General features: G+C 31.5%; 16 protein-coding genes and 1 pseudogene across 25 annotated transcripts; 8 read left to right on the forward strand and 9 right to left on the reverse strand.

Annotated features, from left to right (window-relative positions):
* Positions 1-3,420: 3,420 nt before the first annotated feature.
* LOC149510660 (uncharacterized) lies at positions 3,421-4,772 on the reverse strand. The gene is made up of 2 exons (XM_089757281.1): positions 4,424-4,772; positions 3,421-4,302 (listed from the first exon to the last, which is right to left on the reverse strand). Exons 1-2 carry the CDS (start codon positions 4,733-4,735, stop codon positions 3,484-3,486), a joined length of 1,131 nt encoding a protein of 376 aa, XP_089613407.1. The 5' UTR covers positions 4,736-4,772; the 3' UTR covers positions 3,421-3,483.
* A 986-nt stretch (positions 4,773-5,758) lies between these two features.
* LOC111280476 (ubiquitin receptor RAD23b-like) lies at positions 5,759-9,353 on the forward strand. 2 transcript variants are annotated; one of them, XM_022867912.2, is made up of 13 exons: positions 5,759-5,874; positions 5,995-6,141; positions 6,254-6,415; positions 7,009-7,047; positions 7,141-7,217; positions 7,310-7,354; positions 7,675-7,852; positions 7,951-8,085; positions 8,193-8,258; positions 8,364-8,411; positions 8,490-8,599; positions 8,910-8,988; positions 9,083-9,353. In XM_022867912.2, exons 2-13 carry the CDS (start codon positions 6,076-6,078, stop codon positions 9,197-9,199), a joined length of 1,122 nt encoding a protein of 373 aa, XP_022723647.2. In that variant the 5' UTR covers positions 5,759-5,874; positions 5,995-6,075; the 3' UTR covers positions 9,200-9,353. The 2 variants fall into 2 exon arrangements, with proteins under 2 accessions (XP_022723647.2, XP_089613062.1); XM_089756936.1 differs by lacking the exon at positions 5,759-5,874 and having other exon boundaries at positions 5,892-6,141; positions 9,067-9,296.
* LOC111280558 (uncharacterized) lies at positions 9,317-14,533 on the reverse strand (annotated as a pseudogene). Its single transcript, XR_016335032.1, has 10 exons — positions 14,305-14,533; positions 13,535-13,566; positions 12,793-12,866; positions 11,957-12,069; positions 11,704-11,757; positions 11,326-11,437; positions 11,069-11,242; positions 10,850-10,854; positions 10,150-10,385; positions 9,317-9,756 (listed from the first exon to the last, which is right to left on the reverse strand). The product of XR_016335032.1 is annotated as an uncharacterized LOC111280558 (transcript).
* LOC111280718 (uncharacterized) lies at positions 14,438-16,125 on the forward strand. The gene is made up of 2 exons (XM_022868145.2): positions 14,438-14,576; positions 15,594-16,125. The coding sequence occupies exon 2, from the start codon at positions 15,628-15,630 to the stop codon at positions 15,910-15,912; it is 285 nt and encodes a 94-aa protein (XP_022723880.1). The 5' UTR covers positions 14,438-14,576; positions 15,594-15,627; the 3' UTR covers positions 15,913-16,125.
* A 1,388-nt stretch (positions 16,126-17,513) lies between these two features.
* Positions 17,514-18,211, forward strand: LOC111280890 (histone H4-like). Its single transcript, XM_022868421.2, has one exon. The coding sequence runs from the start codon at positions 17,606-17,608 to the stop codon at positions 17,915-17,917; it is 312 nt and encodes a 103-aa protein (XP_022724156.1). The 5' UTR covers positions 17,514-17,605; the 3' UTR covers positions 17,918-18,211.
* Positions 18,212-18,767: 556 nt separating this feature from the next.
* On the forward strand, positions 18,768-20,150 carry LOC111281260 (uncharacterized). Its single transcript, XM_089757349.1, has one exon. It carries the CDS (start codon positions 18,803-18,805, stop codon positions 19,811-19,813), a length of 1,011 nt encoding a protein of 336 aa, XP_089613475.1. The 5' UTR covers positions 18,768-18,802; the 3' UTR covers positions 19,814-20,150.
* Positions 20,151-21,689: 1,539 nt separating this feature from the next.
* LOC111280443 (putative glucose-6-phosphate 1-epimerase) lies at positions 21,690-26,861 on the forward strand. Of its 3 annotated transcripts, XM_022867844.2 has the most exons (8): positions 21,698-21,945; positions 23,237-23,311; positions 23,660-23,716; positions 23,797-23,957; positions 24,379-24,519; positions 25,155-25,257; positions 25,364-25,463; positions 26,311-26,861. In XM_022867844.2, exons 1-8 carry the CDS (start codon positions 21,853-21,855, stop codon positions 26,523-26,525), a joined length of 945 nt encoding a protein of 314 aa, XP_022723579.1. In that variant the 5' UTR covers positions 21,698-21,852; the 3' UTR covers positions 26,526-26,861. The 3 variants fall into 3 exon arrangements, with proteins under 3 accessions (XP_022723580.1, XP_022723579.1, XP_089613040.1); XM_022867845.2 differs by lacking the exon at positions 24,379-24,519 and having other exon boundaries at positions 21,690-21,945; XM_089756914.1 differs by lacking the exon at positions 23,237-23,311.
* A 93-nt stretch (positions 26,862-26,954) lies between these two features.
* LOC111280441 (uncharacterized) lies at positions 26,955-29,959 on the forward strand. Of its 2 annotated transcripts, none has more exons than XM_022867842.2 (2): positions 26,955-27,760; positions 28,123-29,959. In XM_022867842.2, exon 2 carries the CDS (start codon positions 28,385-28,387, stop codon positions 29,519-29,521), a length of 1,137 nt encoding a protein of 378 aa, XP_022723577.2. In that variant the 5' UTR covers positions 26,955-27,760; positions 28,123-28,384; the 3' UTR covers positions 29,522-29,959. The 2 variants fall into 2 exon arrangements, with proteins under 2 accessions (XP_022723577.2, XP_089613039.1); XM_089756913.1 differs by having other exon boundaries at positions 28,160-29,959.
* Positions 29,960-30,215: 256 nt separating this feature from the next.
* LOC111280444 (uncharacterized) lies at positions 30,216-33,387 on the reverse strand. The gene is made up of 3 exons (XM_022867847.2): positions 33,188-33,387; positions 32,856-33,060; positions 30,216-30,714 (listed from the first exon to the last, which is right to left on the reverse strand). The coding sequence occupies exons 2-3, from the start codon at positions 32,935-32,937 to the stop codon at positions 30,515-30,517; spliced, it is 282 nt and encodes a 93-aa protein (XP_022723582.1). The 5' UTR covers positions 32,938-33,060; positions 33,188-33,387; the 3' UTR covers positions 30,216-30,514.
* A 15,287-nt stretch (positions 33,388-48,674) lies between these two features.
* On the reverse strand, positions 48,675-50,398 carry LOC111280895 (E3 ubiquitin-protein ligase RSL1-like). Its single transcript, XM_022868424.2, has 2 exons — positions 49,453-50,398; positions 48,675-49,021 (listed from the first exon to the last, which is right to left on the reverse strand). The coding sequence occupies exons 1-2, from the start codon at positions 50,283-50,285 to the stop codon at positions 48,949-48,951; spliced, it is 906 nt and encodes a 301-aa protein (XP_022724159.2). The 5' UTR covers positions 50,286-50,398; the 3' UTR covers positions 48,675-48,948.
* A 1,907-nt stretch (positions 50,399-52,305) lies between these two features.
* LOC111280918 (protein SUPPRESSOR OF GENE SILENCING 3-like) lies at positions 52,306-55,443 on the reverse strand. Its single transcript, XM_089757127.1, has 6 exons — positions 55,056-55,443; positions 54,531-54,909; positions 53,816-54,431; positions 53,359-53,653; positions 52,948-53,192; positions 52,306-52,828 (listed from the first exon to the last, which is right to left on the reverse strand). Exons 1-6 carry the CDS (start codon positions 55,306-55,308, stop codon positions 52,637-52,639), a joined length of 1,980 nt encoding a protein of 659 aa, XP_089613253.1. The 5' UTR covers positions 55,309-55,443; the 3' UTR covers positions 52,306-52,636.
* Positions 55,444-59,353: 3,910 nt separating this feature from the next.
* LOC149510661 (4-coumarate--CoA ligase 1-like) lies at positions 59,354-76,089 on the forward strand. Of its 3 annotated transcripts, XR_016334919.1 has the most exons (6): positions 59,354-60,431; positions 61,327-61,525; positions 61,643-61,856; positions 61,962-62,064; positions 63,009-63,148; positions 75,644-75,780. XR_016334919.1 is itself a non-coding variant. In XM_089756813.1 (5 exons), the coding sequence occupies exons 1-5, from the start codon at positions 59,433-59,435 to the stop codon at positions 75,758-75,760; spliced, it is 1,632 nt and encodes a 543-aa protein (XP_089612939.1). In that variant the 5' UTR covers positions 59,354-59,432; the 3' UTR covers positions 75,761-76,089. The 3 variants fall into 3 exon arrangements, 2 of the variants coding, with proteins under 2 accessions (XP_089612939.1, XP_089612940.1); XM_089756813.1 differs by lacking the exon at positions 63,009-63,148 and having other exon boundaries at positions 75,644-76,089; XM_089756814.1 differs by lacking the exons at positions 61,962-62,064; positions 63,009-63,148; positions 75,644-75,780 and having other exon boundaries at positions 61,643-61,860.
* An 84-nt stretch (positions 76,090-76,173) lies between these two features.
* On the reverse strand, positions 76,174-77,522 carry LOC111280910 (small polypeptide DEVIL 22). The gene has a single exon (XM_022868448.2). The coding sequence runs from the start codon at positions 77,263-77,265 to the stop codon at positions 77,089-77,091; it is 177 nt and encodes a 58-aa protein (XP_022724183.1). The 5' UTR covers positions 77,266-77,522; the 3' UTR covers positions 76,174-77,088.
* Positions 77,523-84,475: 6,953 nt separating this feature from the next.
* On the reverse strand, positions 84,476-86,123 carry LOC111280915 (E3 ubiquitin-protein ligase RSL1-like). The gene is made up of 2 exons (XM_022868456.2): positions 85,205-86,123; positions 84,476-84,773 (listed from the first exon to the last, which is right to left on the reverse strand). Exons 1-2 carry the CDS (start codon positions 86,035-86,037, stop codon positions 84,701-84,703), a joined length of 906 nt encoding a protein of 301 aa, XP_022724191.1. The 5' UTR covers positions 86,038-86,123; the 3' UTR covers positions 84,476-84,700.
* Positions 86,124-87,849: 1,726 nt separating this feature from the next.
* LOC149510662 (protein SUPPRESSOR OF GENE SILENCING 3-like) lies at positions 87,850-91,182 on the reverse strand. The gene is made up of 6 exons (XM_089756805.1): positions 90,791-91,182; positions 90,265-90,643; positions 89,568-90,165; positions 89,111-89,405; positions 88,700-88,944; positions 87,850-88,579 (listed from the first exon to the last, which is right to left on the reverse strand). Exons 1-6 carry the CDS (start codon positions 91,041-91,043, stop codon positions 88,388-88,390), a joined length of 1,962 nt encoding a protein of 653 aa, XP_089612931.1. The 5' UTR covers positions 91,044-91,182; the 3' UTR covers positions 87,850-88,387.
* Positions 91,183-95,031: 3,849 nt separating this feature from the next.
* LOC111280909 (4-coumarate--CoA ligase 1-like) lies at positions 95,032-111,292 on the forward strand. 3 transcript variants are annotated; one of them, XR_016334916.1, is made up of 6 exons: positions 95,032-96,135; positions 97,025-97,223; positions 97,341-97,554; positions 97,660-97,762; positions 108,925-109,052; positions 110,860-111,292. XR_016334916.1 is itself a non-coding variant. In XM_022868446.2 (5 exons), the coding sequence occupies exons 1-5, from the start codon at positions 95,128-95,130 to the stop codon at positions 110,974-110,976; spliced, it is 1,641 nt and encodes a 546-aa protein (XP_022724181.2). In that variant the 5' UTR covers positions 95,032-95,127; the 3' UTR covers positions 110,977-111,292. The 3 variants fall into 3 exon arrangements, 2 of the variants coding, with proteins under 2 accessions (XP_022724181.2, XP_089612932.1); XM_022868446.2 differs by lacking the exon at positions 108,925-109,052; XM_089756806.1 differs by lacking the exons at positions 97,660-97,762; positions 108,925-109,052; positions 110,860-111,292 and having other exon boundaries at positions 97,341-97,558.
* A 90-nt stretch (positions 111,293-111,382) lies between these two features.
* On the reverse strand, positions 111,383-112,848 carry LOC149510663 (small polypeptide DEVIL 22-like). The gene has a single exon (XM_089756807.1). The coding sequence runs from the start codon at positions 112,472-112,474 to the stop codon at positions 112,298-112,300; it is 177 nt and encodes a 58-aa protein (XP_089612933.1). The 5' UTR covers positions 112,475-112,848; the 3' UTR covers positions 111,383-112,297.
* Between the last annotated feature and the right edge of the window lie 990 nt (positions 112,849-113,838).

A 113,838-nucleotide genomic window follows, 5' to 3' on the forward strand; every position in this document is an offset into this window, starting at 1 on the left:
CTCTACCTTATGGCTGTACTGCCGTTTAGCTCTGTTACATGGATAGCAGAAGTATAATTTCCTCTGAGTTACAAAGGCAATAGACCAGGCAGAGGCAACAATTTGATATTTGCAAAATACATTTGGATCAGAGTATTGACATCAAGATGTTAAGACGTAGAGAAGGTAAGGTTGTTTTGGTAGAAATTAAGATAAATATGTTAAATATTAGTGTATGATAATTTCTAATATTATATAAATTATTTTATAATATATTACTATTTCAGTAGATTTATATCTATATTATTTAGCTCATTTTTCAAAACCCTTAAGTTTTTTTTTTTTTTTTCTTTGATTACATCATGAGGGTAAAATCTTAATACAAATAAGGAAAAAGAGAAAGGTTTTATACGAAATCAGGTCATTGATAACCCATCAAACGTCTTTAACTACTAAGCTAAAAGCTTGAGCACAATCTTTAAGTCTTTTTCTTTCTGCTACAATAAGGCATGAAACTTTTAGATGAAAATTAACCCATTTTTTAATTTCTTCTAATATCTTACAAGTTAAAAAAAAAAATTTTAGATCAATAAACATTTTTATTTCAAGTTACTTATAAATTTATTTTCTAAAAAAAAAGTTTCAATTCAAATGAAATTTTTTTTTTTTGAGTTTTGCATGTTAAAAGAGAAAAAAAGTTATTAATTAAATATGAAAATTATAAATTTATTATGATTATCGAAATGAATTTATAATGTGGAATCATGTGGTATTGTCCTACTAATTAAATTCATGTTTCTTTCATTTTTGGTATTGAACTAGCTAGTATTTCAAAAAATATGCATATTCTTTAGTTAGTTGGTTTGAACAAGAATTAATGTTTCATTGTACAGAGAAGTAATTAGGCCTCAATATGAAATAGAACAATGTGATGAAAATAAATGCAATTTCATTTTTTGAGGGTTTATTTAGATGGACAACGAGTTTAATTTCGATAAGATTCAAAGTAATAATAGTGGTGAGATTATTTATTATAATTGTGAGATTAAAATTCATAATAAAAATATGTGTTTGGATATAAACGTAATGGTGACAATGAGATAAATTTTAATAAGATAAAAAACTACTATTAAATATATTAGTTTAAAATTTATATATAATAAAAATTTAAATTATTTAACTAAAAATTTTTAAAAAATATTTTTATGTAATTATTTATTTTCATTAATTACTCAATTGTAGAAATATATATATATATATATTTATTATACTGAATTGACAAAATTATTTATAATTTTTGAACAAAAAAATGAAAGATTAAATGACAAGAATATTTTGATCCTTACACCATATTTTCAAAGGCAAAAAAGAAAAAATATGGATAATATTAAAAGACATAGCTGCGGTAGAAGAAATAAATTTTCACTTGACCTAAAAGGTTCAATAACGAATTGAAGGCGTGGTGCGATAAATGCTTCCAACCGTGCCTCACCGCGATTTCATTTGGATCACAAAGCTGACTTTTTGGTTTCCAACTGCACCTCACCGTGGGTGGAGTTGAATCAAATGCAGCCTGAGTCTCGTATGGTCAACTCTAAGATTACAAAGAATTGCATATAGACAGCGGCATTTATCTCATTTTTAAAAACGTTTTATAATTGATTTTTGTTGAAATTTGTTTCCTCTTATAAAGTAATGCAAAAGTAAGATTTTTTTTTTTTTGAGAATAATGTAATAGTAAGAATTGATTTATTGAAATCTATACTTCAATTTCGAAAAAGAAAAGTATTTTAATGTTTGGAATTTGAAACTTAATTTAATTAATTTATATAAATTATAATAATTTTTTAAAAATAATATTTAATAAATTTGAAATTTGAATCTTAATATTTATAATTGGTTTCATTATTCTTCAATTGCATCTTTCTTTGTACCAAAAAAAAAAAAACTTAAATTGTATGCAAGACAAAATTCAATATTGCAAGGTAAAAGAACAAAATTACTACATTGTTTATTACTTAAAAGAAATTAATTCATGATCACCATGATATGTGAATATGAGGACTAATATTCATATTATTTCAAAAAATAAAGACTAATATATTGATATTCAAAAAATTTATGATTCATTAAATATAAAACACTGCTTTATTACCAAATAAGAAAGAACCTCTCAAACATTGATGACTATTTTGAAAAGTTCACCCTTAATATTGTTATAAATTATTTAAAGATTTTAGTAATGAGCGCCTTCAAAATACACTTTAAGCTTAATTAATATATTATTTATAGTAATAATTTTATATTAAATATAACAGTTGATTTTTTTTTTCGAGCAAACAAAAATAATTAATATTTGACAATTTTATTCATATTTTTAATGAATTGGATGAATATATTACTTTATAAAATAATTTTTGAGAGTGCGTCAGAATAGTTGTTGACAAAATTTATTATCTAATTGACAAATTGAAATATATATATCTTTTTGATTACATAAAATTCGAGAGTATATAGATTGTTTAATCTCTTAAGTCAAGAGTAAGATGTGTCGTACTTAACAATCTAAGATAAGTAATTACAGATCGTACATTCGAGATGATCCTAACAAATGACCATTAATAAGACTCAAATAAATTAAAATATTTGATACATAATTAATAAAATAAAAATTAGCAAGAAATATAAACCCATAAAAAGATGATCTTAAATACTCCATATAGAAATATAAACCCCCTTTATTTTTATATACTTTTTCAGTGCAGGGCTCAAGTCCCATCCCAATCCAACGCAAAGCCCAAATTTCAAGGCTTAAAAAGTTGGGCTGCGCATAGCTCAAAAACGGATCCAAAACAAACATATAATCAAATTCCATTGCGAGCATTAAACTTTTCTTTTTCTTTTCTTTTTTTTTTTTTTTATGTAATTCAATTTCCAGTTACACAATATCTAATCTCTTTGTATTTTTTTATTTGAGAGATGAGAATTTAAATCCTACTCAAATTCATAAATATCAAATTACTAAGTCAAATCACAAATGCTCGAATCTTTTTTTTTTTTTTAACTAAATTGGTATAAACCAAACTACCCTATCTTCCTCCGTGTTTGGAGTTGTGGACAGTACTCCCCACTATCGAGTTAGAATATTGTTAGCATACATAAGAAAAATGTGCATAATTGAACCATCCAAACAGGACATAGAAAAGTGTTTTGTTTTTATTAATAACATCTGTTCATCATTTTCATCTGAGTTAAAACTTATTATAGTATAAAATTATATATAATTAGTATATATTGCATATATTATGGTGTTATATTTCAAGCATAATCTGCAAAAACATATGTTAAGAGGAATTATAATAGATAAGTACTTCGAAACAACTACTAATTTGAATACTGAACTAAAAATATCTAATTTATAAGAAAATGTTGACACAAAACTGAAATGAAATAAAAAATTTTACGTGTCTTTTGGGTGTTAGTAAGAACCAATTCATAACAAACTTAGAATTTAGAATCATTATGTGGATAATAAGACTGGGTAAAGGCCAAGGTGTTGGGCTGCAATATGGTGAAGTCATGACAAATCTGCTGTTGCACTCCAGACTGCAGGGAGTTGATATCAGTGCTAAGTAAGTTCGAATCAGTAAAATTGAACTGTAGGTCAGATTCGATTGCCGTCATGATGTTAATATCAGCGACAAAGTTGGGCTGTTCATGTTGGAATATGAGATCTCCATATTGTGCGCACAAGTTATTGAAGTCTTGATATTGAGGTTGTTGTGGTACAAAGAAGGTAGACTCTCGATATTGGGGTTGTTGTGGTTGTGATACAAAGAAGGTAGACTCTCCGCATTGTGGTAATTGTGCTTCATTGGGTACAAAATGGGTTATTGGTCCTCCACCTTGTGCCGGGGCTAGATATACAATGTGATTCTGTATAGGTTGCAATGGCAGTGGCATCGACAGTTCTGTCAAGGTCGTTTGTGCTCGAACCAGCTGTGTCAGATCAGGTTGAGCAGTCGAAGGTACTTGTCTAACTAGAGTTAGAGGGACAGGATAAGCCGAGGGTTGTTCAACTGTTCGTGTTATGGGTGCAGCAGCCAAAGCTCGTTTATTTGATTGTTCTTGCCGATAACTCGAAGGCTGCTTGAGTTTCAAAGGTCGTTGACTAGTTTCTGGCCGTGTGGAGCTGATCTGCTGACTGAGTTCTCCTTCACATCTCCTGATCTGTGGCGTTTCTGCAGCCTTCCCTTGTTTTCTGTCTTTTGACTTATCATCTTTTATATATCTATATACCTTACACAGCACCATCTCATCTAACTGTAGACGAATAATTGAAAAAAAAAACACATAAAAAAAACCATGTTAGACATGCATGTTGAAGGAAAAACAAAATGATTTTGAAATCAACTACTACAAATAATAAATATATGATACATACCACATCGCTTTTTCCATCCTTTTTGGATGGCACCAAGGATGGATGTAGCATAAATTCATGCATTTTCCATTCCGTTTTGACAGAACCGCTGAAATAGTTGAGACTATTTTTCTTTCCAAGCAGGTTTCCATCTGGGTCTCTAATATCGTCCATCTTACAGCTCATCTTCCAAAAGCCCTGAGGTTGAGGGCTTATTGCTTGATCATCACTCCCTTTTACGTGTACAAATCTACTCGGTCTACTCCCATTAGGGTATTTCTTGCTTCTCTGGGTGAAGTAATAACCTTCCTCTCGTTCTTCATCTTCATCCATGCCTAATTATTCCCAATAAAAGAAATTCAATTCAGCATCAATTATAAATTAGTTCAGTATATATATATAAAGCATATATATATATATATATATATATATATATATAGGCATGCAAATGCATTGAAATTTTTAAGTCTCGATCAAGCAGGTTAAACCAAAAAACTTCGATCTTGATACAGCGACAACCATTCTTGGTTTCATGTCATCGGTGGCACTGGAAAGCTGTCAATAATCTCGAACACGATATACAAGACTTAGACAAGATCGATGCATGATTTATTTTTGCAATTAATCTGCCAGGCAAATACTATTCGTCCAAGTTTCCATTCCATGCATGAATATTGAAGTTTCTATCAATATTTTTCTGGCCAGAAAAAAAAAAAAAACCAGTCATCGCTATATGCATTCCAAATTAACCAAAACACTTACATGGATTAGAAAAACAGGAAAAAGGAAAGAAACATATATTCACAGATTAAGGAAACAAGAATATACTAAAGAAAAAGGAAAAAAAAAAGGAAAGAATAGAAAATAATTGACCTGGAAGATCCCAAGGTTGATATTCATAAACATTGAGTTCGTTGATGATGCCAGGTTGATAGTAGCCACTAGTGACTTTGGGGAGCAAATAATTCTTTAATAACTCCACATTATTTGGACGGAACCTAAATCCAAAAGGTACACTAACCTTCGAAGTCAACTCGATGTTTTGATTATCCATGTCAAACTCTTCTTTTTCTTTTCTTTTTTTTTATTCCTTTTGATTTATTTTTATGAGATGGTCAACTTGAAGAAGTTGGTATTTATAATGTTTATTTGTCTTTCCCTACTAGGATTATGAAATCCATACGAGAAAATTAAGGAAGGGCAAATAAATTATTCAACTAATTATTGCTCTAAAAATCTATTAAAAAAAACCAGCTTAAATTTTGTTGAAAGGTTAAAATATTAAAAATATGCTTATATTTTTTTAAAATTTTCTAAATTAATCTTTAACTTTTTATTATAACTAATTAAAATTTTAAATTAAAATTTTTATTTAATTATTCCCTTATTATTTTTATATCATTAATGAAACATTGGTAACGTAGGTAGGGAGTCAAACAACGAAGGCGAAATCTGGCAGCTCCTGTCTCAGTGTGTGCAACAAAAGCTCCCTTGCTTTCCTTTTTATAATAAATAAATTTGAAATAAAAAATAAAGCATCTTTCTCCCTTATTCTGTTTCTCTACTGCATCCCTATAAAAATCATTTTCTAGGTTTCTCTCTGTGATTCAAATCCCCAATCTGAAACGCTGCTGCTTCGATTTTCCCCACCTGTCCTTGCTCAATTCACTGAAATGAAGCTTACCGTCAAAACGCTCAAAGGCAGCCACTTTGAAATTAGGGTTCAGCTCAACGACACCGTAATGCTCTGTCTCTTCACTGTTCCTTTTTATTGCTATTCAGTTACCCTTTTATTGTTGGGGTTAAAAAATTGGCTTAAAGGTTCATTTTTTAAAATTTATTTTTGATTAGGTTATGGCTGTGAAAAAAAAGATAGAAGATATACAAGGGAAAGACAATTATCCATGTGGGCAACAGCTCTTGATTCACAATGGGAAGGTTTTGAAAGATGAAACTACATTAGCTGATAACAAAGTCTCCGAGGATGGTTTTCTGGTTGTAATGCTTAGCAAGGTATTTTAAAAGAAAATTATTTTCTTACTAAGCTTTTTCCAAGTGTTGTTTACTTTGATAGTTAATTTCATATGTTATATGATATACAAGATGGGAATTTGATGAAAAGGTGTTTTGAGTAATATAATTTTTGGATAATTTCGTTAGTAGCTAATTATGGATGGTTAATTTTGGTAATTGAATTGATTTTAGTGATGAATTTACCTAATCGAAGATGGGATTTGATTCTAGGATACATTTTGTTAGTTAAGTTCTCTTGCACTTCCCGTTAGCAAGCTGCCTTGGTTGTTTGAATTTTGAATATAATAGCAATATGGGGTTATATAGTATTGAGGAGAACTTTCATCAGAAGCTTAAGGCTTCATTCTGCAAAGCTTGAATGAATACTGTGTTTGAAAGAAACAAGAAAATTTTGACAAGCATTGTGGAGTCGTTTCATGATTACTTTTTATTAGCTTCCTTTGTCTATGGACTAGAGTGCTTTGATATCTCTGAATGGTTTTATAAAATTCTAATTTACCATTAGCTCTTTATATATACTTGTAGTTTGTAGTATTACATACATATTTTGAATTCTTTGGTTGTTCTTACAGAGCAAGTCTTTGGATTCAGCTGGGGCCTCATCTACTCAGGTGTTCTTCATATATATCTTCTTGTTACGTTGAGCATTATATTCCAGTTTTATGTCAGTATATAAACAACTTTTTCCTTGTCTTCTGTGACAGCCTGCTTCATCAAATCCATCTACAACTGCACCTGTTTGTAATCCTACCCCCGCCCCAGAAGCTCCTGCACAAGCACTGTAAGTTCATTCTGCAATTTTTCTTCCTCCCTCAAAAGCTCCTGAGATCAGCTTCAGTCATCTAATGCACATCATAAATTCTTTCATCTTAGGGCCTCAAAGAGCACGACATCTGCTTCAGATACTGCAACAGCTAAGTATGTGGTGTCTATCTCCAAAATACATGTATACTTGTTATTGTAATACATAGTTCTATGCTTCATCTGGGATAGTTCTATGCTTTATCTGGGATTGTATCTGTTGAAAAACAATGCTAGGAGGATTCTCCTTTCTCTCTAGAGATTCTGAGAAACTGCCAGGTGTTATCTGAGTAATTTTTTCCTTCTTTCGTTTATTTGTTTCTTGAGAAGAATGTGTATCGAAGCTCTCTCTTTCTCTCTCTCTACCACACCTCCTTTTTGGTATTTCCTGAACATTGTGAAAGTAATGGGAAAAATTTTATTATAACTTGTTGCAGTCCAAATACCGATACCTATAGTCAAGCTGCTTCCAATTTAGTTGCTGGAAATAATCTTGAACAGACCATCCAACAATTGATGGACATGGGCGGTGGCAAATGGGACAAAGAAACAGTAACTCGGGCACTTCGAGCTGCTTATAACAACCCAGAGCGAGCAGTGGATTATCTATATTCTGTATGTCTGAAACTTTATGATTGTATGTAAGGCTAGAATCCTAACATTAAACAACTCTATTTTTTGTGGATGCGGTTTTTATGCTATTTTATCTCCAGGGGATTCCTGAATCAGCAGTAGTGGCTGTGCCAGAGGTTCATTTTCCTACAAGTCAGACTACTCAAACTGGCGCAGCCCCTGTTGCTCCTGTTTCAGGGGCTCCTAATTCATCGCCTTTGAATATGTTTCCTCAGGTAAAACCTTAGATTGTTGATGTACTTCAATCACATGTACACATTGTTGTTAGTCTTGTTTGCGTTGGTTTTTATTTCTTATTGCTAGCATGCTGAAATGATATTAGGAAATACTTTCTGGTGTCGATGCTGGTGGACTTGGATCCCTGGATTTCCTCAGAAACAATCCACAGGTGTAGTCTTGTTATATTATTTTTATGCATTTGCTCTCTTTACCTATGAAGATTTTTAGTTCTTTGTCATATGAAATACTAACTGCATCTTTGGCTGCAATTCAGTTCCAAGCATTGCGATCAATGGTGCAATCAAATCCACAAATTCTACAGGTTTACACTTCTATATTTTCATAACTAAACATCAATGGCTTTTATTGTTCTAGATTTGACCTGCTTCTCCTGTTACAGCCTATGCTACAGGAGCTTGGAAAGCAAAATCCCCAGCTTTTAAGACTAATTCAAGAGCATCACACAGAGTTTCTTCAGCTAATAAATGAACCTCTTGAAGGTTCTGAAGGGTGAGTGCTTATTGGATACCACCAAAATTTGATGAAGCATCTATAGTTTTATTTTAGATAGAGGTGAAAGTTTGTTATTTTATCCTGTTTTCTTTTGTTTTTATAATTGTTTTCATATTCAACGGTAACAAATACTGTTAATTTTGAACTTTTAAAACTCTCTCTAAAAGCTTGGTAGTTGGTAGTAGAAATTGTTGATTCCAACCATCAATGTTGAGATTAACAGTAGCTTTGTTGTATTATCAAGATGCAGGCTATCTATGCATTGACTTAGCATCATTATGACCAGTAACATAAATTGGTGTTTCAGGGGTATTTTTTATCAGGCTGAACAAGACATGCCTCATACAATCAATGTCACCCCAACAGAGCAGGATGCTATTGAACGAGTATGCAAATCAGTTTCCATTCTTTTTATTTTCTTTCTATTTTATTTGGTTTCCTCTCAAACTTCTAATGATTAGCAGTTTATTTTATCTGAAGCTTGAAGCAATGGGATTTGATAGAGCTCTCGTCATTGAAGCCTTTTTGGCTTGTGATCGCAATGAGGAATTGGCAGCAAACTATTTATTGGAAAACGCTGGAGATTTTGAGGATTGAAGGAGGAATATTACCTTATTTGATTCATAGTTTTGGTTTGACATGTTTAATTGGGTACTGTTTGGGATGAAGCATAGAAACTGACGAGTGTTTATCATAATTGTTTCTGATACAGGCTTTAACAAAATTCATTTTATTTTAATTTCATTGAACATACCGTAGAGTCCAAATGGCATTCATTTGGGTAAAAATCCGTCACCGATCACACACATATATACAGAGTAAATTTATTGCAATAATATCCGACAACTGTTTTTTGGAGACCTAGAATTCCTTGTCTGCCAACAGAATAGGAGCAAGCAGATACCAGATACAGACCTGTAGTTGTCCACCCAGTTAGAACCTGACCCACACAGATGGCCACCCCACATCGACTAACTTCCCGCTCTCCCCTATTAAGTTTGACCATCCAATCAAAGGCATTGCAGTACATACTTGTAAGAGAAAAGATTAGGTGGAAGAAGGCGTATAAGTATGTAACTGGCTTATTCTGTTCTTCCCCTTTTTGTCCTCCTGCTCACCTGCCTTGTCCAATGGAAGCAAGGGGTTTCCAACACCTTCACTCGTTCAAACAGAACGTTAAATTGTACTCTTAATGATATGATATTTTCATATTCTCTTTTTTCATTTTTCTATTTCTATTCTAAAAAGGTTATCTGCAACAAGAAGGGGGTAGAGGGTTGGAGAAGAGAGAGGGAGAAGCTAACCCAAATTCTCAAAATACATCTAAAGTGTAAGCAACATAAATTCTTTTACCAGTAAAATCAAAAAGGTTGCTAGACCTTTGAAATACCGGCCCTCATTCTCATCCCAAAATGTGGAGCTCATAAACAACACTTGGCTCAAATTTTAAAAAAGAAATGCTATATCACCATGAACAGTTATTTAATGGATTATGGATGGTATAAGGATTGGATGGCATAAGGATTGTCTAGTTTTGTGGACAATACCTGCACGAGGTGAACTTGGTGGGGATAGCAGAATTGTAGAAGACCCAGCACGAATAGCTGAATAGACTACTGACAGGGCAGTAGTAAGCAGGCCAAAGGTCAGGGGGCCAGTAGAAATTGTTTTCAAATGATCGTGAAGACCGTTGCATTCATAATCTCTTGATTCACTTGCAAGTCCACTGTGGCAGAGGTACATAAAGTTCAGCAACATAACTGATGCTGGCAAAATGCTACAACTGTTAAATGACAAAATAATAAGACAATAAAATCATCAAGATATATGTATTAGGACTGAAGGAAGAATATCTCTATAGATTGTAATAACTCTTGTAGATGCTATGAAATATGGCTCTATAAACAATGATAAAATTTTACTCTTCTCTTTTTTCTTTTAAAATGCTAGTGATATGAAAACTTGATAAGAGTGAGAGATGAGACGTCAATAATTCAATTTTATGGGACACAACAAAGAGCATTCTCATAAGGTCTAATATTAAAATAGTTTGTCCAATCTAAGCCATTTTTGCAATCAATTCATCCTTATGTTGGTTCTATATATATCCTTTATTTGCAATAGGTTCACTGATGGAAAACAGAAAATACATGTTTGTATCTACATGCTTATGATCATCCTATTTGAAAAGGTATCTAATTTATCAATCATGGAAACAGTATCATTAATCTAACAGGGGACATCAACCCAAGCTAAGGCCAGCCCACTTTCCATTAATGGTATATAATGCACAAGAGATCTAGCTGATCTTAATACAAGAGATGAGAAATTTAGCACAGGGCGGCATCAACTTTACTCTAATTAAAATGTTAACTCTTAAACATTTGTAATCCACAAAACACAAACTAATAGAATTGATAATTGAAGGGCTATTATAATTGTGAAGACCCAAAAGTAGAGACTTACTGCAGGATGTAGTGCAACCATGGCAAACGAAAGAACAAGAATCAAGATATTACAATTAAGAAGGTATGGAGTCCACAATCTTGTCCAGATGGTTTGAACCAGTGGAAAAGAAGTCCCGAGAAGCCAAATGTTGCAAAATAACAAACAAGTGAAACAAAAAACAGAGCAACATACCTAAAGAGAAAAGGCAAGGATGTCATCTAATCTGAAGAACACAAAGAAGAGATACCATAAAACATCATAAAAGAAAAACTAACCAGAACTGCTCATCATATCCAACGTATTGGTCATTCCATCCATGAACAAAGTCAAGTAAAAGCACAACTTCAACCAAAAGAAACAGTCCTGAGCGAAACTTTGATATTGACTCTGCAAATGCAACATTTAAATGTCAGCTTAAGTCAAACTAGATGTGATTTTAGCCAAATTATTATCTCCTCTAATCATTTATAAATGCTCTGTAAGAAAATTATCTCCTATAGCAAGTAAAAAATTTTGAAAAGGATGCTATTCTTGATTTAGTAGAATGATTCACACAAAATGTTGTTTACCATAGAAGCTGATTATCTCATTTGGAACAAAAAACATTAAAATCACTAAAATGAACTAGCAGACAATTTTCATCATCCAACCACCATGGTGCAAACCATCACGAAGATCCCTCTGATTTTTGACACCAATCATTAAAACTGATAGGACAGTAAAAAATCATAAAATTTCCCAAGCTAACCCTCAGCACCGCATTTGTTTAAAACCATTCCCAGTTAGGTGTTTTATGAAAATTATTGATCCCTGCATAAATAACAATAACTCAGCAAACTAAGTATAAGCAAGACACAGCAAACAAGCTCACTTTCCAACATTATATAGGAAAATGTCTAAAAGGACAAGCTCGCAATTCATCCTGGAAATAAGTTTGATTCAATAAATCATAGCACCAAACATGGCGAATGGTGATGGATTCCAGATTCGCATGGAAATATGAGCATTCCTCGGATTCCCTAAAATACCCAATACATTAACAGAGCATGTAAAAAATGCATTTATCTCAGAGTAACCCAACGTTCATGAGACAAATTACTGTACTAGAAAACCAAAGCCTAGAATTCGACTTCTCTATCCTTTGAATAAGTCAATGCTAGGATGCTACTAACTATTTGGCAGCATCATTCGCCAAGTTAAACATTAACCAAGATTTTATATTGGAATCTCAAAACAAACTAATTATCCTCTGATATACTCTGAACAACAAATAACATAAAGAATAAAATAAATTTAGAAATAATAAAAAAGAAAGGCACAATTCAACGAAACTTACAAGGGCGGCAACCACACAAAGATCCACGAAACAATCAGAGAAAGGGCGAAGAGTCCACAATAGACGATCCTACCGGACCTCCGGCTAATCCCCGAAACCACCGTGCGGCAAGCATCTCAGGCGCACGCCGCACAACGTGTTGCAAGGCATGAAGCAGCCACATCTTTTTCAACCACAACAACAATCAATCAACTCGCCAATCCCCAAAGTCCTAACTACTGTAACAACAACAAAAAAACACCTTTATCTGAAATTTAAATAAATTAATAAATTCTGAACAACACCTGAATTGTTGAGGATTCAATTAGAAAAGCCTTCAAAATCTTGTTCTAACTATGAACAAATTTAAAATTTTTTCTTGCCTGAGAAACTGAGGAAGATAAAGTTACGCGAAGACGACAATCACTGGGGTAGCGCAAAGAATATAGGATAAGACTTCAAAGGAGGAGTTGGAATTGCATTCTCAGTCAGGCTCCAAAGCTTAAATCATATGCGGTTGTTTATATGTTACAGCTCCTGTAATTTACTGATCAAAACCGGTAGCAACTTTCCCCGTTCGTCCTTGAATGATGAACGGTTTGGATTGTCTTTTGGTTTTTTATTTTTTTTTAATGATTAGACACGGTGGATAAAATGCTATTACGCTAGTAAAAGGAATGTTTTCTTTCTTTATTTTTTGAACTTTTTACTATAGTATTATTTTCGTAGTGGATAGAAAGAACTTAGGATGCATAATATAAAATTGACTAAAATATTAAAATATTTTAAATATTTTATTTTCTAAAATAAATTTTTATTATAAATTTAAATTATTTTTTATTTATATTTAAATAAAAATTTATTTCAAATGAAAGGTTAATTTATGTTAAATATTTATTTAGATACAAATTAAAAATTAAAGACCTATTTAAATATAATTAAAACATAAAAATTTATAAAAATAAAGTGATAAAATTTAATTTTTTTATTATTTTAACTTATAAAATTCTTATAAAAAATGTATAATTATATTTTTATACCTATATTTAACCTTTAATGTGCTACAAATGACAAATTTGCAAAGCTCAAACCAAACCAATATTGATCTAAAAAAAGTTGTAGAAGGTATTAGCCCACCATAAAATCATAGTATTAAATATCATTTTCACCATGTATGGCGTATAATAGAAAAACCTCAATTCTACATGACACACCGATCAAAGTAAAAGCATATTTATGTTATATTTATTTTATATTAAATTATGTTATAATTCATATTTATATGTTAAATACATATATATATATTTTTTATTTTTTTATTTAATAATAATAAATTTTTAAGCTTCATCTCAATATCTCTTCTATGATTTAGTCCGACTAAACTTTTTTACATCGAATTTAATAAATATATGAAAAATTACTTTGTATAGCCATTTAATGAATTTGAATAAAGCAATAAAGAGAAAAATATACTATTTTCATCGTTCGAGTAAATCATATGTTTTTTAAATTTTTTTATTTTCGTCAAATTATATACGATTTTTATTAAAATTTTAATTTATGTCACATTCACATATTTTTTTATATTATATTTAAAATTGATAAATTTATATAAAATCAACAAAATCAATAAAATATTATTCAAGAAAAAAGAGTAAAATTGATTAATTAATTGATACAGTTAAAATTATGATTTTTTTTATTCAGTGAAGGGTATAACCCTTACTAAAGGAAAATGGGAGGATATCATGGTTCGAAATCAGAATTCGTGTTCTCATAAAACTTTTTTAACGACTAGATCAAGAGGTGGAGAATGTTAAGATTAGGACTTTCATTTCAAACTAAAAATGAAAATATAGTTAAGAACTTAGATTAAGAAATTAGAAAAAATCAAAATTAGATAAAAAAAAACAACAAATGCTCGGAACGCGGAGCGCACTTTCCATTTCCCACCACACGCGGGTTTGATCCGTTATAATTAAACGACCTTGAACGTAAAAAATTATCAAAGCCTTCCTCCTAATTTGGGCCCCACAAAAAGCAATCATCTCTTTTTTCTTTTCTATTATAAACCTCCCTTGCACCGTGACGAAAGGAGAAGACAAGGGAACACAAGGGGAAGAAGAGTGATTATAAAGGGAAAACGTCGAGAAATTTATTATATCCATTGATTGCTTCTTCCCTTTGATCCAACCTTGATTTTGTCAATCTGTAAGTGTTTTTTCAACTCTTTGATTCATTTGTAGATCTGGGTTTTGTTTATTTTTTAAGGATAGAGATGGGTTTTTGAATTTGATGTTTGTTTAATAGAAATATGCATTGATTATCAAGGTTGTTAAATGTTTGTGGGCGAGATGTGTTTTTCTTGTAGATTTGACATGGTATACAGGCTTTTTATTTTTGGGTTTTAATGATCTGAGTTGATAACGTGTTTTCTTTAGCGGGATTAAGGAATTGAAGGGAACTGTTATGAATTATTATCTTACAGAAATGTGTATCTTTTTGGTTAAATATCTGTCTTATTAGAAATAATTAAAGCATAATATAATTTTCAGGTGAAGGGGAAATTAAAAAATTATTCTTTGTTGGTATAGAATTAATGAAGCTACTTCATGTTCATGAGATGTTATTTATTTTGTTTGACAATTATGGTTTTTCCTGCCTGTTGAAATTTGGAGGTAAAATACTAAAATGTTATCGATCTTCAAGCTCAGATTGGACCAATGGAATTTTTTTTTTTTTTTATAATCACTCTGAGCTAATTAAACAAAATTTCACAGTACTGTTGACGCCGCAAAAGATTTTTCATTCTAGTTCTAGCTGATACTGATACTCTCTTTTAACATTTTCCTGTCAGTGTTGGTCAATCTTTGTGTATTCGGATATATGCCTCAATAGATGTGATAGATTTAGCCTTTGTTGTACGTGAGATGAGGCCGTCTTAAAAAGCATTCCAGTGAAAAGATATATCTACACAAACACACACACTTGGTTAAGATGAGGTCTAGACTGCTGTATTGAAGAAGGATGTTTTGTTGTCCCGGTCTTTTCCTTTGGGAAATTAAATATTGCTGATTGTTTTCTTTTTTTACATTGTTTTGTTGGTAGTTTAATGTTTAGCACGACGTTCTTCTTGTCTTTTCCAAAATAGTTCCTACACGCTATGTTCTTTGTCTTCAGCTTGTTTTCTTAACTGTGACGATGAACGCATTGGCTGCATGATTTCAGGTCACATTGGCTAAGGACCTTTAGTCTCTAAGCTATGGTTCTTGACAGCGTTGTATCTTCTCCCCATTGGAGGTCAGGATCAATGAGGAAGCAATTCCCAAAAGATGAGTTGGGTAGCTGTACAACACTTGTTCAGAGGCATAGATTCCTCTTAACAGCTTTGGGACTCTTAGCATTCCTCTGTACCATCTACCTTTACTTTGCTGTTACTTTAGGGGCCACAGATACATGTTCCGGGTTGAAAGGAACGCAGAAAGCAACGTGTAAACTGCAGCATGCGAGGTCGACTTTGTCCCATGGAAAACTGAAATTCCTTTAGCATCTTTGTGGCAAATTACTAGTTGCTTTTCTAGGCAAATTGAGGGTATTTAAATTTGGAAAAAAAAAAAAAAAACACAATTCATTTATAGTAGATTATTTTGTGTCGACTTATGTTTGTCGGTTCTTATACGGGGTTTAATCTGTGCAGCAGAAATTGTTCTGCAAACTCTATTATAATGAATTAATCTTATGAAGAAGCAAATTTTCTTGATGTTGAAGTTGGTCGGACAATGTCTTAGTGTAACTGCTTCCATCTTCATCAGTTATGAGTTACAAGCTACATGAAATTAATATGTGAACTTCATCTTCATGTTAGATCTCGCCATTTGCTTTAACATTGATGGTGAAAAACCAAAGTCAAGCACATAAAAGATCTTCTTACTTCACTTGGCATGGATATTGAATAAGAAAAGTTTGTTTATCTAGGAGAACCAGAACAAGTGGAGTGCCTTGTTCTTCACGATGATTAAAGAGGCTAAAATAAGCCAACAAATATAGCTACCACCAAGAGCCAAGTGATGTTTGTTGAAACATTTGATGGCCGATGCAAGCCCATAATATAGCATTTCCACCTAAAATTGTAGAAACCATTGAAGTATTTGGTACATAAAATTACGATACGATGAGATAAAATGATATTATAATTAGTATTATATTAAATAATATTATATTATTTTGTATTTGATATATACAAGTATTAAAATAAGATAATTTATTTATTGGTTAAAATTATTTTTTTTTAAAATTTATATAATTTAAATTATTAATATAATTTTTAAAGGTATAACAGAACATGTAAATTTAATCTTATGGACTACAAATAATTTTTTTCATTTTGAGATGATTAAATCATTCTATACTAAGAAGATGGGTAATCTTATTTACAATCATATAATTTTTCTTTAGATACAAATTAAACATAATATAAGATGATTATTATCATTTTTTATCAATAATTTTATACATCAAACATGAATTGTGGACCTAAGGTCATTGCTCTTTCAAAGAATCATACTTTTCATTGTGTTTGACTAGCTGTTCATGACTTTATTAATGTATAAATTTTATATAATATCAATAAATTATATGATGTAATTTTATTAATAAAAAAATAATTTTTTTTAATTATCTTAAGAGCCAATAAAAATTTATTTTTACTCATTAATAAAATAATATATATAATTCATTAATAACGCATATAAGTTTTATATGCATTAAAAAAGCTAGTCAAATAAGCTTTATTTTTCTTTAGCAAATTAGAACCAAATAAGAACAGAAGACAATTGACCTACCAAGAAAATTAAAAATGGGTTCTAAATTGCAATGGGCCCAATCTATTATTCTTCATGGGCCATGGGCTGGCCTTCAAATTCTTTTCCAGTTCATATCACACTTATTTCACGTGCCCGCGCGCGCTTTTGCAAAAATTTGAAATCCAAAAATCAAATAATGAAAAAAAATCTTCTTCTTGTTTAACTCGCGCCAAAAGGAACCAGATCACACGGATCGATTCTCTTAGCCGTCCGATTAAAATTGACATCCAACGGCAAAAAGCCAAACTCTCTCACTCTATAAAAAAACGAGGGTTTTTCAATATTCTTTCATCAAAATCCAATCCAACTTGTTTTTATTAAAAAAATTCACCAAAATTTTGTTTGACGTTTCATAGAGAGGAAAAAAGAAAAGAAAAAATGTCTGGTCGTGGAAAGGGAGGCAAAGGGTTGGGAAAGGGAGGTGCGAAGAGGCACAGGAAAGTACTGAGAGACAACATCCAAGGGATCACGAAGCCGGCTATTCGAAGGCTGGCTCGAAGAGGTGGAGTGAAGAGGATAAGCGGTCTTATTTATGAGGAAACGCGAGGTGTTCTCAAGATTTTCCTTGAAAACGTGATCCGCGATGCGGTTACGTACACCGAGCACGCCAGGAGAAAGACGGTTACTGCTATGGACGTGGTTTATTCTTTGAAAAGACAGGGCCGAACTCTTTACGGTTTTGGCGGTTAGGTTATCTTTCTTAGAAATCCGGATCTAGATCTCTTTCGTTTTTTGTGTTTTTAAGAGATGTAATGGGAATCGAATTTTTATGGAAAATTTATGTGTTCGGATTGTTAATGCTCCTATTTCATTGTTGTTTGGTTTCCAAGAAAATATGGGGAGGAGAGTACTAAAATGAAAGTATTTCTTTTATTCAGTTATAACTTTCTTACTTAAATGGTTTTTGGTGATTGCATAATTGTATTGAAACCCGAATTGTTCTTATTTTTCAAGATATTTTATTTCTCTATAGTTTAAATAAAATGTCATGCTCCATTTAGTTTTGTATTTAATGAAAATTTTTAATGCAGTGTCCAAATTAAAAAAAATATAATATAATACTTGTATTTTAATTTGGGTTTTTTATTTATTGATAATTGATTTTAAATGAAATATTTAAATAAATATGAGAGACAGTATTTTATACATTGTTAGTATAATTTTTTAATTTTCTAAATATATTTTAGATTTCATTTATGAAATTTAAAAAACATTAATGGTAATTTTATTGTGTGATTAGTTAAATTCAAGTGAATTAATAAAAAATAATAGGTTGAGAGTGACATTAATTCAAAGAAAAGAGTAAATACAAAAATGAGATCCATTTTCCCATATGGTTCAGAATTTACTATATTTAGAAGGCCAAGTTTCAAACATGGTGTGGAACTGGCATCTGGCTTTATAAATTGCAAAGAACCTCCACTATCTGCTCTCATTGTTTCTCTGACCCCACTTATTTGGCCGAATAAACTCAATCCTACAAATAGACTTCAATTAGAATCCACATGTTTTGGTATAAATCCTTTATTGTAACCCCTGTCCGTACCATAGATTCATATTGTTGAAGATCAAATAATGTCTCCCATGTGTTCTCCAGTAGTTGCTCTCTTGTTTTCCCTTTTCCTTGTTTTGTCAGCAGCAGATGCTTTTAACATCACTGAAATCCTCAGCCCGTACCCAGATTTCGCCACATTCAACAACTATTTGATTCGAACTGGAGTTGCGGGTGAAATCAACAGCGAGCAAACCGTTACTGTCCTTGTTGTTGCCGATGATAAGATGTCAGCTGTTTCTGGCAAGTGGCTAGATGCAATTAAGAGGATGTTGAGCGTGCATGTGATACTCGATTATTTTGATGCAGCGAAGCTCCAACACTTACCTGCTAAACCAATAACCCTCACCACACTTTACCAGAAAAGTGGGCATGCCCAAAACCTACAAGGTTTCTTGAATGTGACTCATGTGGGCAATGGTTCGGTGATTTTTGGATCTGCTGCTCCTGGTTCTAGCCCCGATTCCATCTTCGTTAAAACCATTTCTTCTCGACCGTATAGCATTTCAGTATTGCAAATCAGCAATGTTATAAACGTTGGCTCAAATTCAACAACCCAATCTTCCCCTCCTGCGTCAGGACCAGCGGTTTCCCCAACTACTCCTCCCGATGCTTCGCCACCAAGGAAGGCCCTAGCACCAGCTCCCAGTCCCAGTCATAAGGAGTCCCCAGCTGCATCCCCGTCTAACCAAAGCAATGCTGCTGCACCCTCTGCTGATACTCCTGCAGGATCGCCATCTAGTGCAGTCGCAGGTGTTTTCCCAACTACTACTCCCGCTGCTTCTCCACCAAGGAAGGTCCTAGCACCAGCACCCAGTAACGAGTCCCCAGCTGCATCCCCGCCTAGCCCAAGCAATGCTACAGCACCCTCGGCTGATACTCCTGCTGGATCACCATCTAATCCAGTAGCAGATGGTCCAGCTGGTTCTGATAATGAAAGTTCTGCCATGTCTTTAACTTCTGGGAATTATCTTCTTGCCTCCATCCCTATGATTTTCACTTCGGCTTGGTTCCTGCTTACCACGATTGGCTAGATAGGACAAGAGCAAATTTTGGGTTCTTTTCATATTTGAATTTTTGGTTTGCACTCACCTACTATGATGAGATGTTCCAATTTTTCAAAATGCTGATATCTTAACGCTTTTGTTTCTAGCTTTTTTGAGTTGCAAACTTAAGAAATCTCAATTCATCATTATTCGGCTACACAAATCTTAATCCAGGTCAAATTAACCAACAGCTTTCTTCACTTTAGCTTGGTGGCCAGATGGCAAGAAATGGACTGTCAAATCTTGAGAACGACCACAAAACTCAAGTTTAATAAAGGAGTAGCATATGGAAGTGGGATATAATTTTTAACAAGTTTAAGAAGATAATGACGTTTTATATGGACTACATGATACAAAATGCAGATTATTAAGACTAAAACCAAAATAAAAATTAAAAAAAAAAAACCGAATCTGGTTTTGAAAATTTTAAACCTTAATAATAGAAACATGTTCAGACTTCAGACAATTTTTTTAAGCTAGAATTTTAGTTACCCTCAATAAATTAAGACGATTTACTGCTGCCAAGTCAATGCTTTGTTTGGCTTTTCTCCATACCCGGATGCTAGCTGTAACATGCAAACTATAAACACCTTTTCCGCCTGCCTATTGCCACTGTTATAGGACACGAAACACAAGTAGATCAAACAACTATGCTGCACTCAGTTTGTATTGTCATAAAGAGAGACAAAAATTAAGGATGAAAAATTGTGTTCACTTGGTATTGAATTTTTGTGGGGATATATATATATATATATATATATATATATATTATACTTCCTCTGTCCCATCTTTTTATCTATCTTTATTTTTTGGAGTGACCCAAAATTATGTCTTTTTTTTTTAAATGTCTAAAATTCCCTTTTTTTATATTTTAAAATTATTTTTTAATGATCTTTTTAATTTTTAACATTAAAAATTATTAAACTTTAATTTTATAAAAAATTTAATTTTAATATTAAATACATTAAAATTAAAATTTTTTTTTTAAACTCTGTGAAAGTCAATATAAGACAAACAAATAAGAATGAAAGAAGTATATCTTATCTAATAAGGAGAAAGTTTTCTTTCATTCCTTTTTCTCTTTTAATCAAAATTGGAACCAAAACATGATTATTTGATTAGGTTTTCTCATTTACTTAAAAAAAAAATTTTTTGCATGCCTTATTGATATTTAATTTTCATGAAAGTGATTTAAAAAAAATAAAATTGAATAGAAAATTTGAGTTATTCTACCAAAAATTAGAAAAATTGAAGTAATATATACCCTTTTGAATCTAGGAAAAAATTATAAGGTCTGCACTTAATTTGAGAAGATAATATGGCTTTTTTCTAGTAATAGTAAAGTTTCATTGTAATAAAAAACAAACATTATACTTAAGTTATATTATGTTGTTTTTTTTTTTTTTTTTTCTAGTAGTAATAAAAAACAAACAACATTTCTAGTAATAGTAAAGTTTCATTGTAATAAAAAACAAACAACACAATAACATTCTAAAGTAATATTATGTTGTTTGTTTTTTAGTATGTTGTTTGTTTTTTCTAGTAATAATTAAAAATAAACAAGATACTAATGTTATCGTAACAAAATTTAATATTTTATGTTTAAAATTTATTGTGTATGAATTTAATTATTCAATTATATTTTAATTAATTAATTAATTAATAATTATAATTTAATTTATGATTTAATATTAAATTAATTATATCAATGCTTGTTAGGTTTCTTAAAAAAATATATAAACACGTGAAAGCAACTCATTTCCTTAAAAGGAAAACCGAATTTAGAAATAAAACTTACCAAAAAAATATTACGGATAATGAAACAGATTAAAAAAAAAAAAAAACTTTAGTCTTCGGTAGTAGAAAGAAAATGACAAAAGCTTTGTCATAATAATCTGATATTTCCTTAATTAGTAGACCCCTCCGAAAATCCTCTAAAATACTCTACTTCTCTTTCTCTTTTTTCTTACTCTTTCTCTTTCGGAAGAACGATCCAATCGCAAGCAAGAAATTCTAGAATTCCTTAGATGTCTTCAGAGAAGGTGCATGTGGAGCACTGTAAAGGCGTCAATGGCCTCGACAAGGTTATCTTAAGGGAGATTCGCGGTTGCTCTGCTGAGGTTTCCTCCCTCTCTCTCTCTCCTCTGCGTTTCGTAACCCGATCATTCTTCTTGTCTCTGTTTTTTCGGAACGAAATGATTATTATGATTTTAGTTCGGAATCTTCACATCTGCGTGAAAATGTTAGCCGCATTGTCAAAAATTACGGTTTCTTTTGAGAGTTTTGCGTGATTTGTTCAGTTGATATTTGCACTTGTTGATTTGGATCTTGCGGTTATATTAATTGTCTGTATAATGAAACTCTGATGATTTAATCTTGTAACTGTTTTGCGTAATAGATCTTATCATGATTCGTTTACTTTTCATTGAATTTAGGTTAAGTAGAATTCATTTTTTTGTCCTAGTCGTAAATAGATTGAGTGTGTTTTATAGTGAAAAGAAGAAAGTGAGGATGTCAACAGAAAGGAAAGTAAAATGTTTGAATCAATCGGTCGAAATAATACAAAAGATTCTTGTGAAAACAAACTTGAGGTGCAGTTTTGAGCACATGATCACTATTTGTGTCAAATTTTGATTTGCGAAAACTTTCCCTCTTAGACATTTTTGTTGAGATGATTGAAGAATTTATTTTACTAATGAGAATAATCAAGAGTGTTTACAGGACAAGTACTCGTAAGGTTCTTTGCGCATTAAAAACTTGTGATATATTTTAAATTGGAAAGAGTTTATGCCATGTGTATAAGATGTTTTAGAACATCTTTCTTTTCCTTGTTATGATGCACTGATGTGCATTTGTGCATGCGTGATGTCTCTTATTGGTAAGTCATGATAGGAATGTTAGTAAAGACTGTTATTCTATACACTGATGAGGGAGTTTAAAACGTCCACAAGTGAGTTAATATGCTTACCATGTTCCTATTGGATGATAACTAATGAAGTCATTGTTGAATTATTGAATTAACATATGTAGTTAAATAGACACGTGATAATCAATTAAATCCACTTGTAGAGTTTTTGAACTCCGTCACCATTGCATAGATAATAATCCATTTTAGTATCCTGCAAATCATGGGAACCTTTTACCTCACCTTTTGTTTGCTACTGATAAGTATTAGTCTGAATATTAATTGGTTTGTTTGAATGTGTTCAATTTTATTGATTATTTTTTTTCCTATATAAATGTGCTTAAAAGTGGAACTAGTGTTCTTGAAATCCTATTTTTAGAACTGAGGAAGTCATGAATGCTGGTTATAAAGTGCTTCTTCTTCTTTTTAACCTGAAAAACTTAATGTACACCTAGGAAACAAACAGAATTTCTTTTATTCATTCTAGTTTTTTTCCCCTTATACAGGTGTATCTGTATGGAGGTCAAGTCACTTCTTGGAAGAATGAACTCAGGGAAGAGTTGCTTTTCTTAAGTAGTAAGGTATCTGTTTTAGAATTATTCTTGTAAGAAGCTGTTTAGCTTAAGAATTTAAATGAATTAAAGTAACCTCTTGTCCTGCAATTAATGATCTACCCTTCATTAAAGATAGTCTCAAAATGTGCATGCATAGTTCATGGAATGGCTTTTACCTGGCAATGCTGTTATCATTTTCTCCCACTCAGGCAACTGTTTTCTATTAAATGTCCCAATTGATTGTTCTGTGTGTCGATTAATTACTTGCAATGATCGATGTATATTGATTTTTATATATGAAGAAAACTAGCAATCTGAATGGATCTACCAAATTTTTATAATTTCCCTTTCAAATAATAGTTTGTGCTTCTGCAGGCTATTTTTAAGCCTCCTAAGGCTATTCGTGGAGGTGTACCAATCTGTTTTCCTCAAGTATGTGCTTCAATACTTTTATCTGTTCATTTTTTAATCGTTTATCTTTGTTTCCTAGTTTAATTATCTTTTATATGCAGTTCAGAAATATTGGTTCTCTCGAGCAACATGGATTTGCAAGGAATCGAGTTTGGAGTGTTGATCCTGATCCCCCACCATTTCCATCAAATACTTCTCACAGGGCCTTTGTTGACTTAATCCTCAGGCCCTCTGAAGAAGATGTGAAGATCTGGCCTCATAGGTGCATTACTCAATATGAATTTTGATTTATTTGACACAGTTCTTATATTGGCCTTTCAATTTCAATTCTCTTCTTTTAAGCAAAGTTGTTAAACTAGCATGAAATAACTATTAAAGTGCTGTCTGGACCAGATTTTAATGCTTTTCATTTCCTCTATAGAATTCCTGTTTTTGCCATAAAAAGAAATTTCTAATTTATGGCATTAGGTTGTGTGCTTTTTTGGAGCTAACACATATCTAGTTTTGAAATCAATCTTAAATATCTTGTGGTACTGGTCTGTATGTAGATTTATGGATTAAATGATTACATTTGTGTGTTACTTGTCTTTGCATCTGGTATGTACACTTACAGCATTACTTCCGCCTGGAGATTGATATTGAAGTTCTATTATTTGGATTAAGGGATACACAATTATGTGCAGGTATGAGTGTCGGTTAAGGGTAGCTTTGGGACCTGGAGGTGATTTGATGTTGACATCCCGCATTCGAAATACAAACACTGATGGAAAGTCGTTTACGTTTACATTTGCCTATCACACCTATTTTTTCGTCACTGATATCAGGTTTAATATATTTATCTTGCTATCTTGTGGTTTTTAGTCACGAGATTCTCTGCATTTAAATACGGTATTATGCATTTGCCAGTTGCAGTCTTTTTATAGTTAAAAATGCTTGGTACTGTTTTCTTAAGTCTTGAAAGCAGTGTGAAATGCAATCTCTGGTGACCATTCCATAATGAAATCACCCTAAAGCCTTAAAAGGGGGGGGGGGGGGATATAGACCTGTCAAAATCAGGAGTATGAATAAGATCAGAGTTGTGCTTAGTCACTGAACATAAGTAGTTTATTTACACATGATTTATATTCAAGCATGCTACAGTCTTCTACATGCTAGGTAAATGGATTTGCTTTGTTATTTCACATTGACGTTGTAAATATTCTTGCAACATATGATGATTTTATCTTGAAATGTTATATAGAGAAATTAAAGTTATGATTAGAAGCAAGTTCTATTTGGCTCACCTTTTAATAATACGTTTATGTTATAGATGGAATGAAAAAGCTCTCTTTTTTTTTTTTCCTTGAAAGTGAAAAAAACCCTCTGTTCTAGATGTTGCTATTATGATACATTACTATTAGATGTTGCTATTATTCATTCTGTGTTCATTACAAATCCTTTTCATTTTACTTTTATTTAGTGAAGTGCGAGTAGAAGGACTAGAGACACTGGATTATTTGGATAACCTAAAGAACAGAGAGCGGTTCACTGAACAAGGAGATGCAATAACATTTGAATCAGAAGTTAGTGTCAATTTTTATGAGCAGGGTTATGTTTTCCCATCTTTTTAATTCTAATTTGTATTTACTATTTACTGATTTATGTTTACTGTTCTTCTTGGTGAAAAAGGTGGATAAAGTGTATCTCGGTGCGCCAACAAAAATTGCTATCCTGGACCATGAAAGGAAGCGAACGTTTGTGTTGCGAAAGGATGGACTTCCAGATGCTGGTGAGTTTATTGTCTCTATACACTTCCACACTAATTTAGAGCATTATGGATAGGTCATGGTAGAAGGTGTATTACAGATTGGAGATACAAATATTTTATCTCTGGTCCACGCTTCATCTTGGAAATTAACAACTCTAGAATCAGTTGACACAGTATTTGGAGTGAAATATAACAAATTATCTATATAGCATTATTTTTACCAAAACTCCGTTTATTACTCTATTTTCCATGTTAAAGGATTGTATCTCATGACACCCTTCCCTTCCAGTAAATCTACTGTTATCGACTTTTCCCTTTCAAAATATTTTTGTTCTTTTACCCTGTTCTCTCAATGTTATATGGAGGAAAATTTGCTTGCGTAACCTGAATTGCGTAGAATGAAAGACAACTACTTTTTGTCCCATGCATTGCAGTGATGGGGCTTCGAAAACCGGAGTCATACATGTAGCTTAATATAAAATCTTCATCCAGTTTTGTATTATTCCAAGAAAGCTTTGATCTGACGCTGCTGGACCTAAGGTCTTGTATTTGTCATTTCAGTGTGCATATAAACGAATGTTTGTAACTGGCTATTATTTTGAGTTCACTGTGAAAGTTCCATTTGTAGCTGTTGCTGTACTTGAACTGTTATACTATATTTATTACAAACAACATAGCCTACAATCTTTTTAATAGTAAAACATATTGATTGAACATGTAAGAAATTTACTGTATACTTAACAGCTGAAGATTATTAACTAAATTATGCAACATATGCATCACTTAATGTTTCCTTTTACATTATTGGAGAAGCATGTAAAACATGGCTAGATGTGTTGGTTACAGCTTGGTTCCTATATTTTTTCAGTGGTGTGGAATCCCTGGGATAAGAAAGCAAAGGCGATGGCTGATTTGGGCGATGATGAGTATAAACATATGCTTTGTGTGGAAGCTGCTTGTGTGGAGAATCCCATCACCTTGAAACCTGGTGAAGAGTGGAGAGGAAGGCAGGAGCTCTCGGCTGTTCCATCTAGTTACTGTAGTGGACAGCTCGACCCGCGAAGAGCTCTCTTTAGTGGTTGAATGCTGGCCTTTCTCGGGCATCTCTTCTCATGTACAGTCTACAGCAATCCGGTTTGCACAGCCGATTAGGCCTACTCCAACTGGCTCCACAGTAAGTGCTAGCCCAGCATTAATTGCAAATTGTCTATGTGCCGAAAATTTCATATAAAAAAGGTAAGGAAAATTTGCAAATTCAGGTTCTTTGGGTGTTTGATTACTAGTCCATTATTATTTTTTTCATATTTCCTTTAGGATTTAGTTACTAGGATTCAATTGTTAGTACATGTATTTTTATTTTCAAAAGCAAAATTTGAATCCCCTTTTTCTTAAAATAAAAAAAATAAATTAGTTTATTCATTGGATTTTTAAAAATTTATGGTCACATTTATGTTGATTTGCATTAGTTACTACAAATCATTTTATTCATAATGACGTAGAAATTAGAATACTAAATTTCTTGAGCTATGATACTACAAGAATAAAAAATATTATAAGATTGAAGTAGTGTAACATAATTATTTCTTGCTATAGTCTATCCAATATTATTTACCCCAAGAAAATATTATAATATTTTTTTTTTTAATGAAATTTGAAAATTTTTATTCACCCATTAACGGTCAATGCGAGTGAAAGTTTTTTTTAAAAAACTTGTACCTTTTTTTTTCAAAAATTAAGGCTATGAAAATTCCAAAAAAATACTACAATCATACTTCCGTTGTGAGTCAAACATGGAATTGCCAATAATGAGTAGTACAATGTTCGAAAATTATCTGCTCTAGGAAATCACGTTTTTATCATATCCTCAGTTGCCGTCAGAACATACTATCTGCGCGTGCAAAACACTTTCCAATATTATCTAAACACGTATTTCTACACATGCCAAAACACAAAGCGTGCTAAGCACGTTCCTTACAATTACGTGCAATTGAACCCAAAGTTCCAAAAAAAATAATGCAGATAATAATATTTACAAAGGAAAAAAGGGAGGAAAGATAGAAAGAATCATAAGAAAATCGATCAAATAGGGTGTCTGAAAAAAATCTTTGTTTGCAAATCCAAAAAGCCCAAGCAGATTTTTGGAAGAGAAAATCAGAAGAAAATGTGTTGAAAATGCAACAAAAAAATTCCATACCGAGAGAGAAATAGAAAGTGAAGATATAAGGAGAAAGAAGCTCGAGTTCGAAAGAAGATCGCAAAACGATATTTTGTTTTCTTTTCTGAGGAAATTTTCTTCCACTTTCTCGAGCTCCAAACAGGTTAGAGCAGCCAAAAATTTTCTTTTCGAAGTTCTCTCTTTCTCTCTCTCTCTCTCTCTCTCCGGAATCTCATATCTCCTTTGAAATCTCTGTTGTATTTGATTTCTCTATGAAATTCAAGCTATAGTTGAAGGTTTGCCATGAACTCTAAATTCTTACTTTGTTGATCCGTTTAAAAGCAGTTTGTTTTTTGAAGGTGCTATTTTGCTATGAGCTTTCATATATTGAATAAAAAGTAGATTTTCATGAAGTGGGTTGAGCTTGATTTCATTGATTTTGTGGTCAAATCTATTGTTGAATAAACATTATGGAGGTTTTTTGTTGATATGCTCAAGTTTGGCTTTTCTTCTTTTTTTTTTTAGGTTGTGATTTGAATTTCATTGATTGAATTTTGGAGAGACAAGTTTAAATCTTTGAGCTTTGTGTTGCAAAGATGCGTTTTATATTGGTGTCTGTGGGTCTTTCTGGAGATAGTGGAACATCTTTGGTAGGGTTATGGAAAGTGGGTTCTTGGAAATGGAGCAAAGACATCCTAATTTAGTTGGAGTTTTTGGGTTAAAGGAAGGTGTATGTATCTGCATTTTTTGGTCAAATAATTTGGTTATGGATTTTCAGCGGTGAACAATGCAACCGCCAAATCAGCATTTGCGGATCAATCTTACTGAGTTGAAAGCTCAGTTAATAAAAAGACTTGGCCTTGAGAGATCAAAACAATACTTTCATTATTTGAATAAACTGTTGAGCTTAAAGCTTAGCAAGGTTGAGTTCAATAAGGTTTGTTTTCGCGTTCTTGGGAGAGAGAATGTTAGACTACACAATCTCTTAATCTGCTCAATATTGAAAAATGCTTGTAATGCGAAAGTCCCGCCACAGCCGGTGACTGGTCATGACAGTCAGCAAATTGGGGATGTTCTATTGTCACCTCAGAAAGAAAGATCCAGTGCATCCGCTAGGCTTAATGCCAAATTTGATTCTTCTTCTCATGAATCGACAATAACTAATCACATTGTTGTATCTGAGAATGTGGATCCGACTTCTCATGATACATGGAAGCCGGTGCAGCATCATCAAGAAGTCTCGGGCAAAGCAGATAATGGAAGGGATGTTCTGCTTCCCGACCCTGAGAAATTACCTTTAATGAAGGGATCAGTTGATGGTTTTCTTTCTGGAGATAGCAGAGATCAAAGTGAAGTATTGGTTGTTGAAGATGGAAAGGGGTCATGTGCTAGAAGTTCATTGCAAGCACCACTTGGAATTCCATTATTCTCTGGTAGCATTTCTGGGGCCCAAAGGGCTTTACCTTCTGCGAGGAGTGCTAGATATGCCAAGTCATATGATATAGGTGGATTGCTTGACTCTGGGACACTGAGGGAACGCATGCAACAAATTGCTGCATTGGAGGGCCTTGGAGGTGTGTCGGTGGACTGTGCCAATATATTGAACAATGGATTGGATGTCTACCTAAAGAGGTTAATTAGGATGAGCATTGAGCTAGTAGGAACAAGGCATGAATGTTTTCTGGGAAAAAACAGCACAGTCAAGCAGCATTCTTATGGGAAGGTTGTTAATGGTGTCTCAGCAAGTGACCATAATCAGGTTCAAAATAGCAGTTGGGATTTGGAAGGGATAAATGAACATAGATCCCACAAACTGATTTCTTTGCTGGATTTCAAGGTTGCAATGGAACTGAACCCACAGAGGCTTGGAGAAGACCGGCCACTACTGCTTGAGAAGATACACACGCATCCCTTGGAGGAATAACATGTCAGGAACTTATGAGTCTGTCAGAATAATTGCTTTGGTAACTTCAGGTCCAAAGGTTCCCAAAAGGAGAAATAAATTTTCCTGGGTATCAATGATGCATTGGATACTCTTTTGTGCCCCTCTTGATCAGGTACAGCCTTTAGGATAAAACTATGTCCCCTAAAAGATGAATTCGGAAAGGGATAAGTAGAACAACGAACCCATATTTGGTTGCCCTGCTGTACCTTTAGCATAATTTTGGTTCACTCAGTTTTTTCTGTAATTTATATAGTCCATTAGGGAATATTATTATAACAGTTTTGCAGGAATAATATTTTTAGCTTAGGAGGCAGACAAAATTGCATGATGTAAAGTTCCAATGTATGTACTTGCAACAGTTACATCCAGTTGGAATCTTCACATCAAAAGTTATGCTCACTTGACCATTCTTGCTAATTTTAACCATTTTCTTTACTATTCAATGAACTAATGTCATATTTAGTTGTGTTGATCTGGGAATTTTCTGTATATTCACTTATATACTCTTACATGATATTTTTGGAAGTTAATTCTATTTCAGGTAAAACACTTTTGAATCTGTATCACTCTGATTAATGGTTTATTACATTATGAATTTTATTTGATCAGAAAATAGGCCATTTCTTCATCCACCAAGACATAAATATCCAATAGATACAGGTACACCAGTGAGTGAAATTTGGCCAACTGATGAAGCTATCTGTTGTTTAATTTGATTACAAATCTTGACAAAATATTACATATATACAAAATGACTTGCTCATTTGAAAGCATTTTTGTTACCCCCAGCAGAAGTAATAGTGATACATCATCTTATATTTCCATTTGAACATGGCTGCAACAGCTCTGTACCATGCCACTGCAATGTCGGCCGTCGGATTCTAAAACTATGATGCCATGTTCAAGTTGCAGGACACTAGGAACACATTATTATTTATTATTATATGATAGTAGTACTCAGAGAGTCTCAAGTTAGGCATGATTCGCCGAGAAGGATGAGGATGAAGTGTGGTTAGACCATACAAAACCTTTCCAGAAAGGTCGTTGCTTGCGCTTGGGATTGTTAGCAGCTATCAGCTCTGATTCTGATCTTCTCAGCATCTCCCACATCACCTGTACATCTTGGTAACCACAAGTTTGTACATCATCATGAAGCTTCAAAAGCCCTTCACCTGCATGTCAACAACACCACCATCAAGAAAAAGGTTAGTAACCTCCATTCCTCTCTACGTATGTTTATATATATATATATATATATATATATATATATATATTATAAAGGAGGCCATAACTTGAAAATTAAAAAATGATAATCCGTATTAATATTTAAAATTTAAATTTAATATTATTTTTTAAAAATAAATATATAAATCAATTAAATCAAATTTCAACTCAAATTTTATCATATTTGATAAAAAAAAAAAAAAAAACCCAAACCACATTCATGGAATATAAGTAAAGCAATCCATGAATGGTGATGCTTTTAGCTGAGTGGTCCTGGCCGCGAATATCAGTTATTGGCCAAATGTGTACACTAACTTTGTGACAAAAAAAAAAGTGATTGTTTTCAGGCCATCGCTAACTTGAATGATAAGTTGTACTAAAAAAGAAGTTGATCTTAGCCTTTCGGCCGGATGGACCATCAATTAAAAAAAGAAAGTCAAATTGATTCATTTTCCTTCTGCTAATCAAAGAGATACGTGTTTTTCTTTGAATTTTTATTTACCAGACAGTACAAAACAAGAAAGGAAGCTATCTATGGTTTCATAGTGGACACTATCAGTTTAGGTTTCAGCGTATAAAACTCATCAATTAGAACATGCTTTGTCTCTTTTAAGTGGGATTTTGTCTAGTGGATAAATGCATGGTCCACCATTAATGGAATCTTCCAAGCTGTGTTCCCTTATTCTTTTATATCCATAAAATGGAAAAACAACAAAAACATGCTTATCAGTCCAATATGAGTATATACCCTTTTGCAATAACGTTGATATTTTGATATGAAATCTCTCGGTGTCTGAAAATTACTTTAAACTTTAATTATTTTGAATCGAATTAAATTAAATCTCATATGTAAAACAAACTTTTTTAATATTTATTTTTTTCATTCACAAAACTCGAGATCAAAATTTTACTTAAAAAAAATGAAATTCTTTATCATCAGATAAATGATAATAATATTGATAATAACATGATAAGGTCATTCCAATCAACTTTCTTTATTGTGGAAAAAAAAAAAGAAACTAAATTATTAAAAATTCTTCTTGTTGTGGAAAAAATGTTTTTAGGAAAAAAGTTATTCTTATTTTGTGTCAATAATTGAAAAAAAAAAAAAAACTAATTTTTTTCATGCGATGTGAGCAGAAACTCCATTAAAGATTAAATGGGTAGCTTTTTAAAATATCCTCAATCAACTTTCCTTGATCTTTCTTTTTAACACTTTAATAATTTTATACTTTCTCAAAAGATGATTTATTGTATTTATTAGAGCAATTTTAATCAACTATGATGTATATTTAATTGATATGTGGTTAATTAGTAAAGATGGGGTCATGGCTCATGGGTCCCTTAGCTAACCGTTCTTATGTCAAAAGAAAGGTATTATACTACTTAAAATGTTTATTTATATTTTAAAGTAAATAAAAATCTTTTTTTTCTTTTTTAAATTCAATCCACTTTTTAACAAAAAAATAAATATATCTATTATTGAATCAAAATACTTAAATCATAAATAATTAAAATTTAAATATAAATAAGTTTATACCCTGAATATTTCGCAAAATTATTAATATATGATCTTTTACTTAAAAAATATGGTTTAAAATTTTCCTTTCCTAATTAAAAAAAATATTATAGGTTGGTATACACATATATTATTAATCTATGCAAAGTTGGTTTTGCTTTTAATACAAAAAAAAAAATTGTTTTTAATATTATAAATCAGTAAAATTTATTTAAACGAACAAAATAAGACGAAGAAGCTGCTTCAGCAGAAAAAGAGAATCAAGAGAGGGAAAAAAGGTAAGAGAAAGGAATCAAAGAATAATAAGTTAACATGATTTTCTTCTAATTACTCTAATCTTAAAATTCTTTTTTCTCTTCAAATTAAATTTCAGTTTGAAAAAAGAAAAAAAAAATCCTTTGTTATTATAAAGTTGAAAATAGAAAGAAGAAAAAAGTTTTTTTTTTCTTTTTTTTTTTTTTTTTGGGTTGGTGAAGTAAAAGGAAAATTTGAAAAATTCATTACTGGAAGAAGGAAGAAGAAAAGAGAAAAGTCCAAAGAGAGAGAGAAAGAGGTGGAAGGAAAACGCACCGTTTTTGCGAGCTTTAACACGAGAAGAAACAGCAAACCAAACCCTACGAACAGGGAAGATCATCTTATGCCACAAATCCATGAATTTTTCTTTCACTCTAATCTTCTTCTTGCTTTTCTTCCTCCTTCCACCAAATATCCTAAACGCTATCGTCTTGAACCCTGCCAGACCTCGAGATCTCCTCTCCTATATATCGATCCCTCTCTACAAATACAAACAGAGAATTGAGCATAAACAAAAACAAGAAAGAGAGAAGAAGAAGAAGAAGCTATAGCTTTGTGCATATAAATAAGTAAGGGAGCTTTGAATTGGCAGAGCTTAGTAGCAGTACCTCCACCACAAACATAACCATAAGTGATGAAGTTTGGGCTTTTTTTTTTTTTTTAAGGAGTTTATATGAGCAATAGAGTCCTAGTGTTACTTCAACAAATTTACAAAGAGAGAAGGACGATGGCCACCGACACGTGACCAATATATATATAGTTGATGAACAGAGAGTTGGATTTTTTTATTTTATTTTATTTTTAAAGCATCTTCGGTTTGGAACAAGAACAAGAATACACTTGTTTATAGCTTAGGTTGGCCGACCATTCCAATAATATACTCTAATTTAATTTGACCGTTTAAAAATATATGGTATAGTTTTTGCAGTCTTATGATTAGATTATTAGATTTAATGATATTATCGTGGGACGGTTTGATATTTATATGTGGTTTGTCAAAAAAGTTAGTTTAGAATAACATACAGAAAGAATAATATGCAGAAGATTTTTTATTCCAAACTTTGGTTTTAATTTGAATACAAACAATAATTTTTTAATAAACGTTCAAACAAACTATTAACAAAAATCATTGATTCTTCTTCAAATACATTTTTTTTTGTTTCATACTAACTTAAAATCATTTGAAAGATTTATTTAGAAATTCATTCCATCGCCTTAACAGTCTTTTTTTTTTTCTGGAAAAATTTATAGGCCCTCCCTAAAATCTACTGTAAACATATTATATTATATGAAATGAAAAAAATTTCTCCATCGAAATATTAATAAATCATATAAATTGCTGTTACTTGTAAAGTTATTTATCAAATTTCAATATAATAATTTATTTGCACATTTAATGATGGATATTAGTTTAAGTGATAAAAAAAAAGTTTATTTTTTTTTATTGTTTTGAAATCGAATTTGTTAAACGATGGAAAAAATAAATTTTATAAATTCAATTAAATTGATTAAAAAAATTTTGCTTGATAAAATCTAAAAATCTCTAACCTTTTGAAAGAAAAACTACGTAGATTGCGTTAAAGAAAAAAAAAAAAAAAGGTATTTCCTCTTCCTCGTTATCAAAAAAAAAAAAAAAAAAGAAAGGAAAATAAAGGACAAACGTGGTTCATTTAAGTGGACCCTTTTTCTTAACCTTTACTTTTGTGTTGGGATTAATTTTATTTTACTTAAGTTAAACGCGTCAAATTTTGATTGCATTGGGGTGAGCAGATTAGTTGTTAGAATTATTTAGGAAAAAATTAAAATAATTAAAATAATTTAAAAATTCTTTTTTAAACTATTGGCTAGGAAAATAATTAGTGTCGGCAAAGGCCTTGTCCACGTAGCTAATAAGGAAACGGATGTGGCATGAAAAATATTGATGATCAAACGTGCCTGAGCTCATATTTGCAAACATTTTGGCCAATCAGATTGTGACGTGTACGATCCTATGGTTCTTGTATTTTTCACCATACCCCCTTTTCTTTTTCTAATTTTTAAATTTTAAAACCATCAAACCATTTTTTTTCATTTTTATTTTTATTCTTGAAAGTTTTTTTTTAATATTATATTATATAGGAGCTTGAAATTTTTTTATTGAAATTTGAAGTTTTCAAATTTCTTTTTGCACGGTGTTGAAGACATTTGATGGTCAAAATGATGTGATAGTCTTTTTTCTCATTAGAAGTCTTTAACAGACAACTAGAGATAATTCTAATGTGGTTTGACATATTCAATGTTACATTAATTTGGCTACATCTTTATTGTCCTTCGATAATCCCTTATCTATTGTCTATAAATACGAATGTTTAACTATCATTAAAGCAAGTTCAATTTACTCTTAATTTTTCATACTACTTTCTTTTCGACCTCACTCACTCTAACTTGCATGTTGAAATGTAAATGCAAGGAACACTCTCTACTTTTACCTCTAATTATTATTATCTTTTATCTTTTCAAGCACACTTTTAAATTAGAGTTCGGCACAAACATTTGGCATACCAAATATGGGGCATTTTTTACTCACTAACCAAGTACGAAACAATGCCACCTAGGAAAAAACTTTAAAAGAAAGAGAGAAGATCATCTTGGCTAGGACGGAAATGCATGATAGCCAACACTCAGATCGAGTTATCCCATCATAAACTGACCCTACCATAGAACAATTTCAGGCTTTGACGGAGCAGATACAAGCCCTTAAACAGATGTTGTAAACTATAACCCCACCACAAGTTTCGAAAGTGCCTGACTTAATCATCTCTGGCTGAGGAGCTGTAGTAAGACAGCTAAATTACGAAGAGATAAAAGCCTTCTCAACCTCCGGAGAAGAAGAGCATAACACTTCAGTTTGCCATTACCCTAGTCATAACTCGACACATGCCATGACCCAAAAATCCAAACAGACAAATCTCGAATCCTAATCAAATAAGAACCTGGAAGCTCGGATACAAGTCATGAAAAAAGAGCTAAAAATAAAGGCAATAGCATTTAAGGATGAGCTTAAATTTCTGGAGATTTTGTCATTTCTTGAAGAGATCGATAAAGTCATGCTTCCTAAAGGGTTCAAAATGCCAACCTTAAAAACGTACGATAGTACTCCCGACCCTTTCGACATTTGAAACTTTATAGGACTAACATGATGATATAAAGTACAGATGAAACTCTAATGTGTAAAGGTCTCGCTATTATCCTAAATGGCACAGTTTAATCCTAGTATAGTAGCCTGAAACCAAGGTCAATCACAACATTTAAAGAATTCAACCACTATTTTTTGTCCTGATTTGTAAGTAGTCAAAGAACAAAGAAGATGACTTTAAGTTTGATGTCGATTCACTAAGGTCACAGTGAATCTTTGAAGAATTACGTCACGCATTTTAACATGAAAGCTTTGCAAGTAAAAAACCTAGAGTAAACGGATGTTGTAGCTGTCTTAACAAGTAGACTCAATGATAGAGAGTATCATTTGAAGTTAACCTTATTGCTAGAGCTACTTAAGACTCTAATCTACATCTTACTTTTAGCTGAAAAGTATATAAATATCGAAATTACAATGAAAAACAACTGAGGTGAGAGAGGGTTATTCTCTCTTTTTGATGATCGATGTAAGAGAGGCTCATCCCTCTTCTTTGATTATAAAAAAAGTAAAGATTTTTATGATCTTCCCCTAAAAGAGAGATGACATAGGGTTATAAGCCTCAATGAAAAAAGAAACTCTATTGCACTTAATACCTTTTGAAAAAGGATTTTGATGCAAATTGAGAGAAATCTTGAGCTTAGATGGTCGAAGCTACTGAGATAAAACACAAAGAGGGATCTGACTAAAATATGTACTTTTTATAAAGACACAGGCCATAATGCTAAAGATTGTATCAACCTAAAAAATGAGATTGAAGCTTTAATCAAGAAAGATCAGTTGATGAAGTTTGTAGAGCAACGAAGATAAGGTTAACCTAGAACAAATTACAAACAAGACTGAAAAGAGTCCACCTAAGATAGGGAAGGAAAGCTAAAAAATGAAAAAAAATTCAAAAGGAGGAGCTGAGATGAAAAGAAGGTTGAATTGATAACAACAAGTTGATCGTTGGAGTGATTAACATAATTACAGGAGGTAACTCAACCTCAGCTAAAAAAAAAATTCAACCCAAGCATAATTATGGCCGTGGGTACCTCGACAAAGAAAAAAAAATACTAAAAAAATAAATCTATCTCGTTTAGCTCAGAAGATTTGAAAAGAATCTAGCATCCACATGATGACGTTATATTAACCACAGTTGTAGTATATAATTATGTAGTTAAGAGAATCTTGCTTGATAATGAAGCTCGATCGACTTCATGTACTATAACACCTTAAAAAAATGAGAATCAATGAAGACCAGCTTTAACTAATCATTACGACACTAATAGGATTTGGAAATGAGTAGGTATTGGTGAAATGAACCATTAAACTATTGATCTTTTTGGGGACAGAATCGAAAATTATCACATTGATCATAGAATTCATAGTTGTAGATGTCTCATCTGCCTACAATATGGTATTAAATCAATCTAGTTAATCTATTATATGGCTTGTAGCCTCAGCTCTCTATTTCAAAATAAAATTTTTAACTCCCTAGAGGGTTAGAGAGGTAAGAACAGACTAGTCCACGGCACGATAGTGTTATGTCACAATAATGAAAAAGAAGATTAAGAAATAGACTGGCAGCTTAATCAAAATCGATAGTGTGGATACCTACACCCAATCTGCGAGGTATTGTTCGCTTTAACTCGAAGATCTCACGATTTTATCCTACAAAAAATACCTCACAAGTTAAGATTAAGTCTCTACATATATATAATTCTTTATCAACACATTCTTTTGATGTGAGATTGGGGGTGTTATAATCTCTCCACCTTTAATGCTTGATGTCCCTGTCAAGTCAAGTCCATCCATGTGATCAAGATCACACCAGACTATCGTGTAGTACTTAGTGACTCCTACGACTCTACCGTGTAGCACTTAGTGACTTTCACAACTGTATACTAGTGACTGTTTTGATACCATTTATGAAGATTCGCACCCAACTTGCTAGATATTATTCGCTTTGACTCGAATGTTTCACGATTTTATCTCAAAAATGGCACCTCACAAGTTGAGATTAAGTCTCTACATATATATCATTCCTTATCCACACATTCTCCTTATGTAGGATTGTAGACGTTATAATTTATGGAGACCCGCACTCTACCTGCGAGGTATTGTCCACTTTGACTTGAAGGTCTTACGATTTTATCCCACAAAAGGTGCCTCACAAGTTGAGATTAAGTTTCTACATATATATTATTCTTTATCCATACATCCTCCTGATGTGAGATTAGGGGCGTTATAATCTTTTCACCTTTAATGCTTGACGTTTCTGTCAAGTCGAGTCTATCCACAAGACCAAGATCACACCAGACCATCATGTAGCACTTAGTGACTTCCACGGCTCTACCGTGTAGCACTTAGTGACTCTCACGACTACAGACTGGTGACTGCTCTGATTCCATTTATGGAGACCCGCACCCAACCTGCGAAGTATTGTCCATTTTGACTCGAAAGTCTCATAATTTTATCTCACAAAAAGTACCTCACAAGTTGAGATTAAGTCTCTACATATATATCATTCTTTATCTACACATCCTCTTGATGTGAGATTGGGGACGTTACAGATAGTGCTAGAAAAAAATAAATGGTGAAAACTGAGAAAAAATAAGAAACCATGAGCAAAAATATACAACGTAAGACCAACCTTACGGAAACACCCTCTTAAGTAGCTTTAAGCTCTTAAGCTCTAATTAAAAAGACATCTTTTGTTATACTTTTTGAAATTTTAAGGCAATTCTAAAAACGATCGAGCCCTTAAATTAGCGTAAACAATTATATGTCATTTGGATTAAGCTAATACACCGACTAAAATATAGCTTGAAATGAAAAATACATACTGATTCAATCATATATTTTAGCAAGTTATCAATAACATACTAATCATAAAGTCAGGATTTATCCTCGTAGAAAATGGTTTTGACCTAATCGAATAAAAATAGATGATTGCCCAAAGATAGACTTAGACGAAAATCGACCTGAGCCAGTTGAGAATCTCATAGCTATACCATTTTGAGATAGTGTCCTTGAAAAATACATACAGGTTAGAACTAAACTTCAGTAAAAAGATCGATTAATTTAACCTCTAAGAAATAATGGCAACCTATTCGTCTGGACACTATTGATATGCTTGGAATTGATACCGAGGTAATGGTCTATAGGCTGCATACTAATCCTAAGGTAAAACTAGTTTGGTAAAATAAAATTTTTACCCCAGAAAGACAAAGGGTTATTGAGGAAGAAATCAACAGATTACAACAAGCAGGCTTTATCAAGAAGGTTTATTATCTCGAATGGATAGCTAATGTGGTCATGATCAAAAACACCATAAAGAATAAAAGATATGTGTTGACTTTATCGACCTAAACAAAGCATGCCTAAAAGATAATTTTTTCCTCTCTAATATAGATCGGTTAATGGATAATAATGCCGAACATGACCTTTTCAACTTTATGAATGTCTACTTTGGTTACAATCAAATCAAAATGCTAAAAGAGAACAAGAGAAAATGACTTTTATTATCGAAAAAGGCCTTTACTGTTACAAAGTGATGCCTTTCGGATTAAAAAAAGTAAGGGCAACCTATCAAAGGCTAATCAATAACGTATTTAAAAATAAGATCGATTGTAACATGAAAATATATATGGATGACATGATAGTCAAAAGTAAAAACTTGATCGAGCACTTGGAATATCTCAGATAGGGGTGTAAATGATACATTAATACTCGCAAGCTACTCGGGTTCGATTTGAATAAAACTCGAATTCAATTCGATTATTATCGAATCGAGCTCGAGCTCGAATAGCTCGACTCATTGATTGAGCCGAGTTCAAGTATTCTTATACCTGCTCGAGTAGCTCGCGAGCTTAAACGAGCTTTTATATTTAAATATATTTTTATTATTTTAATTAATAAAATATCTTGAATTCGAATTTAAGTTCGAGCACAAATAATCAATCTCTTGTCGAGTATATGAATCGAGCTTTGTCGAGTATATGAATCGAGCTTAATCGAGTGAGCTTGAGTAGCTCGATTTCGATCATGAATTGAGGTCGAACTAGAAAAATAAAATTCGATCAAGTTTGAGTTGAGTATCTAGTCGAGAGTTAGGAGTTGAGCTCGAGCTCGAGCTTCTTACTGTATCGACTCGACTCGACTCGATTACACCCCTAATCTTGAGAGACCTTTAACATCTTGAGAAATTATAATATGATGCTTAACTCGAACAAATGTGTTTTCCAGATTACATCAAAAAGTTTCTTTGTTACATGATTAATAAGAAGGAAATAATGGCGAACCTAAAAAAGATTTAAGCAATGCTAAACATGAAAGCATTGACTTCAATAAAAAAAAGTACAAAGGCTAACTGAAAAAATAGTTGCTTTAAGTAGATTCATGTCCAGATCGACAGAATGATGCCTGTCATTCTTCAAAATTTTTAAAAATATTTATGACTTTAAGTGAACTCCTCAATGCCAAAAAGCTTTCAAGGAACTTAAAGACTTTTTATCCTCTTTACCTATCCTATTCAAGCCAAGATTTGATGAAATCTTGAACTTATATTTGGTCACCACAAACAAGCCATTAGCTCTGTTTTGGTTCAAGAAGAGGAGGGAAAGCAAAGATCAATTTTTTTTTATAAGTAAAGTAATGACGAGGCCAGAAATTAACTATAGCGATATAGAAAAAATTAGCTTATGTGGTTGTCATTTTGGCCAGAAAACTCATGCTATATTTCTAAGCTCATGTGAGCTAGGTATTGGTCGGTCAACCACTGAGACAAGTCTTATAAAAGCTAAAAATGTCAGGGAAGTTAATCAAGTGGGCAGTAAAGCATAGTGAGCTTGACCTGCACATACTACGCATGTTGGCCTCGAAATTTTAGGTATTAGCAAACTTCATTGTAAAGCTTACTTTAGTCCACCTTGAAGGACAACCCAAGGAAAAGAAAGAAACCCTAAACTAGGAAAGTTGGAAGCTTTTTGTTAATGGATCGATTATGAACCACAGTTAAGGAGTTGGCCACATTGTGATTAACCTATAGGGACTACAATATCAATATGCCTTGAGGTTTAAATTCAGAGCATCTAACAACGAAGCGGAGTATAAAGCATTGATAGCTAGCCTAAAATTAGTAATCGAATTGAATGCTCGGTATATAACTGTATATAACGACTCTTAATTAGTGGTCAATAAGATAAATGACGAGTTTAGAGCTAAAAAAAAAGAATTAAAAAATATATGGATAAAGCACTGGCCTTGGTGGCCAGTGTTAAGAAGGCTAAGATAAAAAAGATACCTAGATTAGAAACTTAAGGCGAAGATAAAAAAGATACCTAGATTAGAAACTTACTACCAAATTCCTTATCTAATTTGGATTTAGGAATAACAACAAAGAGCTCGGATTAAATCACGGTAGAAGAATTGGCATACAAAAGCACAGAAAAAGAGTTCATAGGACAAATTACGAGAAAAAAAACGTAGATGATATTAATCAAAACATATTTGACAACAAAAATGCTACCTTAAGATAGGATCAAGCTAAAGTATTAATGAGGAAGGCTTCTTGGTACACGATGATCAAAAGAAAGTTATATAGAAGATCTTTTAGCTTACCTTATCTAAGATGTGTTGACAAAGAAGAATGTTAGGGGTATTTGGTGATCAAAAGTGTATAGTGATCTTTTTTCTCATTAAAAGTCTTCAATAGATAGCCAAGGATAATTTCGATATTTATGCTGACATGACATGTCAGGTTAGCCTAATATACTTAGTGCTACATCAGCTCGGCTACGTCCTTATTGTTCCTCAATCGTCTTTTATCTCTTGTTTATAAATACGAATGTCCAAGTATCATTAAGACAAGTTCAATCTACCCCTATTTTCTCATATTACTTTTTTTTTTGCCTCACTCATTTTGACTTGCTTGTCGAAGTATAAACGCAAGGAACACTTCTTACATTTGCCTCTAACTGTTTTTCTCTTCTATCTTTTCAAGAACATCCTTAGATCGAAGCTTGGCATAAACACATAGAATTAAAGGTTTTGAGATTTACAATTTTACTTTAATAAAAAAAAATCTAAATAACAATTTACTCAAATAAAAAATTAAAATTTTAAAATATCAAAATTTTGCTCTATGGTATTCTTAAAAATAAGTTGTAATTAATTTTGAATTTTCATTCCGTTGGCTCGATGCTATAAAGGAGCTTATTTTGAGATATATGTGTTTTTTATTTACTTCAATAAATAGATTTCTATTTTGCAAAAAAAATTTTTTAAGTTAATTGGGAAGTAATTTTCAAATTAAGTTGAACGTACCGTTTTCTTTTACAATCCGATTTTTCTCTTCTCAATACTTTTTTCTAAGGGTAAGAAAATTCCTATCTTGTTTCCTATTGACAGCTTCTTTGAGCCTAATCTTTCCAACTTTCAAATTTTGGCTTGTAGTTGTAGGCGAAATTGAAATATTGTTTTAATTGTTTTTAATCAATGTCCTTATCATACTTAAAAAGAAAAAAAAACTTGTGTTCTTGCAAGTTTCATTAATGAAATTATGTTAGTTTAAGCGTAGAAACTTTTTTTTTTAATACATATAATATTGGATTTTATGAATTTAAAATTTCACTTGATTAATTCATATAATTATTTTTAAAAAATAATATTTAATAAATTTAAATTTTTTTAATGAAATTACAAGTATAAATTATAACCATAATCAAGTATTATATTACTAAATAATCAAATACATAAACTAAAACATAATATGACAAATTTAAAATAAAATTGAATCAAACACATACACAATAAAACTTGAACCTAACATATCAAAGTTAAATTTTAATATTTGCAACTTTTTTTTCTTAAATTACAACTTTTTATAAAAAAATAAATTATATAATGATTTAGTTTATTTTATAAATTTCATTTCTTAGGTCTCAATATTCGAAATTTGAAACATTTAAGACAAAATCTTTATATATATATATATATATTTATATGAACATTAAAAGAATCTTTGTCTTACGATTAAAAAAAAAAGTATCTTTGTCACATTTGGCTGTTATCCTTCTCCAAAAGACGTCATAACTATTTAAGGCATTAAAAAAAAAAAAAGAAGAAAGCCTATGGTTTTCTTCAATTCTCATATAAATATACACCAATTAGAAAGACAATTATGATTTGACTTAACACAAGCCACACCCTTTTTATCTAAATAGATTTTAAGCTTATAATTATTATTCATTAATTACATCAAAATTTCTTTGTTTTATATTTTTTAATCATTTTTTGTAAATAAAAACTTTATACGCTATATGATGAAACTAATTCTCAGTTTATTACTGGGATATCTTCTCAAAAATATTTTTGGTTGATCGTCAATATGTTCTTTACTGATTGTTTTTCATTTCATTGTCAAATATTTTTTGCATTTTTAATTTTTATCAAACAACAAATGGCATATTAAATGAAAATAAAGAATTCAAATTCAATATATTCACTTCATAAACTTTGATTTTAATCTTTATGTTAAGATTTCATTAACACTTTCATTATTATCATTTTTTGTTGAATCTAAAAATATCTATTATTTTTTAAGGATTTATGTTTGATATACTACCAATTATAAATGGTATAAATTTTATATGTTATTATTTACTTAAATAATACCACATCATTAATGAAGTGAATTAAGTAATATTATTTTATTATTAAATAAATTTTTTAAAAAATAGTGAGTTTTTGTATATTTATTTTAAAAGTTAATATTTATTCATTAATTAAATAATATCATCTTATTTATTGATATCATATAAAATTTATATACTAATAATGAATCAAATATAAACTTTTTTTAACAAAAAATCAAAATTTGAAAATAAAAAAATAATGTTATATATACTAAAATTTGAACTTTAGATATCATATTTTACAAATAGATGTATGATTCAATTAAATTAAATTTGTATTTAATCAATGATTAATGATATTTTTGCATAAGGTTGTGTAAAATCTATTGCCCTCATTAATGCAAAAGAGACCAATTTGTTCCAATAATTTGGCTTATAATTGAAAGCATTTTTGAAAAATTGAACTAGTTTTTGTTTAAGGAACCAATGAAAGCTACAAATGCGATGGTGGGCCAAACAGTCTCGTGCGGGTTTCGTCGGCTTCAACTTTGGAAAAAAAAAAAATTGATAAAAAAGTGGTGGTGGATTATGTCACTTTTACAAACTTTAAAAGTCTGGAAGGCTCTTCCACCCTAACACAGCCCTAACCACAGCTCCCCCATTTTTCTTTGTCATTCTCCCGTGTGGTCCTTGTGACTAATCATCACCGTTTTTGTTTTGTTTTGTTTTATTTTTTTTCTTTTTTTAGTAATCATCACTGTATCTTCCTTATGTATTATGCTACGTGACATTGTTAAATTATATATTATGTATATATATATATGTATTTTTTTTTTATGTAATGGTAGTGAAATTTTTTAATTTTATAGATAGAATTAAGAGAGATTGTTATATGTTTAATTTTTTATAATAATTTTTTATTATATTTAAAAAATATGTATCATCTTATTAAGCAAAATTTAAAAATTTTACTATCAATAAATATAATAATTTATGTATGTATATATATACATACATATAATAAATTTATAATATATATATGTATGTGTGTGTGTTTGAACATATATGTCATTTGTTTTATCATACGTCTTTCAATAATTATAATTTGAGACATTAATTAAAATAATTATAATATGAAACATATTAATTAAAAATTTTGGGAATTGAATCTTGAGAACGAGTGAACAATGAGATTAACGAAACAAGAAAAGATTACTTTTTATCATTATATCGGCTGCAATTACTATGAGTGGATTAATCATGAATCATAAATCTTTTAAAACTTGGTTTAATCTGATTCGGCCAAAGTAAATGCTAAATGAGACAAATTATGAATCCAACTTTTGATTTGAAAATTGATTGTAGAATTTCGAGTTTAGTTATGGAAATTTTAGCTTTGATTTGATTGAAAGTTTTGAAGTATACCAAATTTATGGACTTAATTTCTAAGTGATGGAGTATAAAAGTTGTTTAGGGTATCAGACAATATTCCTTATGGGTCAAAAGAAAATTAAAAAATACTAAAGTTAGATATATAATCATCTTTATAAGTAATTAAATAATAATTCAAATAATTCAAAGGCTGTTCCATTGCAATCACTCACCACTGAACATCTTTCAAAACTTAGAATTAAAACAGTATATTTTTGTTTCTGTTTAAAAATAATAATAAAAACGATAGTCAATTTAGACTGCTGTAGTTGGTTTGGGGGGGTAGGAAAACATGACAAAATGCAAAATGAAGAGCTATGAATCTAGAAGCTGTACATGTCCTTTGGAAATGATAATTTTATGTTAATGTATATCACACTTTCCAATTGCATTATTCTTATCTAATAATGTATAAGGGGCTAGAATGTCAAATCTTGCTTTATACGCAATTTTTTCTTATATATATAAACATAAACACTTGAATTAGATGGCTTTTCTCAAATTTACATAATCAAGGTCAAGTAGCCTTTAGGTATATATGTTCAAGGAATGCCTATTTTGTTTGGATATATATATATATATATATATTCGTATTTTCATGATAAATTGAATTTGATATTTAATATAGTTGATTCATATAATTATTTTTAAAATTTAAAAAATTTGATATTCAAATTTTAATATTTATAATTTTTATTATTGTTCTTAAATTGCTACTTTTTTTCTATTAAAAAAATTAAGAATTTTCACGAATATTTTTTATTACCACATAAGTAATTGGTGGAATGAAAGGAAAATTAATTAGCAAATTAATTAAAGTTAACCTCAATGCAAAATGGATGGAGGGATATGACAAGAATAATTCTCATCATGTAGTAGATCAAATTTTCAATATTCAATCCTAAAATCATATCATAACATCCCTCCTTTATTGGGTTATTCTTGAATTTAATAATGTCACCTAAAAAAATTTTGAAGGGTGTGAAAGCAGTCTTCTAATGTTCATTGAAAACCCTAAAAAGGAGCAGAATCCATTCATTAAAAAAAATGCAAGATATGGCAGCATTGCTCATTAAAGATGCCATCAGAACCAACCATACTGTTTGAATAAGATAAACAGAATCAACGTGAGCCATATCATGCCAAGCATCAAAAGGTTTCTACTGAAATTGCTTATTTGTTTGGGACCTTTTGGAGATTAGCTTCTTTTATTTTCGATTCTATATATGTTGTCCTTACTTATTATTCAACGAAAAACTGGTTATGGGATATGTTGGTATAATAAACATAGGTCAAATTATGCTAAAGGTTTCTATATTTTACCAAAATTTAAAATTTAATTTTTATATTATAATTTATATAAATTTAATCATCATATTATTTTAATTAAATAATTTTAATCTAATAATTAATTTTATTATTTTTTTATTTAACGTGATCATTGACTTGATAACATGAACATTGACTTTGCTAATGTAGTGTTAGTTGCTAATATGACAACTTAAATGGATGAAATCAGTTATTAAATTATGTAAATAATCCATATGGTTACATAAATTTTGAAATTTAATTTATCTAATATAAAAAATATTTAGAATTTTTAAAATATTTTTAAAATTTTAAATTTTAAAAATATTTTAGTCCCTAATATAAAAATATTTTTTGAAAAATATTAATTTTTTATATATAATTAATTATTAATAATATCATATTAATAATATTATTATTATCATCATTTATATTAATCAATTATAAAATTAATATATCAAAATTAATATTATTTTAATTAATTTAAACATATTATATAATAAAATTTATAATGAACCAAACTACTGAATAGAATTATATTTGTAATAAATTCGAAATAGACCATAAATAAAATTGACCTTTTCAACCAATCAAACAAAATAAAAGATTCAAACCTATATTCTTACGAGCGATGGGTATCTATTTATTTAAAGGATGAACTTTTAATCCTAATAAAACAAAAGAAAGAAATGATTTATTTGATAAATTAAAATATCAATATCGAGTATCATAATGAGATTTTCACCCAAAAAAAATCTAAATGATTATGTTAAATTAATAATAAGGTTAATTCTAAAATCAATACACATTGAGTTTAGTAAATATTTTAATGTATTTAGAATTTTGAACCTAAAATTGATTATAAAAAATCATTTAAATAAGATTTAATTTAAAAGAATAGAAACACTATTTAATGGATAATTTTACATTTATGGAAAGTAATTCTAATTCATTTAACAAATTAATAAAAAAATAATTTTATTAAAATTAGATAGTGACAAATTTGTGATAGATTTTTAATAGATTTGTGTAAGAAATTTTTTTTCCTATTACTATAATAGATTTGTATCATATGTTGTGTATATATGTAAAAATTCATATCTAATCTGCGAGTTATTATCTATTTTGATCCGAAAGTTTTATGTTTTTATCCTACAAAAATATTCACAAGTATAGGTTTAAGTCTTTACATATTTATCAAGCAAATCCTCAAAATATCTCGACAATGAATTGAGTTATCATAAACTTTTTTGGTAAAGCTTAATATTCTCTTCAAGCCTAACACAAAACACATAGAATCACAAACCTAGGATCACTCCAAATGTTAAAATTATAGAGTGATTCTTATTATATAACACATAGTTTCTGTTCCATTATAACTGCTTTGATACTATTATTTGTGAAGATCTGCACATAATCTACGAGGTACTGTTTGTTTTGACATGAAAGTCTCGCAATTTTGTTTCATAAAAAAAGTCTCACAAGTAAAGATTTAAATATATATATATCATAATAAATTCTCAAAACATACCAATATGAGATTGGAATGTTACAAAGTTATTAAGTGTTAAAAAATAAAATATATAATTTTTCATACACAATTTTTAAACAATAACAATATCCTTAAAAAACATTAAGAAATAATAAAAAATTCAATTAAATGATATTTTTGTTACAAGTATTATAATGAGATTTTATATTTTAAATTGAAAAACAGATTCTTCCATTGTATTCTTAAGCATTTCTTTCCTTTTTGCAAAGAAAGACATTTCCTTACTAGAGAAACGAAATTGAAAGGAGACTCACTTGGGATGTCCTTCATGAATGTGGGAGATCATCTTTTCTGGTTGTTTGCTTCTGGTCTAGGCATGAATATTCTATGAATAGAGTAATTTTAATACTTCAATCTCATATCAAGATATTTTGAGAATATATTATGATATATATATATATATAATTAAGATTTAAATTTATATTTATAAAATTTTTTCCGAAATAAAATTATGAAATTTTTAAATGAAAACGAACAATAGCCACAGTTTGGATGCAGTCACTGAGGAAAGTGCCTAAAATTATCTTCTAGTGGACCAAAGGCCTATGATTATCAGTAAGGTAAGTGCTTTTGGGCAATTTCGGAGCCCAAAAGCACACCTTTTGTTTACGGAAATTTGTCTAGTTAGCTGATCTTTGCCTTGTTACCTACACAATGCAGGAGATCAAAAGCATGTTTGCCAAAGCTATATAGCATATTTTCTTCCAGAAAAAGTTAATCAAACACTTAAATGAAAATTCAATGACTCATGCATGGCACAAGAAAGTTTAAAATCCTTTTCTATTAAGCATTGTTGTGGAAGGTAAATTAGCAGATTATTCTTTCGCTTGCTTTAGTGAAATACTGAAAATGATAATATGTTTCCCAAGAGAGGTTATCAGCATTTGAATCCTGATTATTAAAACTAAGAGTTCAGCACTCTATCTGATGCCTTCTTTGATAGCTTCTCCCATGCAGTTCTTATGGTTTTATACTTCTGTTTTAATGCGTATTTAAGCATGCAACAAAAAGACTACTATAAAATGAACTGCTAACTTGATTGATCAAGAACAAGCTCCAATGGACAAACATCTGTCACAAACTTTTAGAATAGTGCCAAGCGATTCTCAGTAGCAAGTTGAGCAAATAGTTCATACCTCAGTACATTTGTTCTTCTTGTTCTTCACGAACTAGAACATTAAACCAAATTAGACTTCTTCACATTTGATGCAAACAATTTCTTTCAGAGACTAAAAACAACTTAGAGGTATAATGTTTACTGTGGTGTAGTCTAGTTTAGTTGTACTCTCAATTCCTCTGGCAGCCACCATGATTGTTATTCCACTCTTCCTCGCAACCATAACAAAACTGGAAATTACACCTGCAACCACAATCATAGAGCAACTCCCTGATCAATCATCAATGCTCTTTTTAAGAAGTTTTTCATGCGCAAACTGAAAATTTTGTTGATAAGATAATTCTCATGTCCACAATTCTAAAGAGTCCAGTATAAACCCATCTGTATGAGTTCAAGGTCAAGAGGATTTAACCCATTCCAGTATATTGAGAATAACATCTACTGATCTACATCCACCTATCCAAATTCCAAAGAAACTCAACCTGTGAAATTTCAAACTTTGACCCTTGGCTAAACCTGAAAAATAAGATGCTTTAACGAAGGAACAATGGAACATTCACATTTTCATGGGTATCTTATTTAGATTTTCTCAAATAAGAAAGTAAAAATGGACAAGAACAATAATTCAAAATCATTGTTGAATCAATATTAGAAATTACTAGATATTAACTGACCTGCAAGTCATATGTGGACAGCCTTCTGTCCTTTCCACATAGTATTTGCACTTGGGGCACCTAGACCATTTATTCTCCCTGGCAAGTTCCCTCACCATGAGATCTTCTTTCCCTCTTTCGTCCTCATTAAGCCTCTGGAAATCTTCACAATCAATCCCTGTATGCCAGGGCACATGACACTGAGCACAGAACAATCTATGGCAGAATGGGCACTCAGATTCTCTAATAACTTCTCCTCCATCATCATTCAACAATGGGGCTGAACAATCCCTGAAAGGACAGTAAAATCTCTGGAATGCATTAATAAACTCTTGACTGAGAGCATCTTCCCAGCGATGGACTAGCCCCTCTGGAAGCACAGGCCTGCAAGTATCGAGTTCCAACACAGCCCTGCAATTCACTCCTGGGCACGTAATAATCGTTATCCTTTCTTCAATCCTAGCCAAAACATGCTTGGTTATGCACTCAGAACAGTAAGAGTGAACACAGCTTTCTGTTGTGAACATCTGATCGCTTTCCTTCCTTTCAACACAAATCTCACAGAAGCTCAAGGAGGATTCACCAGCGTCCGTTGTTGCTATCGCCACTAACTCTGACTGAGGCATGGCTTGGATTAATATTGGGGATGAAGCATGGGTGATGCATGCGTCGGAGATGCTGTTACCCACTTGTGAATAGATCGTGGATGACATCAGAGCCTCTTGAAACTGCAACTCTTCAGCATACTTGGCATCAGATGGAGGAAAGATTTCATCTTCATCTACATCAAAGAGTGCTGAGTAGTAAAAATCATCCACAAAATCAAGATCAGATGTTGGTATGATTTGTGCCATAATACCAAAGACTCTTGCTTAATTATTTGGTCACTGTCTCTCTACAAGGTACAAAATGGAGGAAGTAGCATGGCTTTCCAAGTAACTTAGCATTGAAGATCCCTAGCCTGATTGAACTACTTCATTAAGAAGTTAATCATAAAAACTTTTTGACTTTGAGGTCTCCCTTCTTTCCTCTTGACTAGACTTTGTGCCTTATTGGTATATGGGAAAAAGCTCTTTCATCGGCTGTGAGTGGGACAAAAAGCAAAATCATAATATAAAATTTTATTGGTGTATAACTATATATAATATAATTCTATGAGCTTTAAATTGTGGGAGAAAATCCATCATTGATTTAAAAAATATATTAAAAATCAAGGGAAAAAAAAATCAATTGTGATTCTTCATATCTCTCTCAATAGTTTTTCATATTTTTCTACAACATTTAATAATTTTTCTTTACTCTTTCATATGATTCAAGATTAACAACAATGTATATCTAAAAATAATAATAATAATAATAATAATAACAACAATAATTTAATTAGATAAAAAAGATAAAAAATAAAAAAATCATTAAAAAAAAACAAAAAATAACGACAACATAACACTTAAATAGTATATATTAATCAATTCTTGATATATCTTACGTTCTTATTTTCTATCTCTTTCACTTTTCAAATTATCATCATTCACTTTAAAAAATAAGTACATATTAATCACATATACTATTAATAAAATCTAAGAGGAATTAAAATTGACATATGAACTTTAAAATATCATAATTTTAAAAAATAATAAATATCAACAATAGTGTAGACTGTTGTAAAGTGATACATTTTTAATTTTAATGATAATAATTTAATTTTTTTATAGTTTTATATATAAAAAAATTAATACAATAAAAACACAAAATAATTTTTTATTTAATATTTAAAAATATTAACAAATTCATCAATCATCTTCGTTCAAGGACTTAACGTAAATTATGTGATGTTTACTAATTATCACATCAAAAGTTTTTCCTATGAAACTTCCAGTCCAAGCTTGAACATAAAGCACTGCTATTATTACAAGCCGCGTGCCCAAAAGGCCATACCCCACACGTCGAAGAAAATAAAATCTGGTTTCCCATCTGAGGCAGGGCCCCTACGCAGAAGTATGTGCCATTGTCCATGTAAAAAGGGCATTTATGAGCGCTTTGTTAATCAATTATCATTGATTGTGATGATTGAAGGTCATTAGTAATTCCCGAGAGGAAAAAAAAAAAAAAAAAACAAGGTCAGGAAAACTATACCAGCTTGGGAATTACAAGTTTATTACCTTTTCGTGGATTGAATATTAGTTCAAATAATATGTACATTGATTAAATTTTTAAAAATTATGAGTTAGTTATATTTTTTTAAGTCGTCAGTTCAAATGGACTTAAGAATATATAAGTAAAAATAAAGAATTAAGAGTAAACAAGAAAAATTTTAGATGAACTTTTATAAATGAAGTTTCTAAAATTTGTTATTAGAAATGAATGAATAAAAATTAAAATTAAAAATTAAAATTGATAGCTTAAAAGAGTTCATAACATAAATTATACATGTAAAATTTAAAAAATTTTAATATATTTATTAAATAAATATTTTTAATAAAAATATTGATAAAATTTTTATTATTAAATAAATATCGATTAAATTTAAATTATAAATAATATTTTTAATAATTTTGTTATATATTATTGATTTTTACATTAAATTTTATTAATCTATTAATTTAAATTTTTTTAAAAAATTTTTATTTATTTGTTTCTAATAAGGAACTTCGGTTGTGGCCTTTCATAAAAATTTTGTCAACCCTCCCTGCAAGAGTGGTGTGTGCTCCTCTGCAGGTCAGGGTTCAATTTTATGTTTCGCCTTCCTCTTAAAAAGAGATATCCCTAGACGCCAGTTGATTAAGCACACCCAAAGAAAAAAAAAAATCATGAGCAAAGAACTCTATTAAGTTCTTTGCTGATTTTCTATTCTTTTGGTGCGTGGCCAAGTCAATAAACAAAAGATTCCTGTTCAATTACTATCATGAAGAAATTTGTGAAATAAGATTGGTTCTTACAAACAAACGATAGCATCAGCTTTCCACTTTGGAGGTTTCTGCCTTTGATTTTCATTGCGAACCCTTACGGTGAGCTAATAATTTGACTAAATTGAGGCTGCTAGACCTAATTTTGCAGTGAAACTTCTAATCATACAAACTCTATAAACCATCTACCCTGAAAATATACAAGCCATGCATCATCAGGGATAATACATTAATTAGTCAAAGCTGATTGTTTATTTCCACATTCCAATTTTCATTGAATTTGCGCGGGAGCTTTCCACTCTTCAATCCTCATCAATACTGGGGTTGCCGTTGTACTGGTATGGAGTGTCCTCCTCGATCAGGGAGGCCACGGCAGGTTCAGGATCCCCTGTATGCACAGGATTTGCATCTGATTCCTGCAACTTCTCAAGCTCTTTCACCCTTGCTTCAAGAATTTTGATTTGGTCCTTGTAAAAGTTCTCCACGGAGTCCATCTGAGAAACACCACTCAACTTTCAGTCACCATTAAAATGTACTTAATATTGTTTCCGTTAGTACCAACCTAATGCATAAAACAAAATTTATCTGGATTTTTTTTTTTTGAGTCTATTACCTCTTCCTTGTTTTGTTCATGCAGTAATTGGACCCTCTGTTTGAAAATATGGATGTCATTCATTTTCTGTTGCAGGTTCCTACTCAGATTATTAACGGATCCTTCAAAAGTTGTTACGCGTCTTCTTTCTTCTTCAAGCCTGTCCTTCAACAGGATAAATTGTTGGCTATCCTCGCTCATTTTCTCGATTTCCTTAAGAACCACCTCTTGATATGATTTCAGCTCATATCTGATCTTTGATTTACCTGATCAATAGAAATAACGTGTCACTTGAAGAGAATATGGACTGTAAACAAGAGTAAACTTAATGCATGTCAGTCGTTCTGTATTCAGGAGATGCAGTTGAATGATCCAGGGCAAGTAATTGAAACCATTAAAAGTATCTAAAGAGGCACAGAAGGGAGAGAGCACCTTGGAAATGCTGGTTGAAGATATACAGGTCTTCCTTCACTGCCATGAAACCATAAAGTTGGCGCTCTCCTCCTGGCAGGACCACGCCTGGACAAGAATTCCAAGCAATTCTACCTAATCCTTTCTCCATAAAATTCTTATGCAGACGCTCAGCCTCTAAATAACCTACTGCTGAGCTCTCAAAAACCAAGACACTCAGTCCACGGTGACCTTGGGGACCATAGGAGTGTTGAGCCTTCAAAGCAGGATACGAGCTGAAATGCTTGAGAAGCTCTTGACTTCCCATGCCAACGCACTGAAATCCAATTCAGTAAAAAGAAGTTGCAGATTGCATTTTAGATGAAAGAATTTACTTTTTCAGTTTAACCAGAATTACTATAAATCAGCATCAGTAATGGCAACTAAGAATGAAATTAATTCAACTGCTATGAACCAAAATAAAATCAGATCATCTTACCTTTCCATCCTTATAAATGCTTGTCATTGTGTTCATAATGACAACCATGGGAGGCCAAACTATTTCACAATCTTTTGCATCCTCTTTTAAACCTTTCCAGTTACCAAGTATTTGGTCAGCAGGAGCAACTGAAGTTGCCTTATTTTGCAGTTCCCCTTCTAGAAGCTCTGCAAGATTTCGGTGTAGTTTCACCCTTCTTGCTCCTATCTTTTTAGCATGTGCTATGAGGTCCTGGATGCCCCTGTACCATTTGATGGCACCAGGACCACCTTGGCATGCTGGACAGTGCCACATGGTTTCGTCGATCTCCTCGACATTCAACGCGTCCATTCTCTCAAAAAATTCCTTAAACCATTTGCTCTTCTTGCGACTCTCATGCCTCTTTTGACTTGTATCGGAATCAAAGTCATCTTCATCATCCAAGTCATCTTCATCATCCAAGTCATCTTCATCATCTTCATGAACAACATTTCTATTGCTATTGGGTTTCCTCTGAGAGTACAGCAACCAGTCATCATCTATTGCTATGCCTTTTCCCTTTGGATCTTGGGTGTTACCAGTACCAGCAATAAGATCGTCTTCACCCCTCGAACTCATTTTTGCATGAAATTTGCGGCTGGATCATTGTTTTAAATAAATATTAGTTGTAATATTATCCAAACAAGTTTCTTTTCCTTTTGTTATTAATCAAGTGGTGATTATGAAAAACACTGACCTGGAACTGGTTTGAGGAATGTCTCCCATCCTTCTTCCATTGAACTTCGAATTGGAATGTCTCGTTGATCTCCTCCATCCAGGTTTCCCCGCCGTGAAATGCTCTCTTCTTTTCTCATCCCAGTTGATCCTCTGTTGCTCATTGCAACTAAGCCCTGAACTCTGGGCATGCCCTCTTCCTAACTCATCGCAGTTGATCGATTGTTGCTCTTGGCAATTAAGGCCTGAATCCTGGGGGATTGTATATTCCGTGCTGAACGATCTATGGCAGACAGGACACTCAGATTTTTTGATTGCTTCACAGACAGCATTGTGCAGCTCTTTTTTGATTGCTTCACAGACAGCATCTTGCAGCTCTTTTTCAGTCCTGAAGTTAAAAGCTGGACATGTTACAGAATTTGCATTATTTTTTTTAATCTTTCTCCATACATATAATCTTTATGTAATCTAAAGAAAATTGAAGTTTGAACATTAAAATCCTGTTTCTAATTTAAGCAAATATTTGAGAAGAATAGGGATGATTAACCTCTCTCTAACTCTTCCAGAGATATCTCGGAACCAGGTGGTGAAATTGCTTCAGGTGTCGAAGTTGGTGAGGGTAATGGTGAGGATGATGAGATGGATGACGGTTCACTTGTGGTAATTTCAGAAATGATCCTGGACCCCTCCAAGATTTCCTGGAGCTGCAACTCTTCAGCAAATGTGTCATATGAAAGCTCCAAAATATCGTTCTCGTTCCCAACTCCATAAGGTAGATCAAACGCCAATTCGCTTGCCATTTTAGTAATTGCTACTGTGTTGTTAAAGAATTCAGCCTATGCTCTTCTTCACAAACATGACGGTCTGTCTAGCTGCTAAATATAACTTGGTTCCCAATAGATTTTTCTAGAACTTGGCTACGAAGAAGTTCCTTTCATTGGACCTACATAAACTACTTCTTTAGAGGATTATATTAGATTGATAAGTGACCCTTGTTGACTAACCTGACAGTCATATGAAGTACAATATGATGCCCCAAGGTTGGTCTCAAACTTAGCCCATAAGAAGCTTTGTTCATTGGGCACTTTCTACTCTTTTAAAGGTTTATATTACTTAATTTACGTCTATGTAATTTATTAATGAGTTTGGAGCATTTCACTTGTAAAATTTTTCATTATAATTTTATAATTACTTAATTATAATAACAACTTTTGTATAATTTATCATTTAAAAGTGTAAATTTTATGCAATTTTTTATTAACTTTACACAATACTAAATTATAACTAATTAATTATATTGTAACTTTTTTGTCTGTCTTAGGATTTTATTTTATTTTATTTTTTACAAAGATGGCCTTCCGTCGAGTGTCCCGATAGTTTTGTCATAGTACTTGGTTAGGAAGCAGTTTGCTTGCATTTTGCCATGAAACTACTTGGAAGTTCTTGGGCTGGATTAGACGGTCAATTGGTGTAGAGAATTTCGCTGTCATTTTCCTTTTAGCTGAATGTCAATTCCAAGAAGTTTCAAGCCCAATATCTTTCTCATTTTTCAGTGTTTCCGTTGTGAAAAAACAAAAAGATTGAAAATTATAATATTTAATTTGATTTGATTGATTTTTTTATTATTTTAAATTGAATTTAAATATTAAACATATATATATATTAAATTTGAATTAAATTTTAAATAAAAAAATTAATAAAATAAAATAAAATATTTATATTTTTATAAAATAAAAAAAATTATTTTATATCTAAATTTATTTAAATATATTAAAATAATATATAAAATATAAAAAAATTAAATTTAGAAAATTTATAATATTATATATTATTTAAAAAACAAAATCAAAATCAAATCGGATCTGAATATAACCTCTGTTGAATTGGATGAATCCCGTCTCATTTGAGTGCGAACCGGTGAAGTTAATGCACGTTCGGAGTGACAACACAATTAAATTTAATAATTTAAATATTTCAATCATTGAAAGCATTTAGGCCTTTTGTAAGATGGACCCCAGCTTAATACGTACTTATAATTATAGTAATTCATTCAAATCAATACTATAAAATCAAGAGAAATATTAAAAGCAGCTTAATGAAATTAGTTAAGGTGATATTTAAAAAAGTATAATTAATATATTTTTATTGAATTTAATGAAAATATTGTATTAAAAAGTTTAAGTAACATTTTAATTATTCTTAAACACTACATATCATCAAAATTTTATATGAATTTATATTTATAAATAATAGATCTTTATATAATTTTCTATTATAATTAAATAATTATAATATTATAATAAAAAATTACATGTAAAATGCTCTCATTAACTAGGCCTTAAAATTAAAATTCTCCCCAATTTAATCAAATTAAGACATTTGGTTAATTTAGGCATAAATTTGTGTCAAATGTCCCCTAATTGGGGACGATCAGGGATTTTTTTTTGGTTTCATTAAGGGTCAAAACCACATATTGTTTGACCTCATTTACAATAATTAAAAAAATGCAGGAAGAATTGGCAGAAGAAATAAGAGAGAAAGAAAAGGTTTTATTTCCTTCTTATTTATTGAATTTTAATTTAATTTTAATTTGGCTCTCATGATTAACATGAATCCTTAGTATTAAGATGAATCCTTAATATTTTGCTCTCAAGATTTTTTTCTTAACTCTTTCCATTAGTTGAATGAGATTTCCTTATTTGCCCAAAGAAAAAAAAATGAAATCATTTTTTTAAAAATCAGAAATTATTAGTTTAATAATATTCATTTACTTACCCACCCAACAAAAAAAAAAGTTGAAAGTAGTACAAAATTGGAAGATAGATAGTATTAATTTTAGAGCAATGATGTGGGTAGGTATTGCTAAGGTACTAATTATTATTAATTAAAACTGATGTTAAAGAAAATAAAATAAATGCTCTTTGTTCCCCTGAATGTCGTCTCAATAAAGTAATATCATCTGTATTTAATTAATTACTAGCATTTCAATTTGACCGTTTGTGATTTGCCACACCATCACGCGGACAAGAATTACTAATATTCATGAAAAAAATGAAAATGAGGAAATGACCAAAATTGGATTTTCAACTCTGGAATTGTGGTTTTTGGTTGATATGTGTTGTCACTGTGGGAATGGTGGATTATTCGTTTGGTCAGAATAGGACTTTAAAGTTTTTTTTTTTTTTTTTTAATGTTAGAAATTAGAGATATTCGTGTTTAAATTCGTTGAATATTTATAATATTTAAATTTATTAAAATATTTATTTATTTAAAATTTATCAAAATATAAAATAAAAAAATTTAATTTAAAATTTAAGTTTACTTTTATTTAATAATAAATAAAAAATATTTTTTAAGATTCAAAATTTTTTACAAATATAAAATTTTATATTATATATATAAATGGATAATAAATTTCAATATAAATTTAGATATTTATTATTTATTTAAATTTAAATAAATTTAAATATTAAATATTTAAAAAATATTATTTATATTCATTTTGAATCCGTTACTAATAATAAATTTTTTATTTTAATTTATTAATTAATTATTTATAATTATCTGAATCTTACGTAAACATATTAGATAATAATTATTATCCGTTAAATTATTATCAATTACCATCTTATTTTGCTTGCTTCAAATAAACAAAAAATATATTAAATTTTAATTTGATTCGGTTCGGATAACTCATGATCTGACCCAATATGCTATTGACCGATGAAATAAATCCAACCAAGCTAACTTTTTATCCAACCTAATCCGATTTATATTAACGGATTGGGTCTGATCTCGGGTTTAGCCGACCCAAGTAACATCCCTAATTAAGAGTTGTTGAAATTTGTTTCCTTGCATTATTTGAGAATTGAAACTTCATCAATGAAAGAGAGCATACCGAACCTGACAAAGCCAAAATCCGGATCAGAAGAGGAAGAGAGAAAAATAATGAGAATAGCATCCATTCCAGACTGTCAAAGCTGTCACCCCTAATATGGTGGCCATAATGTTTGTTTTTGCAGGCCAATCCACCTATTCTTCTGTGACCCATTAACTGAATTCCTGTTGGTGTGCTGCCTTTTCTTCTTGACTTTGATTTTTTCAATTCAAAGATACTTAGGCATATATTTTATGTACATGAGTTGTTAAGTTGTCTATTATGTTTCGCTGATGCTTTTATTATTTTGGAAAAGCCTAAACAAGATCCAAGTAATACAATTATGACAGTAAAATTAAAAAATTCACATTGAATTCAGAATTTAATCTAATTAATTCATATAATTATTTTAAAAAATAATATTAAATAGTTTTGAAATTCAAATATGATTTTTTTTTCTTTGACTACGAGCTGTTTTTTACTAAAAAAAATCGCATTTCTTTTTTATTATCGAATTCGGGATTTGGAATTGGCCTGATAAAGAATAGGAGGTGGGCTTGATGAATATAAAACTATGAAAAGACTTCGAGCCTTCAGGAATTGAATTTGGGCTTTGGTTCCTGATGACTGCAACCACAGTTGCGGTGGGTGAAGGGGGGCAACGGTATGCATAAATTATAATAATGGTATTGGTAGGTAAAATGCCGTCTCGAGAAAGGCCACATCTCCTGAGTCAACTTTCCATCCTTCACAACCAAACATGGACCCCATCCCCCCATCAAATCACCAACTCTCTGCATTTCTTCTCCAATTAACGAACACCACAATTTTTTCCTTCACCGTCTTTCCTACTTTAACCATCCAACTATCCCCGAAATCCCCTTTCTACCCTCCGCTAACCACCCTCACCAGCTTTGATCTACTTGCCTATATCAATATCAATGCTAGCTATCATTTCCTCTCAGGCTCCTGATAACACACGAAGCCTAAAATTTTCAAGTTTCAACGCATTGTTTTTCTTTGCAGCTCAACTTCCCCAAGTCCCAAATGGCACCCCAAGCAGAATTGCAACAAGAAGACATCATTTTTCGCTCAAAGCTTCCTGATATCTACATCCCTAAGCACCTTCCTTTACATTCATATTGCTTCCAGAACTTATCGAACGTTGCCACGAGGCCCTGTTTGATTAATGGGACAACAGGTAAAGTTTACACGTATGCTGAAGTTGAGCTTACAGCTCGCAGAGTCGGGTCAGCGCTCAACAAGCTTGGCATTCAACAAGGCCAAGTGATAATGCTTTTGTTACCAAACACTCCAGAGTTTGTCCTGTCATTTCTCGGCGCTTCATTCCGTGGCGCCATTGCCACAGCTGCCAACCCTTTTTTCACCCCAGCGGAGGTAGCAAAGCAAGCAAAAGCCTCCAACGCCAGGCTCATAATCACGCAAGCCAATTATGTTGACAAAGTAAAGGAATTTGCCCAAGACAACGATGTCAAGGTGATGTGCATTGACTCAGCCCCAGAGGGCTGTTTACATTTCTCTGAGTTAACTCAAGCTGACGAGAATTATCTCCCTGAAGTCGACATCGTTCCAGACGATGTCGTCGCACTACCCTATTCGTCGGGAACCACGGGACTCCCCAAAGGAGTGATGTTAACGCACAAAAGTTTAGTCACAAGCGTGGCGCAACAGGTCGATGGAGAAAACCCCAATTTGTATTTCCACAGTGAAGATGTGATCTTATGTACTCTGCCCATGTTCCATATGTACGCCCTGAATTCTATTATGCTTTGCGGGCTACGTGTTGGAGCTGCAATTTTGATCATGCAGAAGTTTGAGATAGGGTTGTTGTTCGAGTTGATACAAAAATACAAAGTGACAATTGCTCCTATAGTGCCACCTATAGTTTTGGCCATTGCTAAGTCATCCGAAACTGATAAATATGACTTGTCTTCCGTAAGGATGTTGAAGTCCGGGGCCGCACCGTTGGGTAAAGAGCTTGAGGATGCTGTAAGAGCCAAGTTTCCTGGTGCCAAACTTGGGCAGGTACGGGAGTCAAATACTTTTACCTGTCTTTTTATTTCTGTGTTAGACTACTTACTTCCAACTAAAGTTTTGAAAATTCTTCATTCATAGGCTTTATTTTTTAGTTAAAATTTAGAAGAAAATTAAAATGATTTTCTTTTTTGGGGAAATGTTTCGTTAGTTATATATACTATGCAAATCTGGAAAAACAACTTTCTTTTCCTTCTTTTTTCAAATAAGGGATGAGACATTTTCCTTCTCTCACGTTATAGTATTGTAAAAGAAGTCCTAAGTTTTAACATTAACCCACTAAGTGTATAATAAAAATAATAATAAATAATATTCTTAATTAATAAAATAAAATAAAAATAATCATAAATCCTTCACCAATCCCTCCACATAAAATCGCAAAATAAAATACTATTATGAAAAGCATTGATTTGGTCTTCAAGGACAGCACCAGCACTTATCCTATATATATATATATATATATATATATATATATATATATACACGTGTGTGTATGTATTTATTTCTTATGTTCATATTGTAGGGTCGAGCTATGATGTGGAAGTTCCACTAAACATGATATAATGGATATTCAAAGATTATAGCCTAGGCAACCATCACCTGCCTAAGTCTCTTGACCAACACATCTATAAGAAACTTTACTACTCCACTGATAATCATTTTTGTTTTTCACATAATTAATTCTAATGGTGTTGGCTGACCAGCCTCCTCTTGTTTTGTTGCCGTTTAGTTTGGTATCTTTGGCTTTTTTATCCCAATAGAAAGAACCAAAAAAAAAAAAGAAAGGGTTTTAATTCAACAACCTTGGATGAGACCTAATTTAATTGAATGTGAATGTGATGAGTCGACATGATGGACCGGGTTTTAATTGAAAAGCGGTTTGCAGGGGTATGGAATGACAGAAGCAGGACCAGTTCTAGCAATGTGCTTGGGATTTGCTAAAGAACCATTTGAAATGAAATCCGGGGCTTGTGGGACTGTGGTAAGGAACGCAGAAATGAAAATTGTTGATCCTGACACCGGTTCCTCGCTACCACGAAACCAGTCTGGAGAGATTTGCATTAGAGGAGATCAGATCATGAAAGGTAAATCAGTAAAAACAAAAACAGAAAATGCCTTTGCCATATATTCTGTACTGAAATGAATTTTACACAAAATTTGAATTTTAAATAAAACATGAACAACGTTGTTGAATGGTCCAGGATACCTTAATGACCCTGAGGCCACCGCTAGGACCATTGACAAAGATGGCTGGTTACATACTGGAGATATTGGTTACATTGATGAAGATGATGAACTCTTCATCGTTGACCGATTGAAGGAATTGATCAAATACAAGGGTTTGCCGGTTGCTCCTGCTGAGCTTGAAGCCATGCTCATTGCCCACCCTGATATCATTGATGCTGCCGTGGTCGCGTAAGTTAAATAATAATCGATGTTTTGTAGTATTATATATAATTAGTTTCTTGGTTTGATATTTTCTGGCTTACTTAAATACTAATTTATATCTGAAATTTTCAGCATGAAGGATGAAGCGGCTGGAGAAGTTCCTGCTGCATTTGTGGTGAGATCAGACAAATCACAAATCAGTGAGGATGAAATCAAGAAGTACATTTCAAAACAGGTAATTTAAATCAAATTTTACTAATTTAGAACATATCGTTCTGGTAGAACTTAGAAGTAACACTAAATTAAGTAATACAAATATATTAATATTGATTATTGTTGTAGACACCAATTTTGTCGGGTCTACTGTTTTAATAATAATAATAATAATAATAATAATAATTTAAAATAAAATATTAATTATTAATTATATAAAAAAAACACAAAAAAATAAAAAAAAAAAGAGAAAAAAACAAAAAATAGGGTGGCTGGCTTGTTGTCGCCCCCGACCAGCCACCCTACATCCCTCTGATCAGCCCCCACACTCACTAGCCTACAGCCATTTACAGCCATCCTACAATCACCTAAATCCCCTTTTGAACCTATTCAAATACGGATCTGAACCCCTTCTAAAAAAAAAACCCTCTCGAACCCACTTCAACCTCTCTCTCGGAGATTCCTTCTCGAAATCTTTCGGACTGTTCTTCACCTTCAGACACACTGCTTACAATATCGTCTCGGACACCTAGACACACCAAAGAAAATCCTTCAACCCACACCAACCACGAAAACAGAAACAAAAAAAAAAAGTCAAACAGTCCTCCCCGTAAGGAGGAACTTCAGCGCCAGAAAGCCCTGTAAACAAGCAAAGAAATCATCAGTGTCTTTTTCATAAAAAAAAAAAGAGAGACAGAGAAAGGAAACAGAAACTTTGAGCCTCGATCTATGCTGATCGAGATTGTTTCTGGTAAAACAAACGTCGGATCTGGGAAGATCTCATTGAAAGAAGCTTCTGAAAAAATTTGGGTAATTTTTCGACCACCGACGACCACTGTCTGTGGCGGCCAGTGTGGTGCTTCGACGACCGGACAACAAGACTGTCAGAGCTCTCCCCCCAGAGCTCTCTCTCTCTCCTTTTTTTTTTTTTGAAAACAAAAACCAAATGAAAATTTTTTTTTTCAGTTATATATAATGGATTAGGAAGCAAAACGACGTCGTTTCAGTCAAGGAGAATCCGTGCGTTGACCCAGATTCGACCCGGGATCCGTGCAACCTGACCTGTGGACCCGCTCTCCCAACGACCGTTGACCGGTCGGGTTCAGGTAAAAAATTTTTTTTTTTTAATTTTCTAAATTTTTTTATATTATTATTTTTGTTATTTTAAGTATATTTTTATATTTATGCATGATAAATTTATAAATTTGTTAAAATAAATGTTTAATTATTTTAATAATAATAAAATTAAAAACAAGTAATAATTAAAAATATACTAAAATGCTCAAAAAAAAATTTTTATTATTTTTCTTGCCTAGATGTTGGAGGGAATAAAAATATTTTTCTAAAAATAATTCCGCCTAGATGTTGGGGAATTATTATTAATAATTTTTCATAAAAAAAATATATAAGAAATTTTTAATTAGTTTTCAAAAGTTATAAAAAATTGAACCTGCTCCGAAAGTCTGCCTAAATAATAGAGATTTTTAGAGATGTTCGCATTTTACTTAAACCTTAAATACTAATTTGTAATTTTCAAAATCCTAAGTTTCTAAAACCCCCTAAAACCCAAAATTCCCTTAAAATCCAAAATCTTAAATCCGAAATCCTTAAAATCAAACCCCTCCCCCAAAATCCAAAATCCTAAACCTTTAAACTTTTAAATCCAAACCCCAAAATCCAAAATCTCTAAAATCCAAGCCTTTAAATCAAAACCTCAAACCTCAAAACCCAAACCCTAAAATCTCCAAACATTAAAATCAAAACCCTAAACCTTCCATATCCTAAAATTCAAGCTTTAAAACCCTCTAAACCTTAAAACCAAACCTTCAAAACCTCTACTCAAGCCCTCACTCAAAACCTCCTAAAAATCCTAAGGATACGTGTGAAAATTCTATTTGAAGCAATTTGTTCTCGAATGCCGCCTAGATGATGGGGTATTTAGAAAATTTTACTTCGTTAAGTCTTTTCATACGATTTTTTAATTTGCTTTAATAATAAGATTAATAAATAAAAAGTATAATAAAAATTAGAATCTTAAATATAAACAGTCGCATCTAAGCTCTGCCTAGATGTTGGAGAGTCGGGGTGATCTCATTATACTTAAGAATCCAACTATTAAATTGCATTTCATTTCTCATGACATTCATTAGTATACATACGTTAGCATGTTATTATCAATAATTGTCTGCATTATTTTATCTTTAATTTACTGTTTGATAATAAAATATTTATAATAAATAGAATAATACTTTTAAAAAAAAATTTTGTGATATTATAAAATAAAATAAAAATAACATTCCGAAAGAAAAAATTCTTAGTACTCTGCCTAGATGTTGGAGAGTCACTAACAATTATTTTCTATAAAGATTGTTATTTCATTTTAAGGATTATTGTGTTAAATCTTAAGCGAAAAGAGTTATTTCAAATTTTGCTTAGATATTGAAAAATTTTAAGATAATTCTTTAACTTAAAGATTTTATCAATATTTCTAAATAAAAATTTTAGCAAAAATATTTTTTTAAAAACGAAGGGAATTAGTATAAAATTTCAAGTCAAAATCATTTTTATCTAACACCGAAAATAACACATAGTTGAATGGTACCAATTTATGGGCGTTGTGGGGGTGCTAATCCTTCCCTACACGTAACCGACTCTCGGACCTAACCTGATTATTCGTAGACCAAAATTTATCTTTTTGATAAACCTTAAACCCATTTTTATAGTTTTATTAAAAAGATAAACTTTTGGGTAACCGATCACATCCTAACAAAGATTGGTGGCGACTCCTCCCCTTTTATTTTTCTCGATTTTAAAAAACTTGTTTTACGTCTGACGGTCCCAAAACCGTTACGACAGCTTGACGACTCCACTGGAGACTTATTTGAGAGTCAGGCCAAAATTTTAATTATGCGCTATTGACGATGGTTGGATTTAATTGATTTTATTTGATATTTAATTTAATTTCTTTTATTTTATTTTTTGAAAACATTCGAGTTAATAAATAAAATAAATTGTATGATAGTTATTAATTTATTTTGATTTTGTGGTTATGATTTATTCATGTTATTTTGATTAATACATTGCTTTACACACACTTTGCATATTCACTTGCATGCATGAGCTCTATACCCGAGGTCCATCCCTTTTAAGAGGAAATGAAGTAGCTACGCTCTCGTGAGGTGATAACCTTTGCATTTGCTAGCAAAATACTTCCACTCAGATTGAACCCTTTCCGTTAATAACCTATAATGGGCGAGTATCGGAGAACCTTACTAGTCTATAATGGACGATGATGTGAGGAATAGTCTGGGAACCTTTAGACATATAAATTCTAACCCAGCATATCGTGAGCCATAGGAAGCCTACCTAGGATAGAGCCATGCCACCTTTTTAGAAAATTATCAAAAATTAAGACATTATACATTATATTATTTGGTTGTATGGTTGTTATTTATTTTTCTTACTTGTTTGTTTTGAATTCTCGAGTCATTTTATTTTTTTATTTTATATATTCTTTGATTGTGTGCATTATATTTGAATATGTGGTATTTATTTTAGGTCAATCATTGAAAAGAAAAGAAAAGACAAAAGAACATTTTCAAAGATTAAAGATTTTTCTTAAATCTTTTGTTTATTGGCCGAATAAAGACTAATTTTCAAGCCTTATTTATTTCATTTTTCCTTCTCAAAATAAAAAAAATTTGTATTTTATTTCATCTTTCGGATTTCATACATCGTAATAAATAATACATGTATCTCATCCCATGCGCATTATAATAAGATAATACGTGCATTTCATCCCATCCATATCAATAGGTAACACATGTATTTTACTTCATGCACATGCATCCCATGCACTTCTTGATAAGTAGTGCATGCATTCTATCTCGTTACGTATCTTAAGGCAGTGTTTACCTTGTTAAGCCAGCACAACATATGCATTGCATTTCATACATACAAATCTTATACATACAGTAGGTCCGTGCATTTCATATAAGTATGTTGCATTAGTCATAAAAATACTTTCACCATTCATGTAAATAGGTCATTGCGTTTCATGCATATAGATTCATGAATAATAAAGTCGTATGAAACATACATTATGTTTCATATCCCACCATTCTTGCAACATGACATTGCATTTTTTGCATACACATTCATGGTTGACGAAAATTTTTATTTGGGTCTTTGTACATATAAAAATCTATTGTCATAAGTATATATGCATTTCGTGACATTCTCATGTTCATGTATTCATAAACATACTTTGTGTGTCTTTGTTTTTATGATATTCATTCAATAAGGGTAATAGTCTAAAATTTTTTGTCTAAGTTTTGAAATAAAATGTTTGTCTTAGTGGAAATTAGAGTGACAAAAATGGGAGATCAATTGGAAGCAATGATTAGTGCTTTGGAGTTGAATCAAGAGGAATTATGGCTTGCACGTCATGCATCATCTGTTTTATATTCATTATTTTTCATGTCAGCTAAGGACAAGGAATGATAATTGTAAATATACTTTCATCAAACCTTCGAAGCAATTTTTTTTTTATATAATAGAATTCATGCCATGCATTTTTGACTTCTGGTAATTAATAAAAGGTTCAAAGATAACTATTCTAGGGAATGAAGTCAGTTGAGTCTGCACACTTATAGCACTCGAGTCAGTACTAGAATCATGAAAATAAAGATGTCAGTCGAATGAACAGAGTAGAAAAGACCTAAGGAGAGATCGGTGAAACAGTTACGAAAATGCAACAAAACGTGAACAAACAACTGGTAGAATTAAAACAAATGATAGTGGAATTGGTGAAAGGAAAAAGAGTTGTTGAGATGCACAGGATAAGGGAGGAAACAGCTATCGAGACACCATTGTATCCATATGGGTTCACATATGTTCAAGATCCCTATGTGTCACAGGTACCTCCAACAACTTGTCAACCTTATAGTGGCCATTTTCCCAAGTTACCATCAGTTCAGACAAATGTCAATCCTGGGCATACTCCTCACAACTTCATTATTGTGCCTAATGTGGATGATCATAAAGAATTAAAAAAATTGAAAAGGGTTCCAGATCCATCAGAAGATATAATGATGAAAGATAAGTATGATCTGTTGGAAGGGAGATTGAAAGCAATTAAAAGCCATGATGTGTGCGAGAATGTTGACGCCAGTGAACTTAGTCTAGTACCTGATCTTATTATTTCATCAAAATTCAAAGCCCTAGATTTTAAAAAGTATAACGAAACTGGATGTCTTAAAATACATTTAGCTCAATACGGTCACAAAATAATTGGCTATGCTAGTGATAAAAAGCTGTTTATTCATGTCTTTCAAAAAAGTTTGACTGAGGCAGTAGCTAATTGGTATCATAGTTTAAAAAATAATCAAATTTGTACTTGAAAAGATTTATCACAGGCATTCTTGAAGCAATACCAGTATATGTTAGAGTTGGCTTCGAATCGATTAACCATCCAAAATATGAGAAAGAACCCCAATGAGAGCTACAAAGAATATACTATTAGATGAAAAAATATGGCATCACAGGTACAATCACCTCTTACCAATAGAGAGTTGAATTCTCTGTTTGTGGATACCATTCTTTCTTCTTATTATGATAAGTTGATCAGCAATACTTCATCAGAGTTTGCGAATTTATTGTTTACTGTGGGTAGAATTGAGGATGGGATAAGAAAGGAAAGAATTATAGATACTGGTGATGAAAAAATAGGAGATATTTTTGTAAAACAAGTCCAAGAAATAATTGTTAAAGGGCAAAATGAGAGAAACCCCACCATGATGCAGAAAAATCCAACGGATGATTATTCACAATGGCTACCATATTGTCCCTAACCAATTTTTTCGATCGATGATTTTCCTCGACCACTTCATATGTGTGCTCAAATTCTTTCACCACGAATAGAACCAAGGATCAACTTAAGCCATTCGCAGAATCGTAAGAGAAAGAGAGCCAAAGTGTATCATTCACTGTCAATACCTTACGCTGAGCTTTTTACTTTACTGATAGAGAATCATATGATCTCTGTTGTTCTTGCAAGACTCAGAAAGCCTCCGTATCTGAAATGATATGATTCTAATGCTAAATGTGAATTTCATGATAGAGTTAAGGGGCATTCCATAGAAGATTGTACTACTTTCAGGATAAAGTTCAAGCTTTGATCGATGCAGATGATGCAAAGTGTAAGAGCTAGTTGGTAGTTTTGATGATTGTTAGTAGTAAAGTTGTAAGTTAGTGATGCTAAAGTTGAAACATCAAGGGGAAAACTTTTGTTTATGTAACTTTGAATATCATCTCAAGAGTATGATCAAAATGATAAATTTTTTTGGGTCAAGTTCTAAGGTTTGCATTGCATGAGTAAACATTGTGCATCATAGTGTTTTATTTCGTGTAAGTTTTGATATATAGTTAGTTTTTTTTTTAAAAAAAAGAGGGAAGATGTTAGATATGAATAAAGCCCCATGTGATTAAGTGCCAAGGCTAGAGAAATATTTAAAAAAAAAGTAACAGAAAAAAGAAAAAAAAAGAAAAAAAGAATTTTTGAGTCTAAGATGAATTGGCGATCACTATTAGAAAATTTTCAAATACCTAAATGCCAATCTGCTCATTCAGTTGACCCCATTTCATCAGTCATGTCCTTTTGATAGCCCTGAATTCGGATTTGTGAACCTTATTGATATTGTTGTTATATCAAAAGGTAATTTTCTTTTCTGAGGCAATGAACAAATGAAATAGCCATTGAAAAAATGTGTGGTTCTTAAAAAATCAAGTCTATATGACTTTCTTTTTTTGAAATTCAAATGTGATAATTTGATATGACAAGATTATGTTGCAATTCCAAAATTTTCAAATCCAAGTCTTGTAAAATGCACTCAAGCATACTATCTTTTAGCTTTTTATCCCAAAATTAACCTGATCCTTTGTCTTGAGGTATTTTTGTCAGAAAAGAAATACCTCATTACCTCTAAGGCAACTTAAGTTATGATTAACCTTTTTGTTCTTTTTTTGTGGAGTAACTTAGATCATTTGATACCTTAAACATGTTTACCCCACATAATCTTTTTTTTATCCATTTCATATGACCCTTTTTTTGTAATTACTTTCATTATGGGTGGTTTGCTAAAATGGGACATCTTTCATGAAATGTGTTACTGACAAAATGAATCTAGGTGTGAGCTATGGGGGCATAAAAAAAAAACAACAACAAAAAAAAAGAAAAAAAAAGAAGAAAAAATAGGTTATGACATCATGCACTAAAAAATTTGAGCAAATCCAAAAAGGTCATGACAAAGTCAAGGTTTTGAAAAAAAAAACCAAAAATTTTTTTTTGAGATTAAAAAAAAAAAACCTTTTTCCCAAGTTCATTTTTCTGAAGAATAGTCTTCAATTTAAGTGTTTATGCTTAAAGTGACAAATGACCATCTTTCATTATCTCTTCACAAAAATAAAAATTTATCTCTTGTTACCCTTTTGAGCCTAATTGAATTCTTTCAAAATAAACCCTAACTAAGGATCACCTTTCATATTGGGGGCAAAAAAAATACGTTTGAAGAATAAGAATGAGAATGTCTAATGAAATCTCATGTGATAGGGGCACAAACCCATTATAAAAGTTCACAAAAGTTTTGAATCCACTCAGTGAAAGGATGCAAAAAAAAAGAAAGAAAGGAAAGGAAGAATAAAAAAAAAAGTGAATGGGTGGAAAGCATAAAATAGAATATACCTTAGAGTGTATCCTTCCAATGAAAAATGATCCTTAGCTTCAAATACCCTTAAATACTTATTTTGGGCCTTTTTATCCTTTTCTTTGGCAACCATGAACCTTAACCTACATTATCCTTTTTATCCTTTTCTTTGGCAACCATGAAAAACTTGTGTTTCATTTGTGAGCTTGCATGCCTCTTTCACTCCCTTCAAGGATTGGAACCTTTTGAATCAACATCGCTATCTACAAAACTATTACATCCATTTGGAAAGAAAATCCTCACCTTTTTCATTTTTGATAGGGATCACCAAATTTAAAAAAAAAAAAAAAACTTTAAGCCCAGTTTATCTGGCCATCAATAAAAATTTAAGCCGAGTTTATCTGACCATCAATGAAAATTTAAGCCCAGTTTATCTGGCCTCAAATGAAGTTTTAAGCTCAGTTTATCTGGCCATCAATGAAGCTTTAAACCCAGTTTATCGACTACAAATGAAGTTTTAAGCCCAGTTTATCTGGCCATTGAGAAAAAACTTTAAGCCCAGTTTATCTGACCTCAAATGAAGTTTTAAACCCAGTTTATCTGGCCTCAAATGAAGCTTTAAGCCCAATTTATCTGGCCATTAATGAAGCTTAAGCCCAGTTTATCTGGCCATCAATGATATTTAAGCCCAGTTTGTCTGGCCATCAATAAAATTTTAAGCCCAATTTATCTGGCCATCAATGAGGTGTTAAGCCCAATTTAGTTGGCCTTCAATGAATTTAAGCCCAGTTTATTTGGCCCCAAAAGAAGTTTTAGAGTTTTAAAATTCTATTCAGAATAAAAATCCTTGATGCATAACCTTTTGAAAGATCTTGCATTTGCATTACTTGTATCATGAGAAAGACATTTAACCTAAAAAAAAAATGGAGATATTCAAATTTGCATCGCTCATCTGTGCATCATGAAAGGGATATTTTCATTTGCATCACTTACATCTGTACCACAAGAAAGACATTCGCATTTGCATCACTTGCATTTACACTCGCACAAGATATTTGCATTCGCACCATAAGAAAATTCGTATTTGCACTACCATGGCATTCGTATCATAAGAAAAGGGATTTGTAGGAGCATTTACATGAAAAGAACATTGTCATTGTCAAATATAGTTACATCAAGCATTCGCATTCTTGCATTTGCATTGAGATTTATATTTTTATCAACATTTCCATTAGCATCATTTGATCAAGATGGACATTTGTATCATTGATTGCATTCATTAACTCTGATTGAAAAAAAATATATTTTAAAAAAAAAGTAAAATTTTTAAAGTTTCATTGCCTCTGATTATGAGGAACATTTAAAAATTTTGAAATTTGTAAGACCTCCGGGCATAATCTCTAAAAGCCTCTGCGCATGACTTTCAAGATTAAAAGATTTTCAAATTTTTAAAGTTTCATTGCCTCTGATATGAGGAGCATTTAAAGATTTTAAAATTTGTAAAACCTCCGGGCATAATTTTTAAAAGACTCTGCGCATGACTTTCAAGATTAAAAGATTTTCAAATTTTAAAGTTTCATCGCCTCTGATTATGAGGAGCATTTAAAGATTTTGAGATTTGTAAGACCTTCAGGCATAATCTCTAAAAGCCTCAGCGCATGACTTTCAAGATTAAAAGATTTTCAAATTTTTAAAGTTTCATTACCTCTGATTATGAGGAGCATTTAAAGATTTTAAAATTTGTAAGACCTCTGGGCATAATCTTTAAAAGACTCTGCGCATGACTTTCAGATTAAAAGATTTTTAAATTTTAAAGTTTCATCGCCTCTGATTATGAGGAGCATTTAAAGATTTTGAGATTTGTAAGACCTTCGGGCATAATCTCTAAAAGCCTCTGCGCATGACTTTCAAGATTAAAAGATTTTCAAATTTTTAAAGTTTCATTGCCTCTGATTATGATGAGCATTTAAAGATTTTAAAATTTGTAAGACCTCCGGGCATAATCTTTAAAAGACTCTGCGCATGACTTTCAAGATTAAAAGATTTTCAAATTTTAAAGTTTCATCGCCTCTGATTATGAGGAGCATTTAAAGATTTTGAGATTTGTAAGACCTTCGGGCATAATCTCTAAAAGCCTCTGCGCATGACTTTCAAGATTAAAAGATTTTCAAAATTTAAAGTTTCATCGCCTCTGATTATAAGGAACATTTAAAGATTTTGAGATTTGTAAGACCTCCAAGCATAATCTCTAAAAGCCTTTACGCATGACTTTCAAGATTAAAAAATTTTCAAATTTTAAAATTTCATCACCTCTGATTATGAGGAGCATTCAAAGATTTTGAGATTTGTAAGACCTCTGGGCATAATCTCTAAGACCTCCGGGCATGATTCTATAAGACTTTCAGGCATGATTTCTAAGACCTTCGGGCATAAATTTGATTCGCGATATTATCCCGATCAATTCTTTATCTTTTGACTTGCGGTGTTATCCCAGTCAATTCTGTAAGACCTCCGAACATGATTTTTAAGACCTTCGGATAATTCTGTAAGACCTTCGGACATAATTTTGTAAGACCTCTGGACATAATTTTTAAGACCTCTGAAAATAATTTTTAAGATCTCCGGGCATAATTTTGATTCACGGTGTTATCCCGATCGATTTTTTATCTTTTAACTTGTGATGTTATTCCAATTGATTCTGTAAGACCTCTAGGCATGATTTATAAGACCTCCGGGCATAAATTTGATTCGTGGTGTTATCCCGATCAATTCTTTATCTTTTGACTTACGGTGTTATCCCAATCAATTCTGTAAGACCTCCGGGCATAATTTTTAAGACCTCCGAATAATTCTATAAGACCTTCGGGTATGATTTTGTAAGACTTTCGGGCATAATTTGTAAGACCTCCGGGCATAAATTCGGTTCACGATATTATCTCGATCGATTTATTATTTTTCAACTTGTGGTATGATCCCAATCATTTTGTGTTTTTAAAAACAAAAAAAAAGATTCGGATAAAATCGTTGTCTTTGTCTTTGTACTATTCCTGATTTTCAGTAATGTGCAAAGAGGGGCAGCTGTAGACATCGATTTTATCCGGGTTTACTGTTTTAATTTTAATAATAATAATAATAATAATAATAATAATAATAATTTAAAATAAAATAATAATTATTAATTATATAAAAAATCATTAAAAAAAATAAAAAAAAAAGAGAAAAAAAAAAGTAGGGTGGTTAGCTTGCTGTCGCCCCCGACCAACCACCCTACAGCCCTCTGACCAGCCCCCACACTCACCAGCCTACAGCCACTTACAGCCACCCTACAATCACCTAGATCCCCTTTTGAACCCATTCAAATATGGATCTGAACCCTTTCTAAAAAAAAAAAACCCTCTCGAACCCCCTTCAACCTCTATCTCGGAGATCCCTTTTCGAAATCTTTCGGACAGTTCTTCACCTCCAGACACACTGCCTACAATACCCTCTCGGACACCTAGACACACCAAAGAAAATCCTTCAACCCACACCAACCATGAAAACAAAAACAAAAAAAAGTCAAACAGTCCTCCCCGTAAGGAGGAACCTTAGCACTAGAAAGTCCTGTAAACAAGCAAAGAAATCATTAGTGTCTTTTTCATAAAAAAAAAGAGAGAAAGAGAAAGGAAACAAAAACTTTGAGCCCTGATCTATGCTGATCGGGGCTGTTTCTGGTAAAACGAACGTCGAATCTGGAAAGATCTCGTTGAAAAGAGCTTCTGAAAAAATTTTAGTAATTTTTCAGCCACCGACGACCACCGTTGACAGCGATCGGTGCGGTGCTCCGACGGCCTGACGGCGAGACTGCCGGAGCTCTCCCCCCAGAGCTCTCTCTCTCTTTCTCCTTTTTTTTTCTGAAAACAGAAACCAAATGAACAAAAATTTTTTTTTCGGTTATATATAAAGGATTAAGAAGCAAAACGACGTCGTTTTGATCAAGTAGGATCCGCGCGTTGACCCGGATCCGACCCGAGATCTGCGCAACCCGACCCGTGGACCCGCTCTCCCAACGACCGTTGACCGGTCCGGTCAAGTAAAAAATAACTTTTTTTTTTAATTTTCTAAATTTTTTTATATTATTATTTTTGTTATTTTAAGTATATTTTTATATTTATCCATGATAAATTTATAAATTTGTTAAAATAAATGTTTAATTGTTTTAATAATAATAAAATTAAAAACAAGTAATAATTAAAAATATACTAAAATGCTCAAAAAAATTTTTATTATTTTTCTTGCCTAGATGTTAGAGGGAATAAAAATATTTTTCTAAAAATAATTCCGCCTAGATGTTGGAGAATTATTGTTAATAATTTTTCATAAAAAATATATATAAAAATTTTTTAATTAGTTTTCAAAAGTTATAAAAAATTGAACCTACTCCGAAAGTCTGCCTAGATGATGGAAATTTTTAGAGATATTCGCGTTTTACTTAAACCTTAAATACTAATTTTTAATTTTCAAAATCTTAAGTTTCTAAAACCCCCTAAAACCAAAATCCCCTTAAAATTCAAAATCTTAAAATACCAAACCTTAAAATCCAAACCCCAAAATCAAAACTCTTAAAATCCGAAATCCTTAAAATCAAAACCCCCCCCTAAAATCCAAAATCCTAAACCGTTAAACTCTTAAATCCAAACCCCAAAATCCAAAATCTCTAAAATCCAAGCCTTTAAATCAAAACCTCAAAACCTAAACCCCAAAATCTTCAAACACTAAAATCAAAACCCTAAACCTTCCATATCCTAAAATTCAAGCTTTAAAACCCTCTAAACCTTAAAACCAAACCTTCAAAACCTCTATTTAAGCCCTCACTCAAAACTTCCTAAAAATCTTAAGGATACGTGTGAAAATTCTATTTGAAGCAATTTGTTCTCGAATGCCGCCTAGATGATGGGGTATTTAGGAAATTTTACTTCGTTAAGTCTTTTCATACGATTTCTTAATTTGCTTTAATAATAAGATTAATGAATAAAAAGTATAATAAAAAATTGGGATCTTAAATATAAACAGTCGCACCTATGTTGGAGAGTCAGGGTGGTCTCATTATACTTAAGAATCCAACTATTAAATTGCATTTCATTTCTCATGACATTCATTAGTATACATACATTAGCATGTTATTATCAATAATTGTCTACATTATTTTATCTTTAATTTACTGTTTGATAATAAAATATTTATAATAAAAAGAATAATACTTTAAAAAAATTGTGATATTATAAAATAAAATAAAAATAACATTCCGAAAGAAAAAATTTTTAGTACTCTGCCTAGATGTTGGAGAGTCATTAACAATTATTTTTTATAAAGATTGTTATTTCATTTTAAGGATTATTGTGTTAAATCTTAAGCGAAAATAGTTATTTTAAATTCTGCCTAGATGTTGGAGAATTTTAAGATAATTCTTTAACTTAAAGATTTTATCAATATTTCTAAATAAAAATTTTAGCAAAAATATTTTTTTAAAAACGAAGGGAATTAGTATTAAATTTCAAGTCAAAATCATTTTTATCCAACACTGAAAATAGCGCATAGTTGAATGGTATCAATTTATGGGCGTTGTGGGGGTGCTAATCCTTCCCCACACGTAACCGACATTCGGACCTAACCTGGTTATTCGTTGATCAAAATTTATCTTTTTGATAAACCTTAAACCCATTTTTATAGTTTTATTAAAAAGATAAACTTTTGGATGGCCAATCACATCCTAACAAAGATTGGTGGTGACCCCTCCCCTTTTATTTTTCTCGATTTTAAAAAATTCATTTTACGTCTGACGGTTTCAAAACCGTTACGACAATTGTCTCAGTGAACGGTGACGTGAATATACTACTAATATACTCGGCAATGGTGCAGGTTGTGTACTACAAGAGAATCAGTCGTGTGTTCTTCATTGAAGCCATCCCAAAGGCACCATCAGGCAAAATTTTGAGAAAGGAATTGAGAGCTAAACTTTCTATTGGAAACTGTTGAAACTTGTTCCCACATCCCCCATTTCCATGGTAGTTTGAAATAATACACCAGGAGTGCAAGGGACCCTGTTATAAGGAAATGGGACTGCTGATATATGTTCCTCCAATCTGGCTATAAAACGTGAGTTTGGAAAGAATGTAAATTATGAGATAAAGAATTCAATTTGCTAGAAGACATATATAATTGTTTAATATCCTGTTTTTTTGTTTTTTCTTTTTCTTTTTTGGTAAATGGAAGAAGATGTAAGTTTCATTTATTTGTAAGAATATTATCTCATGGCATATTGTTTCAGATAAAGCAATTTGAATTCTTAACTACTCTTTAATTTCTAGTTTTTTCTATTTTTTTTATTAATTTTGTCTGCTCTGCTCCATTATGATCAATAAGTAGGCCAAAAGAACATTAATGATGCATGAAACAAAAAAATGTTCGACAAATTTAATCAAAAAAATGTAGTAATCAAATTTGTGGAGTAGCTTTGTAAGCCAATGTTAGAATCCAAAAACTGACCAACTGGTCCTGAAATCCAAACTCCACTTGCATAAAACAGTTACCATGGAAAAGATTAAACAAAGAAAACTGTTCACTGTTTAGGTTGCTTGATGCCTTTTTGGGACACGCATGGCAAACATTAGAGATAGAAGTTCACAATATATATTGCCAGGATGCAATATGCATTAACTATGCCTTAATCTTAGCACAATTACTGAGATTTAAGATATATGGTCCCCCAATTGTGCAAACAATAATTTTCAATCTGAAATCTCGCCATTCACTTATCTTGTTCATGCTTGGTTCCCAAATCCCAAACTTCTATCATCTCTTCAGGACAGACAATTAACATTTAATTCCATGTGCAGAAAAAAGCTGGCAAATCGAACAGACTCTTCCATGAAATTTATCAGATCCTACTATTATATATATACTCACAGCTCACAGATTACTTTATAGCACTTCCCCAATTACCCAAAAAGGATTCAGAGCGTTGGGTAAGTGAAGGAAAAAGAAAAAAGTAGTGTACTTTAAAAAGGCATAATACCGAGTTACATTTAACCTTAACAGCAACAGGCAAGCAGCTATTGATATAACATATACCAACTCCATCGATATGATGATTATTGTCAGCTTGGTGAAAAAGCAAAAGTGCGGCATTAAACTTCTCCTGTCCCCCTCAAAACCCAATAGGATTACGCCAATCAGGCCAAAAAGACAAAAGGAAACTAGGAGAAAATTGTAGATATACCACACTATAGCCCCATAGAACCAAACAGGATTAACATTGATTGATGAAGCCTATAATTTGAGGAAGGGTGTGCGTTTGTTGCCTGCTAGTCATCACCATGGATGTACCAGCAAAGGAGCATAGTGGCACAGCGGCGCAGTATGTAGAGTCGAGCACGTTGCTGCTTAACCAAGGAAGCACACTTGGTGGAGAAACCATGTCCCTTTCTCTCTGCGGAGCCCTTGACTCCACAGTTGTATTGCTGGGACTGAAACTCTGCCATCGCTAATGCAAAAGTATTTTACTAGATTTGCTAGAAAAAAAGCTCAAAGTAGAGCTTGAGGCCGTGTGGGTTACGGGTAAAGTATATATAAAATTACAATCCCAAAATCCAAGAAAGGTTAACTGGACTATGAAGGAAGCAAGTGAACATGGTCAGGTTCAAAAACTGAGGGATTTGCATTTGCATGGAAGATGCAGCATAGTTTTCTATACAAAGGGGGAGTGAACGTGGTCTTTAGGCTTTTATTGCCTCTGGGTTCAAATACCATCCCATTACCTGTAACACCTTCCTGATAATTAATAATTATTAATTAACTAATGTGGATTAGAGAAGTGGCAAAGGTGAGCATGAAAAGTGGAGAGCTGTTTAATGAAGACAAGGCAAGGGGTTTGGCTTATGGGAACAGTGTCACGGCAAGATGGCCTCAATTTTGAGGCAGGAAGTTGGTTTGGTTGGATTACTTAGATTTTCTCCACCGTGGGTCATACGCCCAACTCTCTCTCTCTCTGCTTCGTATGCGCACAACTAACAAGTTTTTCCCACTTTGAAAGAATAAAATCTTGAGCAAGTTTTTTGTCCTCCAAATTATGGAAATATCCCTGAATGAAAGACGTGGAAATCAATCTGTCAGAATCCAAGTATTATATCATTGGAGGTGAAAGAATCAAAAGACCAACTGAATTTCTTGATTCATAAAATATTGTACAGCTGAGTTTGCTTTAAGTAAAAGATCACAAGAACTCTGAGCAGGTTCTTTGCGAGGAAACCAACAGTTATCAGACTAACATTACTCTGTTGACTATACAGTGATGATGCATGCTTGCTTGCCTAGACAGCTCAAGCTAACGTTTTCAGAGTATATTGCATGATCATTCGAACATATTTGGATACGGAATATTTTATCCTTTCCAAGTATCACCGTTTCGAGCTAGTCAATGCAGTACATCTCTATCTCCACAGTCCACACTCAAATCCCTGATGCAGAACATGCATCCGTTGTCACCATCACCATAAAATGCTACTCCTGGTATCTCAAACACATACACAATAAAACTTGAACCTAACATATCAAAGTTAAATTTTAATATTTGCAACTTTTTTTTCTTAAATTACAACTTTTTATAAAAAATAAATTATATAATGATTTAGTTTATTTTATAAATTTCATTTCTTAGGTCTTAATATTCGAAATTTGAAACATTTAAGACAAAATCTATATATATATATGTATATAATATGAACATTAAAAGAATCTTTGTCTTACGATTAAAAAAAAAAAATCTTTGTCACATTTGGCTCTTATCCTTCTCCAAAAGACGTCATAACTATCTGAGGCATTAAAAAAAAAAAAAAGAAAGCCTTTGGTTTTCTTCAATTCTCATATAAAATATACACCAATTAGAAAGACAATTATGATTTGACTTAACACAAGTCACACCCTTTCTATCTAAATAGATTTTAAGCTTATAATTATTATTCATTAATTACATCAAAATTTCTTTGTTTTATACTTTTTAATCATTTTTTGTAAATAAAAACTTTATACGCTATATGATGAAACTAATTCTCAGTTTATTACTGAGATATCTTCTCAAAAATATTTTTGGTTGATCGTCAATATGTTCTTTACTGATTGTTTTTCATTTCATTGTCAAATATTTTTTGCATTTTTAATTTTTATTAAACAACAAATGGCATATTAAATGAAAATAAAGAATTCAAATTCAATATCTTCACATCATAAACTTTGATTTTAATCTTTATATTAAGATTTCATTATTATCATTTTTTGTTGAATCTAAAAATATCTATTATTTTTTAAGGATTTATGTTTGATATACTACCAATTATAAATGGTATAAATTTTATATGTTATTAATAACTTAAATAATACCGCATCATTAATGAAGTGAATTAAATAATATTATTTTATTATTGAATAAATTTTTTAAAAAATAGTAAGTTTTTGTATATTTATTTTAAAAGTTAATATTTGTTCATTAATTAAATAATATTATTTTATTTACTGAGATCATATTAAATCTATACATTAATAATGAATCAAATATAAATTTTTTTTAACAAAAAATCAAATTTTAAAAATAAAAAGTAATGTTATATATACTAAAATTTGAACTTTAGATATCATATTTTACAAATATTTGTATGATCCAATTTAATTAAATTTGTATTTAATCAATGATTAATGATATCTCTGCATAAGGTTGTGTAAAATCTATTGCCCTCATTAATGCAAAAGAGGCCAATTTGTTCCAATAATTTGGCTTATAATTGAAAGCATTTTTGAAAAATTGAACTAGTTTTTGTTTAAGGAACCAATGAAAGCTACAAATGCGATGGTGGGCCAAACAGTCTCGAGCGGGTTTCGTCGGCTTCAACTTTGGAAAAAAAAAAAAATTGATAAAAAAGTGGTGGTGGATTATGTCACTTTTACAAACTTTAAAAGTCTGGAAGGCTCTTCCACCCTAACACAGCCCTAACCACAGCTCCCCCATTTTTCTTTTCATTCTCCCATTTGGTCCTTATGACTAATCATCACCGTTTTTGTTTTGTTTTGTTTTATTTTTTTTTCTTTTTTTAGTAATCATCACTGTATCTTCCCTATGTATTATGCTACGTGACATTGTTAAATTATATATTATGTATATATATATGTATTTTTTTTTTTTATGTAATGGTAGTGAAATTTTTTAATTTTATAGATAGAATTAAGAGAGATTGTTATATGTTTAATTTTTCATAATAATTTTTTTATTATATTTAAAAAATATGTATCATCTTATTAAGCAAAATTTAAAAATTTTACTATCAATAAATATGATAATTTATGTATGTATATATATACATACATATAATAAATTTATAATATATGTATATATGTATGTGTGTGTGTTTGAACATATATATCATTTGTTTTATCTTACGTCTTTCAATAATTATAATTTGAGACATTAATTAAAATAATTATAATATGAAACATATTAATTAAAAATTTTGGGAATTGAATCTTGAGAACGAGTGAGCAATGAGATTAACGAAATAAGAAAAGATTACTTTTTATCGTTATATCGGCTGCAATTACTATGAGTGCATTAATCATGAATCAAAAAATTTTTAAAACTTGGTTTAATCTGATTCGGCCAAAGTAAATGCTAAATGAGACAAATTATGAATCCAACTTTTGATTTGAAAATTGATTGTAGAATTTCGAGTTTAGTTATGGAAATTTTAGCTTTGATTTGATTGAAAGTTTTGAAGTATACCAAATTTATGGACTTAATTTCTAAGTGATGGAGTATAAAAGTTGTTTAGGGTATCAGACAATATTCCTTGTGGGTCAAAAGAAAATTAAAAAATACTAAAGTTAGATATATAATAATCTTTATAAGTAATTAAATAATAATTCAAAGGCTGTTCCATTATAATCACTCACCACTGAACATCTTTCAAAACTTAGAATTAAAACAGTATATTTTTGTTTCTGTTTAAAAATAATAATAAAAACGATTGTCAATTTAGACTGCTGTAGTTGGTTTGGGGGGTTAGGAAAACATGACAAAATGCAAAATGAAGAGCTATGAATCTAGAAGCTGTACATGTCCTTTGGAAATGATAATTTTATGTTCATATATATCACACTTTCCAATTGCATTATTCTTATCTAATAATGTATAAGGGGCTAGAATGTCAAATCTTGCTTTATACCCAATTTTTTCTTATATATATAAACATAAACACTTGAATTAGATGGCTTTTCTCAAATTTACATAATCAAGGTCAAGTAGCCTTTAGGTATATATGTTCAAGGAATGCCTATTTTGTTTGGATATATATATTCATATTTTCATGATAAATTGAATTTGATATTTAATGTAGTTGATTCATGTAATTATTTTTAAAATTTAAAAAATTTGATATTCAAATTTTAATATTTATAATCTTTATTATTGTTCTTAAATTGCTACTTTTTTTCTATTAAAAAAATTAAGAATTTTCACGAATATTTTTTATTACCACATAAGTAATTGGTGGAACTGAAAGGAAAATTAATTAGCAAATTAATTAAAGTTAACCTCAATGCAAAATGGATGGAGGGATATGACAAGAATAATTCTCATCATGTAGTAGATCAAATTTTCAATATTCAATCCTAAAATCATATCATAACATCCCTCCTTTATTGGGTTATTCTTGAATTTAATAATGTCACCTAAAAAAATTTTGAAGGGTGTGAAAGCAGTCTTCTAATGTTCATTGAAAACCCTAAAAAGGAGCAGAATCCATTCATTAAAAAAAAAATGCAAGATATGGCAGCATTGCTCATTAAAGATGCCATCAGAACCAACCATACTGTTTGAATAAGATAAACAGAATCAACGTGAGCCATATCATGCCAAGCATCAAAAGGTTTCTACTGAAATTGCTTATTTGTTTGGGACCTTTTGGAGATTAGCTTCTTTTATTTTCGATTCTATATATGTTGTCCTTACTTATTATTCAACGAAAAACTGGTTATGGGATATGTTGGTATAATAAATATAGGTCAAATTATGCTAAAGGTTTCTATATTTTACCAAAATTTAAAATTTAATTTTTATATTATAATTTATATAAATTTAATCATTATATTATTTTAATTAAATAATTTTAATCTAATAATTAATTTTTTTATTTTTTTATTTAACGTGATCATTGACTTGATAACATGAACATTGACTTTGCTAATGTAGTGTTAGTTGCTAATATGACAACTTAAATTGATGAAATCAGTTATTAAATTATGTAAATAATCCATATGGTTACATAAATTTTGAAATTTAATTTATCTAATATAAAAAATATTTAGAATTTTTAAAATATTTTTAAAATATTAAATTTTAAAAATATTTTAGTCCCTAATATAAAAATATTTTTTGAAATATATTAATTTTTTATATATAATTAATTATTAATAATATCATATTAATAATAATATTATTATCATCATTTATATTAATCAATTATAAAATTAATAATTTAAATTAATATATCGAAATTAATATTATTTTAATTAATTTAAATATATTATATAATAAGATTTATAATGAACCAAACTACTGAATAGAATTATATTTGTAATAAATTCGAAATAGACCATAAATAAAATTGACCTTTTCAACCAATCAAACAAAATAAAAGATTCAAACCTATATTCTTACGAGCGATGAGTATCTATTTATTTAAAGGATGAACTTTTAATCCTAATAAAACAAAAGAAAGAAATGATTTATTTGATAAATTGAAATATCAATATCGAGTATCATAAAGAGGTTTTCACCCAAAAAAAATCTAAATGATTATGTTAAATTAATAATAAGGTTAATTCTAAAATCAATACACATTGAGTTTAGTAAATATTTTAATGTATTTAGAATTTTGAACCTAAAATTGATTATAAAAAATCATTTAAATAAGATTTAATTTAAAAGAATAGAAACACTATTTAATGGAAAATTTTACATTTATGGGAAGTAATTCTAATTCTAATTCATTTAACAAATTAATAAAAAAATAATTTTATTAAAATTAGATAGTGACAAATTTGTGATAGATTTTTAATAGATTTGTGTAAGAAATTTTTTTTCCTATTACTATAATAGATTTGTATCATATGTTGTGTATATATGTAAAAATTCATATCTAATCTACGAGTTATTATCTATTTTGATCCGAAAGTTTTATGTTTTTATCCTACAAAAATATTCACAAGTATAAGTTTAAGTTTTTACATATTTATCAAGCAAATCATCAAAATATCTCGACAATGAATTGAGTTATCATAAACTTTTTTGGTAAAGCTTAATATTCTCTTCAAGCCTAACACAAAACACATAGAATCACAAACCTAGGATCACTCCAAATGTTAAAATTATAGAGTGATTCTTATTATATAACACATAGTTCCTGTTCCATTATAACCGCTTTGATACTATTATTTGTGAAGATCTGCACTTAATCTACGAGGTACTGTTTGTTTTGACATGAAAGTCTCGCAATTTTGTTTCATAAAAAAAGTCTCACAAGTAAAGATTTAAATTTATATATATATATATATCATAACAAATTCTCAAAACATACCAATATGAGATTGGAATGTTACAAAGTTATTAAGTGTTAAAAAATAAAATATATAATTTTTCATACACAATTTTTAAACAATAACAATATCCTTAAAAAACATTAAGAAATAATAAAAAATTCAATTAAATAATATTTTTGTTACAAGTATTATAATGAGATTTTATATTTTAAATTGAAAAACAGATTCTTCCATTCTTAAGCATTTCTTTCCTTTTTGCAAAGAAAGACATTTCCTTACTAGAGAAACGAAATTGAAAGGAGACTCACTTGGGATGTCCTTCATGAATGTGGGAGATCATCTTTTCTGGTTGTTTGCTTCTGGTCTAGGCATGAATATTCTATGAATAGAGTAATTGTAATACTTCAATCTCATATCAAGATATTTTGAGAATATATTATGATATATATATATAATTAAGATTTAAATTTATATTTATAAAATTTTTTTCGAAATAAAATTATGAAATTTTTAAATGAAAACGAACAATAGCCACAGTTTGGATGCAGTCACTGAGGAAAGTGCCTAAAATTATCTTCTAGTGGACCAAAGGCCTATGATTATCAGTAAGGTAAGTGCTTTTGGGCAATTTCGGAGCCCAAAAGCACACCTTTTGTTTACGGAAATTTGTCTCCTTAGCTGATCTTTGCCTTGTTACCTACACAATGCAGGAGATCAAAAGCATGTTTGCCAAAGCTATATAGCATATTTTCTTCCAGAAAAAGTTAATCAAACACTTAAATGAAAATTCAATGACTCATGCATGGCACAAGAAAGTTTAAAATCCTTTTCTATTAAGCATTGTTGTGGAAGGTAAATTAGCAGATTATTCTTTCGCTTGCTTTAGTGAAATACTGAAAATGATAATATGTTTCCCAAGAGAGGTTATCAGCATTTGAATCCTGATTATTAAAACTAAGAGTTCAGCACTCTATCTGATGCCTTCTTTGATAGCTTCTCCCATGCAGTTCTTATGGTTTCATACTTCTGTTTTAATGCGTATTTAAGCATGCAACAAAAAGACTACTATAAAATGAACTGCTAACTTGATTGATCAAGAACAAGCTCCAATGGACAAACATCTGTCACAAACTTTTAGAATAGTGCCAAGCGATTCTCAGTAGCAAGTTGAGCAAATAGTTCATACCTCAGTACATTTATTCTTCTTGTTCTTCACGAACTAGAACATTAAACCAAATTAGACTTCTTCACATTTGATGCAAACAATTTCTTTCAGAGACTAAAAACAACTTAGGTATAATGTTTACTGTGGTGTAGTCTAGTTTAGTTGTACTCTCAATTCCTCTGGCAGCCACCATGATTGTTATTCCACTCTTCCTCGCAACCATAACAAAACTGGAAATTACACCTGCAACCACAATCATAGAGCAACTCCCTGATCAATCATCAATGCTCTTTTTAAGAAGTTTTTCATGCACAAACTGAAAATTTTGTTGATAAGATAATTCTCATGTCCACAATTCTAAAGAGTCCAGTATAAACCCATCTGTATGAGTTCAAGGTCAAGAGGATTTAACCCATTCCAGTATATTGAGAATAACATCTACTGATCTACATCTACCTATCCAAATTCCAAAGAAACTCAACCTGTGAAATTTCAAACTTTGACCCTTGGCTAAACCTGAAAAATAAGATGCTTTAACGAAGGAACAATGGAACATTCACATTTTCATGGGTATCTTATTTAGATTTTCTCAAATAAGAAAGTAAAAATGGACAAGAACAATAATTCAAAATCATTGGTGAATCAATATTAGAAATTACTAGATATTAACTGACCTGCAAGTCATATGTGGACAGCCTTCTGTCCTTTCCACATAGTATTTGCACTTGGGGCACCTAGACCATTTATTCTCCCTGGCAAGTTCCCTCACCATGAGATCTTCTTTCCCTCTTTCGTCCTCATTAAGCCTCTGGAAATCTTCACAATCAATCCCTGTATGCCAGGGCACATGACACTGAGCACAGAACAATCTATGGCAGAATGGGCACTCAGATTCTCTAATAACTTCTCCTCCATCATCATTCAACAATGGGGCTGAACAATCCCTGAAAGGACAGTAAAATCTCTGGAATGCATTAATAAACTCTTGACTGAGAGCATCTTCCCAGCGATGGACTAGCCCCTCTGGAAGCATAGGCCTGCAAGTATCGAGTTCCAACACAGCCCTGCAATTCACTCCTGGGCACGTAATAATCGTTATCCTTTCTTCAATCCTAGCCAAAACATGCTTGGTTATGCACTCAGAACAGTAAGAGTGAACGCAGCTTTCTGTTGTGAACATCTGATCGCTTTCCTTCCTTTCAACACAAATCTCACAGAAGCTCAAGGAGGATTCACCAGCGTCCGTTGTTCCTATCGCCACTAACTCTGACTGAGGCATGGCTTGGATTAATATTGGGGATGAAGCATGGGTGATGCATGCGTCGGAGATGCTGTTACCTACTTGTGAATAGATCGTGGATGACATCAGAGCCTCTTGAAACTGCAACTCTTCAGCATACTTGGCATCAGATGGAGGAAAGATTTCATCTTCATCTACATCAAAGAGTGCTGAGTAGTAAAAATCATCCACAAAATCAAGATCAGATGTTGGTATGATTTGTGCCATAATACCAAAGACTCTTGCTTAATTATTTGGTCACTGTCTCTCTACAAGGTACAAAATGGAGGAAGTAGCATGGCTTTCCAAGTAACTTAGCATTGAAGATCCCTAGCCTGATTGAACTACTTCATTAAGAAGTTAATCATAAAAACTTTTTGACTTTGAGGTCTCCCTTCTTTCCTCTTGACTAGACTTTGTGCCTTACTGGTATATGGGAAAAAGCTCTTTCATCGGCTGTGAGTGGGACAAAAAGCAAAATCATAATATAAAATTTTATTGGTGTATAACTATATATAATATAATTCTATGAGCTTTAAATTGTGGGAGAAAATCCATCATTGATTTAAAAAATATATTAAAAATCAAGGGAAAAAAAAATCAATTGTGATTCTTCATATCTCTCTCAATAGTTTTGCATATTTTTCTACAACATTTAATAATTTTTCTTTACTCTTTCATATGATTCAAGATTAACAACAATGTATATCTAAAAATAATAATAATAATAATAACAACAATAATTTAATTAGGTAAAAAAGATAAAAAATAAAAAAAACAGAGAATAACGACAACGTAACACTTAGATAATATATATTAATCAATTCTTGATATAACTTCCGTTCTTATTTTCTATCTCTTTCACTTTCCAAATTATCATCATTCACTTTTTTAAAAAAGTACATATTAATCACATATACTATTAATAAAATCTAAGAGGAATTAAAATTGACATATGAACTTTAAAATATCATAATTTTAAAAAATAATAAATATCAACAATAGTGTAGATTGTTGTAAAGTGATACATTTTTAATTTTAATGATAATAATTTAATTTTTTTATAGTTTTATATATAAAAAAAATTAATACAATAAAAACACAAAATAATTTTTTATTTAATATTTAAAAATATTAACAAATTCATCAATCATCTTCGTTCAAGGACTTAACGTAAATTATGTGATGTTTACTAACTATCACATCAAAAGTTTTTCCTATGAAACCATAACAAAAATGTAAAACTTCCAGTCCAAGCTGGAACATAAAGCACTGCTATTATTACAAGCCGCGTGCCCAAAAGGCCATACCCCACTCGTCGAAGAAAATAAAATCTGGTTTCCCATCTGAGGCAGGGCCCCTACGCAGAAGTATGTGCCCTTGTCCATTTAAAAAGGGCATTTATGAGCGCTTTGTTAATCAATTATCATTGATTGTGATGATTGAAGGTCATTAGTAATTCCCGAGAGGAAAAAAAAAAAAAAAAACAAGGTCAGGAAAACTATACCAGCTTAGGAATTACAAGTTTATTACCTTTTCGTGGATTGAATATTAGTTCAAATAATATGTACATTGATTAAATTTTTAAAAATTATGAGTTAGTTATATTTTTTTAAGTCGTCAGTTCAAATGGACTTAAGAATATATAAGTAAAAATAAAGAATTAAGAGTAAACAAGAAAAATTTTAGATGAACTTTTATAAATGAAGTTTCTAAAATTTGTTATTAGAAATGAATGAATAAAAATTAAAATTAAAAATTAAAATTGATAGCTTAAAAGAGTTCATAACATAAATTATACATGTAAAATTTAAAAAATTTTAATATATTTATTAAATAAATATTTTTAATAAAAATATTGATAAAATTTTTATTATTAAATAAATATCGATTAAATTTAAATTATAAATAATATTTTTAATAATTTTGTTATATATTATTGATTTTTACATTAAATTTTATAAATCTATTAATTTAAATTTTTTAAAAAATTTTTTATTTATTTGTTTCTAATAAGGAACTTCGGTTGTGGCCTTTCATAAAAATTTTGTCAACCCTCCCTGCAAGAGTGGTGTGTGCTCCTCTGCAGGTCAGGGTTCAATTTTATGTTTCGCCTTCCTCTTAAAAAGAGATATCCCTAGACGCCAGTTGATTAAGCACACCCAAAGAAAAAAAAAATCATGAGCAAAGAACTCTATTAAGTTCTTTGCTGATTTTCTATTCTTTTGGTGCGTGGCCAAGTCAATAAACAAAAGATTCCCGTTCAATTACTATCATGAAGAAATTTGTGAAATAAGATTGGTTCTTACAAACAAACGATAGCATCAGCTTTCCACTTTGGAGGTTTCTGCCTTTGATTTTCATTGCGAACCCTTACGGTGAGCTAATAATTTGACTAAATTGAGGCTGCTAGACCTAATTTTGCAGTGAAACTTCTAATCATACAAACTCTATAAACCATCTACCCTGAAAATATAGAAGCCATGCATCATCAGGGATAATACATTAATTAGTCAAAGCTGATTGTTTATTTCCACATTCCAATTTTCATTGAATTTGCGCGGGAGCTTTCCACTCTTCAATCCTCATCAATACTGGGGTTGCCGTTGTACTGATATGGAGTGTCCTCCTCGATCAGGGAGGCCACGGCAGGTTCAGGATCCCCTGTATGCACAGGATTTGCATCTGATTCCTGCAACTTCTCAAGCTCTTTCACCCTTGCTTCAAGAATTTTGATTTGGTCCTTGTAAAAGTTCTCCACGGAGTCCATCTGAGAAACACCACTCAACTTTCAGTCACCATTAAAATGTACTTAATATTGTTTCCGTTAGTACCAACCTAATGCATAAAACAAAATTTATCTGGATTTTTTTTTTTTCGAGTCTATTACCTCTTCCTTGTTTTGTTCATGCAGTAATTGGACCCTCTGTTTGAAAATATGGATGTCATTCATTTTCTGTTGCAGGTTCCTACTCAGATTATTAACGGATCCTTCAAAGGTTGTTACGCGTCTTCTTTCTTCTTCAAGCCTGTCCTTCAACAGGATAAATTGTTGGCTATTCTCGCTCATTTTCTCGATCTCCTTAAGAACCACCTCTTGATATGATTTCAGCTCATATCTGATCTTTGATTTACCTGATCAATAGAAATAACGTGTCACTTGAAGAGAATATGGACCGTAAACAAGAGTAAACTTAATGCATGTCAGTCGTTCTGTATTCAGGAGATTCAGTTGAATGATCCAGGGCAATTAATTGAAACCATTAACAGTATCTAAAGAGACACAGAAGGGAGAGGGCACCTTGGAAATGCTGGTTGAAGATATACAGGTCCTCCTTCACTGCCATGCAACCATAAAGTTGGCGCTCTCCTCCTGGCAGGACCACGCCTGGACAAGAATTCCAAGCAATTCTACCTAATCCTTTCTCCATAAAATTCTTATGCAGACGCTCAGCCTCTAAATAACCTACTGCTGAGCTCTCAAAAACCAAGACACTCAGTCCACGGTGACCTTGGGGACCATAGGAGTGTTGAGCCTTCAAAGCAGGATACGAGCTGAAATGCTTGAGAAGCTCTTGACTTCCCATGCCAACGCACTGAAATCCAATTCAGTAAAAAGAAGTTGCAGATTGCATTTTAGATGAAAGAATTTACTTTTTCAGTTTAACCAGAATTACTAAAAATCAGCATCAGTAATGGCAACTAAGAATGAAATTAATTCAACTGCTATGAACCAAAATAAAATCAGATCATCTTACCTTTCCATCCTTATAAATGCTTGTCATTGTGTTCATAATGACAACCATGGGAGGCCAAACTATTTCACAATCTTTTGCATCCTCTTTTAAACCTTTCCAGTTACCAAGTATTTGGTCAGCAGGAGCAACTGAAGTTGCCTTATTTTGCAGTTCCCCTTCTAGAAGCTCTGCAAGATTTCGGTGTAGTTTCACCCTTCTTGCTCCTATCTTTTTAGCATGTGCTATGAGGTCCTGGATGCCCCTGTACCATTTGATGGCACCAGGACCACCTTGGCATGCTGGACAGTGCCACATGGTTTCGTCGATCTCCTCGACATTCAACGCGTCCATTCTCTCAAAAAATTCCTTAAACCATTTGCTCTTCTTGCGACTCTCATGCCTCTTTTGACTTGCATCGGAATCAAAGTCATCTTCATCATCCAAGTCATCTTCATCATCTTCATGAACAACATTTCTATTGCTATTGGGTTTCCTCTGAGAGTACAGCAACCAGTCATCATCTATTGCTATGCCTTTTCCCTTTGGATCTTGGGTGTTACCAGTACCAGCAATAAGAACGTCTTCACCCCTCGAACTCATTTTTGCATGAAATTCGCGGCTGGATCATTGTTTTAAGTAAATATTAGTTGTAATATTAACCAAACAAGTTTCTTTTCCTTTTGTTATTAATCAAGTGGTGATTATGAAAAACACTGACCTGGAACTGGTTTGAGGAATGTCTCCCATCCTTCTTCCATTGAACTTCGAATTGGAATGTCTCGTTGATCTCCTCCATCCAGGTTTCCTCGCCATGAAATGCTCTCTTCTTTTCTCATCCCAGTTGATCCTCTGTTGCTCATTGCAACTAAGCCCTGAACTCTGGGCATGCCCTCTTCCTAACTCATCGCAGTTGATCGATTGTTGCTCTTGGCAATTAAGGCCTGAATCCTGGGGGATTGTATATTCCGTGCTGAACGATCTATGGCAGACAGGACACTCAGATTTTTTTATTGCTTCACAGACAGCATTTTGCAGCTCTTTTTTTATTGCTTCACAGACAGCATCTTGCAGCTCTTTTTCAGTCCTGAAGTTAAAAGCTGGACATGTTACAGAATTTGCATTATTTTTTTTTAATCTTTCTCCATACATATAATCTTTATGCAATCTAAAGAAAATTGAAGTTTGAACATTAAAATCCTGTTTCTAATTTAAGCAAATATTTGAGAAGAATAGGGATGATTAACCTCTCTCTAACTCTTCCAGAGATATCTCGGAACCAGGTGGTGAAATTGCTTCAGGTGTCGAAGTTGGTGAGGGTAATGGTGAGGATGATGAGATGGATGACGGTTCACTTGTGGTAATTTCAGAAATGATCCTGGACCCCTCCAAGATTTCCTGGAGCTGCAACTCTTCAGCAAATGTGTCATATGAAAGCTCCAAAATATCGTTCTCGTTCCCAACTCCATAAGGTAGATCAAACGCCAATTCGCTTGCCATTTTAGTAATTGCTACTGTGTAGTTAAAGAATTCAGCCTATGCTCTTCTTCACAAACATGACGGTCTGTCTAGCTGCTAAATATAACTTGGTTCCCAGTAGATTTTTCTAGAACTTGGCTACAAAGAAGTTCCTTTCATTGGACCTACATAAACTACTTCTTTAGAGGATTATATTAGATTGATAAGTGACCCTTGTTGACAAACCTGACAGTCATATGAAGTACAATATGATGCCCCAAGGTTGGTCTCAAACTTAGCCCATAAGAAGCTTTGTTCATTGGGCACTTTCTACTCTTTTAAAGGTTTATATTACTTAATTTACGTCTATGTAATTTATTAATGAGTTTGGAGCATTTCACTTGTAAAATTTTTCATTATAATTTTATAATTACTTAATTATAATAACAACTTTTGTATAATTTATCATTTAAAAGTGTAAATTTTATGCAATTTTTTATTAACTTTACACAATACTAAATTATAACTAATTAATTATATTGTAACTTTTTTGTCTGTCTTAGGATTTTATTTTATTTTATTTTTTACAAAGATGGCCTTCCGTCGAGTGTCCCGATAGTTTTGTCATAGTACTTGGTTAGGAAGCAGTTTGCTTGCATTTTGCCATGAAACTACTTGGAAGTTCTTGGACTGGATTAGACGGTCAATTGGTGTAGAGAATTTCGCTGTCATTTCCTTTTTAGCTGAATGTCAATTCCAAGAAGTTTCAAGCCCAATATCTTTCTCAATTTTCAGTGTTTCCGTTGTGAAAAAAAAAAATTGAAAATTATAATATTTAATTTGATTTGATTGATTTTTTTATTATTTTAAATTGAATTTAAATATTAAACATATATATATTGAATTTGAATTAAATTTTAAATAAAAAATTAATAAAATAAAATATTTTATATTTTTATAAAATAAAAAAAATTATTTTATATCTAAATTTATTTAAATATATTAAAATAATATATAGAATATAAAAAAATTAAATTTAAAAAATTTATAATATTATATATTATTTAAAAAACAAAATCAAAATCAAATCGGATCTGAATATAACCTCTGTTGAATTGGCTGAATCCCGTCTCATTTGAGTGCGAACCGGTGAAGTTAATGCACGTTCGGAGTGACAACACAATTAAATTTAATAATTTAAATATTTCAATCATTGAAAGCATTTAAGCCTTTTGTAAGACCCCAGCTTAATAAGTACTTATAATTATAGTAATTCATTCAAATCAATACTATAAAATCAAGAGAAATATTAAAAGCAGCTTAATGAAATTAGTTAAGGTGATATTTAAAAAAGTATAATTAATATATTTTTATTGAATTTAATGAAAATATTGTATTAAAAAGTTTAAGTAACATTTTAATTATTCTTAAACACTACATATCATCAAAATTTTATATGAATTTATATTTATAAATAATAGATATTTATATAATTTTTTATTATAATTAAATAATTAGAATATATTATAATAAAAAATTACATGTAAAATGCTCTCATTAACTAGGCCTTAAAATTAAAATTCTCCCCAATTTAATCAAATTAAGACATTTGGTTAATTTAGGCATAAATTTGTGTCAAATGTCCCCTAATTGGGGACGATCAGGGATTTTTTTTTGGTTTCATTAAGGGTCAAAACCACATATTGTTTGATCTCATTTACAATAATTAAAAAAATGCAGGAAGAATTGGCAGAAGAAATAAGAGAGAAAGAAAAGGTTTTATTTCCTTCTTATTTATTGAATTTTAATTTAATTTTAATTTGGCTCTCATGATTAACATGAATCCTTAGTATTAAGATGAATCCTTAATATTTTGCTCTCAAGATTTTTTTCTTAACTCTTTCCATTAGTTGAATGAGATTTCCTTATTTGCCTAAAGAAAAAAAAAAAGAAATCATTATTTTTTTTAAAATCAGAAATTATTAGTTTAATAATATTCATTTACTTACCTACCCAACAAAAAAAAAAGTTGAAAGTAGTACAAAATTGGAAGATAAATAGTATTAATTTTAGAGCAATGATGTGGGTAGGTATTGCTAAGGTACTAATTATTATTAATTAAAACTGATGTTAAAGAAAATAAAATAAATGCTCTTTGTTCCCCTGAATGTCGTCTCAATAAAGTAATATCATCTGTATTTAATTAATTACTAGCATTTCAATTTGACCGTTTGTGATTTGCCACACCATCACGCGGACAAGAATTACTAATATTCATGAAAAAAATGAAAATGAGGAAATGACCAAAATTGGATTTTCAACTCTGGAATTGTGGTTTTTGGTTGATATGTGTTGTCACTGTGGGAAAGGTGGATTATGCGTTTAGTCAGAATAGGACTTTAAAGTTTTTTTTTTTTTTTTTTTAATGTTAGAAATTAGAGATATTCGTGTTTAAATTCGTTGAATATTAATAATATTTAAATTTATTTAAAATTTATCAAAATATAAAATAAAAAAATTTAATTTAAAATTTAAGTTTACTTTTATTTAATAATAAATAAAAATTATTTTTTAAGATTCAAAGTTTTTTACAAATATAAAATTTTCTATTATATATATAAATGGATAATAAATTTCAATATAAATTTAGATATTTATTATTTATTTAAATTTAAATAAATTTAAATATTAAATATTTAAAAAATATTATTTATATTCATTTTGAATCCGTTACTAATAATAAATTTTTTATTTTAATTTATTAATTAATTATTTATAATTATCTGAATCTTACGTAAACATATTAGATAATAATTATTATCCGTTAAATTATTATCAATTATCATCTTATTTTGCTTGCTTCAAATAAACAAAAAATATATTAAATTTTAATTTGATTCGGTTCGGATAACTCATGATTTGACCCAATATGCTATTGACCGATGAAATAAATCCAACCAAGCTAACTTTTTATCCAACCTAATCCGATTTATATTAACGGATTGGGTCTGATCTCGGGTTTAGCCGACCCAAGTAACATCCCTAATTAAGAGTTGTTGAAATTTGTTTCCTTGCATTATTTGAGAATTGAAACTTCATCGATGAAAGAGAGCATACCGAACCTGACAAAGCCAAAATCCGGATCAGAAGAGGAAGAGAGAAAAATAATGAGAATAGCATCCATTCCAGACTGTCAAAGCTGTCACCCCTAATATGGTGGCCATAATGTTTGTTTTTGCAGGCCAATCCACCTATTCTTGACCCATTAACTGAATTCCTGTTGGTGTGCTGCCTTTTCTTCTTGACTTTGATTTTTTCAATTCAAAGATACTTAGGCATATATTTTATGTACATGAGTTGTTAAGTTGTCTATTATGTTTCGCTGATGCTTTTATTATTTTGGAAAAGCCTAAACAAGATCCAAGTAATACAATTATGACAGTAAAATTAAAAAATTCACATTGAATTCAGAATTTAATCTAATTAATTCATATAATTATTTTAAAAAATAATATTAAATAGTTTTGAAATTCAAATATGATTTTTTTTTCTTTGACTACGAGCTGTTTTTTACTAAAAAAAATCGCATTTCTTTTTTATTATCGAATTCGGGATTTGGAATTGGCCTGATAAAGAATAGGAGGTGGGCTTGATGAATATAAAACTATGAAAAGACTTCGAGCCTTCAGGAATTGAGATTGGGCTTTGGTTCCTGATGACTGCAACCACAGTTGCGGTAGGTGAAGGGGGGCAACGGTATGCATAAATTATAATGGTATTAGTAGGTAAAATGCCGTCTCGAGAAAGGCCACATCTCCTGAGTCAACTTTCCATCCTTCACAACCAAACATGGACCCCATCCCCCATCAAATCACCAACTCTCTGCATTTGTTCTCCAATTAACGAACACCACAATTTTTTCCTTCACCGTCTTTCCTACTTTAACCATCCAACTATCCCCGAAATCCCCTTTCTACCCTCCCCCAACCACCCTCACTAGTTTTGATCTACTTGCCTATGTCAATATCAATGCTAGCTATCATTTCCTCTCAGGCTCCTGATAACACACGAAGCCTAAAATTTTCAAGTTTCAACGCATTGTTTTTCTTTGCAGCTCAACTTCCCCATGTCCCAAATGGCACCCCAAGCAGAATTGCAACAAGAAGACATCATTTTTCGCTCAAAGCTTCCTGATATCTACATCCCTAAGCACCTTCCTTTACATTCATATTGCTTCCAGAACTTATCGAACGTTGCCACGAGGCCCTGTTTGATTAATGGGACGACAGGTAAAGTTTACACGTATGCTGAAGTTGAGCTTACAGCTCGCAGAGTCGGGTCAGCGCTCAACAAGCTTGGCATTCAACAAGGCCAAGTGATAATGCTTTTGTTACCAAACACTCCAGAGTTTGTCCTGTCATTTCTCGGCGCTTCATTCCGTGGCGCCATTGCCACAGCTGCCAACCCTTTTTTCACCCCAGCGGAGGTAGCAAAGCAAGCAAAAGCCTCCAACGCGAGGCTCATAATCACGCAAGCCAATTATGTTGACAAAGTAAAGGAATTTGCCCAAGACAACGATGTCAAGGTGATGTGCATTGACTCAGCCCCAGAGGGCTGTTTACATTTCTCTGAGTTAACTCAAGCTGACGAGAATTATCTCCCTGAAGTCGACATCGTTCCAGACGATGTCGTCGCACTACCCTATTCGTCGGGAACCACGGGACTCCCCAAAGGAGTGATGTTAACGCACAAAAGTTTAGTCACAAGCGTGGCGCAACAGGTCGATGGAGAAAACCCCAATTTGTGTTTCCACAGTGAAGATGTGATCTTATGTACTCTGCCCATGTTCCATATGTACGCCCTGAATTCTATTATGCTTTGCGGGCTACGTGTTGGTGCTGCAATTTTGATCATGCAGAAGTTTGAGATAGGGTTGTTGTTGGAGTTGATACAAAAATACAAAGTGACAATTGCTCCTATAGTGCCACCTATAGTTTTGGCCATTGCTAAGTCATCCGAAACTGATAAATATGACTTGTCTTCCGTAAGGATGTTGAAGTCCGGGGCCGCACCGTTGGGTAAAGAGCTTGAGGATGCTGTAAGAGCCAAGTTTCCTGGTGCCAAACTTGGGCAGGTACGGGAGTCAAATACTTTTACCTGTCTTTTTATTTCTGTGTTAGACTACTTACTTCCAACTAAAGTTTTGAAAATTCTTCACTCATAGGCTTTATTTTTTAGTTAAAATTTAGAAGAAAATTAAAATGATTTTCTTTTTTGGGGAAATATTTCGTTAGTTATATATACTATGCAAATCTGGAAAAACAACTTTCTTTTCCTTCTTTTTTCAAATTAGGAATGAGACATTTTCCTTCTCTCACGTTATAGTATTGTAAAAGAAGTCCTAAGTTTTAATATTAACCCACTAAGTGTATAATAAAAATAATAATAAATAATATTCTTAATTAATAAAATAAAATAAAAATAATCATAAATCCTTCACCAATCCCTCCACATAAAATCGCAAAAAAAAATACTATTATGAAAAGCATTGATTTGGTCTTCAAGGACAGCACCAGCACTTATCCTATATATCTATATATATATATATATATATATATACACACGTGTGTGTATGTATTTATTTCTTATGTTCATATTGTAGGGTCGAGCTATGATGTGGAAGTTCCACTAAACATGATATAATGGATATTCAAAGATTATAGCCTAGGCAACCATCACTTGCCTAAGTCTCTTGACCAACACATCTATAAGAAACTTTACTACTCCACTGATAATCATTTTTGTTTTTCACATAATTAATTCTGACGGTGTTGGCTGACCAGCCTCCTCTTGTTTTGTTGCCGTTAGTTTGGTATCTTTGGCTTTTTTATCCCCATAGAAAGAACCAAAAAAAAAAAGAAAGGGTTTTAATTCAACAACCTTGGATGAGACCTAATTTAATTGAATGTGAATGTGATGAGTCGACATGATGGACCGGGTTTTAATTGAAAAGCGGTTTGCAGGGGTATGGAATGACAGAAGCAGGACCAGTTCTAGCAATGTGCTTGGGATTTGCTAAAGAACCATTTGAAATGAAATCCGGGGCTTGTGGGACTGTGGTAAGGAACGCAGAAATGAAAATTGTTGATCCTGACACCGGTTCCTCGCTACCACGAAACCTGTCTGGAGAGATTTGCATTAGAGGAGATCAGATCATGAAAGGTAAATCAGTAAAAACAAAAACAGAAAATGCCTTTGCCATATATTCTGTACTGAAATGAATTTTACACAAAATTTGAATTTTAAATAAAACATGAACAACGTTGTTGAATGGTCCAGGATACCTTAATGACCCTGAGGCCACCGCTAGGACCATTGACAAAGATGGCTGGTTACATACTGGAGATATTGGTTACATTGATGAAGATGATGAACTCTTCATCGTTGACCGATTGAAGGAATTGATCAAATACAAGGGTTTGCCGGTTGCTCCTGCTGAGCTTGAAGCCATGCTCATTGCCCACCCTGATATCATTGATGCTGCCGTGGTCGCGTAAGTTAAATAATAATCGATGTTTTGTAGTATTATATATAATTAGTTTCTTGGTTTGATATTTTCTGGCTTACTTAAATACTAATTTATATCTGAAATTTTCAGCATGAAGGATGAAGCGGCTGGAGAAGTTCCTGCTGCATTTGTGGTGAGATCAGACAAATCACAAATCAGTGAGGATGAAATCAAGAAGTACATTTCAAAACAGGTAATTTAAATCAAATTTTACTAATTTAGAACATATCGTTCTGGTAGAACTTAGAAGTAACACTAAATTAAGTAATACAAATATATTAATATTGATTATTGTTGTAGACACCAATTTTGTCGGGTCTACTGTTTTAATAATAATAATAATAATAATAATAATAATTTAAAATAAAATATTAATTATTAATTATATAAAAAAAACACAAAAAAATAAAAAAAAAAAGAGAAAAAAACAAAAAATAGGGTGGCTGGCTTGTTGTCGCCCCCGACCAGCCACCCTACATCCCTCTGATCAGCCCCCACACTCACTAGCCTACAGCCATTTACAGCCATCCTACAATCACCTAAATCCCCTTTTGAACCCATTCAAATACGAATTTGAACCCCTTCTAAAAAGAAAACCCTCTCGAACCCCTTTCAACCTCTCTCTCAGAGATCACTTCTCGAAATCTTTCGGACAGTTCTTCACCTCCAAACACACTGCTTACAATACCCTCTCGGACACCCAGACACACCAAAGAAAATCCTTCAACCCACACCAACCACGAAAACAGAAACACAAAAACAAAAACAAAAAAAAAAGTCAAACAGTCCTCCTCGTAAGGAGGAACCTCAGCTCCAGAAAGCCCTATAAACAAGCAAAGAAATCATCAGTGTCTTTTTCATAAAAAAAAAAAAAAAGAGAGAAAGAGAAAGGAAACAGAAACTTTGAGCCCTGATCTATGCTGATCGGGGCTGTTTCTGGTAAAATAGACGTCGGATCTGGGAAGATCTCGTTGAAAGAAGCTTCTGAAAAAAATTTGAAAATTTTTTGGCCATCGACGACCACCGTCGGTGGCAGCCAGTGCGGTGCTTCGATGACCGGACGACAAGACTACTGGAGCTTTCCCCCAGAGCTCTCTTTCTCTTTCTTTTTTTTTTTTTCTGAAAACAAAAACCAAATGAAAAAAAAAAATTTTCGGTTATATATAATGGATTAAGAAGCAAAACAACGTCGTTTCAGTCAAGGAGGATCTACGAGTTGACTCGGATCCGACCCAGGATCCGCGTAACCCAACATGTGGACCTACTCTCCCAATGACCGTTGACCGGTCCGATTTAGGAAAAAAAAATTTTTTTTTGAATTTTTAAAATTTTTTTTATATTATTATTTTTGTTATTTTAAGTATATTTTTATATTTATGCATGATAAATTTATAAATTTGTTAAAATAAATGTTTAATTGTTTTAATAATAATAAAATTAAAAACAAGTAATAATTAAAAATATACTAAAATGCTCAAAAAAAAATTTTTTATTATTTTTCTTGCCTAAATGTTGGAGGGAATAAAAATATTTTTCTAAAAATAATTCCGCCTAGATGTTGGAGAATTATTGTTAATAATTTTTCATAAAAAAATATATATAAGAAATTTTTAATTAGTTTTCAAAAGTTATAAAAAATTGAACCTGCTCCGAAAGTCTGCCTAGATGATGGAGATTTTTAGAGATGTTCGTATTTTACTTAAACCTTAAATACTAATTTTTAATTTTCAAAATCCTAAGTTTCTAAAACCCCCTAAAACCCAAAATCCCCTTAAATTCCAAAATCTTAAAATCCGAAATCCTTAAAATCAAAACCCCCCCCCAAAATCCAAAATCCTAAACCTTTAAACTCTTAAATCCAAACCTCAAAATCCAAAATCTCTAAAATCCAAGCCTTTAAATCAAAACCTCAAACCTCAAAAGCCAAACCCTAAAATCTCCAAACATTAAAATCAAAATCCTAAACCTTCCATATCCTAAAATTCAAGCTTTAAAACCCTCTAAACCTTAAAACCAAACCTTCAAAACCTCTAATCAAGCCCTCACTCAAAACCTCCTAAAAATCCTAAGGATACGTGTGAAAATTCTATTTAAAGCAATTTGTTCCCGAATGTTGCCTAGATGATGGGGTATTTAGGAAATTTTACTTCGTTAAGTCTTTTCATATGATTTCTTAATTTGCTTTAATAATAAGATTAATGAATAAAAAGTATAATAAAAAATTAGGATCTTAAATATAAACAGTCGCACCTAAGCTCTACTTAGATGTTGGAGAGTTGGGGTGGTCTCATTATACTTAAGAATCCAACTATTAAATTGCATTTCATTTCTCATAACATTCATTAGCATACATACGTTAGCATGTTATTATCAATAATTGTCTGCATTATTTTATCTTTAATTTACTGTTTGATAATAAAATATTTATAATAAAAAGAATAATACTTTTAAAAAAAATTTGTGATATTATAAAATAAAATAAAAATAACATTCCGAAAGAAAAAATTCTTAGTACTCTGCCTAGATGTTGGAGAGTCACTAACAATTATTTTCTATAAAGATTGTTATTTCATTTTAAGGATTATTGTGTTAAATCTTAAGCGAAAAGAGTTATTTCAAATTCTGCCTAGATATTGGAGAATTTTAAGATAATTCTTTAACTTAAAGATTTTATCAATATTTCTAAATAAAAATTTTAGCAAAAATATTTTTTTAAAAATGAAGGAAATTAGTTTTAAATTTCAAGTCAAAATCATTTTTATCCAACACTGAAAATAACGCATAGTTGAATGGTACCAATTTATGGGCGTTGTGGGGGTGCTAATCCTTCCCCACACGTAACTGACTCCCGGACGCAACCTGATTATTCGTAGACCAAAATTTATCTTTTTGATAAACCTTAAACCCATTTTTATAGTTTTATTAAAAAGATAAACTTTTGGGTGGCTAATCACACCCTAACAAAGATTGGTGGCAACTCATCCCCTTTTATTTTTCTCGATTTTAAAAAACTCGTTTTACGTCTGACGGTCCCAAAACCGTTACGACAGCTTGACGACTCCCCTGGAGACTTATTTGAGAGTCAGGCCAAAATTTTAATTATGCGCTATTGATGATGGTTGGATTTAATTGATTTTATTTGATATTTAATTTAATTTCTTTTATTTTATTTTTTGAAAACATTCAAGTTAATAAATAAAATAAATTGTATGATAGTTATTAATTTATTTTGATTTTGTGGTTATGATTTATTCATTTTATTTTGATTAATACATTGCTTTACACACACTTTGCATATTCACTCGCATGCATGAGCTTTATACCCGAGGTCCATCCCTTTTAAGAGGAAATGAAGTAGCTACGCTCTCGTGAGGTGATAACCTCCGTATTTGCTAGCAAAATACTTTCACTCAGATTGAACCATTTTCGTTAATAACTTATAATGGGCGAGGATCGGAGAACCTTACTAGTTTATAATGGACGATGATGTGAGGAATAGTCTGGGAACCTTTAGACATATAAATTCTAACCCAGCATATCGTGAGCCATAGGAAGCCTACCTAGGATAGAGCCAGGCCACCTTTTTAGAAAATTACCAAAAATTAGGACATTATACATTATATTATTTGGTTGTATGGTTGTTATGTTATTTTTCTTACTTGTTTGTTTTGAATTCTCGAGTCATTTTATTTTTTTATTTTATATATTCTTTGATTGTGTGCATTATATTTGAATATGTGGTATTTATTTTAGGTCAATCATTGAAAAGACAAAAAAAAACAAAGGAACATTTTCAAAGATTAAAGATTTTTCTTAAATCTTTTGTTTATTGGTCGAATAAAGACTAATTTTCAAGCCTTATTTATTTCATTTTTCCTTCTCAAAACAAAAAAATTTTGTATTTTATTTCATCTTTCGCATTTCATACATCGTAATAAATGATACATGTATCTCATCCCATGCGCATTATAATAAGATAATACGTGCATTTCATCCCATCCATATCAATAGGTAACACATGCATTTTACTTCATGCACATGCATCCCATGCACTTCTTGATAAGTAGTGCATGCATTCTATCTCGTTACGTATCTTAAGGCAGTGTTTATCTTGTTAAGCCAGCACAACATATGCATTGCATTTCATACATACGGTAGGTCCGTGCATTTCATATAAGTATGTTGCATTAGTCATAAAAATACTCTCACCATTCATGTAAATAGGTCATTGCGTTTCATGCATATAGATTCATGAATAATAAAGTCGTATGAAACATACATTATGTTTCATATCCCACCATTCTTGCAACATGACATTGCATTTTTTGCATACACATTCATGGTTGACGAAAATTTTTATTTGGATCTTTGTACATATAAAAATCTATTGTCATAAGTATATATGCATTTCGTGACATTCTCATGTTCATGTATTCATAAACATACTTTGTGTGTCTTTATTTTTGTGATATTCATTCAATAAGGGTAATAGTCTAAAATTTTTTGTCTAAGTTCTGAAATAAAATGCCTGTCTTGGTGGGAATTAGAGTGACAAAAATGAGAGATCAATTGGAAGCAATGATTAGTGCTTTGAAGTTGAATCAAGAGGAATTATGGCTTGCACGTCATGCATCATCTGTTTGAATTCATTATTTTTCATGTCAGCTAAGGACAAGGAATAATAATTGTAAATATACTGTCATTAAACCTTCGAAGCAATTTTTCTTTATATAATAGAATTCATGCCATGCATTTTTGACTTCTGGTAATTAATAAAAGGTTCAAGGATAGCTATTCTAGGAAACGAGATCAGTTGAGTTTGCATACTTATAGCACTCGAGTCAGTACCAGAATCATGAAAATAAAGATGCCAGTCAAATGAACAGAGTAGAAAAGACCTAAAGAGAGATCGGTGAAACAGTTACGAAAATACAACAAAACATGAACAAACAACTGACAGAATTAAAACAGATGATAGTGGAATTGATGAAAAGAAAAAGAGTTGTTGAGATGCACAGGATAAGGGAGGAAACAGCTATCGAGACACCATTGTATCCATATGGGTTCACATATGTTCAAGATCCCTATGTGTCATAGGTACCCCCAACAACTTGTCAACCTTATAGTGGCCACTTTGCCAAGTTACCATTAGTTCAGACAAATGTCAATCCTGGGCATACTCCTCACAACTTCATAATTGTGCCTAATGTGGATGATCATAAAAAATTGAAAAAATTGAAAAAGGTGCCAGATCCATCAAAAGATATAATGATGAAAGATAAGTATGATCTGTTGGAAGGAAGATTGAAAGCAATTGAAAGCCATGATGTGTGCGAGAATGTTGACGCTAGTGAACTTAGTTTAGTACCTGATCTTATTATTCCATCAAAATTCAAAGCCCTAGATTTTAAAAAGTATAACGGAACTGGATGTCTTAAAATACATTTAGCTCAATACTGTCACAAAATGGTTGGGTACGCTAGTGATGAAAAGCTGTTTATTCATGTCTTTCAAAAAAGTTTGACTAGGGCAGCAGCTAATTGGTATCATAGTTTGAAAAATAGTCAAATTTGTACTTGGAAAGATTTATCCTAGGCATTCTTGAAGCAATACCAGTATATGTTAGAGTTGGCTTCGAATCGATTAACCCTCCAAAATATGAGAAAGAACCCCAATGAGAGCTACAAAAAATATACTGTTAGATGAAAAAATATGGCATCACAGGTACAATCACCTCTTACCAATAGAGAGTTGAATTTCCTGTTTGTGGATACCCTTTTTTTTTCCTATTATGATAAGTTGATCAGCAATACTTCATTAGAGTTTACGAATTTATTGTTTACTGTGGGTAGAATTGAGGATGAGATAAGAAGAAGAAGAATTATAGATACTGGTGATGAAAAAATAAGAGATATTTTTGTAAAACAAGCTCAAGAAATAATTGTTAAAGGGTAAAATGAGAGAAATCCCACCATGATGTAGAAAAATCCAACGGATGATTATTCACAATGGTTACCATATTGTCCCTAACCAATTTTTTCAATCGATGATTTTCCTCGACCACTTCATATGTGTGCTCAAATTCTTTCACCACGAATAGAACCAAGGATCAACTTAAGTCATTCACAGAGTCGTAAGAGAAAGAGAGCCAAAGCGTATCATTCACTGTCAATACCTTACGCTGAGCTCTTTACTTTACTGATAGAGAATCATATGATCTTTGTTATTCTTGCAAGATTCAGAAAGCCTTCGTATCTGAAATGGTATGATCCTAATGCTAAATGTGAATTTCATGATAGAGTTAAGGGGCATTTCATAGAAGATTGTACTATCTTCAAGGATAAAGTTCAAGCTTTGATCGACGCAGATGATGCAAAGTTTAAAGAGCTAGTTGGTAGTTTTAATGATTGATAGTAGTAAAGTTGCAAGTTAGTGATGCTAAAGTTGAAACATCAAGGGGAAAACTTTTGTTTATGTAACTTTGAATATCATCTCAAGAGTATGATCAAAATGATAAATTTTTTTTGGGTCAAGTTCTAAGGTTTGCATTGCATGAGTAAACATTGTGCATCATAGTATTTTATTTCGTGTAAGTTTTGATATATAGTTGGTTTTTTTTTTAAAAAAAAAGAGAAAAGATGTTAGATATGAATAAAGCCCCATGTGATTAAGTGCCAAGGCTAGAGAAATGTTTAAAAAAATAACAAAAAAAAAAAAAAGAATTTTTGAGTCTAAGATGAATTGGCGATCACTATTAAAAAATTTTCAAATACCTAAATGCCAATCTGCTCATTCAGTTGACCCATTTCATCAGTCATGCCCCTTTGATAACCCTGAATTCGGATTTATGAACCTTATTGATATTGTTGTTATATCAAAAGGCAATTTTCTTTTCTAAGGCAATGAACAAATGAAATAGCCATTGAAAAAATGTGTGGTTCCTAAAAAATCAAGTCTATATGACTTTCTTTTTTTGAAATTCAAATGTGATAATTTGATATGACAAGATTATGCTGCAGTTTCAAAATTTTCAAATCCAAGTCTTGTAAAATGCACTCAAGCATACTACATTTTAGCTTTTTATCCCAAAATTAACCCGATCCTTTGTCTTGAGGTATATTTGTCAGAAAAGAAATACCTCATTACCTCTAAGGCAACTTAAGTTATGATTAACCTTTTTGTTCTCTTTTTGTGGAGTAACTTAGATCATTTGATACCTTAAACATGTTTACCCCACATAATCTTTTTCTTATCCATTTCATATGACCTTTCTCTTGTAATTACTTTCATTATGGGTGGTTTGCTAAAATGGGACATCTTCCATGAAACGTGTTACTGACAAAATGAATCTAGGTGTAAGCTATGGGGGCATAACAAAATAACAACAAAAAAAAGAAAAAATAGGTTATGACATCATGCACTAAAAAATTTGAGCAAATCCAAAAAGGTCATGACAAAGTCAAGGTTTTGAAAAAAAAAAAAAAACCAAAAAAAATTTCTTGAGATTAAAAAGAAAAATACCTTTTTTCCCAAGTTCATTATCCTAAAGAGTAGTATTCAATTTAAGTGTTTATGCTTGAAGTGACAAATGGCCATCTTTCATTATCTCTTCACAAAAATAAAAATTTATCTCTTGTTACCCTTTTGAGCCTAATTGAATTCTTTCAAAATAAACTGTAACTAAGGATCACCTTTCATATTGGAGGAAAAAAATGCGTTTGAAGGATAAGAATGAGAATGTCCAATGAAATCTCATATGATAGGGGCACAAACCCAATATAAAACTTCATAAAAGTTTTGAATCCACTCAGTGAAAGGATGCAAAAAAAAAAAAAAGAAAGAAAGAATAAAAAAAAAAGTGAATGAGTGGAAAGCATAAAATAGAATATATCTTAGAGTGTATCCTTCCAATGAAAAATGATCCTTAGCTTCAAATACCGTTAAATACTTATTTTGGGCCTTTTTATCCTTTTCTTTGGCAACCATGAACCTTAACCTACATTACAACCTTTGAAAAGTCCATATTGGATCAGGTATGAAAGCTTAAACTTGAAGAGTTTCTCTTGAAAAAATAAACATGAATTTTTTAGTTTTCTTTTTTGAAAAAAAAAATTCTTTTCCTCTTTTGGATTAGATTTGAATTCTTAAGTGCATGGTTGTAAAAAAAAAAAAAAGAAAGAGAAAAATAGAAATAAAAATGGCTCTAGGGTGAAAACCCTCAAAAGGGCAGTCTAGAGCCAACCCTGAAAAGTCACTCCTAATGCTAAGTATGGTGGATGCTAAACAAAAATAAAGCCAAACCTTTTGAAAGATCTGAAATATCAAAGTCATAGAAGTTTGAGATGGGTTGATTATTCCTAAATAACCTTTTAAAATCTCAAGCCCTTACAACTGATCTTGACATATATCAAAATGTCGCATTTGGAGACTAAAAAAAATATTGAATATGTTTGATTTTCAAGGAATTCGTGCTTTTAGAAAAGCTTGTGTTTCATTTGTGAGCTTACATGCCTTTTTCACTCCCTTCAAGGATTGGAACCTTTTGAATCAACATCGCTATCTATAAAACTATTACATCCATTTGGAAAGAAAATCCTCACCTTTTTCATTTTTGATAGGGATCGCCAAATTTTTTAAAAAAAAAGGAAAAAAACTTTAAGCCCAGTTTATCTAGCCATCAATAAGGTTTTAAGCCCAGTTTATCTGGCCATCAATAAAAATTTAAGCCCAGTTTATCTGGCCATCAATGAAAATTTAAGTCCAGTTTATCTGGCCTCAAATGAAGTTTTAAGCTCAGTTTATCTGGCCATTAATGAAGCTTAAGCCCAGTTTATCTAGCCATCAATGACATTTAAGCCCAGTTTATCTGGCCATCAATAAAATTTTAAGCCTAGTTTATCTGACCATCAATGAGGTTTTAAGCCCAATTTAGTTGGCCTTCAATGAATTTAAGCCCAGTTTATTTGGCCCCAAAAGAAGTTTTAGAGTTTCAAAATTCTATCCAGAATAAAAATTCTCGATGCATAACCTTTTGAAAGATCTTGCATTTGCATTACTTGTATCATGATAAAGACATTTAACCTAAAAAAAATTAAGATATTCAAATTTGCATCGCTCATCTGTGCATCATGAAAGGGATATTTTCATTTGCATCACTTACATCTGTACCACAAGAAAGACATTCGCATTTGTATCACTTGTATTTGCACTCGCACAAGATATTTGCATTTGCACCATAAGAAAATTCGTATTTGCACTACCATGGCATCCGCATCATAAGAAAAGGAATTTGTAAGAGCATTTACATGAAAAGAACATTGTCATTGTCAAATATAGTTAAATCAAGCATTCGCATTCTTGCATTTGCATTGAGATTTGTATTTTTATCAACATTTCCATTAGCATCATTTGATCAAGATAGACATTTGTATCATTGGTTGCATTCATTAACTCTGATTGAAAAAAATATATTTTAAAAAAAATAAAATTTTTAAAGTTTCATTGCCTCTGATTATGAGGAGCATTTAAAAATTTTGAGATTTATAAGACCTCCGCGCATAATCTCTAAAAGCCTCTGCGCATGACTTTCAAGATTAAAAGATTTTTAAATTTTTAAAGTTTCATTGCCTCTGATTATGAAGAGCATTTAAAGATTTTAAAATTTGTAAGACCTCCGGGCATAATCTCTAAAAGACTCTGCGCATAACTTTCAAGATTAAAAGATTTTCAAATTTTAAAGTTTCATCGCCTCTGATTATGAGGAACATTTAAAGATTTTGAGATTTGTAAGACCTTCGGACATAATCTCTAAAAGCCTCTGCGCATGACTTTCAAGATTAAAAGATTTTCAAAATTTAAAGTTTCATCGCCTCTGATTATAAGGAGCATTTAAAGATTTTGAGATTAGTAAGACCTCCAAGCATAATCTCTAAAAGCTTTTACGCATAACTTTCAAGATTAAAAAATTTTAAAATTTTAAAGTTTCATTGCCTCGATTATGAGGAGCATTCAAAGATTTTGAGATTTATAAGACCTCCGGACATAATCTCTAAGATCTCTAGACATAATTTTTAAGACCTCTTGACATGATTTTTAAGACCTCCGGACATAATTTTGATTCACAGTGTTATCTCGATCGATTCTTTATCTTTTAACTTGTAATGTTATTCCAATCGATTCTGTAAGACCTCTGGGCATGATTTATAAGACCTCTGGGCATAAATTTGATTCGCGGTGTTATCCCAATCAATTTTTTATCTTTTGACTTACGGTGTTATCTCAATCAATTCTGTAAGACATCCGGGCATGATTTTTAAGACTTTCGAGCAATTCTGTAAGACCTCCGGATGTGATTTGTAAGATTTTCGGGCATAAATTCGATTCGTGATATTATCTCAATCGATTTATTATTTTTCGACTTGTGGTATCATCCCAATCGTTTTGTGTTTTTAAAAACAAAAAAAAAAATGATTCGGATAAAATCGTTGTCTTTGTCTTTGTCCTATTCCTGATTCTCAGTAATGTGTAAAGAGTGGCAGCTGTAGACATCGATTTTGTCCGGATTTACTGTTTTAATTTTAATAATAATAATAATAATTTAAAATAAAATAATAATTATTAATTATATAAAAAAACAAAAAAAAATAAAAAAAAAGAGAAAAAAATAAAAAGTAGGGTGGCTGGCTTGCTGTCGCCCCCGACGAGCCATTCTACAGCCCTCTGACCAGCCCCCATACTCATCAACCTACAGCCACTTACGGTTACCCTACAATCACCTAGATCCCCTTTTGAACCCATTCAAATACGGATCTGAACCCCTTCTAAAAAAAAACCTTCTCGAACCCTTTTCAACCTCTCTCTCGGATATCCCTTCTCTAAATCTTTCAGACAATTCTTCACCTCCAGACACACTACCTACAATACCCTCTCGGACACCTAGACACACCAAAGAAAATCCTTCAACCCACACCAACCACGAAAATAGAAACACAAAAATAGAAACAAAAAAAAAAGTCAAACAGTCCTCCCCGTAGGGAGGAACCTCAGCACCAGAAAGTCCTGTAAACAAGCAAAGAAATCATCAGTGTCTTTTTCATAAAAAAAAAAGAGAGAAAAAGAAAGGAAACAGAAACTTTGAGCCTTGATCTACGCTGATCGGAGCTGTTTCTGGTAAAACGAACATCGGATCTAGGAAGATCTCGTTGAAAAAAACTTCTGAAAAACTTCTAAAACGGTGGCCGGACGGCGAGACTGCTGGAGCTCTCCCCCCAGAGTTCTCTCTCTCTCTTTCTCTTTTTTTTTTTTTGAAAACAGAAACCAAATGAACAAAATTTTTTTTTTTGGTTATATATAAAGGATTAAGAAGCAGAACGACGTCGTTTCGATCAAGGAGGATCCGCGCATTAACCCGGATCTGATCCGGGATCCGCGCAACCCGACCCGTGGACCCGCTCACCTAACGATTGTTGACCAGTTCGGTTCAGGTAAAAATTTTTTTTTTTTGAATTTTTTGAATTTTTTTATATTATTATTTTTGTTATTTTAAGTATATTTTTATATTTATGCATGATAAATTTATAAATTTGTTAAAATAAATGTTTAATTGTTTTAATAATAATAAAATTAAAAACAAGTAATAATTAAAAATATACTAAAATGCTCAAAAAAAATTTTTTTTATTATTTTCTCTGCCTAGATGTTGGATGGAATAAAAACATTTTTCTAAAAATAATTTCGCCTAGATGTTGGAGAATTATTGTTAATAATTTTTCATAAAAAATATATATAAGAAATTTTTAATTAGTTTTCAAAAGTTATAAAAAATTGAACCTGCTCTAAAAGTCTGCCAAGATGATGGAGATTTTTAGAGATGTTTGCGTTTTACTTAAACCTTAAATACTAATTTTTAATTTTCAAAATCCTAAGTTTCTAAAACCCCCTAAAACCCAAAATCCCCTTAAAATCCAAAATCTTAAAATCTGAAACCTTAAAATCCAAACCCCAAAATCCAAACTTTTAAAATCCGAAATCCTTAAAATCAAAACCCCCCCAAAATTCAAAATCTCTAAAATCCAAGCCTTTAAATCAAAACCTCAAACCTCAAAACCCAAACCCCAAAATCTTCAAACACTAAAATCAAAACCCTAAACCTTCCATATCCTAAAATTCAAGCTTTAAAACCCTCTAAACCTTAAGACCAAACCTTCAAAACCTCTACTTAAGCCCTCACTCAAAACTTCCTAAAAATCCTAAGGATACGTGTAAAAATTTTATTTGAAGCAATTTGTTCCCAAATGTCGCCTAGTTGATGGGATATTTAAGAAATTTTACTTCGTTAAGTCTTTTCATACGATTTCTTAATTTGCTTTAATAATAAGATTAATGAATAAAAAGTATAATAAAAAATTGAGATCTTAAATATAAACAGTCGTACCTAAGCTCTGCCTAGATGTTGGAGAGTCGGGGTGGTCTCATTATATTTAAGAATCCAACTATTAAATTGCATTTCATTTCTCATGACATTCATCAGTATACATACATTAGCATGTTATTATCAATAATTGTCTACATTATTTTATCTTTAATTTATTGTTTGATAATAAAATATTTATAATAAAAAGAATAATAATTTTAAAAAAAATTTTGTGATATTATAAAATAAAATAAAAATAACATTCCGAAAAAAAAAATTTTTAGTACTCTGCCTAGATGTTGGAGAGTCATTAACAATTATTTTTTATAAAGATTGTTATTTCATTTTAAGGATTATTGTGTTAAATCTTAAGCGAAAAGAGTTATTTCAAATTCTGCCTAGATGTTAGAGAATTTTAAGATGATTCTTTAACTTAAAGATTTTCTCAATATTTCTAAATAAAAATTTTAGCAAAAATATTTTTTTAAAAACGAAGGAAATTAGTATTAAATTTCAAGTCAAAATCATTTTTATCCAACACTGAAAATAGCGCATAGTTGAATGGTACCAATTTATGGGCGTTGTGGGGGTATTAATCCTTCTCCACACGTAACCGACTCCCGGATCCAACCTGGTTATTCGTAGACTAAAATTTATCTTTTTGATAAACTTTAAACCCGTTTTTATAGTTTTATTAAAAAGATAAACTTTTGGATGATCAATCACATCCTAACAAAAATTGATGGTGACTCCTCTCTTTTTATTTTTCTCGATTTTAAAAAATTTATTTTACGTCTGACGATCCCAAAACCGTTACTACAATTGTCTCGGTGAACGGTGACGTGAATATACTACTAATATACTCTGCAATGGTGCAGGTTGTGTACTACAAAAGAATCAGTCGTGTGTTCTTCATTGAAGCCATCCCAAAGTCACCATCAGGCAAAATTTTGAGAAAGGAATTGAGAGCTAAACTTTCTATTGGAAACTGTTGAAACCTGTTTCCACATCCCCCATTTCCATGGTAGTTTGAAATAATACACCAGGAGTGCAGGGGACCCTGTTATAAGGAAATGGGACTGCTGATATATGTTCCTCCAATCTGGCTATAAAACGCGAGTTTGGAAAGAATGTAAATTATGAGATAAAGAATTCATTTTGCTAGAAGACATATATAATTGTTTAATATCCTGTTTTTTTGTTTTTTCTTTTTGGTAAATGGAAGAAGATGTAAGTTTCATTTATTTGTAAGAATATTATCTCATGGCATATTGTTTCGGATAAAGCAATTTGAATTCTTAACTACTCTTTAATTTCTAGTTTTTTCTATTTTTTTTATTAATTTTGTCTGCTCTGCTCCATTATGATCAATAAGTAGGCCAAAAGAACATTAATGATGCATGAAACAAAAAAATGTTCAACAAATTTAATAAAAAAAAGGTAGTAATCAAATTTGTGGAGTAGCTTTGTAAGCCAATGTTAGAATCCAAAAACTGACCAACTGGTCCTGAAATCCAAACTCCACTTGCATAAAACAGTTACCATGGAAAAGATTAAACAAAGAAAACTGTTCACTGTTTAGGTTGCTTGATGCCTTTTTGGGACACGCATGGCAAACATTAGATATAGAAGTTCACAATATATATTGCCAGGATGCAATATGCATTAACTATGCCTTAATCTTAGCACAATTACTGAGATTTAAGATATATGGTCCCCCAATTGTGCAAACAATAATTTTCAATCTGAAATCTCGCCATTCACTTATCTTGTTCATGCTTGGTTCCCAAATCCCAAACTTCTATCATCTCTTCAGGACAGACAATTAACATTTAATTCCATGTGCAGAAAAAAGCTGGCAAATCGAACAGACTCTTCCATGAAATTTATCAGATCCTACTATTATATATATACTCACAGCTCACAGATTACTTTGTAGCACTTCCCCAATTACCCAAAAAGGATTCAGAGGGTTGGGTAAGTGAAGGAAAAAGAAAAAAGTACTATACTTTCAAAAGGCATAATACCGAGTTACATTTAACCTTAACAGCAACAGGCAAACAGCTATTGATATAACATATACCAACTCCATCGATATCATGATTATTGTCAGCTTGGTGAAAAAGCAAAAGTGCGGCATTAAACTTCTCCTGTCCCCCTCAAAACCCAATAGGATTACGCCAATCAGGCCAAAAAGACAAAAGGAAACTAGGAGAAAATTGTAGATATACCACACTATAGCCCCATAGAACCAAACAGGATTAACATTGATTGATGAAGCCTATAATTTGAGGAAGGGTGTGCGTTTGTTGCCTGCTAGTCATCACCATGGATGTACCAGCAAAGGAGCATAGTGGCACAGCGGCGCAGTATGTAGAGTCGAGCACGTTGCTGCTTAACCAAGGAAGCACACTTGGTGGAGAAACCATGTCCCTTTCTCTCTGCGGAGCCCTTGACTCCACAGTTGTATTGCTGGGACTGAAACTCTGCCATCGCTAATACAAAAGTATTTTACTAGATTTGCTAGAAAAAAAGCTCAAAGTAGAGCTTGAGGCCGTGTGGGTTACGGGTAAAGTATATATAAAATTACAATCCCAAAATCCAAGAAAGGTTAACTGGACTATGAAGGAAGCAAGTGAACATGGTCAGGTTCAAAAACTGAGGGATTTGCATTTGCATGGAAGATGCAGCATAGTTTTCTATACAAAGGGGGAGTGAACGTGGTCTTTAGGCTTTTATTGCCTCTGGGTTCAAATACCATCCCATTACCTGTAACACCTTCCTGATAATTAATAATTATTAATTAACTAATGTGGATTAGAGAAGTGGCAAAGGTGAGCATGAAAAGTGGAGAGCTGTTTAATGAAGACAAGGCAAGGGGTTTGGCTTATGGGAACAGTGTCACGGCAAGATGGCCTCAATTTTGAGGCAGGAAGTTGGTTTGGTTGGATTACTTAGATTTTCTCCACCGTGGGTCATACGCCCAACTCTCTCTCTCTCTGCTTCGTATGCGCACAACTAACAAGTTTTTCCCACTTTGAAAGAATAAAATCTTGAGCAAGTTTTTTGTCCTCCAAATTATGGAAATATCCCTGAATGAAAGACGTGGAAATCAATCTCTCAGAATCCAAGTATTATATCATTGGAGGTGAAAGAATCAAAAGACCAACTGAATTTCTTGATTCATAAAATATTGTACAGCTGAGTTTGCTTTAAGTAAAAGATCACAAGAACTCTGAGCAGGTTCTTTGCGAGGAAACCAACAGTTATCAGACTAACATTACTCTGTTGACTATACAGTGATGATGCATGCTTGCTTGCCTAGACAGCTCAAGCTAACGTTTTCAGAGTATATTGCATGATCATTCGAACATATTTGGATACGGAATATTTTATCCTTTCCAAGTATCACCGTTTCGAGCTAGTCAATGCAGTACATCTCTATCTCCACAGTCCACACTCAAATCCCTGATGCAGAACATGCATCCGTTGTCACCATCACCATAAAATGCTACTCCTGGTATCTCAAACGCATAAACAATAAAACTTGAACCTAACATATCAAAGTTAAATTTTAATATTTGCAACTTTTTTTTCTTAAATTACAACTTTTTATAAAAAATAAATTATATAATGATTTAGTTTATTTTATAAATTTCATTTCTTAGGTCTTAATATTCGAAATTTGAAACATTTAAGACAAAATCTATATATATATATATATGTATATAATATGAACATTAAAAGAATCTTTGTCTTACGATTAAAAAAAAAAAATCTTTGTCACATTTGGCTCTTATCCTTCTCCAAAAGACGTCATAACTATCTGAGGCATTAAAAAAAAAAAAAAAAAAAGC

The sequence above is a fragment of the Durio zibethinus genome, chromosome 28 (assembly GCF_047325235.1).
Source record: "Durio zibethinus cultivar Kanyao isolate XHJ-2024 chromosome 28, ASM4732523v1, whole genome shotgun sequence".
NCBI lineage: Eukaryota > Viridiplantae > Streptophyta > Magnoliopsida > Malvales > Malvaceae > Durio > Durio zibethinus.

What these genes read in the sequence shown, in the direction of transcription:
- LOC149510660 (XM_089757281.1), bottom strand. Translation starts at nt 4,735, where the DNA reads ATGGATGAAGATGAAGAACGAGAGGAAGGTTATTACTTCACCCAGAGA. An exon ending in AGGATGGAAAAAGCGATGTG is followed by an intron (nt 4,303 to 4,423) that starts GTATGTATCATA and finishes ATTCGTCTACAG; the next exon opens with TTAGATGAGATGGTGCTGTG.
- LOC111280476 (XM_022867912.2), top strand. Translation starts at nt 6,076, where the DNA reads ATGAAGCTTACCGTCAAAACGCTCAAAGGCAGCCACTTTGAAATTAGG. An exon ending in GGGTTCAGCTCAACGACACC is followed by an intron (nt 6,142 to 6,253) that starts GTAATGCTCTGT and finishes ATTTTTGATTAG; the next exon opens with GTTATGGCTGTGAAAAAAAA. An exon ending in CAAATCCACAAATTCTACAG is followed by an intron (nt 8,412 to 8,489) that starts GTTTACACTTCT and finishes CTCCTGTTACAG; the next exon opens with CCTATGCTACAGGAGCTTGG.
- LOC111280718 (XM_022868145.2), top strand. Translation starts at nt 15,628, where the DNA reads ATGGTTCTTGACAGCGTTGTATCTTCTCCCCATTGGAGGTCAGGATCA.
- LOC111280890 (XM_022868421.2), top strand. Translation starts at nt 17,606, where the DNA reads ATGTCTGGTCGTGGAAAGGGAGGCAAAGGGTTGGGAAAGGGAGGTGCG.
- LOC111281260 (XM_089757349.1), top strand. Translation starts at nt 18,803, where the DNA reads ATGTCTCCCATGTGTTCTCCAGTAGTTGCTCTCTTGTTTTCCCTTTTC.
- LOC111280443 (XM_022867844.2), top strand. Translation starts at nt 21,853, where the DNA reads ATGTCTTCAGAGAAGGTGCATGTGGAGCACTGTAAAGGCGTCAATGGC. An exon ending in GTGAAGATCTGGCCTCATAG is followed by an intron (nt 23,958 to 24,378) that starts GTGCATTACTCA and finishes AATTATGTGCAG; the next exon opens with GTATGAGTGTCGGTTAAGGG. An exon ending in TTTTTCGTCACTGATATCAG is followed by an intron (nt 24,520 to 25,154) that starts GTTTAATATATT and finishes ACTTTTATTTAG; the next exon opens with TGAAGTGCGAGTAGAAGGAC.
- LOC111280441 (XM_022867842.2), top strand. Translation starts at nt 28,385, where the DNA reads ATGCAACCGCCAAATCAGCATTTGCGGATCAATCTTACTGAGTTGAAA.
- LOC111280444 (XM_022867847.2), bottom strand. Translation starts at nt 32,937, where the DNA reads ATGGATTTGTGGCATAAGATGATCTTCCCTGTTCGTAGGGTTTGGTTT. An exon ending in TGTTAAAGCTCGCAAAAACG is followed by an intron (nt 30,715 to 32,855) that starts GTGCGTTTTCCT and finishes GTTGACATGCAG; the next exon opens with GTGAAGGGCTTTTGAAGCTT.
- LOC111280895 (XM_022868424.2), bottom strand. Translation starts at nt 50,285, where the DNA reads ATGGCACAAATCATACCAACATCTGATCTTGATTTTGTGGATGATTTT. An exon ending in TGTCCACATATGACTTGCAG is followed by an intron (nt 49,022 to 49,452) that starts GTCAGTTAATAT and finishes TTGTGGTTGCAG; the next exon opens with GTGTAATTTCCAGTTTTGTT.
- LOC111280918 (XM_089757127.1), bottom strand. Translation starts at nt 55,308, where the DNA reads ATGGCAAGCGAATTGGCGTTTGATCTACCTTATGGAGTTGGGAACGAG. An exon ending in TCTGGAAGAGTTAGAGAGAG is followed by an intron (nt 54,910 to 55,055) that starts GTTAATCATCCC and finishes TAACATGTCCAG; the next exon opens with CTTTTAACTTCAGGACTGAA. An exon ending in ATGAACAAAACAAGGAAGAG is followed by an intron (nt 52,829 to 52,947) that starts GTAATAGACTCA and finishes GGTGTTTCTCAG; the next exon opens with ATGGACTCCGTGGAGAACTT.
- LOC149510661 (XM_089756813.1), top strand. Translation starts at nt 59,433, where the DNA reads ATGGCACCCCAAGCAGAATTGCAACAAGAAGACATCATTTTTCGCTCA. An exon ending in CTGGTGCCAAACTTGGGCAG is followed by an intron (nt 60,432 to 61,326) that starts GTACGGGAGTCA and finishes AGCGGTTTGCAG; the next exon opens with GGGTATGGAATGACAGAAGC. An exon ending in AGAAGTACATTTCAAAACAG is followed by an intron (nt 62,065 to 75,643) that starts GTAATTTAAATC and finishes GCAATGGTGCAG; the next exon opens with GTTGTGTACTACAAGAGAAT.
- LOC111280910 (XM_022868448.2), bottom strand. Translation starts at nt 77,265, where the DNA reads ATGGCAGAGTTTCAGTCCCAGCAATACAACTGTGGAGTCAAGGGCTCC.
- LOC111280915 (XM_022868456.2), bottom strand. Translation starts at nt 86,037, where the DNA reads ATGGCACAAATCATACCAACATCTGATCTTGATTTTGTGGATGATTTT. An exon ending in TGTCCACATATGACTTGCAG is followed by an intron (nt 84,774 to 85,204) that starts GTCAGTTAATAT and finishes TTGTGGTTGCAG; the next exon opens with GTGTAATTTCCAGTTTTGTT.
- LOC149510662 (XM_089756805.1), bottom strand. Translation starts at nt 91,043, where the DNA reads ATGGCAAGCGAATTGGCGTTTGATCTACCTTATGGAGTTGGGAACGAG. An exon ending in TCTGGAAGAGTTAGAGAGAG is followed by an intron (nt 90,644 to 90,790) that starts GTTAATCATCCC and finishes TAACATGTCCAG; the next exon opens with CTTTTAACTTCAGGACTGAA. An exon ending in CTTCAACCAGCATTTCCAAG is followed by an intron (nt 88,945 to 89,110) that starts GTGCCCTCTCCC and finishes TCTATTGATCAG; the next exon opens with GTAAATCAAAGATCAGATAT.
- LOC111280909 (XM_022868446.2), top strand. Translation starts at nt 95,128, where the DNA reads ATGTCCCAAATGGCACCCCAAGCAGAATTGCAACAAGAAGACATCATT. An exon ending in AGGAGATCAGATCATGAAAG is followed by an intron (nt 97,224 to 97,340) that starts GTAAATCAGTAA and finishes TGAATGGTCCAG; the next exon opens with GATACCTTAATGACCCTGAG. An exon ending in ATTGATGCTGCCGTGGTCGC is followed by an intron (nt 97,555 to 97,659) that starts GTAAGTTAAATA and finishes TGAAATTTTCAG; the next exon opens with CATGAAGGATGAAGCGGCTG.
- LOC149510663 (XM_089756807.1), bottom strand. Translation starts at nt 112,474, where the DNA reads ATGGCAGAGTTTCAGTCCCAGCAATACAACTGTGGAGTCAAGGGCTCC.